Below are 140,629 nucleotides of genomic sequence, written 5' to 3' on the forward strand. Positions count from 1 at the left end.
GTGAGAGAAAGTGGGAGAAGAGGGAGATAAGAATCGAGAAGCTCTTTGAATTTTTGTGTACGAAGCCAACGAACCAGGTAATTCGAAGTATAAATTTTAAATTTTGTGTTTTTTATTGTCCATTTTATTGGCCTACTTCACATAAAGTAAGAATTCGAATCTCTATCTTAAACGACCGAAATTATCTGATCTTTAAGCTCTACAAAGATCTCAATTTTAAGTACAGGACATACATCTTTTCAGTGTATTATTAGTCCTTTTTGCATTGTCGTTGGCAAAGGGAAAGAGACAAGCACATCCCATCACAAATAGTAGACGTATCACTTCACTATATTATACATCCATCTCACTCATTCTCTAAATTGTCTTCTATAATATTTGCTATCTACCACTACCATTCCAATATTGAACTAAAAATTATCAAATACAATCATCCTTTTTTAGATTTTTTTTGAGATTTTGTGTTTAATTTCCCGTTTGTATTATTGAAAAAAAAGAAATTTGATTGTGTTGTAGGCCTATTTGATGGAATGATTTAGGCTTTAGAGAGAGAGGGGGCTGTCTATGGTTAGAGAGAAGAGAGAGTGATTTAATTGTGAGGTGTGTTTGATTCACCCCATTGTGCCTTTATTTATAGTAGTAGGATAGGTAAAAACCTTTCCCTTTAGGATTACAACATTTAATAGGTAATCTACTCCTAATAGGATTATAAGATACATTCCTATATCTACTAGGATTTACATAATTACATTCTTATTCTAAATATGACTGCAACACTTCCCCTTAAGTGTGTAAATACTTAACAAACCATCGCATCAGATCTTCAGCAGATAAGGTAGAATAGTTGATGAAGTCATCAGCACAACGTGTGATTGCGGGTCCTTCTTTGCAACATGCTTTGGTACAGTTCTTAATGCTCCATTTCAAGTATTATATAGTTCTCGATTTTGGATTTATATTTTATAAATGGGTGTAAAGATAAATTTATGTATTGAATTGAGTTTGTGAGAGTACTTTAGGTTGTAAATTTGGGTTAAAGAGATATTGATAGATTAGTTAAAAGTAATATGAGTGTAGAAAGTAAGTTAAGTGTAAAAAGAGGTTATATGGGTCCGAATAAAATTTCTCATTTGCACATTATTCTTTCAATGATAACCTAAAATAAGATATGTTCATATTATTCAAAATAGATCTAGATTCTCTCCCCTCTCGTTCTCCCCTCTCCTCCCCACCTATTTGAATGCTCAAGATTAAGCCGCATCATCATCTTGTTTTAGCTTCTCTGTAGTGAGAGAAAGAAGAAGAGGAAACTAAGAGAGGAGGGGAGGAAGGAGAGGGGAAAAGGCCAGAAAAGGGGATCATTGGAGATCAAACTCGCACTAGAGTGTATACGCAAAATTGTTTTCCGTCATTACGGTAAAATGTCATCTGCTCTTATTGCTTGAGCTTATTTCATCCTATAAATTTCATATTCTTTTAGAATGATTCCTCTGGATAAGAATTAAAAAATAAAAAAATAACACACCAATCTGATTTATTTAGCTCTCAAATCCATCATATTTTTACTAGATCAAAATCTAGCTAAATAATAATTTCATCCAATTATGATTAACCAGATTTATATTGCTTGCTGGGATTATTTTACTTGGTGGCCTGCAACGCACTAAATCTGCCACCTTAATTTTCTATTAAATACTTAAATCCCACTAACACTCGAGAATTGCAATTAGTGGGGGGAAAACTGGTCACGTGGTGTCGTGTGACAAGAGGCCATAATGAGAATAATACGAATCCCATGTGTTTTTAATTAAGATTTGAATGTTTTGATATAGACGTCTCGTTTTTTTAATTTTTTAGACAAAACATACACTCTTTTTGAAAATTTGATCAAACATTTTCCTAAAATTTTGGTTATTAATTTCATTTTTTCACGTAAGTTTATTTTGTTTAGAATTTTAGTTTTTCACGACTTTTCCTAGACATTTCGTTTTTTTTTTCTTTTCTTTTCCTCTTATTCCTATATTTATGCATTTATTATCCATCTCTATGCATTTTTTTTTATTGTTTGTTATAATTTTACTTCTTCTTTTTTTGTGAATATAGTAGAATATTTATAAAAAAAATTGTAAGATTTTAATTATTTAGAAGACTCAACACATAATAAAGATTTGTTTGATTATATAGCTACATCTAGTTACCTATAATATGGACACATTTAGTTTTATAGTGGATTTGATTTTTTGTATTTCTCAGTACATTTGGAATGTAAATGTACCAAAAGGGTTATTAGATAGAGACATTTGGTTTTGTGGTACATTTGTGATTTTTTGTTCATTTGGTCTTTTGGTACATTTGGAATCTAAACGTATCAAAATGATTACTTGACAATGGGCACATTTGGTTTATCAGTACATTTGAAATCTAAACGTACCAAAATGGTTACATAACAATGGGTACATTTGGTTTTATGGTACATTTGAATTTTTGGTACATTTGGTTTATCGGTACATTTGAAATCTAAACGTACCAAAAGTTGATACTTTTGTTCTCAAATGTACCATAAGTTTTAAGTATATTTTTTATATATCTATACGTGAAAAAATATATATTGAAAACTTTTTATTGAGACGTTTTTAATAGAAAGGGATTTTTTTTTTTAAATACTGATAATAAGGTAATGAGGAATTAGTTAATTAATTATTTTTTATTTTATTAAAAAAAATGTCATTTAATGTGTAGAAGGGGATTGACGAAATTATATTCTTATATCGTAGGCAATTAGTTGCTAAGTTACCTTATGCCTCTATATAAATGCATTTAAATTAATGACATGGAAATTAAATAAATAGAAAATTATTGAGGTGGCAATTGATCAAAGCACCTTAATCAAATCTTTAAAGGGATGAATGTTTAATCTAACAACTATAGAAAATATTTAGGACATTCTAATTTTCCCTTTTGATTATGCTATTTAATTATGTTTAGTCAGTCACACACATAATGCCTTGCTTGCTTACAGCCCCGTGACTTGACTGAGTGGCTTGCTATTAATCCAATCAAATTATCTTACAAGTGTGTTTAATTAGGAATCCAAGCACGAGATTGTGAGGAGGGCTAGTTAGGGTTTTGCCTTGCACATGAGAGGTGAGAGAAAGTGGGAGAAGATGGAGATAGGAATCGAGACACTCTTTGGATTTTTGTGTACGAAGCCAACGGATCAGGTGATTCGAAGTACACATTTTAAATTTTGTGTTTTTTATTGTCCATTTTACTGACCTACTTTACATAAAGTAAGAATCCGAATCTCTATCTTGAATGACCGAAATCATCTGATTTTTAAGCTCTACAGAGATCTCAATTTTGAGTATAAGACATACATCTTTTTAGTGTATTATTAGTCCTTTTTGCATTGTCGTTGGCAAAGGGAAAGAGACAAGCACATCCCATCACAAAAAGTAGACGTATCACTTCACTGTATTATACATCCATCTCACTCATTCTCTAATTTGCCTTCTATAATATTTGCTATCTACGACTACAAATCCAATATTGAACTAAAAATTATCAAATACAATCATCCTTTTTTAGATTTTTTTTAGATTTTGTGTTCGATTTCCCATTTGTATTATTGAAGAAAGAAATTTGATTGAACGATCTGGGGTTTAGAGAGAGAGAGAGAGGGGCCGACTATGGTTAGAGAGAAGAGAGACTGATTTAATTGTGAGGTAAATAGAGATCAAATCCGAAAACTTGGTGAATTTCTATGCCCTATATTGTTGCTGCAGGACAATATTGGTGACATGGAAGGTTGAATAAGTCTTCTCTAGGAGATTTGATTCGGTTAGTTCCACTTTGCAGAATTTCAACAATGAACGGATTCTACAAACTTCAAAGTTGTTGTATTCATTCACGAACTTAAAGTCCTGGAAGCGAAGATGCTGCCAGTCGTGTCTTACTTCGGGCAAGTATATGTCTTTCTGGTGATCGAAACGGTCGGCCGGAGCAAGCCAGAGGGTGCGTGGGTCCTCCTCAGCGAGATACTCAGTCTACAGTGCATCATGGATGTGTCTTCGAATGAAGATCATTGCAGTAGCCTTATGAGCTTCGTCAATAGGTTTGTCGGCGATAGGTGTCTCGATGATGGCTCTAGTACCCTTTGCAATCAAATGGAGCTTCACGTTTTGTACCTACTTTAGATAGTTTCTTCCAGAGACTTCTAGAATGGAGAAATCGAGCTTGTTCAAGTTCGACATGTCACTAAAATAGAGGGAAAAACGTGAGTAGTCATATGGTAAGCCATAGACATATATTGTAGAACATGCAAGTTCTATAGACATGTATTGGTTTAATTTATGCATGAAAACTACAGGTTTCATGTGGTATGTTTTGGATGAAAACTTCAGGTTTCAAAGGCACTAAATTTGAAACTATAAGTTCAATTTAGTTTTTATGAACAATTAGTTCATAATGAGAGGTTCCTGCAAAAAACACAGAATGCAATATACTAATTTGAATATAGTGGATTTGAGGTTCTTCGGGAACTTAAGTGTGAGAGCTTCGGTACTACAAAAGTATGTGATGGTTCAAAGTATAAAAATAAATTATTGAATCGTTAATGTCCAAAAGTGATCTCCAGGTCATTAATTTTGGATTCATTACCAGATTAATGGACTACAGGTCACTTTTAATTAATTCAATAAATCGGGCCATACGGGGTCGATTGTAGAAGCTAAATAATATTATTGGATTGAAAAATATAGCCCCAAAAATATTTGGGCTTGGTGCTGTGGATAAGGGGCATGGGTTAGGTGCCTTAAGTAGAAGGCAGGGCCTAAAAAAGGGCCTCGGGAGTGAACTGCAGGTCACAGGGGTGGGCCCGGCCGTGTAGGCTGGCATGTTGGGCCAATGGGGGTCACGGGTGAGGTCCAGCGTAGTGCTGGCTGTGGGTTGGGCGCGTAAGGGTTAAGCCCAGCTTTGTGGGCTGGTGCAGGCCGTGGGAAAAATCCCAGCCAACTGGCCTGGATTGGATGGCAACAGGCCAGGGCTGCAGGCCTCGTCGAGATGGACCCTAGGCCGAGTCCTGGTGGCTGTGAGGGTCAGCTGGGCTTCAGACCAGCAAGCTTGCCAACTGTGGTGGTGTGTTGCATCATGTCTAATTCCCCCTTCTTCATTTTTTTCAAATCCCCTAGAGTTTAGGAAACCCAAATTTGCTTCTAATTTAATTTGATACTTTGACTCACAAATTCCACATAACAATTTAATTGTGCAATGCATGAAACAAATATATATTGACAAATATATGAACGTATACAATATATATATATATATATTAGAAGGAAAATATAAACATAGAGGGGTTCATGCATCATGGGGAATGTTTTCATGCTTTGTGGACATTTCAAATATCTTCTTTTATTTTAAGCGTACCTAATTAGCAGAAAACGAATAAGCCTTTGAATTTGGTGGATGATAGCCTCCTCCTACGATGCGTCAGTTCCTCAGCTTCTGGCAAGAGCGTGCTGATGACATGTTGTAGGCCTATTTGATTGATCGATTTAGGGTTTAGAGAGAAAGAGGAGGGCCAACTATGGTTAGAGAGAAGAGAGAGTGATTTAATTGTGAGGTTGTTTGATTCACCATATTGTGCCTTTATTTATAGTAGTAGGATAAGTAAAAACCTTTCCCTTTAGGATTAGGATTACAACATTTAATAGGTAATCTACTCCTAATAGAAATATAAGATACATTCCGATATCTACTAGAATTTACACAATCACATTCCTATTCTAAATATGACTACAACAGATTATGTTTTGTTAGACAAGTTATTTTCTTAACTAGACCTAAATCATAAGACAATGAACGAAAATTGATAACCTAAATCATGCATTGGTCGTGGATCGCTAATTATTGCTCACCCCCTTGATTGGTGCATGATAAGCATTATAGTCATTGACGAGTGTGATTTAATCTTTGCGCTACAAACATTTTGAAATTCGTACTAGTTTAACGCTGCTTGTATTATGTGCCCTCGAGACTTTGCAATTTAAGTTTCTTTTCTCTCAAAATATTCACTTGTTTAACGACAGTTAATGAGGTGATAAAGCTAGCTCATCACTACTTAAGCAAAGTAATGAGCAAAAATGCTCCCTTGGTATTGTCAATATCAATATATTGGTTTGAATGCATAGCTAACGTAACATTACTCTGAGCGTATATCTTCTTAAATAGTTGCATGGAGGAAAGCAAAGCACATCATGTGCATAGCAGACGTTAGACACCAAATCTTGGCCAGGCTGCTTTGCAAAGGATATTTAGCTTAATTTCAGCCTTCACCGATTTATTTTTTTATTTTAGCCATGGGTTTGGGCCACGAGGCGCGTTAGGTCAAACCTGTCACCCTTTTGAGATAATTTTTTCTCTTTCAATTTCATGAGTAATTTAAATTTATGAATTCATCCGATAAAATAAAAATTGAGTGTTGTTAGAATAAATTGTCGTGCAACAAAGTAAAGGTTAAATGTTGCTAAATCAAATAGTTTATATATAATAAATAGTTATCTTATTATATCATTTATATTATAACATGTAAATCAATAACACATTATATACAATATAATCATGTAGTCGAAGAATTTGGGAGGATGATATGACTTCCCTTTTTTATGATAATATTAGCATAGCATGGATTGAGTATTCTACTTTTTAATTTCCAAACTTTTTTATTAGTTATTTAAATAGCGATCATATATTTCTATCGACCAAGTGACTTTGTGTGTGTGTTTTATTTTTTGAGGAGAATGCATTATTGCTGGAATCTCAACAACTCTCTAAATCATACTTTATATATATATATATATATATATATATATAATCATTCCCTCATTGGATTTGTTGTTATATATTCTTAATTGTTGTTCTTTAATGTCCTTCTTAATGTATACCATTTTTCAAATATACTGACTTAGAGCATTTTTAAAGAATATGTCAAATATAATATGTTAAAATTTTATTTGATTGCTAATGAATGTGTTAAATATTTATTTATTAATATATTGGGCCTTATAGTTACATTAATTATTAAAAAATAATTAAAAATTCATCCTATTGGTTGTCAATGAGATCCATACATTAAAAAATTAAATTAAAGGCATTAGACTCCATCTTTGTTAGCGGACAAAGAAAACAACTAGAAAGCAATGACTAAATAACTCAGCTACCACGTCATATATGACATTTTCTTAGAGAACGCTTTGATGTCTTTAAGTCCTAGTTAGCGTATTTGACATCTCCTTATAGTTAATTACAAATTTAGAGTAAATGGTGCAATATTACGTGACCTATTAATCTATCTATAGGTATATGTTGTTAGTTAGTATTGAGAAAAATCTTGTAAACGTTGTAATATCTACTCTCTCTGTCTCTCTCTTTCGACGCCTTCAAATTCTAAAGATTCAGAAAGGAGAGATTCTATAATGCACATTTGTAACATGTTATGTAGTTTTTGCTAGCTTTTTTCCCTTAAAATAATAATAATAATAATAATAAAAAACCATATGGTGGCTTCACAATGGCAATCCATACTTCCGGAAATTGTGAAGACTTACAATAGCATTTTAGCCTCCTCTTAACCACTATCTTATGATTCACCAACGCTAGGAATCAAACTCATGACATGTCGTGTGAAATATAGATTTGAAATTCGTTCCCAACCACTGAATCATTCCATAGTGATTTAAACAATAAGAGCAAAAACGATCCCAATGAAAAAGGTTATATCATCAAGGGTTCGTCATCAACCATGAGGCTTTTTGACTAAGAAACTTTTCCATTTTCCAAGCATGAATGCATATATGCATGGCCCATTTGGGTCACCAACAAGAGTGGAAAACGCACGAACTGATGATGGTAGATATACATATGATTAATTGAACAAAGTTGTTAATTAATGGAATTAAGTAACATTAATTTGTTTGAATTATATGTCATCAATTACGAACTTATGTGTGCATTATTGCAGTCTAATTAATCATTAGTAATGAGTTAATCTCGTATTTAAATAATTAAACACACGTAGTGAAGGCTAACTATTCTTTTCTTTGAGGGTATGGTAGTTGTCCTAGCTTTCATCTTTGACGAACTTTTGAGGTGGTGGTGGGTTTTTGTTGTATTGCTTTTAATATATAGAAGGACTTTCTTCCCTTCTTTCAAGGTTAATGGCCTAATTAGCTTTCCTTCTTTCGGCGCGATATATATAATTAAATCTGATTAACATACAATATATATTCATAGCTTTATCTCTTTAAGACTGAATGATCATCTTTCAATTTTGAATTAAGCAAGAAAACTTTTGTCCATGCATGCATGCATGGACCTCTACGTACCAATGCATACACACACATGCCGTGTGTTACTCATGGATCCTTTTCGGATATTTATTAACGGGTGATGTTAGAAAGATCAAATTGTTAGATAATCTTTTATAAATTCAATGATGTGCCAGTTGATGGTTGAATTCATTCTTTAAATCAATTAAAAATTAGTCCAGCCATCAACCACTACATCATATACGTGATTTACAATATATGATCTAAAAATTTGTCTGGCTAACTTTTTCTTTAGTAACAGACTACTATTTGTTGACTTTTAAATTGTTGCGAGGATTTCGAGCCTTCACATTTAACTTAAAATGATAAAGAGAGACGGAGAGAGGTTGATCCTTGCTCGTTGCATTGCGTGCACCTTGTAATTCGAAATAAGTGGTCAAATTTATGGAGAAATTTTTTGTTGCGACCGGAACAAAAGTGATACATTATGTGTTATTATATAAGTGGTGAAAAATTTAATTTATTAAGTTATTAATTTTTTAATATATATATCCCATAATTTGTATAATGACACGTAATGTACCATCCTATGTTCCTGTCACATTAAAAAATCTCTCAAATCTATGAGTACTCTCTCTCTCTCTATGAAAAAAGGGTGTCAAACCTAGCCTAGACTGCATGTGAATTGTGATGTGCCCAACAACAAACTGCCGTGAATAGTAATGGTTTGTTGCGTGGAATCTTATATAGCTGGATTGATTAAGTAGTTAATTAGCAATATAATAATTTTTTACAAGTTATGAGCCCATAATTATGGAGAATATATACATTAACATGCACTAATACAACTCCGTCTTTGATTTGGTTTGCAAGAAAGATCATTACGACTCCCTTAATTTTCTTGGAATACATCATATATATATGCATGCATGAAGCATCTCAAACAATCATTGTACTTTCTTGTTATTTTAACAACATTCTAATTTAAAGAAAAGGAAGATTGTAGTCCAAGTAAACATATATTTGATACAATGATCATAATCCATGTGGGTCTTACATGTTCTTTCCACTCTCACACAATTGTTTGGCTTTAAAGGTCAAAGAATTACTTATTGATTATGCACCTGGTAGCAGCTGACAGTTAGGTGTCATGCGTATGTTCTTCCAGTTCGAAGTTGTGGGTATGCCCTAGCGCTGGTGGTGAGAGTAATCAATCTCCCCCTAAACTTTTAATAGAAAACTTCATTTTAATCCTTAAAAAAGATGAGTTTTAGACTATAACCTTGTGTAAGATTAAAATCCAATTTTAGTCCCCTAGTACATTTAATCATATCATTTATTAGCTATATTTTGATGTTTTATTTATCTTTTTATTTTTATTTTAATGTATTAATTACATTTAAATTTAATTTTTATTTCATTCATCATAATATATTTTAATGTCTACATTTAGGGAACTAATTTTTTTTATAATATATATTCCGATATAACAATTTTTTATGTTCTTCATTTAGGTACATTAATACATTTGAATATTTTGGTATATCCATCGGTACAAACATATAATTACATTGATTCAATATAATGCATTTCGGTCAATATAATGCATTTCATTACGTACATTTTGGTACACACATTTGAGTATTGACTTTTAGGTACATTAATTCAATATATTATATTTCGGTACATACATTTAGGTACGTACATTTTGGTACATACATTTCGGTATTGACATTTAGGTACATACATTTTGGTATTGACATTTAGGTATGTACATTTTGGTACATACATTTCATACGTACATACATTTCGGTATTGACATTTAGGTACATACATTTCGGTATTGACGTTTAGGTACGTACATTTTGGTACATATATTTCGGTATTGACATTTAGGTACATTAACTCAATATAATACATTTAGGTTCATTATAATATATTTCGGTACAATCATGTAGGTACAATATTTCGGTACAAAAAAGTCAATTATATATTTCGGCACAATCATTTCTGTACACTAATGTATTTATATATTTTTGTATCACAAATTTCTTTTAATATTTTCTCATTTACATTCATTTATCATTAAAAAACTAAATATGTGCATATTAATAAAATTAAAATTTAATGTGGAGAGATTAATTAAAAATACACATTAAATAACAAAAACTGAATGTAAATTTTGATAAAAGTACACTTCAAGGATTAAATTGAATATATAATCTAGCACCAGGTTTTTTTTTTTAAATTTTAATTTTTTACAAGGACTAATGTTCACAAACCACAACTTTTAATTACCCAAGAAAATGATGAATTTGAATGATACATGGTTGTTTAGGTATAAGATAAACTAACATGTTTATTTATTTGGAATGCAAGTAGTCATGAATGACAATAATACATTAATTTCAACAATCCTCCGTGGTTATCTCATACTTGCTTGTTTACGTATGACATACATAATCTTAATGTGAGGAAAACTTACTATTTCAATATTTATTCCATGTTAGTAAACTCATGATATATAAAAAATTTAGGAATGTGACATTCAATATCGGTATTTTTTCTTGATTGTTCATGTATTACAACAATTTTTACGTGCCGTGCGGTAAAATACTGTTAGAGGGACCAAATTTAACTCTCGTTGGAGATTGCTTTATCTAAAACACACTTATGGTTATAAGCGATTTTACTGAAAGTGTTTCTATTATTAACGCAATCAAATTTTTTATAAAAATCCTAGTGTTTTTCCTTTCGTGAAGAAGCATCCACCACCTGCTTTTCCAGAAAACGCTTTGGCAATTTCAGAGGCATTTCCAAACAAAACCTTAGTTTGATCAGTTCAACAACCACAACCCAAATCCCAAAACCCAAATCGGGTTTATCCATGAGGCCCATATATTTGTCCGGCCCATATGCCTGCAACCAAATCCAATACGGCCCATATGTCTGCAACCAAATCCAATGCGCTCACCGAAAAAAAAAAAAAATAAATAAAAATTGGCGGGCGCAAAAATTTCATTTTTTCAAAAAATAGTCCGACGCTCCCTCTTTCCTCACACGCTCCTCAGTCCTTAGCAAATGGACGGCAAACCAGAGGAGTCCGTACGGACGAAGATGGAGTCGCTACGGATGGCCTGCGAGAGTGAGATTCCTATCCACCAGCAGGATTTGGATGCCTTCACGGCGTCGTTTCGGGATTCCCTGGCTTCCGTCCGCGCTACCGCACAAGAAACCCTCCAGTCCCAAGGTCCAGCTTCTCATTTAACTCTTTAATATACTCGATTTGTCAAAAAGCACTTCAATTTAGGGTTTATATTTGTGTTTTTGTTGTCATTCGTGCATAAATTAGGGTTCTTGAGCAGAGTTAGGATGTGTGGTTGGTGCGAAATTAGGGTTTCGGATTTAAATTTTTGTACATCTCATTTGGCTGAAGTTTGTTTTCTTTTGAATAAGTGCAGGTAAATTAGGAGAGGCTAAAGCTAAATTGAGGGAAGCTGAGGATGATTTGTTTAAAGCCCTAGCAGGTATATTTCTGCATTTTGTATTTATAATTTTAATGGAAATTAGAAATTACTGGGGAAAATTTGTAGTTAAAATTGCAAAGAAATTACACAAATTTTGTGAAAGCTAATCAATTTAGTTGCTGCTTTTGCTATGATTAGCTGTAATCTTTTTTCTTTTAAGATATTTTGTTTCTTCAAATTAATCTGTGTTAGTTTATATTTCTTATTATTCTTTGTAGTGAAGACCCGTAAAGAGGCCAAGCGAATGGCATTGATGGAGGCCATTGAAGCTAGGAAAGCTAGAATTGGAGTACTTAAGAGAACAGTGCAAGATCAAAGGGCTAAGAGGGATGAATATGCTGCAATCCTTTCTCAGCAATCTTTCGGTAATTTCCTCTTATTATTTCAGTTATTGGATTATTGCTGGTTTTTGGTTATAGCTTTCTATCATTTTTATAGTTATTAATAGTTAAACTTTTTCTCTTTGTTTGATTGCATTCTGGCTTTGTTAAAGGAGGGAGACTCGGTATTTCAAGGGACATCAATATATAATTGTGATTCCAAATTTTGTTACTTTTCTTAAATTTTAGTAACGTTCAAACTTTGGCAGAATCTGAAGAAAATTGTATCCCAGACAGAAAGGATGAAATAAAAGAGGCCATCTCGTGGTATAATAGGGTTCTTGGTTTCTACATTGAAGGCGGATATGGTAATTTAAGTTATTTGATTGTGCAATATTTCTCATATACTGTTTATGGGGAATGACATACATCCGTCTGTGACTAGGTGTAAAATTCACATTAAAAAACATTAGTTTGAAGAATCCAGATCAGGAATTCTGTTTCACTGTTCGCCATGCATATGATACTTACACCTGTAAGTATTGTCCCTCTTATTTGTAGGTTATAGTTTAATCTTGAATGTACATCTTATATTGTCTATCTCCAACTTTCTAATTTTGCATTTCTTTTAATGTTTAGTGTTAGATTGTGATCCGTACTTGAACGAGACCAAAGAGATGATTCGCGAATTGAACAGAACCAATGAGTTATTTAAATTTGCCAGAGATATGAGAGTGAAGTTTCAAGATGCTGCAGCTCAAGGTAGGCCTTCTCTCTTGTATTTCCCTAAAATCTTCTGTGCTGGAAGGGGAACATCCTCAAATAATGGCCCCGTATATTATTCTAAAAGCTGTTTTAGTTCCTGACTCTACTGCACTTATTGATATACGGTATTGATTTTTGTGTCCATTATGGCTCAACAGGATTACCAGCTGTTCTTCCTCAAGATTCTTCCACAGTTTCTGGGTCTGCTCCAGTTTTGTCTGTCTCAACTGAGAGAAGTGAATCTCCGGCCAAGATTTATGACCACCAAGTTCAATACGGAGAAGAAAATAGACATTTCAAGAAACCAAACCATGGGAAGGGGAGTAGAGCAGCAATTCTATCTCCTGCCTCTGCATTATCTATTCGTCGGTCTCCTCGTTTAAGGGTATTTCCTTATTTTGGTTTATAGGTTTCATTTTCTTTTCTAAGTTTCTGCTTGCTATTTATTTTCATTGCTCGCAGTTCTTTAATGCTTTGCAATAATCTTTGTTTCCTTTTTGGAAAATATAACTGGTGATGTAGAATTCCTTTGATAACATCTATTGAAAACCATGGCAGGTCAAGAAATGAAGATGGGAGGAGACACTTGACAACGTTGAATGTTTATAATTCACAACCCAAGATGCTTAATGATGTTGATGTTTGACTTGTCAGCCAGGAAACTTGATTTCTGTGTGTAGTAGACAGAAAGAAAGAGCTTCATTGTTAAGAGTTGCAGCCCAACTTGACAGCACCACCTTGTTGCTGGGTTTGTTTCACTCGTGTACTCAGCGTCTTCCTTGAACGGAACAGCTAATCCGTAATGAATATGTAAGCCTTGTAATCCACAACCTTCTTTGCTAGTGAACGTGTGTGTTTCACTTGTATTTTCATCGTATCCTAGATTTCGGTGTATTATCATTTCATGAATTGTGTTTTTACTGTGTAGTAGATGGCATGGGTTATGAGAATGTATCTTTGTTTCCCTTCTTCACAATTTGTTCGGTTGTAGTTTCACTTTCACCTTCCCATGACACACAGGATGTCTTCTGGTATCTCATTTTTGTTGGTTTTGATCATGCAGTTTACGGTAAATTATGATATAACTACTCTGATATTACTGATATTTTTTATCCAATTGCCAGAATTTTTTGGTTTTTGGCAACCGTGGCTTGAACCTTGTCCCTGCCTTGACATTAGGGATATGTCCAGGTGACGAGCAAGAATTATATACGCTAGTGGGATGTATGATTTTGGTTATGGATTTCTCAAGTTCATATTGTTCGATGTGTAAGTCCTTGATTTAAATATTTGACTGTATATACTGCCACAGATATACATCATTATGCTCTGAATTTATCTATCATGTTTTCGGAGAATACAAGCAGGCAAAATTGCATCTAGAAGTCGAATTTCAGATTTTGTTATGTAAATATCGATTTTCTTGTATGAAAACAGTGACAACATAGGGTATGTAAGTTCTTTCAGTTATTAATTACCTTGGAATTTATACATTCTTTTCTCTATTTGGGTGGTGGGAGGAATTTATCAGTGTCACGGTCGCACCACCAAGTGATGATTCTTTGGTTCCGGAGTCTGATCATTATGTAGTCTCCATATACTAAGCCTCTCTAACTACCTTTTGCTTATATAAATCCCCTTATATACATGGCTGAATGGCAGAGGTATGGAATACACATTTTTCTCGTTGTTCTTAAGCTGTTGGTTGAGAAAGTCGTCTATGGATTAGCAGACGAGTCTGCTTCCACAACTTACGAGCTTCAGATTCATCGTTTGCTAGTTTCGAGCAGGTGCTTTCGTTGCAGTCTGCAAAGTATCTCCCACTCACTCCTTCCAGCTCCGGGCTTAAAGCAACATAGCACGTTGTTGAAGCACCCTGAGATGTCGATTTTAGTAACTTGGACGCGATGAAGAACACAGAATCTGCATGTAAACAAAAAGGTTCCGAGAAGTTAGATTTCGTTCTGCAAAACTGTATGATGTCATTCACATGTAAGCTTAGATCAAAGGAATGAATCCATGCCTGTGATAAAGCCCTTATGAGCTCGCATAATTCCCGTCTTCACAATTCCCGGATGTATGGCATTGATCGTTACTCTTGCATTTCTTGCCTGTAACGTTTAAGAAACGTCCTGGTTAGAGATTGTTATATATAACCGGCGCATTACAAAAAAAAATCTTCGAAAAATGGTAGCTACCTTCAGCTGTCTTGCCAGTTCCTTGGCATGCAATATGTTAGCCAATTTGGATTGAGCATATGCTTTTGTACCATTATAACTGCATGAACAAACACGATTAGTGCTTGTACGGATATTACTAATCACGCCTTAGTAATGGTTAATTAGGATTAAGTGTGTGATTAATTTACTTGTTAGGGTTGAGCAATTGGTTGAAGGAGAAGTCATCTCTCTTAACCCAGCTGTGGATCACAGAAGAAACGTTGATTATTCTCCCTCGGATGCCGGTCTGAGCTGCTGTTTCCACCATTTTTTCCAGCAGCTTTTCTGTCAAAAAATGGTGTCCTGCCAAAGAAAAGGACTGAATGGTCATGCGCTTTCCCAAATGGGCTGTTTTTTTTTTGTCACGGGCAAGAATGAAAAGGGGTTCTTGTAGAGAATCCAAAAACGTGCCTTGTGGTCCATTTCACACATACTCTAGGCCACATGAGCATGCCCAAGTTTTCTTGGCATCTTTTGGAAGGGAGCAAAAGGTTGGTGTTATCTACACCCTCTTTTTATCTCACACATTGTTTTAAATTTATGACTGTCAGATTGAATAAATTGAAGAAGGTCAAAATATAGAAATTAACAAAATGTGTGTGAGAAGTAAAAATGGATGTGTGGATAGAACCACTCAAAACAAAATTTGTACTCCAGCAATTGAGGCCATTGCTTGCATGTGAATACCTCATTCATGTCCCAAACTACGGTTTTTTTGGGTAGTTCACAGTCATTGTCCGTGTGATATTACTGATTCATATGTTTTAATATGAGTAAACGATGTATGTTTTTTTCCTTACAAATGCAGACTAATATCATTAGAATGTAGTATTAGTGGCAACTAAATGACATAATTAGTTGTCCGTGAACTTATAATATATAATATTAATAAATGAATACGCGTGTTATGGAAGAGGATCCCCTCCTGAGCTCAGGATGGGGATCCTCCTAACCAATTCATCCGGACCGTTCAAATTTAATCTAACGGCTCCAAACAAGGGGACCCTCTAAAAGTTATAATAATTGCAACCATTGGATTAAATTTGACTGTCCGGATGGGTTGGTCAGGAGGATCCCCATCCCGAGCTCAGGAGAGGATCCTTTTCCGCGTGTTATAACAAGAAAAAATTTGTAACACTAGGTGGTTGTGTGATGGTCTAACATAAAAAAATTTCATGGGTAGTGAAATAGAAGTTACCCAAGTAATTTGTAGCAAATGTCATCTCAATTTTGTCTTCAGAATATTCCAAAGCCTGAGAAAACATCCCACCATTGTTTCTGCAAATTGTGCAGATTTCATACATTAGAGCCAACCAAAAACACAAACACACATATATTCATACATATATATGCATATATGTATGTATGTATGTGTGTGTGTGTGTGTGTGTGTAAATGAAAAAAACTTACATGAGGATGTTGAGGGGAAGTCTTAGAGCTAAGAACTCAGAACAAAATCGATCAACAGAAGCAAGTGAGCTCAGGTCAATCTCCAAGATTATAACCTCAGCCTCTGGACTCTCCCTTTGAATCCCCTCCTTCACTTCCGCTGCCTTCGATAAATCTCTGGCCGGAATCACGACCCTAACTCCTCTCTTTGCCACCACTCTTGCCGTTTCAGCTCCGATCCCTGATGTTGCTCCTGTAATTCCCAGGTAATAGAGTAATTAATTAATTAATTAGGGTAAATAGTGCATGATTAAATGGTCCAGAAAGCAGTTGTGATATAGAGAGCAACTCTGAACCAATGGGAGAATACTATTCAAAAGAGACAAAAACCATATCTTGCTAGGGCCAAAAAGAACCACTTGCAAGAAATTAATATACAACTTAAATTCCTTGCATGGAATATATGTATTCATTAAAATAGTAATTAAAATATTCTAGCGTATCAAAATTTGGTGGGATTGGACAGGAATTTAGGTATGTTTTTATATTTTTCAGGATTATTGTGATGACCTTTATGTTTCCATCCAAGAAAGCATGGATTGAAGAGTTCTTCTGTAAACGGTCCCTTCATTTTTCATATCATTATGAAGCGAAACAAATGAGATCGGGGAGAAGAAGAATTGTTTAGAGAGAGATATAAAGGGTTAAAAAAAATGAATAAGTCTTTGAATTATGTTACTGAAAATTAACAAAAACATTATAAAAAAAAAATTAAAAAAAAAGAAAATACGACACATATCCAAATTAATGGAGCAAAATAAGGTGAGAGAGATAATAGAAATATGGTTAGAAATATGTATATGTATACATATATTCATGAGACTGAAAAACTAAGAGAATGCTATCGATAACAGTAAAAACCTTTTTTCATGTAACTGCAGTAAAGGCCACTGAAAAACCAGAGAGAGAGAGAGAGAGAGAGAGAGAGAGAGATTGAAAGAGAGCCTGAAAAATCTGAAATCAACCATACACTATATATATATATATATATTCATGTGTTCCAATGTTTTTCTGATCAGAAATCTCTTCGACCTTTGTTTAGTGAAAATTATCAACAAGGGATACATATAGAACATATTTGGAAAAATTGCATCCAAATTACCATGCAATTGTAAAGGATAATGAGATGCATGTGTGTGCATATTTGTAATTTGCTCATATTACTATCTATAATTCTCTTGGGTTTTATAAGAGATGGTTGGTTCTGATAAACTAACCAGTGATTATGGCAGTGAGTTGAGAAGGGACTGAGGAAGAACAATCCCGAGTGACTTGCTCAGCAGTTGATTTTGAGCCATAACCACTTGGCCCTGCAATTCCTGCCAAGTACCTTAGTGTCTCCTTCATGGGGCTCCCAAAAACAAAGAATCCTAGCTAGAAACTGCAATTCTGCAAGAAAGTGCTACTTTTGGTGGAAAATCACATAAATTTATAGTGCATATATACAGAAGACAAGTATTTTTAGGGCACCGATTGGACCACCCTAGTTAGGGTGGTCTCAACCAATAAACACAATTTGTAGAATTTTCTGATACCAGTCAAATGAAAATGATTGGTTGAGGTGGGCTATGTGTTTTTGAGCATTTACAACTTTAGGGTTTAGAGGAAAAACCCTATTCAGAAAAAAAATTCACCCATTACTTTTTGTCTTTGTTTAATCTAATTATTACTGTCTGTGCCCCTCATTGAGTGGCTTCCATTTGTATATATTTTGTGATGGATAGGATGTGAGTTTGTCATTTCCAGTGGCATGACTTTCAATTTCAAGTGCATTTTATTGCTTACCATTATGTAAAATTAATCATCATCCATCCCAATTCACAAAAAGAAAAAGTATCAATATTGTAGTATATTCTCAAGTAAAATGGTGGTTGAATGTTGCCCGCACCTTTATTATCTTCTGAACTTGGATCTGCTTGGTTTGGATAGCCACGAGTAAACTTTGCGTATTAGATAATATCTTCTTATCCAATCATCTCAGAGAAATTACTGTCCTCTGATGCCGGCCAAAGCTAAAGGAAAGTAATAATAATGATGTTGTGCTTAGTTATTAGGCGTTTGATTGCTTGTTTAAGTGTAAATTAAGATTAATCAACCATGCATGTTAACTTCAGAAGTCTAATCTTACTGTGCATGAGAAACATGACAGCATTTGGCATATACCCATGTCACTGATACATCATCTATAATATTGCTGCCGTGGAATGGCTGATTAGGTTAGGTTTTTTTGTTTATTTATCACATTTAGCAATATCTCAGATAGTGATGTGGCCTCACTTGTTAGCGATGATTTTGATGTGGTCTCTCTTGGTGGCAATGACTCTGTGTATGCTTCGATACAGGTTTTTTTCTTTTCTTTTTTCAAACTTCGGTTTCTATCCTATATGCTGCCCATGCATACATAGTACTCAAACTACATCCACCAAATTGAAAATTTTAGAAAGAAAAAAAAAGGTGTAGATTAGAAAGCCCTACACACGTGCACACGTAGGAAATGATCTTGTAGATGATAATTACACTACATGCAATCGTTGATAATTTGAATTTTATGAGACAACAGAGAATTTACCATTTAAATGTGGACTTTTGCATATATTGGCCATAGATATGTATAAGTGGCATAGACAAAAATGCTTTGTTTGCGTGCGATATGTCCTCTCCACGTCTCTACTTTAGTCCTTTTTGTCCCCATAGCCATTTCATTTTTCCAAACTTTTGTGTTGAGAAATAATCATGATAGACGGTGTTGGATCTTTGATGGACTAAAAGAGAGCAATGAGGTTGACTCCTCAGCAATGGAGTGTGAACTGGCTATTGCACAAGGGTCCCATTGTGTTTCCAAACTTGCATACACCTCTCATGACAGGCCACACACGAAGATGCACTTCTTTCTCACTCACTTTCTCTATTTACATCCAATGCTTCGTATACTTTTACAATAAAACTACTCGGACACACAAAATCGACACACTTATCAACACAATGTTCGGTAAATTTGAGCTCTATCATTATAGGTAAGATTCACTTATATTAGAAACTATGTTAACAAATATGTTAATTTTGTGTTTACGAATAAATCACTTACACTGCGTTAATTTTGTATTTACGAATAAATCACTTGCACTTTATGTCCAAAATTTCTTACCCTAACTTTATTTGCTTCATATTCATGACATGGTATGCTAAAAAGTGTAAACACTAAAGTCCATATATTGGACTGAAAAAGCCATTTGTTTGGGTACATATGCGCATATATACATGCACGCTTGCAGCTTGTAGGATACAAAAGGTAAAGAAGGATGAGAGAATGTGAATGGCTTTAACTTGTTTTCGAATTCGAACTATTTTTGCATGTAGTTTTGTCGTGCGCGTGACCTATGAGAACAATGCTTTTTTTGGAGAAATTTATACTTCTATTTCTATACCATGTTATATATATCTATTTCTATACCATGTTATATATATCTTGCAGGAGATGAATCATCTTCTACTCTCTTCATTTAGAAGACAATCTTATAATATCTTATTAAGATAAATATTATATTGTTGTCGCTGATAAAATCAAGCATTTTTACTAAAGTTACTTGATTAATTAAGCGTCCATATCTACAGTCTAACGACAAATCCAACCACCATAGTTCATTTTTAGGGTTTATCTTAATGCTAAACCAACCCCAAATCTAAACCACAAACTCAATATATGTTAGTTTCACTCGATAAATCCATGTTTAAAACTAGACTAATTCAAAATCATGATAAACTCGTTTTATTAAAACATAAATATCAAATTTTGACTAATTTTTGTTGATCACTAAACTTCCATCTTCTAATTCAATATTATAAGTTTGTAGGGTAATGTAGAATAAATGGCCGAATGGATTAAAGAGGGAATGAACTGATGAAAGACAAAGAGACAGTGGGAATTTGCAGATTTGGGGTCCGAGTTTCGAATTGAAGCCATGATACCTTTTTGGAAAAGGGAACAATATCGTGGTTCCAATTGCTGTGATATATGATGGATTTTAACCATTTGAGGCCGTTTAGGCTTCCAAAACAACATTTTAATTTCTGAAATAATAAGCAGACCTTTCGATTTCCGTCCGATTAATGTTGTTTTAATTATCAAAGTCCTTTGAGTTGTTCCTACCGTTGTAACCTTTTATTTATGTCATAGGATGCTTCAATTGTAATTATTCAAGAATTAATCAAATACAAACCCTTTAGGTTTTCTCTCAGAACCTAATGGACTCCAGATCTAATTCTTCAAGAGCTTACATTGGTAACCCTTTTGTTTACTTAGTGTTGCGTCATAGGGTCTTGTTTTATGATTTTAAATGACTCTAATCAATTAGTTGAAAATTGGGGCTTATTCTTTTCCCGATTCTTACTTATGCTAAGCACAAAATTAGTATATATAAATATCTTTTATTCAAAAAAGCACAAAATTATGAAATAAACAAAGGAGAAAAATACAACTTGATATATTATTTTCTTTCTAATTTTGGAGGTGGATACGTACCTACTTAATGTGATTCATGTGATAGATTAATTAAGAAAAGGTGGTACACTTTATACGTTAAAAAACATAGATTTAGTAGATCAAAATCTATTAAAATAAGACTATTAGTTCAATAACTTAATTCCTAATCATCTTTTGATATTGTTGGTCAACTTAGTTACTATTCCAAATAAATGGCCAACAACTCCACCAAACTAATATTGGTCAAGAAGTCTATGAGAGGTTAGAACACAATCTCCACCTAACCTAAAGAAAATGATGTTATTTTTTCAACAACCCGTAATTCACTTAAGAATGTGGTCACATTTTCTCATTGATAATTTGATAGGGAAGAAAATTGAAATGAGTCCAAAGGAACCAAAGGCCCCAAGTGTTAAAAAGATGTCTCCTCCCTCCACAAAAATTCATACCTGAATTGATGCGTTCTGTATATCTTTAAATTCCCATTGCCGACAAACCCTAATTTTTTTCCTCATATCAATCATATCAACCAACCCTTTTTGCCATCCATGAAGATTAAGGAAAAAGGTTTAATCTTGATGACTGCCACTCACAAGCCAACCATTGGATAACTAATTAAGGGACCGTCACAAGTGAGTAGTTTTCAGTGTGTTCATAACATGATCACACAACGTTATTATTTCAAGTTATAACACCTAAATTCGTATTTTTATAAATATATTCTGAATGTGGAACAAATAAACTATATTATGAGAAATTTTATTTGAACCTATGTAACATCTTTTTACACCTAGCTTAAATTTAAATTGTTAATTGTCTATTTTGTCCTATTGCATAATTAATATTAAGTACAAAATGAAATTAATAATAAAACTCAAATTTATCAATAAACCCATTAAAACCCTACCATCACTTCTTGTTTATCCTACGTTCATTCTGACTAAAACCCTAATAGGTCTTGTAGAGAAAAACAAGTTTTTTTTATTGATGGATGGTGATTTTGAAGTTTTGAATCCTCCAACTAAGGTATGACTCAATTTATGAATATTTTGTTCGTTTGATTTGAATTTTTTTTTAAGTTTAGAAGATGAGTATTTGGGTTTCAATTTTTTTCATCAATCCCGAATGGTTTGTTAAACTTTTTGCAATTGGAAAATTCTATAGGAAAAACTTCTTACCAATGTTCTTAGATTATAAACTTCCTTGCTTGTTGATAAGTATAAGAGGATGAATTGTTTGATTTTGTTACTTATGCATATCAATAGAAAGAAAAAAAAAGGCAAATGTCTGGGTTTGATAGCAGGAAAAAAAAAAAAAAAGTAGTCATGAAAATGCTTGTTGGAAGAAGGGGGGGGGGGCAAAGACGCCTCTTTTTAAAAAAAAAATAAAAAATCAATTACAGATGTTATTTATAAATGGAATGAGTGTAAAGATAACTTAGCATTTTGAAATGGGTTTGAAAGGGTAGTTTAGGTAATAAATTTGAGTTTAAAGAGAGATTAATTCTTTAATAAAAAATAATATGGGTGAAGAGAATAAATTTGGTGTAGAAAGATGTTAAATGAGTTTAAATAAAATTTCTCATATATTATCCATCTTTGTTAAAACACGTAAAATCATACATTATCTAACTTTTGTGTTTTCCGATACCATAAAAGTTTCTCACTAATTTATCCTCACAAGAAGAGTCAATCACGGGAGAAATTGTATTATAAGCTAGATTATTAATTATGATCTCTCACCTATGCTAAAAAGCTAATTTACTAATTAATTACTATATATTCCTAATTTTTTTCCTTGGCTGGGTCAATCTATGCAAGATTTGGAGAAAAGGGAGTTTTTTTTTTTTTTGAAAACCGGAGAAAAGGGGGTTTGTCTTCATCTTCCATATATATGTGAACCTTATCGGACCAAAACGACGTGGGATTATTTTAAAATGGAAGCCTAGAACCAGCTAGTTAGTGTGAGGGTTTGATTGAAGACATGGACATACCTCCTTCCCACCAACATTAATTAAAAAATTAACTAAACGCATACATTAATTTGTGATTAGCACTGGTGGATCACTTGAACTAGTTGTTAATACTAGCCAGGGGTGGTGGGAAATGAGAGATTTTTTAATGTGCTGGGAACACGGTCTGATATACCGAGTGTTATAATACAATTGTTTTGAGTGTATTTCAAGTTTTTTTTTTTATCGAGTTTTTTCAAGTTTTCAACCGATCGCATTATTACACTTGGTGTACCAAGTCGTGTTTATGACACACTGAAAAATTTCTCGTAGGAAAGGAGACATGAAACAGACCAATCAAAATCCAAAGACAAGCATAATACATGTGTTTGCCATTCTTGGTGAGTGGATTATCCTATGTAGAACTTGGTTGGAGCAAATTCCAGACATATTTTCTGCAGGGAAATGATGATACTAATTGATCCATGGAGTTTAAAAATACTTTTGAGCTTGATCTTGTAGATGGCTCTTCGATAAACATCAATTAAAGTGAAACCAATCGTTATCTTGAAGAGTGTTCAAATACACATCAATATACATTATATAATTTAATACGACACAGACAATCTTGAAACTCATCATGTAATTCGAATAATTCATTTTCTTCAAATTCTCTTCCTAAAAACATTAGTGCAAAAAAAAATTGGAAATTAATTATGCTGTGAGAATGGACATTTGCTTAGGTAACTCCTCATCTTTTTTATTTCATTGATTTTTTTGTGCGTGATTTTTTACAAGGGGTTTGAGAAAATTGAGGATTTAGCGTATGAAACCACATTATCAAGGAGAATTTAAAAAAGCGTTGTGTGCCGTGGTAATAACTTTTAAAGAAAAATTAGGTTCCCATCCTTATTTTTCCTACTCCATTGATTAAAACTTTATTCATTTTCAATTTTTGATTAAAGTCCCTAGATTTTAATAAACATCATTAATTATTTCAATAATAAAATATTTTTTATTTCTAAATATATTCATTTAATATTAGAAACGTTACATTTGTTATATTTATATCCATGGCTAAATTTTTTATCATATATTTTTATTTTTAGTTTGTATCCATTTTTAATTTGCAACTTTTATTGTGACATCCCACATCGTCCAGGGGAGTGATCCTTAAATGTATATTCTCATCGCTACCTAGCACGAGGCCTTTTGGGAGCTCACTGGCTTCGGGTTCCGTAGGAACTCCGAAGTTAAGCGAGAAGAGGCTTAGAGCAATCCCATGATGGGTGACCCACTGGGAAGTTGCTCGTGAGTTCCCAAAAACAAAACCGTGAGGGAATGGTAAGCCCAAAGCGGACAATATCATGCTACGGTGGTGGAGTCAGGCGGGGGAAGTGATCCTATGGGGAGTGATCTTTATATGTATATTCTCATCTCTACTTAGCACGAGGCCTTTTGGGAGCTCACTGGCTTCGAGTTCTGTAGGAACTCCGAAGTTAAGCGAGAAGGGGGCTAGAGCAATCTCATGATGGGTGATCCATTGGGAAGTTACTCGTGTTTTCCAAACAAAACCGTAAGGGAATGGTAAGCCCAAAGCGGACAATATCGTTCTACGGTGGTAGAGCAGGCCCGGGAAGTGATCCGCCCCAGGGGGGGATGTGACAATTGGTATCAGAGCCTAACCTTGGTCGTGGTGTGCCGACTAGGACGTCGGGCCCCTAAGGGGGTGGATTGTAAGATCCCACATCACCCAGGGGTGTGATCCTTAAATATATATTCTCATCCCTACCTAGCACGAGACCTTTTGGGAGCTTACTGGCTTCGGGTTCCGTAAGAACTCCGAAGTTAAGCGAGAATGGGGCTAGAGCAATCCTATGATGAGTGACCCACTGGGAAGTTGCTCGTGAGTTCCCAAAAACAAAACTGTGAGGGAATGCTAAGCCCAAAGCGGACAATATCGTGCTACGGTGGTGGAGCGGGCCTGGGAAGTAATCCGCCCCGGGCCGGAATGTGACTTTTTTATTTTTAATTTTTAAATTTGTACCAATTTTCTTTTTAGTTTTAATTTGTACCTTTATATTAATTCCTTTTTGTGCCCATTTTTTAAAAAAACTCTTATTTATATTTGTACCCATATTTTTTAATTTATTTGTACCCATTTTTAATTTTGCTAAATATACCCAAGCTAATTATATGTATTTATTTTATGTTTTAAAATATATCAATAGTTAATTTTTAAAATATGTTAATATTTATGTGGGTACATTATTTTTTTTTTGCTATAATTTTTGTGAAGAACAATATTACTCTAAAATTGATTTTTAAGTATTTATTATATTTAAAAATATTATTTGAATTTGTTTAAATTTCATAATGTGACATCCCACATCGCCTAGGGGAGTGATCCTTATATGTATATTCTCATCCCTACCTAGCACGAGGCCTTTTGGGAGCTCACTGGCTTCGGGTTCTGTGGGAACTCCGAAGTTAAGCGAGAAGGGGGTTAGAGCAATCCCATGATGGGTGACCCACTGGGAAGTTGCTCGTGAGTTCCCAAAAACAAAACCGTGAGGGCGTGGTTGGGGCCCAAAGCGGACAATATCGTGCTACGGTGGTGGAGCGGGGCGGGGAAGTGATCTGTCCCGGGGCGGGATGTGACACATAATTTGTGGGACATTAAACGTATAAATGCATGAGTTAAATCTCTTAGACCATCTCCAATGGTTGGGCTAAAAGTCAAATTTTTTAGCCCGAAAAAATTAGTTTTTAGCCCAAAAACAGCTTTTCTACTCCAACCATTCTACCCTAAAATTTTAGCCCGGGATTATTAAAGAATGAATTTAGGCTATTTTTTTTGTTAAATTATTTTTTTTTAAAATAAATATGTAGACTATCATAAATTAATTTTATGAACATTTTAATCTAAAAAAATTTAAATTCCGATAAATATTGGGTAGAGTCCACCCCGATTTCTGGGCTAAATTTCGGGGGGAATTTGACATTGGTTTAGCATTTAGCTCAAAATTTCCCCTTGGGTTGGAGTACGTTTGGAGGGAAATTTTGGGGGGTAATTTGGCTTTTAGCCCACCATTGGAGTTCGTCTTAAATGAGGTTAAGGACCTCGATCAATATATTTAAGCAAATAAGGTTCCAGTCTAACAATTAGGTTGATTATGAACCAAAATCAAAATGACCCTAATTTTAATAATAACTGGTGGATAGATTAGGTGATCAGAGATTTCCTCTTAAATTAAAAATCTTATGTTTCCCGAATCATGACAAGTGGCCTACAAGAAAAAAAGGTGAGGTCCTGGTTCGAGACTTTGTAAGATGTGAATCAACTTGATCCTGACCACAAGTAGTGGAATTCCTAACTAGCCTCTTCCATACACGAAAGTACTGGATAACTGTGGTTCGCCACTAATTGTCCCGCTTTAAAAAAAAGAAAAATTTCGAAAATGACATAGTTATAGATTCATCCCTTAAAAGCCCAATGGATCATTTTTATAAAATGGGCTATATTTCTTAGAAGGCCTATCGAGAATATTACACTAAGGCGGTCGAACTGTGGAACCGCGCGCAGCTGATAACTGCTCTTTCCCCCCAAACCCAAAATCCCTTTGTTTCCGATCCGCACTGCATCAAACGGCTTGTGCTTCCAGCTTCGCAGCTACAGTTCGCTTATCAAGTTCTAGGGTTTTGAAGATTTCAAATTCCATGGCTACCCATGACGTAAGCCCTCCAAACCCCTTTAGCTACTACCTCAATTTCCGCTTTTAGTTCGATTTTAGGGTTTAATTGTTCTAATTCTCAGTGATTAATTCGACCACGTTTTTGATTCGTTAAAATACAGGATGATGACTTCGGTGGCGATTCTCCCAGTCCCAGGCGTGGTATGTTTAACTTTCTTGGCAACCAAACAGCGTGGCTCTGAATGTGTGATTGAATTTTGCTTATTGATTTCTGTATCTTTGTGTTTTATCAATCTAGGTAAAAAGAGAAGCTTTGGCGATGACGACTTAGAATTTGATCCTTTCGGCTCGAAACAGGTATTGCATTTTATTCCTGCCAGGCGTCTGCTTGAAATTGCTTCTCTGACTCATAAGTGCTTTTGCTGGAAGTGCTACTATGAGAAGCACATCGAAAATTTTAATAAATCTAAGTGCATTTTGAAAAAGCACTTGATAGAAGCACATAGTAGGTGCTTCTTCTGAAAAGCACTTTTGGCTTGTTCCTTCAGAAGTGATTTTAGCTGTTTTAAAAGCACTTAGATCTGGGTATCTTTATTCTTTGGCCTACTGTCTAGGTTGGACCTATATGAAACAATGGTAAAGAAAAAAAAATTCTTGGATTCACAACAGTATTGGTGTACAACAGTGTGTTTTAGCAAATAGTTTAGGTGAAGAACCAAAGTATTGAAGAATGCAGAGATGATGTTTCGTAAGTTAGGTTCCATTTGTGGAGAAAGCATTTAAAGTTTTCGGGTGAGAAAAAAGACGTGACGTGAAAGAATTTAAAGTATGTTGATGCACTTCAAAGAGCAGTTATAGTTGGGACGTGATGTGAAATTTATTTCCCACAGCCAACAAATTTTGTAAAAGAGTAGGATATATAATGTGTATCTAAATCGAATAGTTTTTATTAAATTGTACTTGTCAAACGGAAGGATGCTCCTAAGAAGCTGCCTCTGATAAACATGCATTGCCCTCCACAGATTCTTTCTTATATAAGAGTTTTCTTTGTATGTTCCCCTTTCTTCAGTTTTCGTTCCATTGAAGGAAAATAAAATGATCTTTTACAATATAGGGTAACTCGAAAGTTGAAGAAACTGCTCCTGGTGGTGCAACAGCGATGATTTTGACTCTTCGTGAGAGGTATTATGAAGTAATGTGTTATGTTCTACTGATCAAACTTCCATACCACTGGCAATACTAATGCTTTGAATTTTCTTTAGGCCTGAGTTTTTAATTTTTATTGTATTTGTTTTGCAGTCTTCAAAACTGTAAAGATACTCTTGCAACATGCCAAGTACGCATTCCTAATTCAACTCTTTCCTTCTCTTATCAATTCTTTGATAACAAATTCCATTTAATTTGTAGTCAAATAGGTAAAATATTTGATGCTTACAGTTGTGGACATAGATTGAATGAACATAGTTTCATCATGAGCTTGAAAATTTCATGGCACTATGCATTCACTACAGTCATACTTGTTAGATGGTTCTTCCCCATTATTAAATGCTCTGTTTGTTAACAATTACTTGGCTTGGCTACAGACAGAACTTGAAGCTGCAAAATCTGAGATTCAAAAGTGGCATTCTTCATTTCAGAATGAACCCTGCTTAGCTTCTGGAACTTCTCCTGGTTAGTCCCATACTAGCCTTTCAGGGCCTTCTGCTGCTTTGCCCATCCTTGTTTTGTATGTCAAGAGTTAGATTATATGTTTTTGACAATAAACTTATCTTATGATCATTTTACATGCATTATCTGAATGTATTAATGAATATGATTTCAACCTATCTTGTAGATCCTAAACTGGTTATCAATTATCTTCAGTCCTTGAAAAACTCCGAGGAGTCATTGAAAGAACAGGTTAGTGTTAAATGTTTCTTTTCATAAGTCATCGGTAATCTTGAGCTTTTTTGTTCACGGGTTGTTCTTAATCTTGAGCTTTTTGTTCACGGGTTGTTCTTATTAACAGTTAGAGAAAGCAAAGAAAAAGGAAGCTGCGTTCATTGTCACATTTGCAAAACGGGAGCAGGAGATAGCAGAGCTCAAGGTAATATCTTTTGCATGTGATGTATCATGTACCTCTCTCATGTCAGAATGTAAGTGCATGATAGCATGTTTGCTATTTTTGTAAATATCTTTTGCATGTGATGTATCATGTACCTCTCTCATGTCAGAATGTAAGAGCATGACAGCATATTTGCTATTTTTGTAGGATGATTTTATTTGTAAAAAGTAAAGAGAAATTAATTCATGCGCCTTTCTTATGTCAGAATTAAGAGCTTGATAGCATATTCGCTTTTTTAGTAGGAAGATTTTATTTGTAAAAAGAGTAAGATTAATTCTCTGTGACTATAAAGACCTAACTTATTTAAAATGCAGTCTGCAGTCCGGGAGCTTAAAGCTCAACTCAAGCCACCATCAATGCAGGTAGTTTAAAATCCTTTAGTTTTATATGATTCTAAAATTGCCTACCTTGAGCTTTTGAAATTTCAGACCAATGGTAAAGTTATTAATTTTTGGTTTGGTTGTAAATTCTCTTTATGATTCATTTCAACCTGGTCTGCAATTCTGTGTGCTGATTAATTGTACAGGCAAGAAGATTGCTACTCGATCCAGCAATTCATGAGGAGTTTACTCGTCTAAAGGTTAAAATTTTGAAGCTGCTGGTCTGCGTTTCTTTTTTAAGCTTTTACTATATCTGTTCATTATAGCACACACATCCCTTTTTTTCTGTGTATACACAAAGAAATTACATTATAAGTCTGAGAAATAGATACTGAAGGGAGGAATCCTTGTGAGAAGAAAACAAAAAAGGTTGGGAAAATTTTTTATATAGCACTTCAGGTGGATAACTTTTCTTTATGTTCTTTTTCGTGAATCGGCTTAACCTGCTTGTATGGATTAAAGGAAAATTTTATATATTATATGAAGGCAATTGTGAGACTCTGCAAGTATTTTCTTTTCCTAGGTTTTCCTTATATTTATAAATAACTTATCTATGTGTTTTCCGTTGGTGCTTTAATGTTAGACTTTGGTTGAGGAGAAGGAAAAAAAGGTTAAGGAGTTGAAGGAAGATATCGAAGCTCTTTCATTTACTGCAGCAAGCAAGATGGGGAAGCAGTTAATGGCTAAATGTCGGACACTCCAAGAGGAAAATGAGGAGATTGGCAATGAAGCTTCTGAGGGAAAGGTGCTGCTGTTGCACTTACAATATATTAGATGTTATATTATGCTTTCCATGTGCTACTTCTATCCACAGATATACTTAATATCTTTTGTTTTTCCTAGCAATTTTGTTTACTTGTTCAATTTTCCTGGGGTTGAGACATTAATAGAGGATTTTGCATGTCTACATGCACATTTTATCAACTCTTCACATTTTCAATGTTGAAATGGGATTGGGTTAGACAGTGAATGCTATTTACAATCATTGGACCATTCAAATTCTTTTGAGCACCCGAGTCCCTTTGAATAAATAATACTGATTTTGGCACAAAAGTATGTTGTTAGAACTGAAGCGAACATGGACATCTTTGATGCCTTAATATGTTGTGCTTATGAATAAACTTATCTCCTTAGGTTTTTAAACAAATGTACCTTATTCTCTTGGGATGGTCATCTGTTTGTTTATATTATACACCAACGATCTGGTTAACATGATTTTGGTATTGTTGGTGTGCAGATGCATGAATTATCTATGAAACTTGCGTTGCAAAAATCCCAAAATGCAGAACTCAGAAGTCAATTTGAAGGTCAGTGTTAAACCAATCAAAATTTTTAGTTATCAACTTATCAGTATCGCTCAGATTAGTAGAATGTGTGTGCTAAATGGTACATCCAATGCCCTTGCACCCGTTTTATATCTGGGAACCGTACTGCATGACTGCGTATGTCACTATTAATTGTTCAATTGAGCATCTCTTTCCCCAAAGCTGTTATTTAAACTGTTGTTTTTTAATGTCAATGATAATTTCTTTATGCATTGTACTAAAAAAATGTTATTACATCTTGGATTTTATATTGTCAGGTCATTCCCCATTCATTCTTTTTGTGTTTCTACGTACAGGGTTGCACCAACATATGGAGGGGCTCACAAATGATGTTGAAAGATCAAATGAAATGGTTTTCTTTCTTCTCTCGACTTTTTTCGTTTTTTGGTTTACAGAGATCGTACATCATCCTAGCTTCATAGATGCACAATTTAAACTTTTCCGTTTTGTTTCGATAATGCACCAAATTTGCTGCCATTTTATCGATCACAGTTTAAATTAAGACCACTCGTACGGATTACATGTAGTCCTTTAGTTGATTACCCTTCCCTTCCTATGTTATTCAGTTCAGTTTGATATTACGAGTCCTATTATTTGTTCCTCGATTCTGTGATTTTAGAGTAGTTGTCAACCTGATTTGGTTAATATACTTTTTCTTTTTTTTAAAAAGGGGGACAACTGGTGGCAAGCCACGGTTATCCACCCATTCCAGGGGCTAGGAAGACTCACAGGGGCATTTCAGCCTCCTTCTGGCCACAAGTCTGGCTTCCACACCAGCAGCGGGTTTCGAACCCAAGACCTCCAGTTTTTAGTTTTAGGAAGCCTCGTAATCTGTCCTTTATCTAACGAATTTGGTACTTAATGAGAGTCAGAATTTAAAGCGTCTTCCATTGCAGGTGCGTATCACGCAAGAGCAGCTAGAGGAGAAAGATTGTGAAATCAAACGGTTAAAGCAGGAGCTGGAGCAGAAGAGCTTGATAGGGAAGGAGAAAGCAGATCCAGCTTCTGACGCTAAGAAAGCTAGCGACGATGATGAGATGGTACCTGGAGAAGTCGACAGCTGAAGTAAGAAGAAGAAAATTGTAGGACACAATCATCGTTTATAATCCTCATTTTGTATGTACATTAACGTTCGAGTTTATTTTTCGCTCAGAACATTTTTGTTATGTAAAAGTAACTTGTGAAACTTAGGCCGCCGGAATCGAGGTTAAAGTTCCTAACGCTTAACGTGCAGTTGCGTGGTTTCATATCATTCATTCATACAAAACGGAATCGTTCTTGTTTTATTACTTAAATTGAATTCCTGCATGCCACCCCCCTCTATTGCAGGAGAATGACTCACATGAAACGATGGCGTCAAGTTAGGTTGTTGCCCAAATTTATCGTGCCTCGTCATGAAATACATTAAAGTGGTTTAATCTACTGCTACATTGGCTTCTTGTTTTTAGCATGGAACGGTACTTTTGCGTTAACAAGTCTTCTCACGTCTGACGATATTTTAGCAAAATACATGAATATATATTAATAACACGAACACATGTTGTCCTTAAAATTTTCACATATTGACCAACCAACTTTAATACCACATAAAAAAATTTGAACTATCATCGTAAAATCAATTCGCAATATAAACATAAACATGCGGAACTACCATCATAAAAATTTAAGAGCGATGGGCTATTGGCCGTGGGAGGTTCAGTAATCCGGAAAGCTCATGGCTCATGCATGCGGACAGCGTAGCTCCTGGGATGCCAAGTGTAGGCTGAGGTGTGTGCGCGTGGCACTGAGTGCGTTCGCCATGCATGGAAGCGGTCGAGAATTTGAGAGCAATGTCACTTCCCTCTGTCTAATCTTCATCCCAGCTGGCAGACAATAGGCACCTACTTGCCTACTTAATTAGTTGGAATATTTTGGATGCGGTCCCTAATTATTAATATTCTTTGATTGAAATCTTGTTGATTTTCAATTTTTGATCCAAGTTCTTGAAATTAATGTGATAATGTATTTCTACGTAGGTTACTATATTTTTTAAATTAAAAATTGAAATTTATAACTGTTTGTATTAATGAGATTTTAAATTAAAAAAAAACCCATAACTTGTGGATTAAAATTATTAAAATATAAATTATACTCTCCAATATATGTATGTATATACATATGTATGTGTGTATGTATATATAAACATGGGTACATTCATTAAAATTAACAAAAAAATTATTGTACCAAAATATGGGTACATTCTTCAAAACCACACAAAAAATAATAGATATTAGACTTAATAACATTAGTAAAGTTCTTTGATTAAACTTGACATGGATACATTCTCAAATCAAGAAAAAGAATGTACCCATATAAGTTTAAAAATGGATTAGAAAAAAAATGATTAGATTCTATATATAAAAAAAAGGTACATTTTACTACAACAAATTGGTATATTTAAGAATGAGTACATTTTAAGATTTAAAATTTGAAAAATTACATGAATGAGTACATATAAGATTAAAAATTTGAAAACCTTTTATAAAAAAATTAAGGGGTATAGACTTATTCTAATTTTTTTTTTTTTTTGGAAATGTTTTGAATTGAAAATTTGTTAGGAGTTTAATAAAGGTGTGAGTATTAAAATCCTATATCAATTATTAATTTTTATTTTAAAAATGATGTAATTGACATCTAAATTCATTATTACATTAATGCTAGGGATCTTGATCAAAATCTGAAAACTAAAAAACTTTCAATAAAAAACATTGTTAACTAAGAATCGGATACTAATTTTTCCTAATTAGTTTGTTCTTTCTTGTGTTGGAGTGTGGTAGTTCATCATCTGGATCCAACCTTTTGGTTTGATTAAGATCCAGATTATTTGTTGTTCCCCTCTCTTTATTTTCTAAAGAAAATTAAGCAAGATCCCATAACATTGAAACTTTAATTTGGAGGAATCATCTGGGCGGAAATGGCCGGAGTAAATTAGAAGCTGAGGGATTGAACATATAGCTAGAAAAGTGAGATAGACCCAGAAAATGCAAAAAAGAAGGAACAACAAACAATGGTAATCTTAAGGAGATTCAATTTGTAAACACAATTTTAAAAATTAAAAGACACGAAAGTTGATGATTGATTTATTACTTAAAGCGTTAATAACGTGCTGCTTATTCCTAATATTATATCATTAAATTACTTTATATCACAACCCTATCCCATGCCACTACTCTCTTCATGGTTACGCTTTACCACTTACGAGGGTTCATAACTTGTTCTATATTTTTGTTGCATTCCATCCCACTCCTGTATCTTTTTCTTTTACCAAAATTACCTATTACTATTCATTACGTTTTTATTATTAATTTCTTACCAACCTAATAAAAATGATAAATGACAAGTGTCTCATCTTGGGAGAACTTCTATTTTTTCAGCTTCTTATACATACATACATATATATATATATATATTATTTCTGACCCTCGCATTAAATATATCAAAAAAAAAAAAAAAACGGATAAGTTAAACAAGAGCATGAATTCATTGTAGCCTTTTCATATTAACCCTAATTAAAATAACTCACCAATCAAATTACATTAACGTTCACCAAAAAAAAAAAAAAAATTACATTAACGAAGCTTTCTTTATTTCCTTTTATTTTTGGCCGGAAACCTAACCCTAATTATGTAGTAGTCCAAATGATTCATCCTTGTACATTTTCATCACTCATTCTTTGGCAAATCAGAAACTTTTTTTTATCTCTCTCTTGGTCTAAAGCAAATCACAAACCTTAACTAATTAAAAGTGTCTTCACACACACACACCAACCTCTTTACAAATCATCTCTATATAACCCCCCACTCCCTACTACCGAGTTCTACTCACCAAGCTACCACAATCTCTCTCACTCGTTATCTCTAAGCTAGGCTTCCATGGCTCCAAGCCTAACAAAGAATGCCCTAGACCTAATGGGCCTTGCAGTGGATGACACGACGTCACAACTCCCAATAACTCTCAATGGATCCAACCTTCTCGCTAATGGCCACCCAATCCTCACTGAAGTCCCTCTCAGCGTCACAGCAACCCTGTCACCCTTTAACAAGACCACGCCCTCTGGCTGCTTCCTGGGATTCGACGCGGACGAGCCCAAGAGCCGCCACGTGGTCCACATCGGAAAACTCATCGGCATCAGGTTCATGAGCATATTCCGGTTCAAGGTCTGGTGGTCCACCCACTGGACTGGAACCACCGGAAACGACGTGGAGCACGAGACCCAGATGATGCTCTTGGACAAAAACGACTCTGGCCGACCCTACGTTGTGATTCTTCCACTCCTGGAAGGACCCTTCAGAGCCTCTCTCCAACCGAGTCGTGCAAACGACGACTACGTGGACATGTGCGTGGAAAGCGGCTCGATACGTGTCAGCAGGTCGAGCTTCAGAAGCTGCTTGTACATGCACGTCGGCGATGATCCGTATAGTTTGGTCAACGAGTCAATGAAGGTGGTGAGGGCCCACTTGGGGACGTTCAAGCTCCTAGAGGAGAAAAATGTACCAAAAATAGTGGACAAGCTTGGGTGGTGTACATGGGATGCATTCTATCTTATGGTGCACCCTAGAGGGGTGTGGGACGGTGTGAAGGGCCTAGTGGAAGGTGGGTGCCCTCCAGCACTCGTCCTCATCGACGACGGATGGCAATCGATATGCCGCGATGAGGATCCGGTGGAGGGGCAAGAAAGCATGACCAGGATATCAGCCGGGGAACAAATGCCAGGCAGGCTGATTAGTTTTCAAGAGAATTATAAATTTAAGGACTATGAGGGTGCGTCTAGCAAGGGCATGGGTGGCTTTATCAAGGATTTGAAGGAGGAGTTTGGGAGTGTGGAGCATGTGTATGTGTGGCATGCGCTTTGTGGATATTGGGGTGGGATTAGGCCCGGGACTAATAGTCCAGTGATGCCTGAAGAGTGCAGGGTGATTAATCCTAAGTTGTCTCCGGGGTTGGAGAGGGCAATGGAGGACATGGCGGTGGACAAAATTGTGAGGAATGGAGTAGGGTTGGTTCTGCCGGAGGTGGCGCACAAGTTGTATGAGGGGATGCACTCTTATCTTCAGTCGGCAGGGATCGATGGTGTTAAGGTTGATGTCATACACGTAAGTTTGTTCTCGAAATTAAGCTCTTTTTATCCTTTTTCACTTTTGAAAAACGTCACAAATATTTTTGCTTACATGGTACGAGTTTGGACACATGTGCACCGTTTTGAACTTTTCATTACTAAACTATAATATTATGTAGCTCTATAATATATTTTATTGGTTCAAATTATGGAATTGTTACTTGTACTTGGACATTAATTATTTGGATAAGCGTGAATGTCGTAATGGTCTATGTATGATGGTTTGAAACACTGTTATATGACATCTTTGTTCGTAGAGATCATTAACCTAATTCATATTATCATTACTATTAATCATTTTTGTTGACTAAAATTTTGTCGGGCATGTAGTTTTTTCTACTAGTGTGTTTTATCATTCGCAAAACAAAAGAAACAAAAAGAATAAGCTATCATTGTCATATTTCAAAGGTGAGTTTGCATATTAAATCGAGAGATATTCTGTTTGATTTAATTTCTATTTCGTGCCATGGTGCAGTTGCTTGAGATGTTATGCGAGGACTTTGGGGGTCGGGTTGAGCTGGCGAAAGCCTATTACAAGGCACTGACTGCTTCTATGAGGAAGCATTTCAATGGCAATGGCGTGATTGCTAGCATGCAGCACTGCAATGACTTTATGTACCTCGGAACCGAGGCCATAGCCCTTGGACGTGTTGGTATGTAGACTATATATTCCGAGCAAGTATTTTGCATTCGAATTTCTCTTTTGCAATTTACATTACGAACTTCTAAGTTATTAATTTCCACCATAAACTTTTATTTGAGCCAATTATCCGTTTGAACTTTTACAAGTAGCCAATTATCTCCAAACTGTCAAATTTTCAAACTTTTCATCAATTCTTCCATCTATATATTTGTCACATGAGCCACTTAAGAGAATAAAAACGTAATTTTGCTGCTATCTGGTAAGTCCTTGTGATAGAGAGGTAGATAGATTAGATCTGCACACGAGGGATAATTTGGTTTGTAGGAGTGTGTCTTAGTGAGGCTAGGAAGTAGGATTTACTCTCGACTGGAGAAGTGAAATCATGTGGACAAAATTTTGGATGTAATGTTGATTAACGGAACGGTATGGAGATAATTGCCTATTTATCAGTTCATAGAATAATGGCTGGACAAAAAGTTCTTAGTAGAAACTGACAGGGTGATTGATACAGGTTCAGGGAACAATTTGTAGAAAACCTCAATAGGCTTTTTATTTGAAGAATTTGCATTCTCTTTTCAGTTATTTGCAGGTCTAACCAATTTCTTCGCATTGATACAAATGTCATAGGAGATGATTTTTGGTCTGAGACGACGGCGGAAGCAGATGGAACATATTGGCTGCAAGGGTGTCACACGGTGCACTGCGCCTACAATAGCCTTTGGATGGGCAACATCATACAGCCAGATTGGGACATGTTTCAGTCTACTCACCCTTGTGCTGAATTCCATGCCGCGTCAAGAGCTATATCGGGAGGACCAATCTACATTAGTGACTCTGTTGGAAAGCACAACTTCAAGCTTCTTAAGAGCCTGGTGATGCCTGATGGGTCCGTACTGCGATGCCAACACTATGCCCTTCCTGCTAGGGATTGCCTATTTGAAGACCCTTTGCATGATGGCAAAACAATGCTCAAAATATGGAACCTCAACAAAGTAAGAAACTCTTTTAAAAGCACGGGAAGTGATTTTGGCACTCTTTTTCTTTCTCTACATGGTGTTTGTTTATTGTTTGCATTTGGAACATAAATACCAGAGAGAAGCTAGCGTTGGTCATACGAGAAAAATTGAGTGCATAAATTATTTCTCTAGCAGAGAAAACTAGCGTCGGTTATCATGTACCTGCTTAACTCTATTACAATTGTTAATGGTAGTAAGTTTCATGTACATGTGTGACTTAAACTGTTATTGGTTGTGAGTCTCGTGAATGGGCTCCAACCCCCTACCAACGTGATGATCACCGATGCTAGGATTTCTCCTTTCAAAGTGTAGTAATGTTTGGTAAGCTAGATAGCAATAACCCTAAATATTGCTTGAACTGTAAGATAGGGTTTAAAAAGATGCCCTTTTTAGTTTTAGTTCTAACTCAACGTTTTTCGACATGTACTTGCACCAGTGTACTGGAGTTTTGGGTGCTTTTAATTGTCAAGGCGGAGGATGGTGCTCGAAATCCAGGCGGAACAAAATCGCCCCCGACTGCTCAAAGTCTGTGACCTGTTTTGCTAGTCCAAAAGACGTGGAATGGAATCAAGGGAAGAACCCCATTTCAGTACAAGGAGTGACCATATTTGCTGTGTACACGTTCCAGCAGAACAAGCTGAAGTTCTTGAAGCCATCAGAGAAGGTAGAGATTCCACTTGAGCCTTTTAGTTTTGAGCTCCTCACTGTTTCTCCGGTGAGGGTCTTGCGGAAGAAACTGATCCAATTTGCTCCGATTGGATTGGTCAACATGCTCAACACTGGCGGTGCAATTGATTCAGTAGAAGCTGAGGAGCATGAGGGGAACCCTAGTTTGGTGAGAATTGGAGTGAAGGGTTGTGGAGAAATGAGAATGTTTGCTTCAGAAAGGCCAACTGCTTGTGAGATCGATGGAGATGGAGTGAAGTTTGATTATTTTGATAAGATGGTCAGAGTCCAAGTGCCATGGCTTACTTCTTCAAGATCAGTTCTAGTTGACTACTTGTTTTGATCAAATGTAAAGAATTTGATCCTTGTTGCTAGCAATTTCAATCTGTAATTCAATCGTGTTTTTTATTTCAGCAAACAGTGTGATATGATATGCTAGATTGGTAAGTGATCATGAACTTTGTGGATTTTATACAAGAAGTGTGTTTTAAATTAATAATTTGTTATGGAAAATGCAACGAAGACTATGTTTTTAAATTATATTTTAAGAATTATATGATATAGATTATGATTGAATTCTTTTTTTAGTATTTTAAATAAGGAATCAACCTATCTACGCAGTGTTTAAAATATTCACGAAATCATCGATAATCAAGGATCGATATGAAAAGGGAGTGGGATATAAATTTCACTATATATCGGCGATATATAGGAATATCATTGAATACCGACAACATTTATCAATTCACTACATAAATTTTGTCAGAATCTATTGCATATTTCAAATTTTGGATATTTTTTTTTTTTTTTTTGAGAAATTTTTCTCTAATTTCGACTAAAACTGAATGAGTTGATCCCTATTCCATCACAAATTTCGATAATTTCCTTCGAAGATAATCGGTATTAATATTGATATTTTCATAAATTTGCATATCGATATTTTTGTCTATATCATAACTTTTTCAGAATTTTGAATCATAACTTGCCAACATGATCCTCTCCGAATCTTTTGGTGAGGATTCTGAAGATCTGTAAATTGTGTCCGTTTATCGTACTTCATACGGTCAGTTTTTGTCAGGTATTGTTTGTATTTAATTTTAAATAAAAATATTTAAAATGATTTTTGATCGCACGATATACAATGAACAAATATGATTTATGTATCTTTAGAATTCTCACAAAGAGAATCCGGATTCCATAACTTGTTTCACAATTCTCTTAGTTTTACAAAAAGTAATAAATAAACAAAAAAAATATCAAACCTTACTATTGAGCTTAGCTAAAAGAAATCTCGTTTGGGCTTTACCCACCCGCAATCCAACCCAAAAGAGAAAGGAAACATATCAAGAACAGTGGAGGAATCAGCCTCTGCGGCTGCGCATCAAACGCCGGTCATTCCTCCGTAGGCATCTCCGTCGGGCCACTAAGCACTACACAATCAGCTGTTTGGATTCTCAGACAACATGACGGAAAGCACCGGAAAATCTCGGAGAAAATTCCTAGCACGATGAAGACGACGGAGTTCATGGATAAGCAGATCATGGAACTCTCTCGGTCCCACTCCGAGGATTTCTCTCAACTTTCGTACCCTCAACAATTCGATAACGACGGCAAGGACGACTCCGACTCCGACTCCGTTTCCAGCTTTCAGTTCCGCCCCGCACGACGTGTCGCCTCGCAGGAGCCGCGCATTACCGCTCTCGAGGTTTGTGCATTTCAAATTTCAGCTAAAGCTTTAACCTTCTGTGTTTGGTAAATTTGGGAAGTTGAATTCTAACTGTAATTAGGGTTTTGTATGGAGTTTATATTCAATTTTGTGTTATTAAATCGAATTAATGTAAATTCATCTGGTAATTTTAAGTTACCAAAGAAAAAAAATTGGAAATTTGAACTGATATGCTGTTGAATTTTGTAAGTTATATGTTTCGATTCGTGTTCGTGATTGTTGAAGAGTTTCAAGTGATTGGTTGCTTCTGTTATGAATCACAGAGTGGCAGTTCTATGGACTACCTTAACCTTGCAAAACCTGGAAGCAAGTATGCTGTCAGGGCTTGTGAGGATTCGCCATTGATTTCGGTGATTGAGGGAAAGATGAACCAGCATTTTGGCAGTCTATTGCATGCGGTTGAGGGTCTCAGTGCACGAATTTCCCAGCTGGAGACTCGATTACGCCGGCTGGAGAATTCTGTTGACGACTTCAAGGATTCTACTGAAATCAACCATGGGAAGGCTGATGGGAAACTGAGGCGGCTAGAGAATATGCTAAAAGAGGTATTGTGAAATTATCGGTTTTTTCGTTTAACCGGTCAATGTATGTTGCATTGTTCTATGAGTAAAACTTAAGAGGATGGATAACTTGGGTGGTACAAATTAGGTCCTAGATGCACAGAATTGATATTGATGGCAAATTTGTTCGGTCGAAGTTTTTATTTAGCAGGTTCATAGCCAGATAGGTTTTCATGGCAATTATCTGATTTAAATATGCTTGTGAGCTCGACTTTTGTAACACGAGGCACAATGTACTTAAATGACCGTGATTCTATTTACTGGAGCACCAACTTTGACCACAGTGTTCAAGTAGCCTTCGGATTTTTGATTTGAACTGTGAGATGTTAATAATTAAAATCATGTTGAAGGCGGTAGGAACTAGGTTTAAGTCTTGTTGCAAGTGATAAAAAAATAAAAAAATAAAAAACAAAAAAAATGAGGGAAAAATAGTAGTGTGCAGGAGATTCTGTAATACCTGCCAACAGCTTCTTGACATGGTTCGTGTTGCTTGTAAATAAACTGTAGGTTGACAGTGGTATGCAGAATTTGAGAGATAAACAAGAGATAGCAGAGGCTCGGTTGGAGCTTGCAAAGCTTCAAATGTTAAAGGGTCAGCAGCAATCGGAAAACCAAGCGAGCAATGTACAAAAAGTTTCATCTCCAGGAGTACGATCATCCGCTCCTCAGCAAAGCTACCAACTGCATTCAGCTCAGGCCCCCACCCTCCAAGTTCCTTCTCTTCCTACTAATGATCCCGGAACTCTACCTCATCAGAATTTTCCTCCAGCACCTACAGCACAGGTCCAGGTCCCCACGCATTCACCTCAGAGTCAAATCCGATCTATTCAATATGCAGATTCTAACTACTCACCACCTGGGCCAAATCCGCAGCCCACACCTCAGATGTACTACAGCCCTCAAGTACAGCATTCGCAACCGCCACCCACTGCACCGTATCAACTTTTTCCATCAGCACCACATCCTTCACTAACCTCACAATCGCGGCAGCTGCCTCAACAGCACCCACCCTTCAATGCTGCTGATCCCCAAGCCCAGTTTTCGTTGGTTCATAATCCTGGAGAAACCTCCATGCCATCTCAAAGATATCCTCCAAGCTTCCACAACACCTCTAATGCACCTGGCTTGGCTCTCCCACCCCAACAACAGCAGTATGCGGGTTCCATTCAATATACGCATGATCAAACCGCAAGCAATCACTACCTGGAGTTCCCCCCTGGGCATGTGCAACCAGTTCAAAATTCACGTTTTGATGATTTTCGTTCCCACGTTGGATCTTCATCTCACGACAGCGGTTCAAACATGAAACATTCGCAAGTCTCGCCAGCCTCTTTAGACCGTTCTGGTGGAAGCAGCTTTTCGAAACTGCCAACTGCCAAGGTATTGCCACACGCAATACCCATGGCTGCTAGTGTGGATAAGGAATCGAGTTCCAGTGGGACTGGAAACAGAATACCGATTGATAATGTCATTGATAAGGTTGTCGCGATGGGATTCCGGAGGGACATGGTCCGAGCAACAGTGAGGAAAATGACCGAGAATGGGCAGTCGGTGGACGTTAATGTTGTGCTGGATAAGCTGATGAACAATGGAGAACAGCCTCAAAGTGGTGGATTTGGCCGGTAAGAAATGCGCTTGCTTCTAATACTTTGCTTGATTATGATTTACGAGTGTGATATTCAGCTATATGCTTAGTTTTTCTATGTGCTTCTGCATCCATGTATAATTACCACCATTTGTTTCTGAATGTAAATATGAAATGATTGGTGACATTGAAATTTGTTGTGTGTTGTATTTGTGAATGTAAATTTCACCAAACGTTTGCTTGGATGTTACTTGCATGAAAGGATTAAATTGTGATCGAGTGACAAAATATTAGAATGTGAGCATCTAACTCAAAATTAACCGACGGTTCTCCCGAAACCTATTCGGTTTGCTAAGGACACGCACGTAGCCTATATCTTAGGGTGGGCTAGGTGTAGCTTGGCATTGAAAGGAGTGACAGCTGGGCTTTTTTCATTCACAAAGCTGTGCAGACTCTAGGGGCCTGCTAGACTGGTTGCTGGTGATAGAGATTCCCTCGCCGTTTCATTTTACTTTGACCATCCCTAGTTAAAGACGGGAAAGTGATATTCTTGATTTTTTTTTAGTTCATTTGATTTGACGGTCAAAATTAAAAATGGTATGTATGAAGTAAAAAAAAAAGTGTAGATAGCACTACTCGAAGAAGAAAAAGAAAAACTTACCTATCACATGTATATGCGAAAAATCATGTTTTCTCTTTATCACGTAATTGTTGGTGGAATTAATTAAGATGTCATTGTCGTTACACTTTTACTTTTGACCATCCATTTTTACAATTTGCTCTTATTAAATAGAAAAATTCAAGGGTAGTGGTATCCATACACATAATTTTTACTTCTTATACACTCTTCTTAATTTTTACCGTCGGATAGAATGAATTACAGAAGATCCACGGCAAACAAATAACAAGGATGCGTGAGATAAAAATGAGTGTGAATAACACTCTCCCTCTCTTATCACTTAAGCCAGTCCTTGCCGTTACACTTCTACCTCTGACCATCCATTTTCTTACAGGTTCATGTAGTTCCTCTCTCTTATCTAGTGAGTTGTGTGATAAGAAAGACTAAAAGAGAGGTTAGATAAACCCAGGTTCATGTAACCCATCTCTTATCACAGGAGCTATGTGATAAGAGAAACTTATTCGAGTTTTATGAAACCTTGCATGTAATTCTTTCTTCTTATCAAAAATAAAAGTCTCGATTGGTTTAACATATTTATTCTTAAGCACAAATAGTCCTCACTGAAACCATTTTTTTTTCTTTCTGTCATGTATCTTAAACTCTTAATCATTGATGCACATTCCTCGACCTATCTTGAAGAAGGACCATGCCCTTAATTGCTAGAAAATGGAGAGGTTTTCAAATTTTCATGGCTAGAAAAATAGGACCACAATTTGGTATAGGGGGGGGGGAAAAGATAGTGACCAGAGACTTGATTGCAAAGAGGGTGAGTCTGTTCATGTGGACTAGGAAGGAAGGAGGGTTTTGTTTTCAATCTTTCATTCCATTTGGGAGGAGGAAGAGGAGATTTTTTTGTTAGATTAGATTAGATTACAATGACTGAGCTCTCAGTAACATAAATAGTAATGGTCCCAAGACTAATAGGCACAAAATAGTCTTCCTTATTTATTTATATTTTTAATTGATGGCGCAGTCACGACAGTTCACCATTTTGGAGGTCAGAAAAAATTCACAGAAGCATTTTAGCCTCTCTGTCTGGCCACCATCATGTGATTCACCAGTACCAAAAACAAAACTCGAGACGAGTTGTGTAAAATATGAGTTTGAAATTTGCTCCAATCACTGAACCACCCCTTGATTGTGCTGATTTTGTGGACCCTTTAAAATAAGCTAATAAGTGAGAGAGAGGTCCATTCCCTCTTGTACTCCAGGAATATATGTGGCTCATCCCTTTCCATCTATATTTTGTCCAAAACCAACAAATGAAATTTGTTTCATCTACCACCACCACCCTTGTAGTTATAACGCCTTATATCTTCTTTTTAAGGTATTAATATGGAAGTTTTGGGATTGAAGGACTCTAAGGTAAAAAATTGGATTGGTTGTGTAACCTATATATGTATTTTAATAGGGTTGTCTTGTCACATCGCTACAGATAAAAATAAAGTGATACATTATAAATTTAGGGTATCCATAAATGAATTTATGTGATAGAACATAAGTTTATCGATAATATCACATAACAGTATGACAATCACACTAAAAACTGCATTTGTTGTGACCCACAAATCTTTATTGCAAATTGCACAAACATATCTAGACTCGTGTTTTAGTCAACAAAAGCTCGTGAGACATATCTTTGGACTTTTGCTTCAACAAAGACAAGTTGTAATCAACAAAATTCTTACCCTAAATCGTTTAAGGGTCTTGAACTGCTGAAGATATATGCATGCAACAAATTCTCACTCGCGCAACACCTAATGAGTTTTGATGAAATTTTTAACCGAGATTAAAAATGTGATGCATCCACACCAAAGGTGAAGTGTATGCGGTGAATTAGCAACATTTTTTATTCAATTTTTTTACGCCATTTCCCGAAGGTTGGTCAACCAATTTTCAGGCCAGTTCGTGTCATTTTCTTGCATAATTTTGCTAATTCTTGCATTCCAATTATTAAATTATTCTCTGGCAGTGAAAATACTTAAAACTAATCAACTTTATTCAATATCTCTCTCATGTAGTAAGTAAGACTAAAATACTCTTAACAAAATTGTTTGATTTCAATTCATTCTCATTAATAGATTTTTAAAAAGTTTTCTTCTTGTTCAAATTATCGATTCTTAGTACGTAAGCATGACATAAGTTAGCCATGTAATTTTATTTTCTAGATACTTTCAATTGACAAACAAACAGTTAAAATGTCCTTATAATCGGTGAGAAGTGTTATTGTCACTTCAAAAATCTCATTCTACACTCCTCACAAGTGTATTTTTTTTTTTCAAATATAGAAAGTTTGGAGTGTAGAATGAGATTTTTAGAGTGCTAATAACAATTCCATAATTTGTTATTGAACACATTCTACGCAGTTTTTATATATTTGTTTAATTAGGTTATTGACAAAATTCGTTATAATCCGTTACATACATACGTCAACATCGGCACACTAATATATTGTTGAATTTGAATATGTTTTGTAAATTAGTTATCAACAAATAAATGGTTAAAAATCGTGATAACTTGTTAAACAAATAAATCAGAATCCACCCGTAATTAATTTTCGTTAGATTTAGAACACATCATTTTACTCAAATAATCCGAAAACATAATACGACTAGAAGATAACTTTTTGGATCGCAAAGTACAATATTTTTGTAAGAGTTTATATAACACAAGAGAGATTATATTCACATCCCAAATTACTTCTCTTACACCTTTTTATTTTTTTAATATTTTTTTATCACGGGTTAGTGGTGTGTAGAAAATATTAAAAAAATTTAAAAAGTGTGGGAGAAGTAATTTAAGGTATGTGAATATAATATCTCATAACACAATGATACTATACGGTTATGCTATGTAATATAAGAACCCATGATTTGTAGATAAATTAATCCTTGTAAAACATTTTAAACATGGAAAATTCATTAGTCTATGCAAACATAAAGACCCACTTAAATAAAATCTAAAAAGATACAACAAAAGAAAGAAAACAAGAAAAAGATAACGCACCATTTCACTTTCAAACAGAATTACTAACAGAGAAATACAAGATTTTTTTCAAAAGTGAGACTTATAGACTTTCTGTATTCATTGTTTCCACACAATATTTTAAAACATCGGCAAAAGAATTAACATTAAATTAATGACAAAGAATTTATAAAAAGTCATGCTCTTTAAGAAAGTCTCTGAGTTTATCTTAAGCAAAAATTCCAAATGAACAAATTTTGGGTTACCAAATTTCCTCCGTGTGGTCACCATCTCTTCCTTCTTCTGTGGCTCCCAGTCGAAATCTTAACTCAAAATTGTTACAACTCAATAACACCTCAAACTAATTAACAAAGCAGAATCAAAAGCCAAATTCTCCAAATCAAATCAAATAAAATTTTGAAAAATCAGAAAATAAAAAAGAAGGGTAGATTAAAGCAAACAGAAAGATGGAGACAAAGCATGTAGTAACAGCAGCTTTTCCAATTCCTTATTAACCCCCCGTGCATCTATATATATATAACTCCCATATATCTATCTATCTGTATATACATATATATATATATATATATATATTCACACTCGCACACATGGAAGTATATGAATCTGGTCTTATTGGGTTTTCATTATCTTCGAGATCTAGCATCGGAAACCTGCGATTTTCCTGGAAAATCGTTCTGGGATTTCTCGTTTCCTGAGAAAAAATCCGGTCAGAAGTTTTTTCAACTCACCCATTTCATCAGTTTTTCAGTAAAAGTTTCAACCTTTGAAGCCCGCGAGTTTAATTAAAGTTGTCAGAGTCCTTCCAAATCTTCAAAACCATCCTTCTTTGTTGATTCATCTCCTGTTTGATTTGAAGCGCAACCGTAGTAATCCGGGGTGTCTGAGCCAAAGCTTCAATCTTCACCGTCCATCTGGCGATCAAACTTGGTTTTCATCATCTGGGTTCTGCTGTAAATCCGCCCTCCAGTGTTTGAGTTCTTCACATTCACTCGCTCACTCACTTTGGTTTGTTTTTCGGTCCTCCAATTTCTTTGTTTTTGCAAAAATGGCCAACTTTCTGGGGATTTTCACAGTGAGGAACTTGCTTGGGCTGTCACTGGCTCTTAATCTGAGCTTGGTTCTGAGGGTGGTTTACGAGAGCGGGAAGGATGGGGGCCCAGATGGGTTCTCTGTGGAGGAGCAGAGAGGGCCGTCAATGGCGGACATGGGTTTTGGGAAGGAAGCTCAGGCGACGCAGAGGACGCGTCTCTCCGCTTCTTCTTCTTCTGGCCAAGATGTCATGGAGAAAGTTATCAACCTCGACCAGTAAGTGCTTCAACACTTGTTTTGTTTTTTTCTTAATTTTTTATTTGTTTTTAATTATATCATCTAATCCTCCCGCTAAGATTTCTTCAGTTTAGAAGTACGAAGTGATATTTACCTACCTTTTTTTTTTTACTTTTTTTTGTGCATAATTCTGTTTAATGATAAAATTTAGTAATAATTAACTGGCTTAACTCACGTCAAATTTTTTGGAGTATATGAACTCCATTGAGTTGTCAAGGTATTTAATTAAGTAAACTATTAAAATTAGCTCAAAACCAGGGGCAAAATTGTCTTTTGAATTTTGTGAAAAATGGGGGGCACAGGAAGTGTCAGGCAAAGCAAGGGTGTGATGGCATGTGAAATTTAATGAAGGAGGTCAAAATAAGGGAATATTATGTCATAAACTTCACTTGACGTCAGTGATATTTTTGCAAAAGAGACCTCAAACATTACCGATTTTCTGTTTTTGACTAAAATATTTATTGTTTTCCTCATTTTTCTGATTAATTTTGTGTACTGTTTACTGTGCTGACTATTTAGAGCTAGGATAGGGGAAGGTAGGAGAGATCCTTGTTTAGGGTTGAGATTTTACATGGCGCATGTTAGAGCTGGCCAACTCTTTTGTACTCGATGACTGTTTTTCCGTCGGTCATATTCCTGTTCCCAAGCAATTCTAACATGCACCATAGATGGTAGTAACTGAACCTTTGACCAACAACATCATTGTGTCATAGAAACAGAAACTTGTATGCATCCCAACAAATTGGTGGGATGCCCTTGTGTCGGTATCTCAAATTAATCGAGTACTGTTATATATTTTAGGGTAAAATATATTTTACTCTGCAATTACAGTCTCATACAATATTTTAAAAACATTTGAATCTCATACATTCAATATTATTTTATTTCAATTTCATACCACCGTTGAAAAATTTGTTAAGTTAATCGTTAAGTGATGATGTGACAAATATGAAGTTCTTATTTGTGCTAACGTGGCTGCCACATTTGTGCTACGTGACTAAACACTTAATAAAATAAAATAAAAAATTAATAAAGTGAAAGAAAAAAAATCCCTTTAGTCTTTCCCACCCGAGCCCACCCCCTTCTCCCATCCCCATCACCCATCCTTTCCCCCATTAATTTTGAACTCCTCAAATCCAAAAAAAAAACAAAAAAACCTATCTTTCCCGTCAAAACACCAACTCTCCGTCTGGTTTTCCAGCGATTTGACCTTCTCATTCGACCACCCCTATCCACCCACCAAGCTCATGTTTGATTGCAACAACATCGAGCCTCCTCGAATTAGAACTTATAGCATTGACACCAAGCCAAGCATGATCTGCACCACAGAGTTGCGTCATGTCATTGCTGCTGCTCGAAATCGGACCCGCCTCATGCAATTCCTTTGTGATAGGCAATAGGTGGCTGCAACATGTGACTTGGGGTGGGAAAGATTTGGGGCTAAGGGTTGGTGATGGCAGAAGGAAGATGAAGAAGGGGACTTATGGTTAGAGAAATGTGCATAAGTGATAGGGAAGAGGGTGGATCGGCCTGTGACCTGGGGTGGGAAAATTTTAGGGCAAAGGATTGGTGATAGGAGAAGGAAGATGAAGGGGATTTATGATTAGAGAAAGGTGCAGAAGTGATAGGGGAAATGGGTGGAGCCGTGGAGGGGATGGATGGGTGGCTCGGGTAGGGAAGATGAAGAAGGGGCTTTTGTTTTTTTTTTTTATAAATTAATTATTTTAACATTTTAAACTTTTTATTAAGTATTGAAATCTAAATGTCTTCGCCTAAATTAGTCAAAGACAGAGTATATGGAGTGCAAGTTCAGTGCAAAAGGAGGCTCAAATGAGTTAGGGGCGAAGATTAGAGATCAGGAAGTACCAAAGAGCGACAACTTTCGCTACCTAGGATCTATCTTGCAAAAGAACGGAGAGTTGGATGGAGATCTCAACTATAGGATATAAGCTGGATAGATGAAGTGGAAGAGTGCATTCGACGTGTTGTGTGACCGTCGTATGCCATTGAAGCGCAAGGAAATTTTTTATAGAATGACAATAAGGCCAACAATGCTTTATAGCACAGAATATTGGGCGGTGAAGTATCAACACGTACATAAAATGGGTGTAGCGGAGATGAGAATGTTTTGTTGGATGTGTGGGCACACGAGAAAGGATAAGATTAGGAATGAGGATATCCGAGGTAAAGTAGGAGTAGTCGAAATTGAAGGAAAAATGAAAGAAAATTGGTTACGATGGTTTGGACATGTGAAACGAAGGCCTACTGACTCTTTGGTTAGAATATGCGATTACAAGACAGAGGTTCAAGGTTGAAGGGGTAGAGGAAGACTTCAGAAGACTTTGGAAGAGACTATAAGAAAAGATTTAGAGCACTTGGATCTAACGGAAAATGTGATACAAAATCGAGCGCAATGGCGTTTTAGGATTCATATAGCCAACCCCACTTAGTGGGAAAAGACTTTGTTGTTTAGCCATGTGGCACAAATGTGGCAGCCACGTCAACACAAATGGAGATCATACATTTGTCACGTCATCACTTAACGGTTAGCTTAATAAATTTTTTAACGGTTGTATGAAATTGAAATAAAATAATACTAAATGTACGAGATTGAAATGTTTTAAAGATGTATGAAATTGTAATTACACCGAAACCTAAAGAGATACAATGTAATTTATCCTATATTTTAACTTTTTAAATAACATGTATGAGTGAATTGAAATACCGCTTCAATAGCTTTCACTCCCCAAAAAGTTTGAGAGTTTATAGCAAAGATGCCAAGAGTAAATTGTAGTAATGGTCCCTCAATTTTAATCAAATTGGAGTAATGGTTCATCAACTTAAAATTCATTACCATTGGTCCCTTAACTCATCAAAATGTGTAGTTATGATCATTTTCGTTAACTTTGTCAAAATAAGTTATGTTAGAAGGACCATTGTTGTGCATGCAAATTTTGTCTTCTTCTTCTTGTTGGACGAAATTGCACCTACAAAACAATTAAGACCTAAGGTCAAGGCCTAAAGCCTCACGCGCATACGATGAATGGTGGAGTTTTGGCCAAAGAACCTTCAATGTCAAAGTTAAAATTTGAGAGAAAAAATGTTTATAGAATTTTAGGAGAATAATGGACTTAGATTTTTGGAGAAATGAGATGATATTTATAGGGGTGTAGCTGGTCCCCTTTGGAGAGATGGGAACCGGCCACATATGGTGGGTTTTGGGTATAATTGCAAGATATTATGTCAAAATAATATCTTGCAATCAATTAGGAAATTAATCAATTAGTTTAGGTAATTAATCATATTTTCAATGAATAATTGAAGGTTACCTTGTGGGGAGAATTCGATGAGGATGAATGAAATAAGTTTTGAATAAATATCTATTTTGATCACTTTTGACCTTGAATGAGTCGTGATTGTCTGCTGCTTACACATAGAAGTTTCGGTGTGCCTCGAGTGTAATATTGTCTTTTTTCATCCAAAAGTACATGTATTGCCTCCATAATTTTTTTGATTATTTTTTACTCTACAAATGCCCCTACACTTACTGGGCTGCTTGCAGAAAAGGGCAGCAAGTGTAAAGATCTCTAGCTTTGATGCAGATTCTCACTTGGACTTGGAATTAAATTCTTCTAGAAAAGGAAAATAAATCGCCTCTAAAGCCTATTTAAGCTTACCTCAAGTAGGGAATTAAATCAACTTCAGAAGGCAATTATTTGTCCTTAGAAGAAAGAGAGAAAACTAGAGGATATTTGTTCCCTCCCATAGCACTCTTCTTTGCTTGCCCGTGCAAAGATTCGTCTTCCATTAATTTCTTTCTCTTCTCCGCATTGCACCGATGTAAGAAAAACTTAATTCTCCTTATCTTCTCATTGGGTGGTGTTGTCGCGGGGCAGCCATCGGGATGGTGAGGCACATCGGCTGGCAGGGGCCATTGCTTGTGCTGCTCAGCTTAACAGAAGCTAAGGTTTGGCTCGGCATGGACTGAGGAAGTGGCGTGGCATAGACCACGGTTTGGGCTGCCTCATGTGGGATGCCTGCCAAAAATGAAAAAACTGCTTGAGTTTGATTTCATAGCTGCCGTAGATGGAGAAGTCAAGGATGGAGTTGCCAAGATTGGAGCTGCTAAAGATAAAGTATCGGATGCGCGAACTGTTGAGTGCAAAGTCCCCTGACCATTCGCTGCCTAGTTGGTCTTCAAATATTCGATCTTTTGAGTTATGTGGCCTTTTCACACTGGAGAGTTTACCCATATGGATGTCGGGATATTAGTTTACCCTATTGCACTGGAGAGCAATTAGTTTACCATATCGCACTGGAGAGCAATTAGTTTACCCTCTCACACTGGAGAGCAGACCCAAATAGGTGTTAGGGAATTAGTTTAGTGTCTTTCGCACTGAAGAGCAGACCTAAATGGGTATCGAGGATTTAGTTTATCCTTTCGTACTAAAGAGCAGACCCATATGGTTGTCGGAGAATTGATTTACCCTATCACACTGGAGATCAATTAATTTGTCCTTTCGCACTGAAGAGCATGGAAGTTTTCGTCGTGAGTGCAGCTAAGGAAAGCTGGACTGCTGGACAACTGAAATAATCCTCAACATCTGAGGTCTTGTTTGGTGATTTGCTTGAGAGTTCGAACTGTTTGTGGAACCTATGTAAGGGTGTAAATGGGTAGTGCATCGAGCTGTTCCCGGACTTTCCTCAAGTATTGCGTTGTCGTTAGATGTTTCGTCGTATGCCTTTCTGAGGCTTGGTGGTGAGCAGCTGAGAATCTGAATGGATTGCAAGCTTCTCCACCGTTAAGTCTTTCGTTAGTAGAGGCTGCTAGTAAGGCCTCGTATTCTGCTCCATCGTTGGATGCTTTGAAGTTTGAAGTGTCGTGGCTTGGTCGGCGTAAATAAGAGCCGTGGTGCAAGATTGGCACGGTTGGGAGTCATGGTGACGGATCAAGGGCGGCCGGGGGCCGTGAAGCAAGTAGGCACGACTGTGAGCGCAAAGTTGGGGCTGGCTTGGGCTAGGTTATGCACAACAATATGTATTGGACCACTAGGTCCATGATGCTCGGTTACTGGTGATGTGTTACTTCAGTATTGAATCATGTAGAGTGTTGAGAATAAGACATGCCCCTCAGTTCTTGGTAGTTGGGTTGGTGTGTCATTCTGGTACTTGTATGCCCTCAACGAGCTATTAGGCTGAGCTGATGCGTTTGTCAGAACATAAGTAATCTTTGTATCCAACAAACTATGTCAATGAAAGATGACCCGTTTATGTTGGTTATGTCTCGTTTGTGCGCCTTGTCGGTAGTTTTGTTGCGTTGGAAATTGCACAATCGCTCGGTTATGAGCATTTCTACTTATTCATGAGTATGTCTTTGTTAGGGTAGTGGAGCTCTCGGCTGCCCCTGGTCGTGACCTGTTGGTCTTGGTTGCTCTTCTATGTGTTCGGCTTATCTATGCCTTGGCTGAGATGCATGTAGTACGTTCTTGGCAAGAGAGCGAATTACTCGTAAACTGCCGATTGAACTTAAGCTAGATTGAGTGATTACTTCTTTCCGTCCGTGGTGTTGCCTACTTCGATGTGAGGTGGATGATGCGCCTTACAGGCCTAGCCGCGAATGAACACTTCATTTAGAAGGTTGCTCATTGTTGATTATCGAAGTGTGGCCCCAACAATGAATGTATACTTGTCCGTGGGCTTAACTGAAAATGCACATTCCTCTGCATGCTAAGATGAGAGTATACGCTATCTTGGAGGCCCATTCAGTAGTGTACACTACCAAAACATTCGGTTCGTGATTGGTCAAGTGGATGTTTGCCGGGACGCTGTTAGAGAGGTTCGTCGTTTGCCCTTGTCCTACTTCAGGACACCTCGTTTGAGGCACGCTGCAAGAGCTAATTCGCCAAGGTAGTTTGCTGCGCGAGAGCGCTTATCAACTCTATGACTTGTCAAGACAATTGTTGCTCGCCATTTGAGGTGGAAGAGCTTGGACGGTATACATCTCATTGAGTAATGGAAATGTAATAGACTGGGTGTGAGATTTGAGTTTGGAGGTCAAATATGTGGAGAAATGGGGTGAAAATACCCCCGATTCAATCGTCGGTCCAGAAATCTGAAGTCGGGACGGTTGAACCGGCCTTGGAACGGTTGAGATTGTTGGTGGGCCACGAGAGTGGGTTGGGCCTCATATTGGACCGCAGAAGCGAGTTAGATTCCTGAAGCGGGTCGGGCAGCTAGCATGGATTGCCCCTTGTGTGGTGCGTGTGGGCGCTGGGCGTGGGCTCTGATCGGGAGTGCGTTGGGCTTGCGCTAGCCTTGGGCCCGCGAGGGCTAGGTTGCTTTTCCTGCCGCAGCTGCTTAGGCTTGCGTTGTTGAGGTAGTTGCTTGGGCCGGCTCGCGTTGGGCCTGGCTTGGCTACCTTGCAGATTAAGCCGTGCACCAGGTGGATGAGGCTTGGGCCTACATTGTTGGGGCAGCGGTTTGGGCTGCTTTTAGCGCATGGGCTTACTGCTGCAAAGTGGCTTGTTCCTAGGCTGGTGGCTACCTTGTTGCCCTCTGTTCACCGTGGGCTTGCTACCATAGAGCTGGTCCACTTCCCACTGCCACGGTAGCCCCCGTGGCTGCCATGGTGGTGGTGCTTTTTGGTGGCAAAGTTGTTCCTCTTGCCATCGTATTGAGCCTTGTGGATTGTCGTAGTGGGGTTATGTCTTGTCCTCCATCATTCGATCCGGATCTTTGAACGTAGAAAGTTCTGTTTGTCATGGTTTTCGAATTTCTAATCATTGCACTTTTTTTTTTTTTTACGTTTATTCAAAGAATTTTATAAAAAAATTTCTAAGAATAAGGATGTACGAAAAATCTACAAATGAACAAGAAATGAGAAACTTTGAATGCGAGAGTCTTCTTTGAGCATGTGAATCGAACTCTCAATGAAAGCACCAATTTGTGAATGCAAATTTTCACCTTTTTCTTCTTGGACAAAATTGCACCTACAAAACAATTAACACTTAAGGTCAAGACCAAGAGTCTCACACGCTTATGATGAATGTGGGAGGACTTTGACCAAAAAACCTCTGATGTCAAAGTTAAAATTTGAGTGAAAAATGTTTAGAGAATTTTAGGAGAAGAATGGATTTAGGTTTTTAGAAAAATGTGGTGGTATTTATAAGGGTGTGGTTGGCCCCCTTTGGAAAGATGGGAACCGGCCACATATGGTGGTTTTTAGGTGTAATTGCAAGATATTATGTCAAAATAATATCTTGCAATTAATTAGGAAATTAATTCAAGTAATTAATTCTATTTTGAATGAATAATTGAAGGTTACCTTGTGGCGATGATTTGATGAGGATAGATGAAATATCTTTTGAATAAATACCTATTTTGATCACTTTTGACCTTAATTGAGTTGTGATTGTCTGCTGTTTGCACATAGAAGTTTTGGTGTGCCTCGAGGGTAATATTGTCTTTTCACCCAAAAGTACACGTGTCGCCTCCATAATTTTCTTGATTATTTTTTACTCTACAATTACTACAATTGGAGTCTCTCAACTCATCAAAACGTGTAGTTATTGTCTTTTTCGTTAACTTCGTCAGAATTTTGTCAAAATGAGTTATGTTGGAAGGACCATTGCTCCAATTGGGTTCAAGTTGCGGGACCATTGCTCTAATTGGGTTCAAGTTGAGGGATCATTGCTCCAATTGGGTTATAGTTGAAGGACCAATGGTAATTGATTTTTAGTTGAGGGACCAATGATAATTGATTTTTAGTTGAGGGACCATAACTACACGTTTAGATGAGTTGAGGAACCAATGGTAATGAATTTTTAGTTGAATAACCATTACTTCAATTAAGCTAAAGTTAAATGACAATATTTCTCTAGTTGAATTAAAGTTTAGGGACCAATGGTAATTGATTTTTAGTTGAGGGACCATAACTACACATTTTGATGAGTTGAGGAACCAATGATAATAAATTTTTAGTTGGAGAACCATTGCTTCAATTGAGCTAAAGTTAAATGATCATTGCTACAATTTACTCAAGAGTAGAGTAGCCTATGTGCATGTTTTTTATGGCAACTTTCACCCGAAGTGCGTGTTAGCATGAGGCACTACATGGGGCTTCTAGATGCACACCTGCTTTATGGCCTTCTGTGAAGTGCAGAAATGACTAAATTAAAGTGCGCCGTGGGCTGTCTGAGATATTCAAAACTTTTAGCCGTCCAAGTTGTAAAATTAGCTTTTCATGACCTTTCTTTTTAGTCCCCATGTCGAGATTCTCTGGATCTTACCGCCCTGTGGGACCCACAAAAGATTTAACCCCTCTTAGAATGGTCTGATGTTTGCCGGGTATCCATCTAGTCATCGATCTGCTGACAGAGTGGGACCCACCTTGCCCCATGCCATACCTACCTCCATGGCTCCATGCAATTTTAGGGAATCTCATTACTGTGCGACAGATTTTTATTTTTCGGATTTTATGTTTTGTGAGGACAGATTCGACCGTGTAACCGCCGTAGTATCTTCTCTTTTTATCTACCTCGTTACGCGACAGTGGTATCGTATTTTTTTGTTTAACATGTTTTTTTTTTTTTTTAATTTTTTATTACCGTGTTGGTGAATGCAGCGGTGACCCTACTATGTATGAAAATTACTGGCAGCGGATGGGTGAAAGAACCACAGTCGTGATCTCTGGGTGGCAGTCAATGAGCTATTTCTCAGATGTCAAAAACCCTTGCTGGTTTTTGGAGCCAGAGTTTGCCAAACAAGTTGTGAGACTGCACAATGTGGTCGGCAACGCCGTCACCGAGGGCCGCCAAATCGTGGTCGGGACGGGTTCATCCCAGCTGTTTTTAGCCGCCCTCTATGCCCTAGCTCCCAAAGATGGATCTGAGCCATTGAGTGTGGTGTCGGCCGCCCCATACTACTCGGTAAGCTTGATATTTTGGGTTTAACTTTAATCCTTTTTTGTTTAGTTTAATTATATTTAGTGCTTTAAAGTTATAGATTTTTGAATATTTTAAGGTCACTAGTTTACTTACCAACAAATCAAGGCAAAGTCAAATGCATCTTGCATCAGTGATGAAACCACATGTTTTATTCTCCTAATTTTGTATTTGTTTATATGATCACTTTGCATAGTGGACATGCTTTTTTTTCAATGGCGTCTACTTTAATTAGAAAATTAATTAACATTAAGTCAGATATTTACACCGATGGCGTCATCTTGCTTAGTCTCTTGGCTTTTCATGCATGATAAAGAACATCTTCAAAAAGCGTGTTACGAGAGGTTAAATCTTCTTTTAACTCATTTTATGTGGTATTTCTGTGCCTTTATCATTGATTGACACGTGTTTATTTAATGATGACAAAATTGAGGATTACCATATGTCAAGCAATGATAGAAATCATAGAAATGTCACACACAAAAATAAGTGCAAAAACTTTAAGGGAGTTTTAACGAAAAGCCAACGGTATTGTTCACTTTAACGAAAAATCACATTTTTACATTAAAAAGTCAATCATGATACTATTCATTTTACCTTTTATTTTGTTTTTATCATTAAAATTCAAACTTATCAAACTTATTTCTTTAGTTTTCCTAAACCTTAAACCTTGGTTACGAGCATTCACCCTTGGAAGCCTCGAGTTTGATTCACCTGTGTGACAGTAATAATATGGCATTTAATTTGCCTGCCTTGCTTCTGAAGCTTTTGAATTTTGGTATCTCAATTATTTATCCTTGTCCCCCCTCTCCCTAATTTTCACTACATCTTTCGTCTCCCTTCCTGGTTCGTCCCTATTTATCCTGTCCTGCACACATAAAATATGTCCAAGCATGTGCCCATCGGACAGATCAAATAAGTAAGAAAATATATATCTAAGCTTTCATAAATTAACTCAAATATTCAACTTTATAGCATTACTTCAATCATAATTCATGGAGTAACGAATTAAAAAAAAAATAAAAAATTACACGTCACGTTATACAGTCTGCTCTCGTATCAAATTCGTAACATTTCGGCATGCCTAGTCCTAGCGAAGATCACGCTTCATTTTTTCTTGGAAACTAAGAAGATAGTTCATCACGTGATGGTGATAATTTGAACTTGCATTCTTTGCTGCTCGTCTGTAAATGTGTGTATGATGTTGTGTGTTTTAAGGTGGCTATTGATGGTTTCTTTGCAGTCTTACCCCTCTATGACGGACTGCTTGAAGTCCGGCTTGTACAAGTGGGCCGGTGATGCCCGAAGCTTCAGCAAAGAGGGACCTTATATAGAGCTAGTGACCTCCCCAAACAACCCTGATGGATTCGTCAGGCATTCCATGGTCAATCGAACGGGGGGTTTATTGGTTCACGACTTGGCCTACTACTGGCCACAGTATACCCCGATTTCTTCTCCTGCGGACCATGATCTGACACTGTTCACCGTCTCCAAAGCTACTGGCCATGCTGGGACACGCATTGGGTAAGCTTGATACTGATCACAGAGTCTTAGTTCTTGCGTCTTGGTTGTGTTGCTCTGCGAACAATAGTTCTTGCATTATGAAAAATGATCTCTGATTTGAATTTTTCTTCCAGGTGGGCTCTTGTTAAAGATCCTGAAGTTGCAAAGAAGATGATCAAATTCATAGAGCTCAACACCATTGGTGTGTCCAGGGATTCACAGCTCCGAGCTGCCAAGATTTTAGAGGTGATGACCAACACCTCTGAAAACGTTGGCCGCATTGGTTCCTATGAATCCTTTTTCTGGATTAGCCACCACCTCATGACAGAGAGGTGGCAGCTACTTAGGGCGGCGGTGAACAGGAGCAGAGTGTTTAGTCTGCCCGACTTTACACCTGGGTTCTGCCACTTCCTCAACCAGGACTCCCAGCCTCAACCTGGCAAGTGAAAAATCATGAAATGATTAGTTAAGAGTCATTATACATAACTGTGTAAACATTTTTTAAGCTGTTAAGCTGACTCTACTGTTTACCACTTTTGCAGCTTTCGCGTGGCTAAAATGTGAGGACGATCGTGTGGAAGATTGCGAAAGCTTCCTAAGAGGCTACAAGATGTTAACAAGAGGAGGAAGGCACTTTGGAGTTGGTCCAAAGTACGTCCGCATAAGCATGTTGGATCGGGACAACAATTTCAACTTATTTGTGAAGCGACTGTCTGCGATTCAGTCATGACAGTGGACCGTGAGCTGTTGCAGAGGAAGGAGAGGGAGTGTTACATATTCGTTCATATGTAGATTAGTAATGAAAAGTAATACAATCTGTATCCATCTATTTAAATGATATGATTTTTCAACGTAATTTATGAGAGTCCAAATCCATCCATCCATCCCTCGAGAATGAAATTTTCGGATGAAATTTGCAGAAACACTTGCCATGAATAATGAAATTTACAGTGCAACAAGTAAATGGATGTAACTTCCAGCCAAGGAGGAGGTTGTAGGTCCCCAGGTGCCCACCATTGGAGCAGCATTCCCACTTCTCCCATGCCACTCATTTCTACAACCCTAATTTCAACTCTCTCAAGTTTTCCTCTCTCTTTAGGCTTTTCCTTCCCTCTCTTTCTCCTCGTCTTCCTCCCCCTAAAACCTAGAAACCGACTCAGAAGTTCTAAATTGGTAACCATGACGAAAGGAGGGAGATATGAAACAATATATGAGTAACTTTAATGTATCCGAACAAGAGGAGGTTCGGGAGGTATTTACAGGAAAATTTGGAATCAACAATCAACTAAGACAAAGTTCACTAGTTTCACGTGAAATCAGAAATAACACATGTTTTGTAGGAGTTTTGAGACTCCTATTGTCCCACATCGGGAAACATTGAATTGTCGATGGCCTTTATATAGGTCTAGTCGTTTATACCAGTAGTTAGGATTTTGACAATTTGGAAATAGATTGAAGGCTTGGACTTTATGGTTGTGGGATTAGGTTTGTATAATATAGCCTAATACTATTAATATTAATTAATCAAGACAAGAGCCTTGGGCCTTGGAAGTTGAAATTAATCAAATTCATTAATTTTATTTTTGGATTAAGTTATTTATTTATTTTATTTTTGGATTAAGTTAGGTATTTGAAAGGTGTAAAACAACCTATATATATCTGCAATCACAGTTTCCAAGTAAAATCATATTTTCTTCATCTTTTCCTTCCGTACAAAATTTCCAGAGAGTAAACACACAAAACAATTCGCTAGAATTCTATAATCCAGTGCAGGTTGTAGAATTAGATAGTTATATCCTGGTCGAGCATACGTTGTAGAATTACAAGCACAAGAGTGGGATGAAAATATCGTTCGAAGGACATAGCTATTGCGCTAGCCTCTACCTTTGATTCAATCAAGTTAGTATCATTTTAATTTCTGTATTTATTTTGTTATTTCATTATGTATTGCAAGTATATTTTAGTAATAAAGTATAAGTATTTCAAGTTATGTATTTTTGTTATTTTTTTTTTCTGAATTGTTCTCTAACATGTTTAGACAAATTGTTCATCGGTTACCACAAAATAAAGAGCGCACATTAAGAGTTAAAAATTAAATATTAATTGAAACAATTTTTTGATATAATTCATGTGACTAAATATTCTAGATAATACCTTATAGCATAAATATTTAAGGAAACTGTTATTAGCACTCAAAAAATCTTATTCTACACTTATTACAAGTGTATTTTTCTTTCTAATTATAAAAAAGTTAGAAGTTTAAAATGAGATGTTTAGAATGACAATAACAATTTTCATATTTAATTTTGAGAAAATTAATGTTAAGCCATATAACTGATAAGATATTTAAACTTGGTCAACTAAAGACAAATTTTTAATCTAATTTGAGTGAATATAAAATGCATGTATTTACACAAAATTTAAATTAAAAAAAAAACAAAATTATGTACGAACAGTTTGTACAGAAATAATCTAATGGCATCTTAATAAAAAAATGTAGAATTTCAAATAAAAGATCATATTTCAAAAAGAGAGAGAAAAAATACATAGGTCAATAAACTACTAACATGGTAAAAGCTTGACAATAAGTCCAATGAGAGATTAAAGTTGGGTACCAAATCAACGATGGAATCAAATTTGTTCAATTACAGATAAATAATCCACTGGTTTCACGTGAAATTGCAGAGACGCTATAGTAACAGTTACTAAAATTAAGCCCTAATTAAATATAGCTTATGACATGTGTATTACTTGTCATGTCATTTCACGTGAACTATTATTTTTGTCAGTTCACGTGATGTTAATAATAAAATTGATTTAGCCACAGACAAAGCATTCAACAATTTCACGTAAAACGACATAGGATGTTACACATGCATACTTTCACATAAAATGACAAAGGAGTTCACACATACATATAACAATTACAAAATTTAAATATTATTAACTCGTTTCACCTTGACACAACAGAATATATCAAGAAAAATCGAACGATAATCCTTCGCTAGAAAACAACTAGCAAGCTCTAGAGTCCACTAGGAAAATAGAAAGAAACTCAGGTTTACTGAATAATAGTCGAATATATTACAAACATAAGGCCAAGATGACCTATTTCTAATGCTCTTATCCCTACCCTAAGTATCTAAATATGAAATGAAATAAATTAACAAAATAAATATAAAAAAATCCTAAAATATTAAAATTCGAATACAATATAGTAAACGACCTCAAATTCCGGCTGGGCATGTTATACAACAATTCTTATAGATCTCATTGTTCTCTTTGAATCCATATATTATGGGTCAAAAACAGACGCATCAAACTACAGTTGTGTTAATCTTGACAACACGAAAAGTCTAAAACATCTATTTTCAGTATATGGCAACAACAAATAACCTATTAACACATGAACTACCGATTCTTCAATCACTTCTTGATTTCTCGTTGCTTCCTTCTTTTAATTTTATTTCATGTAAAATAACCTAATTTTTGTCCGGCACAACATCACACGTGAACATACTAAGAAGTCAGGCAATAGTTTAAAAAAGTAAAAGCTAATCGAAATAGTTTATGACACATATATTAATTTTCTTGTCAATTCACGTTATGTATATAATAAAGCTGATTTGGTGACAAAAGAAGTGTCATCAGTTTCACGTGAAATGACTGGGGGAGTTACACAGACATATAACAGTTACAAAATTTAAATAAAATTCACTTGTTTCATGTGAACATATTGAGAAGTCAAACAATAGTTTCATAAAGTAAAAGGTAACCAAAAAAATTTATGACATACATATTAATTTTCTTATCCGTTACTTGATGTGATGACAAAAAAAGCGTTAGCAGTCTCACGTGAAATGACAAAGAATGTGATAAATGCATATAACAACTACAAAATTTAAATATCATTCACTTATTTCACGTGAACATAAAAGATGAGTAAAAATTAACCGAAACATTTTATGACACACATATTAAAAAATTTTGCCAATTTACATGATGTTGATAATAAAGTTGGTTTTTCAACAAAAGAAGCATTAACAATTGCTTGTGAGATGACCGAAGGGATCACACATGCATATAGCATTTACAAAATTCGAGTATTGTATAATCAAATTGGATTATGACAACTGATCATACACATTATTTTATGTCACTTCACGTGATTGAATCTTCTAAATAAAAGTTGTTCGAAAAAAGAAAAAAAAAACCTTTAAACAAATTATATTTAAACTAAGTAAAGTTGATATTCATACATTTTCTTCTGTTACATACTCCTGTTTTATCATGTCTCCTGTTTTTATTTGATTTCTGCAATCCAATCTCGTTTCTCTTATACAATAACAAATAAATCGATTGACAATGATTTTTGATAAACTCTTTGTAATGTGTATTCTTTGTTTTTACATTTTCGCAATTACAAAAAAATATATATAATGATTTACAGCGATGGAACTCGACAATCTTTTTCGTACGCTTCCAGAGGCTCCATTTTTCTGATCTCAGAAATGGTTCATGACGATGATCATCTTGGTACTCATCCGGCTTTCTGGGGAAGAGAGTGAGTTGTCCCTCGAACTTACGCCTGCAAGTCCGTTGGGGAATAACGGGATTTGTTCACTCTAACCTCTGTAAAGGGGCTGTGATAGTAACGGAAGAGCTCACAAAACGTCATGGCCGTAAGGAAACTGAACCAGCCACCTAACACCAGCATATAGAGAGCCAAAGGTAAAAAACAAAATACTCTTAAATGGAAAAAAAGCCTAAAGTAAAAATAAGAACGACTAATCGACGAGTAAATGTCATTTAGTACTACGGTCTGATAGTATTTCTTTTCATTTGAAAATGAGAGGTCTTAGATTCGAATCTCGTATATGACGAATTCGATAACAAATTAGGCTACCTATTATGTGGTTTAGCCGAAATCCTCATTCCCTTAATATAAAAATATCGATGTACTAAAAAAAAAAAAAAAAATTCAACGAGTAAATGGACATACCGTGGCTGGTTCAGAGGACGTCAAACCCTTTTATGCTCGACGTCACAAGGGGCAACTCTCGAGCGTCGTTTCTCCCATGCCACCCATTTCTACAATGCAATAAGTGCTTTTGACTAAGCTCAATTGTCTCTCATGTTTCATTTTCCCTATCATTTTCTTCTCCCCCCATTTTCTCCTCCCTCTAAAACTTGGAAACTGGCTCTCAAATTCTAAAGAATTGGTAACCATGATGAAAGCAAGCTATCTATGATTTACTTCATATGTTAAGTTGGGGGTTTGGAAGGTATTTATAGAGAAGTTGGGCGATAAAATTGATGTTCGTAATAAAGTAGGTTTAGTCACAGACAAAACGTTCATCGGTTTCACGTGAAATGACAGAAAAAGTGTCACATGCATACATCGGTTATAAAATTCAAAAATGGTGATAAATCCAAGCCAATAAGGATAATACATTCATTTTTACGTGACACGTGATTCAATCTTTCAGATAAAGATTGTTTAAGTAGACCCAAAATTAAATCAAGTTGGCTAGAATAATGTACTCGGCCCAATGAAATTCGAGGTAAATGGATTAATCATGACAATGGTCCATAAGTTATACCCTAAATTGCAAGTTTGTCCTCAAACCAACAATGCAATTCGAGATTTAATTGGAGGTTGGAGGCCCAAATCCTGGGTCGGTTGTAAGCCCAAATCCTTCTCGTGGGCCAACCAACTGCACAATTAACTTGAATTTGAAATCGATTTTCGGTCAAATCCAAAACCCTAGGGTTTTCAAATCCTCTCTTCTTCCTCTCCGTCTCCAAAACCTCGAGAAGCCCAGAGCGCGGAGGACGGCAGAGGCCACCACCCGCCGCCACAATGTCGATGTCGAAGAGCTCTAAGATGCTGCAATTCATCAACTACCGGATGCGAGTGACGATCCAAGACGGCAGGCAGCTCGTCGGCAAGTTCATGGCCTTCGATCGCCACATGAACCTCGTCCTCGGCGACTGCGAGGAGTTCCGCAAGTTGCCTCCACTGAAAGGCAAGAAGACCAACGAGGAGCGCGACGACCGCCGGACACTAGGCCTCGTCCTCCTCCGCGGCGAAGAGGTCGTCTCCATGACTGTCGAGGGCCCGCCTCCTCAGGAAGAGTCTCGTGCTAAGGCAGCCAACGCCGCTGCTTTGGCTGGTCCCGGTTTGGGCCGCGCCGCCGGACGAGGTATCCCCACTGCTCCGCTGGCCCAGGCCCAGCCTGGGCTCTCTGGTCCGGTTCGCGGCGTTGGTGGACCGGCCCCTGGCATGATGCAACCCCAGATTTCACGCCCGCCAGTTCCGAACCTCTCCGCGCCTCCTATGTCCTACCCGTCTGCTCCGGTGATTCGTCCACCTGGACAGATGCCTGGATATCCCGGGCAACCTCCGATGAGTCGTGGTCCACCGCCTGGTGTTCCACCTCCGCAGTTTTCTAGGCCTCCTGGTGGGGGTCCACCTCAGCAATTCCCTGGCCCGCCCCAGATGCAGTTTGGGCAGAGGCCGATGGGTCCTCCGCCGCCTGGGCAGATGATGAGGGGTCCACCGCCTCCACCTCGCCCTGGAATGCAAGCTCCCCCGCCCCGTCCTGGAATGCCTCCTCCGCCTGGTGGTGCAATGCATATGTTTGGACCGCCTCGTCCTGGAATGCCGCCTCCACCCAACCCTCAGAACCAGCAGCAAAATCAGCAGCAACAGTGATTGGTATTTCCTCACTTCATTTGTTTTGATTCAGTTTTGAACTGTTGGATTTGGCTTCTTTTTCTCAATGCTCGTATATTTTATCTCTTCCTGTTACGGTGTTGTTTGTTTGGTATATGCAATGTGTATCTTTGGTAGTCTTTAAAGTTCATGCCTTTCTGTTATTGAATTGAGCCTGTACGACGTTGCTATGAGAGGGACCATTGAGAACTACCAAGACTTGACATTCTTGTTTTGATTCTGCTGTCGAAATCTATGTTGATTGTTGAAGGAGATTTCTTTCTCCCTCTATAACACCAAATCTAACATATCTGAGCCTATTCTTCGCGTGAATGACATAATGTATTGTTATGATGTGTATAATGTTATATTCTGCCACACATAACTCATCTGGGACTCGGTCTTGCATCCTGTATCACTGTTATAGTCTGAATACTCAAAAGTCCACAACCAAACATATATAAAGGATATATCATATTTATAGTCTATAGAAATGGGGCATGATCGCATGATATTGGACCGATTGCAGTTGCGAGAAATTTTGTCATTGTCTAATATCAGTGTGTAGTAGTCTTGGTATGTTATTTTACTCTCCCTCTAGTTGTCGCTCCTACAAAGTCTACTTGCTAATTTTACTCACCATGTTTGTACAACCAGTAAGTACATCTGTTTCTTAGTCTTGGGCTTGTTCGTCTTAACTTTTAAGTGAGTAGAAAATAGAATAGCCATTGGATGTCGTGTCTAATATAGATTACCTTGCTATACAATGGGTCCCTCTAATTGCGGTAAGAATGTCCACAATCTTGGTGAAACACCCGAACAAACAAAAGTAAACCATGATACAAATATCCCGGTCCTTATTAACCCCCAATATGTCATTGTTCAAGAGTCAAAGCCCATCCAACACAACTTCGTATCCTTTACAAAATTCTTGTGAATCTTTATTTTTACATTGGAGTTGAAGTTAGGACGTTGTACTTGTTTTAGCTTGACAATTTTTCCAAACAATTTCTCAGTCAGTTGGAGAAACTGGTTGAAGTAAAGAAGCATGATTGTGTAATTTGTAATACCATTACAATTATGGTTTTGTAAGATTATATATTTAGTTCTAGTATCTGTTTAAAGAATTGCTACTGTTACCACTATCATCTATGAAAACTACATTATTTTTTTTCGTTGGATCGATCGTCCATTTTCTTCTTGCTTGGAAGTTGACTCGATCTCTTTGTTCATTGTTCTTTTGCTTGCAGGTTTATTAGGTGTGGGTTTGAGGTTTTGGAATGCTGCTGCCTTGCATACTCTTTCAGTCTTTTGTAATAGGTTTGAGCCTGTGCGGATCTTCCTCATCCTGTAGCTTTGCAGTTCTATGATATGTAGCCTAAGTACTCACCTAAAAAATATTTGTAATTTTGTACAATCTTTCTGACTATTTTTACAATTCTATCAATTCGGTTTGCCAATTAATGTTGACATGCTCTCTCTCTCTCTCTCTCTCTCTCTCTCTCTCTCTCTCTCTCTCATGGAGCAATTTGGAATTTTCTGGTGTATCTAAAACACGGCTTCGTGGTGTGTGACTATTCCACTTAGAATATAACACGTGAAATGGTACACCATGCGGCTTGTATTTGTTTCTCGTTTTCATGTATATTTCGAAAGCATTTATCATTCGCTATATTTCAAGCATGGCAACAATAAAATTACCGAGTCAAAAACACAACTATTCGCCACGACGTACAATCTACTTTGTGGGTCTGAAACAAAATCTCCTATTGGTTATAACAAAAAAGATGGACAAAACACAAAAAATGATTGAAGAAACTTGTAGGGTGTCCTTTGGAAGAAAGATCCTCTACTGGTAACAGCGAAAGTATCGAAAGAAAACTCTCCGCACGAATGTAAACTATTTACGCGATCGAAAGCAGCAAGATACGTATGCATTTACATTAGTCTCAGTTCGTATTCGCCAGCCATTGTTATATATCTCACCCAAGGAAGAGCCTGGTACCCACTTTTCTCAATGATTTTTAGGTATCGGACCTACAAAATCCACATGCCATATAGCATCAGTTTGAACCTATAACAGCAAGCAACCTTTCGAGGAAATAACGAAGTTTATAACGCACCTGAATTCCGGAGACAGTAAAATACGGTATCTCAAACTTCACCCGAATAGGAGCTCTTCTTTCAGGAACCGCTTCTTCAGCGGTTATACTAGGAAGCGTAAACTCAGATCTCAACATGTATTCCTAAGTAATTTAATACCGAAAAAAGGTCAAAATTATCTTCGCGAAGGTTTCTGCAATCAATATATATTTAAGGGGAGGAGAAATAATATGAAGCTTTAGACGAATTGTTACCTTATTACCAGGAAAAGACTTGATTTTCCAGACCAAAGCATCTCTTTCAGGAGCATATTTAGCAGATCCTATTGATGTCCGGACATTAGGGTTTGTAGCATCAGCGGGCACAGGCAACTCAATTTCGACATTTGTAGCCGTGCTGTACAATGTAACCATAGCTTACAGTGAGAATTCAGATAATGGCACTCAAGAATAAACTCGTAATGTGTAAAAATGTTGAGTTTTTACTATGCTGTAAAAAATTGTAACTCGGAGCCTTGGTATTCTATATAATGGATTCAACATAAATAAATGTTAGAGCAGCAATTCTTTTACCTGCGCTCCTTATACTGGCTCCTTGCTTTTACCGTGAATTCAATACGACTTCTAGAATGATTTTCAACTTGTGCTTCCACCCAGATAAGAGGCTTCACCTGAAATCATTGAAGGACAAGTGGTCTTTTCTGCTTTATATTTTGAGCAAACGTAACGCACATGTCAATAGGGGTTGGAGCTCCACCAATTGACTAATTTATGCTCCCCTTAGTTACCAAAACCTTAACAAGGCTTTATAGACATGGCGGAAATAAGGAAATTATTAGCAAAAAAAAACAAAAGGTACTTGAGTACTGAGTCTGTATGTCATCAGATCAAATGCTCCATCAGGGGGAATGAACGATATAGTCCGGTCATTCTCAAATCGAGACAAACGCACACACCTAATTGGGTCGGAAAAAATAAAGTAAATACAAAGTATTATAAGCATTTCGAGCAGCAGTAACATTATAAGAGTTGTAGCATAATATGGAAAAAGAAACTTGTGAAGCAACAGATATATGAATTAGCTTGTATTAAGGCAACATACTGATGGAACTTAATGTCATCCAGATCAATGGATTTTCCTTTCGATGTTTGACCTTGCGCTTCTAGCAGCACTCTATCATTTAGTCCAAGCTTACACTCGGGCATACCACTACAACAAATGAAGCAAGTTTAACCAGTCAGTGTCGAACATGAAGTTAGTAAACATCACAACATCCAAGGACGAAATCCATACATATCTACATATTTTTAGGATACTCTCAATAAGTACTCATTTTCCAGGCTCATGTTAACATTGTGAGCCTTATCTCAAATGAACATGCTGGAGTTTCCTTCTCAAAATCCAAACCGTTAATCAAAGGGTTGGCCAGAACACATTTTAATTCGGCGGGTTAGTGGCTTTATAGCAAATGCAGTTGCTACTTCCTACAGTTTGTGCCTTAATACTAAATTCAAGAAGAAAAGAAGTTATGCACCTCAAATATGTTCTCATCTTTAGGGCCCCAACGACATCTGACCGTATTATTTGTCCGATGCTGTTGACAAGTATGTTGACACTTTCCACCACATCCAAAAAGACCTGATAAAATACAAACAGAGCTTCATGACTCCACAGTCGGGATTTAATTAATCAATGGTAAACATGAAAAGAGGATCAACGTACTTCGTTCTTCTTGTACTGTATCCCTTCACTGCGCCAAGACACTGCATTTGTAACGGCCATGGGAGGACGTTGTGTCACCTCCATCCTGTAAGCATCGGTCTTGATAAATTCACTAAGAATCTTCGCTTCAGTGAATTGCGGGAAACCAAAGTCCATAATTTCATCAAGTAACTCGTACTGTCAACACACAAGGGCATTATTTAGCAATTCAGCATACTGCCATCAAAATTCTATCCATAATTCTACCTATAAAACACCTTACAAGTTAATTACCACTACGACAAAGTTGTCTCTTAGCGATTCCTCTTCTAGCTCTTCAAAATAATGCTTAAAAACCTGAAAACACAAACAAACATATCGAAACACACGAAAACCTCCAAGCGGGCAATAATCAATGACGATGGCAACAGCATTACACCAAATACAACTAAAAAAATCTAGCAAGAGAGTTCAAAGAGTGCATACATCAATTACGCGGTGCAGAAACAGCAGCAAGCTAGCAGCATTGCAGTTCTGCCTCGACGCAATCATCAAGTAGATATTGTTGTGTTGTATGAACATATAGGTGACTCCATTGTCGTACACCACTGGATCTTGGGATTGCGGATCGCCCTGAAAAAAATACAAATTTTCCAGTAAACGCAATCCATTCAGCTATTTTTTGGCTAAAGTATGAAACTTTTTATTCCAATTGAGAAATTGATGGCAACCCAATTGCAATTGCAGCTGAATATATATGTGTATATACATACATATGTATAAATATAAGATTTTTACCTCTTTTTCGATGAACTTGGTGAAGAAGCGTTCGGCCTGAGCAGCAGAGACATCGCCACGGTAGTCGCGCCAAATCAAAACTCGTCCCTTGATGTCGAGCAGAAAAAGCGCCGAGGCGGCGCCGGCCATTGGATTGAAGATCGAGAGATTTGAATCCGACCCGGTTATCAATACAACCCCCAAAGATCAAACAAACAAAACAACCTCTCTGATTCTCTGCTTCTGATTTCCGCGGCACTACGCCATATAATACTTTACATATTAAGGCAATCAAATGGGTGTATAAATTTGAAGCTTGAATGCTGTAAGTAATTAATTAATTAATTACTATAAATGTCAGGCAAATTTGAGCTGTTGGTGATGAAATTCAACGAATTGAAACGCGAATTGGTTTGGCTAATTTGCTGGGTGGAAGCAAATTGTAAATTGTGTTGCAGTGTTGTCAAATAATGGGTTGCCACCGGTCATTCTTTTCATATTTGAGATTTCAGTCTTCTGAAAGTCCATACAAGATAAAAGCCCATAAAAGTTGGTTTCTCCTTTGCCCAATTTAGCAATTTCTATGGGCTCCAGTGGTGGGTTTATGAAAAAATTGTGTATTTTTTTGGCTACAAACGATATTTGAGAATGGGGGGCATGATTCTGGATGCTAGATAAATGTTTTTAATCATTTGAGTTACAAACTTATGGGGAAATTCTGCGTACTTTTTGTTTTTGACATAAGAGGCAAACACCATGATGTTTTTTGTTTAGTGGACTTGGTTTAGTTTTTTCTAATTCTTTAGAACAAGTTGTTTTTCCTTCGAACAAAATCATTGTTTCAGCACTTATGCAAAAATTATACATTAAAAATGAAAATATATATTTTTCATACGTGTTAAATTGTGATTGACAAGTACATAACACCGACTACTTTCAAGGGAAGGAGACAAGTATTACATTTTTGTTAAACTAGAGGTGCGGCTAGCATTTTATTGGGTGGAAGTTTCCCTCGTACTGCTAAAAAAAATAAATGATTCAACCGGTACAAGCCACTCGATCTCTAAAATTGATTAAAAAAAAGTCATTCTTTAACAAAATTTGATGTGCTTGTTTTTTTTTACAATGCTACATTCTAAAATACTCTAATTATGAAAATAAGAACAAAAATGCAAATTAGAGCGAGCACAATGCCCTGACCAACTAGACTAAGCCACAATCGTTCTTTGTGCTTGCTTGCATAATTGAAAGACTTTTTAACATATCCTCAAGTTTTATCTGCCACTCATGAGTAAGCCACTGAAGACCTCGCTCTTCCCTCCAAGTGATGCTTCCCATTCTATGGAGGACATCAATATTTGGGAGAGTGTTTGCACAATGTCTTTCATCTCCGGTCTATTTACTGGATCTTCACTCGCACACCCCCATGCTATTTTCGCCATCTGCGCCATATACAATAATTACATATCGTAAACCTAAGAGTCCGTTTGATAACTATTTCGTTATAAGTTTTTAGCTTTCGTTTTTCAGTTGCACAAACCTTGTAGACTTCTTCCATAGGGTAACTTCCCTTCATGTTACCGTCTATTTGAGCTTCCAAAGCAGCTTCTGGATCTTCTTCTTTGAAAATTGCATATATCTGCATAAAAAACAGAAGCAATATGTTGTTAATTTTGAGTCACTTGGAGCACGTAATTAATGTTTAATTAAGAATTTAAGAAGCTGACTTACAACTGAGATGAGTGACTTCATTCTTTTCGGTTCTCTGTTGTCACAAAAAATTGCACGTTGACCGGTTATTAGCTCTGCTACCACCACCCCGAATGCATAAACATCAGTTTTTGATGTCATTTGTAGCTCACGCACAGATCTTGAAAAGTAGCGGATTAGGGTAAGTTCATAAGCTTAACTACCGCTAACTGACCATTTTTTTTCCTTGACAAGCAAGTAAGCAATCTTAATTAAAGCGTGAATTCCTGCATCATAGTTTACTTACTCAGGAGGAATGTAACCAGGCGTTCCAACCACACGTGTTGCTATGATATCTTCTTCGTTCGACCGTTCTACCAACCTTGCTAGGCCAAAATCTGCTACCTTTGCTCTGAGTCCTTGATCAAGTAGAATGTTGCTGGTTTTTATGTCACGATGAACATAGCGCGTCTTCGTGTGATCATGAATGTACTCGATCCCTCGTGCAGTATCCAGTGCTATTTGTGCTCTTGCTGTCCAGGAAAGAGGCTGGTTTCCTTTCAGCAATGGATCATGAAGATGATCATTGAGGGATCCATTCCGAACAAACTCATATACCAAACACAGATGCTCACTTCCGCTAGCATATCCCAGCAGCTCCACCTAAGAAGAAAAAAATTGTTCACTTAATTTTTTCTTTATAAAACTTTTTACTAAGAAAACAAGGGGTCTATTTGGGAATGTTGACAATCAAAAGCGTTTTTAACTATGTTTGGCAGGAAAACTTTAAAGTGCTTCCAAGTTAGAAGTCCTTTTTGGAGAAGAACCTTGGAGGCACTTCCGCTCATAGTCATTTTCTTTTTCTTTCTAAAATTGCTTCACATGGAAGCAGTCCCAAATTAATGGACCAAAATCTTTTACATTCTTTTTTCTTCTTCTTACCACATTGTTATGATGGATCTTGCATAAAACCTTGAGCTCAGCAAAGAACTCCTTTGATCTGCTAGATCTCATCTTCTTAACTGCTACCTCCAGTTCTCCTAATACACCGAAATAAACGCTGCCATATCCGCCCTGTCCAATCTTCCTGGTGTCATCAAAGTTATTCGTAGCCTGTTCGATTTCCTCCATCGTATATATGACTGGCCTTTCATTCTCAAAAGTTTCTGTAGCAAGAACAAATATTGTGTCACATTTCGTATGTTAATGTATTAATCTAGAAATTGATATATAAGTGAACCCATTAAAATGGTTTTTCGATATGGAGTTGAGATTTTTGTCTTACCTTCCATTTCCCTTTTGAAAAACTGTTGCTTTAGTGAAACCTTTTTGGCATTTGGGTTCACATCTTCTTCTGTGTTCTTACCTTTTCTATATCTTATGAGAAGAAATATGGTGAATGTGACCATCAAAAGAAACCCAACAGCTGACACTATCCCTATAATTGCAGCCAAACTGAATCTCTTCCCTGGTTCGATCAAGAAAATATGTCATTTATCGTACTTTACTTAAAGAAAATAAGCATTTGCGACAAGAAGCTTTTATTAACACTCCAAAATAGTCATCCCGCACTTCTCTCTTAGATAAAATATCAGAGAACAAAGAGTGTAGTATGACTATTTTGGCGTGTCAGAAACAATTCTGTTACAATTTTGAAGCAAAAAAAGAGGCGCTACCTTGCTGTTGGGCTCGAAGTCCATTGAGCTCCATTGGCACAAACAAAACCCATCCAACATCTATAAAATTAGGGGACCTAGTGAAGTTTTTGTTCAATTTCTGAATCTCACTCTCATATGCAGATAGAAGATTTTCAATATCTGATAAAGTGTCATGATCTTGAACTGTGTATGTCACAACCTCCTGTGATTTTTTCTCTACACACCCACAAACAAGGTGAAAAGTAGTCATGTTTTCCACAGTAAATTGCTGCTGCTCTTCCCCAATTTTCACTGCCTGCCCACTGTAAAACTCACTCACCACATTTCCAACAGTGTCTCCTTCCTTAACTAGGTAATTTGTATCATAGAGGTAAACTTGGGTGCCCTTGATATCCTTACAAGTGCAAGGCACAGAAACAAGATAGTCTTTTGGGTGTTGGTCGTCATGAACAATTGGCTTGATGTTGGATGGGTTTACTGAGTAAAAAGTGGCTATTTCTTCTATTTGGTGGCCTTTTGAGATGTGGTATAGAGAGGAATTGCAGGTCTGGGTGTGGTGAGAAGTGGAGCAAGGAAAAGGGTACACTCCAATAGTGTTGTCTGAGAGAACATTGGTATAGAAGAAAATGGTGAAGAGAATTGAGAAAAAATGGAACTTCTGGTTTAAAGGAGCCATTTCCATGGTGAAATAATGATCTTTGGCTTTGATGAGGTGGGTAAGAAATAAGAATAGCTTCTGGTTTTGGCTATACATGCTTTGTCATTTTATAATATTTATAAAAATATCATAACAATTATAAAATGCACTTATCATGAATGAGGAGGTCAATTTTAAAATGAGATATGAAGTGGATTTGGGCTTATTCAAGTTCGTTAGAATATGACCTTTTTTTTACACTTAAATTCAAATCTATCTTCTCGTCGTTTAATAAAGGTAGTAAAAATTAATATCACTATAAAGGAGAAAAAAATAGCAATGTTTGAATTTCTTTACATGAAGTATTCAGCTCTTTACACGAGAACATCACCACATAGCACTACAACATGTATGTGGCAAACTTTGTTTTGTAACACTAAGGAGATCATTTATTTAAACTATATTTTTGTAAAAAAATATGATGTGATTGTTGATTAGATTATTATTTAAGTGTTAATTAACTGCTTATTACATCACATCGTTTACAAATGTGATATAATAAATTAGTATACTTATCATTACTCACTTTTAAAAGGCAATCCGACCACCACAAACCAATTCTAAATTTTCATCAATTTTCACCGGACACAAAAATGACTAGAATTGTTAAAGTTTTAATCATTTAGATATTAATGGGAAAAAAAAAAAAAAAAACCAAATGTTGTGTCTCATCCAACCAAAAGGGACCAAAGATATTAGGTAATAAAATACCATTAAATATTTTAATTGTAAATTTAACAAGCTTGATGGGCTGCAGTCTGAGGATTGGCAATATCTTGGTGTCTGTTGGATAAGTACTCGGAGCAAAATCTTATTCACAAAATATTCTTATATGTCAAATATGCAATTAGTTAAAGATTAAGAAAGTCTTAACACAGATTTTGGGATAATAAGGGGTTAAAAAAGGAAGGTTAAGGGGGTCATTATTCTTTGTGCTTTGTTTAATCCGTCTGAAAAGAATGTAACTGGCCGGGTTTATATGGAAGTTTGTCGGCGGATCATGCATGAATCATTTTCTTCCTTTGTTAATATTAGGGTTTACTTCTTAAATTGATGAAGGTTGTTATGTCTTTGCATTCGCTGGCGATGAAGATTCAAGCTGCATCTGTTATGTTGCTGGACACATCATATATGTAACTGTTTTTTATAGAGGTTTTTGAACTTTAATCCTTGAAGAAAATTAAAGTTTAATAAAAATTCAGTGTTAGATTACATATTAATTTTAGTTATTTAATGTGTGGTTAATTCAAGTTCATATGTAATTTTGTTAAGGTCTTTTGGCCAAAATGGTCTCTGAGATTTGCATAACACGTCACTTTGGTTCTTGGAATTGAAAATCAATAGAAATGATCCCTGAGATTGTCTACCATCTATTATTTTGGTCATTTCGTTAAAAACTCCGTTAAGTGTCCCAGAGTTCTTCGCCAGAAGTTTGGGCAATTTTCAAAGCTTCGTAACTCAATCGTTTCTTAACCAAATTTAACCCATAATATATCAAAATGAAGATAGGAAATTGTAGAACAAGATTATACCATTTGGAAGCCCAATGGTTGCCAGAGATGGCCGGAAAATAGCCTGAAAGATGACTGGTCCGCGGGAAAACTGAAAAACTTATCGAAAACTGGGTAAACTTTAAACGTTCATAACTTCTTCAATACTCAACGAAATCGAGTGATTCAAAAACAAAAATCATACTTCTCGACGAGACGAAGATAATGGCACATTTCTCGACAGCTAAATAACCATGGTTTGGCATAAAAACGTCTCGAAAGTGGCTGTCTTGGTCTTGAAAGTACCATTCTCTTCATCTCGTCGAGAAGTATGATTTTTGTTATTGAATCACTCGATTTCGTTGAGTATTGAAGAAGTTATGAACGTTTAAAGTTTACCCAGTCTCTGGCGAGTTTTCCAGTTTTCCCGCAGACTAGTCACATTTCAGGCTATTTTCCGGCCATCTCCGGCAACCATTGGGCTTCCAAATAGGTATAATCTTGTTCTACACTGTTCTATGTTCATTTTGATTTATTATGGGTCAAATTTGGTTAAGAAACAATTGACTTACGAAGTTTTGAAAATTGCCCAAACTTTCGACCAGTAGCTCCGGGACACTTAATGGAGTTTTTAACGGAATGACCAAAATAATGGTTGGTGAACAATCTCAACCTCTCATGAACCATTTCTATTGATTTTCAATCACAGGGGCCAAAGTGATGTATTATACAAATCTTAATGATCATTTTGGCTAAAAAAACCTTTTGTTATTGAATATTTTTTTTAATGTCTCCACATTAAATTTTAAATTTATTATTATACACATTTTAATTCATTAGTTTTGTTTAACTTCCTCTAATTATTATACCTGAACGTCCGCACCATAATATATTTTACTAAACTAGTGTAGTAAAATGTTTGTATGTAAAGACATATATTATAATGTGTTAGTGGCACATAAGAAAATATACAAAAACACAAGTGTACCAAAAGTGCATACCTAAACATATTATACTGAACTAATGTACTGAAATGTACATACCTAAATATATTGTAATAAATTAGTGATGCAAAAGCATAAATATATTGAAAAATCTCTACCAAAATATTTTCTCTTATAAAATACTAGAAAAGACATTGACTGCATATAAATAAAATCTAGGGACTGAAGTCATTTTTTAATCTTGTATAAGACTTTTTTTTTCTAAACTTCATCTTATTTAAGGATTAATATATAATTTTCTATTTTATATATAATGCTAGACATTTCGTGACGCGGTTGGGTTGCATTTACTTGCAGTTTGCTACACACTTTGTTACGGGTTCAAGACCGGTTAAAACAAAGTGCAAAATGTTATGGTGTTCGAAAATTGTTTTAAGCCAGAAGGGCTTTCGTTGCATTTTGTAACCCTTGAATTCAATTCACCAGTACCCATTTTTGGAACGTTCAGTGCTAAAGTCACTGAGTGGGTAAGTCGCCAATCCCTAAAATTATCTAATCTTTTCTAATCCGTAAAGGATGCCTTGAAATTATCTAATCCTTTCTAATCCGTAAAGGAAGCCTTGGAATAATATATACATCACCAAACATGATTTGAGCTACAAGCCTAAAATTCCTTGCATCAAAGTTTAAAACTCAAAAATTTAGTATGTGATAAGGAAGAACTGGAAATTCAAACTTCAACCAGTACAAAAGAACCAGGCACTGAAAAATAGCACAGCCATTTATTACATTGCACATCCACGAAACTACAACTGTCAAACGTTACATACATATAGTAATACAGAAAGCAGAAACCAGAAAGCTAAACACACAAACAACATAGAAAGAGCCGCTAGCCATTGACGCCCATGTACAATAATATATATATCCATGATCCACTCTTCAACTTCAACTCTTGACAGTAACATTAACTCCTTCACGGCCCCGGCCGCCTTCTTGGCCCCGGCCGCTTTCTTTACCTCGGCCACCTTCTTTGGTTATTTGATCCCTACCACCTTCCTGGGTCCTTTCATATTCCTGGATAGTCTGGCCCGCTTCTTTGGTCATCTGGCCCACTTGACCTCCAGTCTCCTGCATCTTATGGCCCACAAAGTCTCCAGTCTCCTGCACCTTCTGTCCCAAATATCCTGCCGTCTCCTGCATCTTCTGGCCCAAATACCCCGTGGTCTCCTGCACTTTCTGGCCCATGGTCTGGGGCAGCCGAGATCGGCTCAAGTAACGGACCAGCCAAGAGAAAGACGAGAGGGCTGTGACACCAAAAACCCCCGAAGTCAAAATCCCCGTCACAGACAGGAATATGACTAAAGCGGCAGGGACCAAAACCGGGCTGAAGATAACAAAAAGCGGAGTAGTCATCGCCAGACCAATGATGGTCCCGGCCAGAGTGAGCCCTGAAAGGAAGAGCAGAGTGCCCCCTACCGGAACGAGGGTGGCAATTGCCAGAATATTCGAAGCCGAGGAGCCGTTTTGTTGTTGTTGTTGGTCATACTGGTACTGAGTTTGGTAACCTTGGTGTTTTGGATTGTCGAACTGGATGTTGGTTTGGTACCCTTGGTGTTGTGGTTGCTGCCAGCGGTAGTGGGCCTCAGCCATTGATATGAGATATTAAGAGAGCTAGGGTTGGCTGGGTTTTTCTGGGTTTGGCTTGATCGGTGGAGGTCGAGAAATGAGAGTGAGAAGAAGATGAGGAGGAGGGTTTGGGTTTAAAGGAAGAGAACGACATCGGTGGAGGGGACACGTGGAGGGAGTGAGGGACACTTGTTGGATGCGTGGAGATTGAGGGTTTGCATGGTGAGAGAGGAGCTGGAGTGTTCAGTGATATGTCATCAACCTTTTGTTGGGTTGTGTGTTTTAATTTGTTTTCTTCGAAGGATGGATAATGTGGTTTGGTGCAAATGGCAGTGTGAGTTTTGGTGGAGTAGTTTTTTTAATTAAATAAGATTACAGGGAGATTGAGTATAATCAAAATATATATGATGAATTTTATATTTTTGTGAGACGTGTTTTATGATTTAAGTAGTTAATTTTATCCAAGTTTTATCTACATAATTATGTTAATTTGCTACATTCGGCATATAAATTTGAACGCTCATTATCTTGTTGAGAAAACAATTTAAATCTTCTAAAGAATTTGGAACGTGGGAAGGCTTCAATATGGCTGGTGTAAAATTGCGATTTGAATTTGGTGCAGATAGTACGTTTTGGAACTTGTATGCTTTTGTGCTTGGTGTGAAATCGCAAAGGATATCACAATATGGTCTGATAACCGATGATTGTTTAATCTAAAAAAAAATCCAATGATCTTCATCATTTGGTTTTACTTAATTTCTAACAATGGTAAGCCTAATATAGTATACTTGTATGTTAATATATTATGATTTATGATGTAGTCATGCCTTGATGGTTGGTGATGATTTATGTGTGCTACATTAGTTATTTATCATAGAGAAACATTTAGGTATGGAAACCAATTATATCGCATGATATCATTGATGTTTAGTTCACTCTATTTTGTAATTTCTTACTTAATACGAGAGTTACTTTAATCAAACAAGCATATAAAAGATTCTATTAAATATGCTTCGTCTGTTAGTCACCAGGATGAAGAGATGGGTTTGGAGATTTTTTATCATTAGGATAGTTAAATAAGTTGAAATATTCGATATAACAAAATAACATATTGAGTTGTGAAGTGGGAAATCTTGGTTGTTGGATTCATGCAACTGCCTAGATTACACTAGTCATAGAACTTATTGTCTAACCAGTCTGAAAGCAGCCATTTTTAAAACCGAAAACACAAATTGGAATGAAAACAAAAAACAAAAAAGTTCATTGTTGGCGTTGTTCTTCTCTCATCTCTCAAAACTAAATACCTTCACTTCATCTCTTTCTTTCATATCTGAATCTCATTCTAGACACTACTAAAAGATGGATTTGTTTTTAAAAAAAGAAGATGTGGAAACACATAAAATTGGGTTTAGATTTGTGAAGTTTGATAGCATTGGGTGCAAATCCGAAAACACTTCAGAAACACACAAATTTGGGATTTTAATCTCTCCTCCAACTATTGAAATATGAATTGATAGATCATCGCTATGTATTGGTTATGCTCCCTTGTTATGAAGGCAACACAATGGATAAAAGATCATTTGGGTCGGATCCTTCTTCAACAATCGTCTGTCCAATATCGATGGTGGGCTGCGTTTGGCAATATACTTGTCCAAGTTTTAAGCAGAATCAATAAACAGATGCTGATTGCCCCTGAGTACAAAGTCTGCTATTCATGCCTTGACCTTTGCGTAGTTTTCGTTTTCTTCTTTTATGTCAATAAACATTTTTCTCCTTTTGATGACAACTGCATCATATTATTCTCCTTAAGATCGAAAATATATCCATGTACCACTCAAATTATTATTATGTTATTTAAAAAAAATAAGGAATATAATGACTACTAATTATTATTATGAATATGAATCACATGTGATCTACCATTAAACATGTAAGTCTTTATACCATTTAAATATTATCAGATTGATGCAATTTTTATTACAAATCATCTTTTTTCCCTAGTCAAAATTGGGGGCATAGATATTCGAAACGAACTTAACTTACGACTAAACTCTAGAGCTAGTATTATTCCTAATTCCCCTTAATTAACAATAAAATTATAAAGGGTTTAGCACTACTTGATATGTGCTATATACTTTGGAACAACGAAATATATATACTTATATTCTTGATTAAGATATGAAGATATATCAGCTGGGATTCTTGTGCAATATCTAGGTATAAGATATACAATTTGACTTGATAAAATGATTGCTCAAAGACAGAATATGTACCCAAAGAAAGTGCAAATTAATTTCTCGAACCCACAATCTTGTGTTAATTTGTTTATAATCGCATTGACGGCCACCGTCATGGCTGCCATCATTTTTAATCTGAAATAAGAACCACTTTTCGGTTTATAATATTCATGTAAAATAACCACCAGCATTGCAGGGAATAATGTAAAGATTGATCGATGTGTATACGTTATTCACTGGTTGTTGGCCACATGCACACCCCTTTGCTCTACCCTTAGGGGTAAGGTATGCTCTCTATGGCCTAGGGTAGGACTCAACATTGTCGCATACCAATCACCTTAATACTCTGATATTTCATGTCAATTGACTTTTTATTAGTTGCATAAATAGAAACACGGTGGCCAACATGTTGACCTTGTGTCATTTTACATTTTACATCTCAGAACTAATCTCGATTTCTACCAAACAAACAAAGTCTTACTATTTGAAGATTGTGCATACCTTACCTTAGAGCAAGTCCAATGAAGGGTATAGACCGGTGGACAGGGAACCAAATTAACCCAATCGCCAATCTTCCTTGTTCCAGCTCATGCGGGTAATTGGGCTAAAGGGGGCCCGTGGGAGAGGGGAGGTACGAATCCAAGGCCCAAGCGCCTGAAGGCGCGCTATGTAAGGTTGACGTCAGCCACGTTATAAAATTAATAAAAAATTTAAACATTAATAAAAAAAATCTGATATTTTTTAAATTAAAAAAAATTGATTTAATTTTTCTATAAATATCTTATCATTATCTTCCATCTTACACCACAATTTTATATTTTCTCAAATACTTTGGGTTGTAATTTCTTATTTAATGATAAGTGACACAACGAGACCAATTAAAAATCCTATCCGAAATTACAAATAAAATTATTTATTATTATTTTATAAAATAAAAAATACTAATATTTTATTGCCTATTGCTATAGCTATTCAGTTTAAGGGTGGAGATGCAAAAGATAATTACTGTTTGTTAAAGGTAGTTACTATTCATTGGAGGGGATTTAATAGGCAGTTGCGCTGGGGGACCTTCCAACACTGGAAGTGCTCTCATGTCCGCCTATGGTAGTTAAACAATATTTTTTTATTTTACGTCTTATAATTGATCTCAATTTCTACCAAAGAAACGAAGACTTACTCTTTGAAGATTGTGCATACTTATCATATGTCCGACTAAGATATTTACGTATATTCTTTTAAGTTTAACTCACATGAATGACGATGATGATTTAATAATATTGATTAGAAAAGGAATATAATTATTATATTTCATATACTTATTTTTTTTAATAAATGATATTATTTACATTAAGGGAGTGAGAAGTGCGTCAAGCTTCACAATGGATTAGCAATAATGTGATTCAAATTCGTCTTTGGTGAGAATCAAATCAAAGACGTTTCACTTATAAGTAAAGAATAATACCACTAGACCGTATTATTAAGTGACTATTTCATATACTTATTAAACTAATGAAAAGTGTTTGAAAACTTTGAGTTTTAACGAAAATAATAAAATAAATGGTAAAATGAATAGTACCAAGATTGAATTTTTAGTGTAAAAATATGATTTTTCGTTAAAGTGAACAATACCGGAAGCTTTTGGTTAAAGTTCTCTTTTTATTATGCACAAGAAAGCAACATTGAGAAAGGGGGGTTTCCAACTCAGAACATTAGATGCAAGTGAACATTCTCTTAATCAATTCAACTATAAGATCACTGCAATCATTATTGAAAGAAAAGCGGAATATTTTTCTTTTATTTTCCGTAATATGGTTTCAACGGGACCGCACTATCTTCACCCGGCCTCTCGCTATAATCACCATTTGGGTGATACCGCAATTTGCGATCACTGTGCATGGAATACACTTGTGCATGGAATGCACTTACAACCCTTGAATAGGCATCAAAAGTGTACCAGGGTGAGTTTTCCCATTGCAAAAAGCAGTAAATTAGTGTGTTCCCAAAGAAATTACGTCTGAACCACCAATGAACTTCGTGGCCATCTTCCAGAATTTGAAGGCCAAAATCATCGTCTTCCGTTTTATAGTGAACCTTCAACTTTGTTCCACCACCTAGACGGTTGACTATTAGAACAATGTCGTCATATTCATGTTCTCCATGAACAGTACTGAGGAATTGCATAATAAAAATCGGGATGTGCTATCCACACACCCCAAATTACTCCTCACACACCCCTTGTTAATTTATGCATGTTGATCTTCTTCAATTCATCCGATTCGATGGCCGAAAATTAAGAGGGTATGTAAGAAGTAAAATGGGATGTGTGAATATCACACCCCTAAAAATAAATATAACGATATTGTTTAAAGTTTTCATTTTTATGAATATTGTATTGAATCTAATTAGAAGGGTAATGCGTGAAGTCTCTTCTGGACCTTGATTTATATATCAAGTATGTATGTGAGTTATCGTTTTGTACGTTTCTCACTTGGTCATTATATTATTTATTACTTGTTAATAACTTTACATGAGTTACATGTTTAATATTCTTCAAATTCTTTACAATTTTATGAGTTTTTTTTTTTAGTTGAAGTACGATATTTATTGACAAAGAAGGACAACGTACAAATACTAATGAGGATAGGGTGCTAATTAATAATAGGCCTCGATAAAAATCTTGTTGGAAATTTTAACCTGGACGAAAGGAAAAAGAACGTCCCGCACTATATTTTCACAGCTCACTAAATGTTTTTTTCAACACACCAGTTAATAGTTTATTTTTATTCAGTTTAAGAAATCTTAAATCCTTAATCCAACGTTGATTTGATTTCAAATTTAGTTGATTTTTTGTAGACATAATCTTTAATGGAAGATCTAAAAAAATAAGTTTCGGATTGTTGAGGGGATAATATATATCCTGTTAGATTCAGGTCATGATGCACTCGCGGCGCTAAATATGTTTATGATTACCAATTGAATATGATATTGTATTAACTGTATTTGGATCTCACGTCTTCTTATTTCTTTACTCCTTTTGGTTTTTTGTTTCATTTTTGGAATTTTAAAACGATTTTCTGCATCCCTGTTAGATATGCTAGCTGCGTCATTTTCAAAAGCAATATTGAATAGGGTTCTGTCGACAGTAGCTTTTCATATTAATTGCTTAATTAGTGGAAAATTTAGAGAAAAGTGAGGTTCAACCAGTTGATTGCTGATATAAGTCTGAAGAATTAGTTAAGACCATAGAATTAATTATATTTGTTGGATCGAATGCTTTACTGAAAAAGTGAAAGAAAGGGAAAGCATGCATAGATGTGTGTGTGTGGGTTTTTTTTTTTTTTTTTTTAATTTTAATTTTTAGTTTTTTTATAGAAATTTTAACGAAAAATTTACGGTACTATTTATTTTAACAAAAAATCATATTTTTACATTAAAAAGTCAAACTTGATACTATTCATTTTACCCTTTATTTTGTTCTTATCGTTAAAACTCAAAGTTTTCAAACTATTTTTATTAATTTTTTTTTTTTAATAGGAAGCAAATATGCACGTCGGCCTCTGGAAAACACCGGTATACCTTTACACTAAATATAGGGAAACTTTGAGCTTCTCCATCATGTACTCATATGGTTAGGGACACCGTCTAACCCAGATCACTGATCATGGAAAACAGGATTGCTTGTAATTAACTGCATGGGCCACTCCTTCATATCAAAAGTGAAGGTTGACTCAACGACATTTTACTGACTCTATTTATTGCAGTTTACTAATGGCCTTTTCTGATTAAAATGAAGAAAAGAAAATAAGTATTGAACATTTTGTAGAGTGCATTTTTTCTCACCACTATTTAGTGTGGTGTATGCTCACCATTTTACATATCACCGTTAGATGAGTTTGAATTTTAAAATTTGTACTTATCCACTACACGAATCTCGAAATTCAAACTTATCTAACGATGATAAATAAGATCATGAACATACATCATACTAAATGGTGATGAGCAAAAATGATCCTCATTTTATGAATAGAGAAGTGACAACGAAGATGAGAAGATGATGGGTTGACAACGGATATGATATATCATTCACTGTTTTAGTGTATGGCAGTCACTTATACACTATTTTTTATATATATTCACTGTTCTAATATATATGTATATATATGGGGTAGGTCCGTGACATCACTTTTTTTACACAATATTTGACACAAATTTTTGTGAGGTCCACTATGTAACGCATTTCAACGATTTGAACTTTTATCTTTAGAACATCATCCTTGCAAAAATTTAGATAAACCCATAATTATTTATACATTCATTTGTAGTGAAGAAAATGAACGAATACGTTTCGTCAAAGAAATTCTAAACCCTGAATCCAACAGTTAAAGAAATTCTAAGACCTAAAATATAGACGGTTCATATTGTTGAAATATATTACAGAGTGGGTCCCCTCAAAAGTTGTGAAAAAGTTGTGTAAAAAAAATGGTGTCACCAATCCGACCAGATATGTATATGTCAGGGTTACAATCGAGACACATAGTTTTTGACACACATTTGGTAGGGCACACTTCGTAATGTATTTCAACGATCTAATCTATCTATCTTTTAGGTATTCTCTTAAAAATCATGTCTATCAAAAATCACTTAAATTTGAAACCATATGATTGTTAGATTAAATGATAGTCATTTTAATGTTTCTTTGCAGAACCGTATTTGTCTATTTTCTTTACTACAAATGAATGTCTTATTGGTTTTGAATTTGTCTAATTTTTTTGTAAAGATGGTTTATGAATTATACATTGAAATAAAGATGATTTGGATTCTTGAAAAATTACGAAGTGGGCACTACAAAGTGTGTCAAAAATAGATAACCCTGGATCTTGACCGTATAATAACTGTTGATCAAAGATAAGGTTACAGTATTTTTTCTCATGACTCTAGAAATCAATATTGACCTGGCAAATTTTGATGTTAACAATGATTTGCGGGGGAATATATAGTATATATTTTGAATTTTTGGTTTTCGTTCGAGCCAATGATATCTTTCTGAAAGAGTACGTTGAGAATTCCAACTCGTTGTAATGTTAAGATGAGATAATTTCAACTTGTTGCGTTGTTAAGATATGAGATGAGTTTTTGGGTTTTAGTTACGTTTAATAAGTCAAATTAGCTTTTATATTTTTCTGTTAACTTTGGAATTCTTGAAATTTCTCCTTTTTTTTTTTTTTTGTTGTTTTCCAATTAGGGTTTATTATGACTATTTAAACAGCTTTGCTAGTCCTTTGATGATCTTATCATCGTTATCAATTAAAAACTGAGAGTTTCTTATCTAAGAGTAGTCGTTCATGGTCTCTATAATCAAATAAATGTTCTTATCCACTTAATCTATAACTTATGTATTCACAAAACATTCAAGAGTTAATTAGTTATGTGTATGCCGTCCTTAAGGTGAAAAAGAAGTTACAACCTAAGTTAAACTTAAAAGATACATATGCTGAGCATATACAGCATTGTGCCAGTACCTTCTTACTTCGGCAAAACTCATGAATTGAATGAATCAAGGTAGGAACATACAGAATTTGTGGTGGGGGCAGAAAATAGGAGCCCCATGTCCTGTTGTCTTCTTTGTCCCTTGTAGCTAATAATATAAAACCTCTCCTGCCATGTTTCACTAGCTCCTTGCTTCTTTTCCACGTCTTTGCAGAGAAGAAGATTGATGGGTTATGGATTCTGAACTAATACATATTGTACCCGAAAACTCCAAACCCAATAAAAAAAAAAAAGAAAATTAGAATATTTTCCAATTTTTCTATATCATTTAAATTAAATATATGTACTTTTTAAAAATTTGATTAAAGTGTTTTGACCAATAATCACCTCAAGCTAAATTACATGTCATTATTATATTTTTTATAATTACAATAATTTTTGAATTAATCATTTTCTCTACATGATGCACTTTTTCTGATTTAGTGGAGATATTAGTTAGTGATCAACATAAAAGCTCCATGTAAATTTTTCAAATTTTTTGTGAAATTATATTTTTTTTGCTGTTTTTTTTAAGTATAGTTGTTGACGAATTATTAATTAGGTACAATACATTACGTATATATTGTCACATCCCGGCCCGAACAGGACCACTTCCCGGGCCCGACTCCACCGCCGTAGCACGATATTGTCCGCTTTGGGCCCCCAGCACACCCTCACGGTTTTGTTTCTAGGAACTCACACGAGAACTTCACAGTGGATCACCCATCATAGGATTGCTCTCACGCGCTACTCGCTTAACTTCAGAGTTCCGATGGAACCCGAAGCTAGTGAGCTCCCAAAAGGCCTCGTGCTAGGTAGGGATGTGAATATACATATAAGGATCACTTTCATGAGCGATGTGGGATGTCACATATATTATTTGCGAGTACATTTGAATTTACAAAAATCATTAATTGGTACATTTATTTGCAATTTTGATAAGTTTGATTTGATATATATTGTTCATATTGGTACATTATTTTTATTTTGGTACGTTTTATTTTGCACACATTGTGCATTGGTACGTTTATATTATTCTCAATCCTATTTTCTCTTAACGTACTAAAAGAAAAACTTATTTCGGTATGTTTGATTTTGTGGGATTTAAAAATATTTTAAACTATTTTGGAAAGAAAATATCTTGAATCATAGATAATTATTGCTAAATTGTAGCATTATTGTGAAAATAAATTGAATCTAACCAACCCTTTTTTTTTTTTTTTTTTTTACCATTATCTCAAACGGAGGAGAGTGTAATCAAAAGGCTGGATTATAGAAAATTTGTTACGATATAATGTGCATATTATAGCACCAAAATTATGATAAAAATTTTTTTTAATCAAATCACTAAAAAGCATGGATATTTGATCTAAAAAATTCAAAATTGAGGCGCTTATATCAAAAGATCCCATAAAAAAAAAAAAAAGAACTTTAACGAAAAACTCTCGGTACTGCTCACTTCAACGAAAAACCATATTTTTATACTAAAAAGTCAATCCTGATACTATTCACTTCACCCTTTATTTTATCCCGTTAAAACTCAAAGTTTTTAAACATTTTTCACTAGTTTTCCTTAAAAATAAAATAAAATAAAATAAAAAAAGGGGCAAACAACGACTTTAGGAAGCCATACTTGCTCCCAGGCTGTGAGAACCTTCAAGGACCATCCAAGTATGAATTGCAAGTGGTGAAGGAGAAGAGTACAGCGACCGCTGCATTTAAGTTCTGCAAATGAAACCATAAAGAGAGAAAGACTTCTCTTTTCAAAAATGGCTTAGTCAAAACAATGTCGTTTTGAGTCAAGCAATGCATTATTTTGTTTAAGCCATTTAAATAAAAAAAAAAATTAGTTTTCTTATTAATTAAGCCACATGAGCCTCATCCTTTTTAATTCACACAAAAGATAGAGAGCCTATTCTCTTTACCCTACCCGATACCTCAAGACTTCATCCAATTCACTTTCCCTAATTAGCTCATTCCCAATTCAAATTCCGAATTGGCTAATTGGCTAACCACACCCAACCAATCCATAGGCCACCACCAGCTGCTCCACGCCTCCACATGTCTCCTCTTCCCGACCAACACCTGGTTCACTTCTCTCCATCACCACTTAATATAAGGAAATTCAAATCAATGTCTCTCTTTACTATTCATGTTGAGGGTATTAATCTCCACGGTAAGAAAGAAGGGACCTTGTGTATACTTATAATTAATTGAGTTGTTCTTCATATTGTCAATTGGTTTATATTGGAACCTCAACTTTCTTTATGATATCAAAGCATGTTGTCCTTCGTGTGAAGTCCAATAGCCACAAGTTTTTTATGCCACCCAATTTATGTTGTCCATGTGCTTGACTTGAAAATTCGTCAAACGTGAGGAGTGTGTTGGAGTATTAATCTCCACTTCAATACAAGAAGATACATTGTATGTGCTTGTAAATATTGAACTACTTCCTATATTAACAATTGATTTTACAACAAAACTTCAATTTTTTTTAGTTTCAACTGCACAAAGTCACTCACTCGTCATGTGATAATGATAAAGCCTTCACTCACTCATCATGCGATAATGATAAAACCTTTACCCAACTTTTTCTCTAATGTGCTAATTAAGTACTGTACTTGATATATTGGTACCAGTCTACTAGCCAATTACTCATCCATTAATGAAGTATAAACAGTTATTGAATATGGGGTATCTGGAATTGAGATAAGAAGATTGGATTTGGTTGCCCCAAAATTTCCAAGGAAGAAAAAGGTGAGGCGACGATTATAATTGGAGGATAACGGACGTGACTCTCACTGGAACCACGGCTGACCCACTTCCAGATACCATCCATTCATTCATTCATTTAGACTCTCTGTTTGTGTCTGTTCGAGAGAGAGATAGAGAGAGAGATAACATGTTTAATTTTAAGGAAAACTAATGAAAAATGTTTGAAAACTTTGAGTTTTAACGAAAATGACAAAATAAAAGGTAAAGTGAATAGTATTAGGATTGACTTTTTTAGTGTAAAAATATGGTTTTTTGTTAAAGTGAACAATACCGAGAGAGAGAGAGAGAGAGATAACAGGTTTAATTTTAAGAAAAACTAATGAAAAATGTTTGAAAACTTTGAGTTTTAATGAAAATGATAAAATAAAGGGTAAAGTGAATAATACTAAAATTAACTTTTTTAATATAAAAATATGATTTTTTTGTTAAAGTGAACAATATTAAGATTTTTTCGTTAAAATTTTCTTAATTTTATTGATTTTAATTAGTGCTTTTGTGGGTTTCATTGTTATAATGGAGAGAGTGAGAAGACTCTCAAAAGTGAAGGGAGAACCAGAAAAGTTGGTGTGCGTGTTTTTGATGATGAAAGTTTGGTGCCGCTACAGATTACGAAAAACATATCAAAGTATGCATGTGAGAGAAAGAGAGAATGAAATAAAAAGAATTTCACAGTATTAGTCCAAGAATATAAGGAAATTCAAATCAATGTCTCTCTTTATCCCCCTCTCTCTCCATCAGATATCATACAATATTTGATGGAATCTCAGAAAGTTTAATCGTAATATAAATATAATGATGCCTTATTTTGCACTAGTTGATCGAGTTGTTGCATTACCCTTAATTTGCTGAAAAAGCATAGAATATGCTTTTGTTGACTTCGGCAGTTAATTCGTTTTAAACCCTAGCCTAATTGCGGCTTTGACCGAAAACCCCTAATTGCTTTGCAGGGCTTCAACAGCAGCTTTGAAGGGTTTATAAATATTTTTTGAGCTTCCCGATGGAACATTTGACATTTTGTTAGTGTAATTAAGCTAATCATCATAAAAAGGTTATATTACAAGAGAGAGAGAGAGAGAGGAAGACAGAGGGAGAGAGGGGTATGATAATGTTAGTACTGTGTTTAGACTTTTTTATATCCAAGGTTTTACTGTTTTGTCTGCTGGTAAGCTTTGAGGGCAGATGAGTGATGGAAAGAGTGAGTACAAGTTGGAACTTGGAAGAGAGCAAGTACAGCGATTTATGTATCGGATCCAATGAGGGAGAGACTGAGACTGTACGTGCTGCTGTTTCAGATATCTCTGCAACTATACCTAATACTATACGCAAAAAATATAACAAATTGATTTAATATTTGGAGGAGGAACAGATTCACACCATCAAGTACATGATAAACACTACAATTCAAACAAGTTGGAACACATGCACGCACAAAAGGTTGGATTTCACACCGTTCCTCTTTCAAATACCTTCTCATGCGTAATTATTGTAAGATTTACTTTTATTGGAAAAAAAAAACCCAAAATTCTAGCTAATGTTTTAGAAGCGAGTAATGCTAAGTAGATAAACTTTTTAGAATAAATTTGCAAAGAGAATTGTTATTAGCACACTTAAAATTTCATTTGGCACTCCAAAATTTTTATAATTAAAAAGAAAAATACATTTGTGAGGAGTGTAAAATGAGATTTTGGAGTGCTAATAACAATTCCTATTTGCAAATCATACGATTTGTTCCCAATAAAAAATAAGCACACTAATCAACACTTAAGTAATAATCCAATTATCAATAACCACGTTATATGATTTAAAGAATTTGATTTAAAATATTAGTCTCTCTAGTATTACCCTTAATAAGTTTCAAGCTAGCTAACTAGCTTGGCCAACACACATGCACACTACACACACACCATGAAATGAAAATTGTGATCATTAGATAAATAGAACCATGATTATCTTATTAGCTAGGTTAATTATATTTATGAAATAATATTGAAAAACAGCAGCATGAGTGAGCTACTTAAATTATTTAAACATGTAAAGTGGTCCTCATCACAACATGCAATTAAAGGAGCAGCAGAAACAATGGTGAGAATATATATGGTGAAAAGAGGACTAACCCCCCTCTATATACTTAGGCACACACACACAAGAATAATCCTCTTTAGTCTTTATATGATCATCGATAGTTTATTAAAAGAACTAATCAATATACTAATTAATGTTTATACAGACATATTTTGTCTGTTTAGCTATTAAGTACATATAAACACTTCATTACTGACTGCAGAGAATGTCAACCCTGCACGGCATGCGCATCTTCACATATAGCTGCACTACTAATTAATGACACAGTCGCCATATTTAGATGCTCCAATATTATTGATTAAACATAACCCTTATTTGGGTAGAAGAATATGTAATTTAGGTATACAGCTAGCACTGAACCCACCAACTCCAAGTTATACTTGGGAAACAATGAAACTGCTAAGCCGATCTATTTGGCTTTAGCTAGCTACAAATTCGTATATATAAATATATAAGATCAGAGTAGTAGTACCACTACACGTGAGGCTAGGCATAGAGACCCTGCTGAGTTCTACTACAACAAATTGTAAACATATCTACTTAATACCACACCTGCCTGACACAACCAAACCCTAGCTGAATTGGGTTTTATTTACCTCTGTCAATTATTGTGATGAGCTAAAGCTAGGGTCTCAAACCTCAAAATCCCAAATCTTAAATCACATTCTGCCCTCTCCTCCTCCACCACCACCACTACCTGCTCCTCCTCCTTCATTCCACGGAAGATAAAGTACTGGGAAAGCGACTCCAGGAGCATTACTAGTTGTAGTTGTACTAGTTTGTTGGTAATACTGATGATGATGAGAAGGATGATCAACCAACCTTCTCTGAGGAGCCATGTTCGGCTGAATTACTGAATTTACCCCGGCCATTGATGCAGTAGGAGGAGGAGGCAACACAACTGTTGTGAGTTCATTACAGGCATAGCGGATGAGATCAGCATTAGCGGCATCGAGCTCCTTTTGGAGCCTCTGGACCTGTCGTTGGAGGAAAGAAATGGCACCAACACAGCCATAGACCGGGTCCCTGACACGTGCCTCGGCCTCATACGCCAGGGAGTTCACGGCATCCTCACGCTGGTGAGGCAGGAGCTCGTTTAGAAGTTTGGTGACATTGCTTGCCCCGAAGATCTTGTGGACGTTTGCAAACTTTTGGGGCTCCTCTGGTGGGAAATACGGTGCGAAAATGCAGCCCGGCATGCATTTCCTTCTCAAGAACTTGCAGGCAGCGCATGGAGAGTTATAGGAGGAGCTGGAGGATGCCATTTGAAATTATTTCACTGCACACCAAAGCTAATATCTAAACAAATTAACAACCCACACCCTCATTAATTTCTTATAAAAAAAAAAAAACATGTATGCATTTTGTTTTACTGAAATATTCTCTATTTTAATACCAAAAAACTATTTATTTCGTTTCTTCTTATTTTTGAGTTAACATTTTGTTTACAATAACTAGATTAGAAATATAATTCAGTTGAAACTTTTACTATATTTCCCCTTATTTTTCTTAGTTTCTAACTTCCCTTTTTATATAGATTTCATCTGTTAAATGCATCAAGGACGATCAGAACAACCACACACACACACACACACACACACACACACACACATATATATATATATATAATCTCTCATCCAAACCACCACCACCACCACCACCAACACATATATATTCAATTAATTCATGCAACTGAGCTATCTCTTGAATCTGGAAATTCTCAATTAATTTCTGTTGGCTCTCATCAGTCTTTTCCATTTTAATAATAGAAATTAGGGTAGTTTAGTTAATTCTTGCATGTGATCGCTGCCTTGATCGCTCTCCCTGCAGGGCCATCTGCATGGTTCCTTAATATAGGTTTCCAATTTTGTCTTTTATAATTCTTTATTAATTTTACTCCCCCGACTCCTCCCATCATCTTTCTCCTCCCACCATCCACTTAGCCACTTAATTAGAAGCAGAACTGAAATGCATGAGCAAATTTATATGTATAAGGTCATCAGCATATCATATCATAAATCTTTAATTTCCAAATTAATCAGTTAAACTGGGATCTGACTAGTGCAAACTCACCCATTATAGATATGTTTACGCATCTTAATTAGTGAAGGTCCAATAACATGGAAATTAAGATCTAATTTAAGCTAAACCCAAAGGATCTAGTTATATATCGATTTAATTAGCCTTTAGGCTATGCAGGACTCCAAAAGAAATAGATACCACAGTATGGATTTATGTAGAATATATATAATTAGCATTTAAAGGAAAAGTTACACATGTTTACCTTTCAGGGATCTACATACGTTTCTCTGATGAAAGGAAAAATAAAAAAGGGAATTTATACCTTTTTATTCTTTCCCTTGTGGAGCTCTTGCAAGTAATTAAGAGCTAGTTGTATGTGTTCTTAGCTCCTTCCCGGATATATATATATTTATGAGCTAGCTAGCCTTAGCCAATTGAAGGAGAAAGCATCAAAGATTTGTTACCAGAGGGGAGATATACCTGAAGGAGGAAACCCTAATTGGAGTGTTGGGGGGGGGGAGAGAGAGAGAGAGAGAGAGAGAGAGAGAGAGAGCAGCAGCAGCAGCAGAAAATGCAGTGACAAAAGGTAATGGGGGGAGAGGCTAGGAGTAAAAGGCAAAGAGTAGAGTATTTAGTGGACATGAGAAGGAATGAAGGCGAAAGACAAAGTGATAAATGGGAGGTACACTAAAAAGAATGACTATGACCTTGCATCTAATAATAATATCAAGGGCTGAGAGGATGTCTCCCATTCCTCTCTATCTCACTCCACCTCATTTTTAATCTCATGCATTCAGACAACAGTCACAACACACACATACAATACACAAACACACACACACACACACATTCAGTAAATTAAATATAATTAATTAACATAAGGATGGAATTCTAATTGTAACATATATGTATATGCGCTATCTTAAATGCATTTTCTCAAACTAATAAGGAGACACATGCAGAGATAAGAAAGGAAATGTTCAGTTATTACGTAAATATTTAGAGCTCTATATAGATATCGAGCATCACCAACAAACAGCAGTACAATAATGGAATCCGAGAAAATGGTTTTTGTAAGCAATAAGGCCACTCCAACTGCAATTGTAAATAGTGGTTGAATATCACATCTCCCAAACTCCCTCAGTCCTATCCAAAGTCATATCATAGCTGCATCCATGATTCTCACAAGTATAGTTGTGCACATTCTTAACCAAGTTTATAACTCAAACACTCGTTAAATATGTGGCAGTTAACTAAATGATATTTACTCATATAGCTCCAGCATGAATTTGAAATATATAGAGCTAGTTGATTGCAATTGCATTTTTAGTTTTTAGTTTTTATTTTCTATGTTAGAAATAAAAGGAAGGTATTCGAGGGAAATGAGAAACTAAATTGAAAGTGAAAACAACTTAGAAATTATTCGGTTTTAATTTTGTGTGTCATTTCGTACACATTCTTTTGACATTTCTTCCACCATCCTTCGTTTGCCTGTATTCACTCCTCCTTCCCGCATACTTTTCCTCTATCTATAGCACACACATGAAAATTAAAAAGTAATTATCATAAGTGTTGCTAACCATGTGTTTAAATACTTTTTCTTCAATTGAATTGCAGTCAATATTCTGTTATTAAAGGTATCAAAGCTAAAAAAGAAAAATTAGAATCAAATTATATTCTCTACCTTAATTACAACTTGTTCCTCAGTTTCAACGAATTGTGGGGATCTCCTTCTCAATTTAAGGGCCACTAGAATAGTAGCACTCCCTTCAAATTTATGTAGCTCGAGATTAAACGTGTCATCAATTTCTTCTGCGGATTTTGATGCCAAAAACAAAAAGAAAGAAAAATATATACTTCCCAATAGCCAATGGATCCAGATCTTCTCCGGATTTAAGGATCCTGAGCCTAGAGATCAATTGATCCAACTCGTTAAAATTTAATCCAACGGTTACAATTATTATAACTTGTAGTGGGCTCCCTGTTTATAATCGTTGAATCAAATTTCAACGACCCAGATCAATTGATCCCTAAACTCAAAATCCTTAGATCTGGAGAGAATCTGGATCCATAGCCAATGGACTAATCACGGTCCTTTATTATGATCTGGTACGAGTACGATCGCCTCATCCATGGACATGCATGCATGCCATTGAGTACTTAACATGAATATATGTCTTAGTAATCTACAGTGAATGGTCCAAGGTTTGCAGGCTGGTTGCTTTCAGATTTGCGACAAGACGTGACCACATGATTGTGACGAGTACAACCCAATTTGCTACGTACATAACCCTAAGTTCATCTCCAAACGAAGGTTGGCCAGATGATTCATTTTAGTCATTTGATCCTATAAGATATTAATATTTTAATGAATAATATAGGACCATATTTGCCTCTATCTCCAACCGAGGGCCAAAGGGCTATAGGGCTCGTTTTAACTCTGTCACAAAAAACCGTCTCCAACTGAGGACCAAAGGGCCATAGGACCAAACATAATTTATTATTTAAATTTAAAAACTACAACAATTAAAATTTAAAAACAACAACTTAAATTTAAAAACTATAACTTATATTTAAAAACTACAACTTAAATTTAAAAACTACAAATTAAATTTAAAAACTACAAATTAAATTTAAAAACAACACTAACTTAAATTTAAAAACTACAACAACTTAAATTTAATATCCATAATCAACATCATCTTCATCATCCGCTATTGTAGGAGTATAGTCAGAGGTAAACAACTGCTGCCAAGTCATAATTTCTTTTTCTTTTTTTTCCTATCAAAATAGGCCTTACTCATTGGAGTGTAATTCGAAGTGTTCCTTTCCATATTCTTATCATCCATCTCTTCTTGTATTTGTTTGGCCCGTTCTTTATGCCTACACTTCCTTTCTTCCGCCTCAAGGGTATTTTGCTTCGCCATTAATCGCAATGAGGCTGCCACTTCATGTTGAGCGGCGTAATCATCATTTTCCTTGCCTTTTTCCTTCAACCTTCACGCCTTGTTACGTCTCATAGCCCTAGGTATGGAACCTTCACCCTAAGACGGATTTTCTACCCTTATTTGTTGAATGGTAGGAGATCCATCTTAATCCATATCTGCAGCTAAAGATGCAGTTCTGAACACCGGTGTATGAGCTCTATGTTGAGTTGGATCTTCAAATAACACCCACCTTTTACAAATTTTCCAACAACTGTGAAACTGAAAGGGCTTCGAGCTGTTCTCCATATACAATTCCTCCGCTTGGCGTACCTAGAAAATATAATTACAAAAATTAAAGGAAATTAATTTATGAAATTAAATGTAATATAATTAAATATTTAAAATAAATTATGAAAACACTTACTTCGTCGCAGTAATTAGCGTCGCTTTCATGTCTACTTGCGGTTGTTAACAATACTTGATGCCATTTGTTCAAACTTGGCTGAAGATGTTTCTTCCATCTTGAAGAACAACTCTCGTGGTTTCAGATATTTAGTGGAGTGGTGCCTTCATAGAACTCTAAGTATTTTTTGGACACACGAGTCCAAACACCATCATTTGTTCAACAATTCCCCCTCACACTATCTTCCGACACCCATCTATAAGCCTTGTAAAGAGCTTCATCTTCTTTTCGGGTCCAAGCCCTACCTTTCATTGTAGACGAGGCCATTTAAAAATTATTGAAAATTTTGAAGGATAGATTTTTGAAAGAGGAAAGAAAATATGAGAATGAAATGGTGTAGGAATGGTGAATGAATGGTTTAGGTACTTATAAGGAAAAAAATAGAATTTTGAAGAATTAAAAAAATAAAAAATTGGCTCCAAAAAAAAAAAATTTGAATCCAATGGTAACTGGCGTCAGCTAGCCGTTGAATTCAAATTTTTGTTTAAGCATTCTTGTCGGATATAACCGATAGGAATAAATTTATATTAAATATATTCATGTTGGTTATATCTGAGCCCTTTGGCCCTTTCAGATTTCGTGAGGTCCACAAGACGATTTTCAGGTTATTTTCAGTCCTCTGGCTCTCTGAACCCTTCGGTTGGAGATGACCTAAGGTAACATGCGCGCATAAACCTTTGCTAAACCCATATTTGGCGCTTGAAGGTTCAGTCATATCTTTAACTAGGTTAAAATGGTAATTAATTAATTACTAGTGGTCTTCATATGTTGAAATTAAGAAGAAATCTGACTTTAGTCATGCACTCCATAGTGGCTAAAAGATGCAATTTTCCAACAGCATCAGACAATCAATATCTGAGATTAACTTAGGGATTGTTAGCTAACCATTTCGTATTTAATTTTTGGTTTTTAGTTTTTATTATTTTTAAAATTGAAAACTAAATCTTGTTTGGTAATTAATTATTTTCAGTTTTCAAAAAAATAAAAACTAAAAACTAAAAAGTGAAAACCCAAGGCCAAATTTTGAAAGCTTAAGAAAATAGTTTTCAGTGTTCATTATTGTTTGAATATTGAAAGTAGTTACCAAACAATGTTTCAGTTTAGAGTTTTCAAAAAAGTGAAAACAAACACTAAAAATTGAAAACGAAATGATTATCACAGGGCTTGTTTGATAATCATTTTATTTTTAGTTTAAAATTTTTAAATTTTTTCAACTTGAGATACGATGAAAGCATATGGTGAAATGAGGGATATGAATAAGAATGATGGGAGAGGGGAAGAAAAAAAATGCAAATCATGAAATTTGAAAACAATTCAAAATAGGTTTTCATTTTTTTCATTTCCTTTTATCGGTTTTTCTTATACATTTTTTACCTCTCTCTCATCAATATCCTTCCTCTACTCTTTATTTTGTGCGCTCTTTCTTGTACACTTTCTTATATATTTCTTCTATATCTTTCTAATTAAAATAAAAAAATAAAAAATAAAACTGATATGGTTCTCAAACGACTTATTAACTATTCACTCTCGTATTTCTCTGCCCCACACCCTTCATTCTTCTTCTGCAGTAACTTGCATGTGTAATGCCCTGTAAATAATATCAAACGGTGAGGGTTGCTACACAGTTGGCTTAGCATGCAAGATAAGTACCAAAAAAGGAGTATGCTATAAAGAAAAAGGACATGTAAAGAGGGTTGTAGGCCTCTAAAACAAAAAAACAAAAAAACAAAAAAACAAAAAAACAAAAAAAAATAGTTGGCGGGGGCCTTGAGAGTGAAACGTTTTTCGGACTCTCTTTGTTGTTAGTCCCCATCAATTTGACAATTTCCAATTTTTTTCTCTTGATCTTTCTTATGTTTCTTTTTTCTTAATATTCTTTAACTAATTGAATGATTTGAATTTTTTTTTTTTTTGTTGAGTTGCTTTTTATAAGGGTGAGTATCGATTTTTGAAAGCTTGCCGGGGTTTCATCCATATTCAACCATGTGGCTCATGGGGCCAATGGACTGATATGGTGGAGAGATTTTTTTAGTGTGTTCGGAACACAAATATATACGTCATATGTTATTATATACGAGTGAAGGGACACTTAAAAAAAAAAAAAACTTTTATCCACTAGTATAATAACAATATGGCGTACCGTTTTGTGTTTCGGTACATTAAAAAATCTCTTCTCATGAAGAGGGTGTACCTAACTTGAATATTTTTAGTTTTTCAGTTATTGGAATTAATATTTAAAAATGAAACCATAATGATTAGAAAGAGCTTGCTGGCCAGTGCTTAATTCGTTCTATCATTTCCTTATTTATTTTTAATTAGGTTCAAACATTATGCATATGCTTCTTTTATGATAGGAAAAGTCTGTTTGATGACTGCCCATGTCACACCTCGATCTCGACATACGTATCAGATCGACACGTGACATCATCAAGTATTCGTATGTCTAACATATCCTGCCTCCAAGATATGGCAAAGCACAACTCGAGCATCGATTCGCATAGTAATTTTTCATACATTTTATGGCTGCATCTAACCTCGTTGTTAGATTGTCTATGTACCCTAAATAGGGATCAAGCAATTCGTAGTTCACCTTTCAATACAACTCAATCTATATCACATTCCGTTCAAGCCGAAAGGCCTAACATACCCCAATCAATCAATCATTAGGACTTGACAAGCAAGAAATTATTAGATTCAAAGCTACATAACAAACCCACATGACAAAAAAAATTCTAATCCATCCATCATAAAAATCACCATGCTTCACATAACACCGCAATTCACAGTATGCAACATCTCAAAGTATAATCAACGAAGCACAATGTTATCCTCTAGCCACAATGGTCAACGAGTCTAATCATAATGACAATAATCACAACCAACATTATTCCACAACCACATCAATCAATAACACATATCATATACCAAAATGCAAGGCTAGAGCGACATAGTTCGGCTGAAGCCTACATTTCTGAAGCTGATATCAAATCCAATGAACCAACAAGTCAAATGATGCGATTTCGGACCACTCAACGAAATCTATCAACATCAGGTTCCAAACCACTCAACGGAACCAAACACCAAAGGTGATTCCGGACCATTCTACGGAATCCAAACCAGGATACGATTCCGGACCATCACTCAACAGAATCGCGAAGTGGATACCTAGTTCTGGATAACTCAACGAAACCGAGCGGAGGGCCAAGGAACATATCAACGGCTCGAAGAAACAAGACATGAACCAGGTGCTCAATTTACAAAGGCTCAATGAAATGAAATAAAGCACAAGTACTAAGTTTAGAACAAATCAACAAAACAAGAAATGAAACAATGAAATGGGATATGAAACCAGTTTCGAAGCAACAAACCTCATGGCTATGGGTTAACGGTCCACTACTAGCCCTCACATTTCATCCTATCATACCAATTATGCAAATCAACCACATTTCAAATATGCACGTCAAATCACATATCACAATCATCATCAATACACAAGCCAAATCATGTTTAATAAACATAGGTCTATGGCTAAATATATAAAAATCACATTTCATTAGAAATCACATTTATAAAGTTAGGTGATATCCATAAGGATAGCAAGGTAGTCACCATATCACATGTATTAAAGTCATTTACTAACCAATGTAGGCCCATTAGACTTCATTTAGTCTCCTGTCGTACTAATTTTAGTATTTAGAAAATTTTGAGACATGTTGACCAAAAATCAACCATCGGTTAACAGTAGGGTCCACAACCCTATGTAATTTGATCCGGAAGATCCGCACATTGGATTTCGGATCCGTAACTCCTAAGGTCCTCATTATGCTCATAGAGCAACATACTAAAATCTCATCATGATCTCACGGTCGGATTTTTGCCAATCTGTAATTCAAGTGGCAGTCAACAATTAGTTTTACAAACTTAAAAATCAAATTCGGGAAGATCCATACGTCGGATTCCTGATCCGTCAGTTCCTACTATCTTATATTATGTACTATTATGTTTGTAAGTTTAGTGTTGATCCAATGGTCGGATCGTTGATTCATATAATAATCCCGTGACAGCCAACTAGGTGGTCAACTATGAAACTATATTAAAACATCAGAATTTCGCTCAACGGATGTTAAATACAGAATTGGGTTATCAAAATTAGCCTAGGATGGTCAGGTGGGGTCTCGACCCACGCGATGGCCGATCGCCCCAACTTGCCGGAAAATCCAACTAATTCCAAATATTACCAAAATTCACATAATTGTAGATCTCAATGAGTAGAGCAAGTTTCATACCTATGACTAAGACCAATTTGGTCGGGAAAGGCTCCGATTTCAATTAAACCCGCTGAAAACCCTAAAATAGGTAAGCTTCGATTCTTTTTCCTCGGTGCTCCGACGCCCCTACAACTAGTTGGGTCTTGTTCCTGGGTCCAAGGGGAGATGATTAAGGGTGGTGGTGGGTGGTGAAACTCGCCGGATCGGAGGAATCACCGTCGAGCACCTCCGGTGCTCCGGTGGGGTTCTACACTAAAATGGACCTTAAACCCTTCGAATTTAAGTGAAGATGGTAGATGGGAAGTTATGGAAGAGGTTGTAGGTGATGGATGATGATGATTCGATGAAAAAATGGCGGAATCCTTCGGAATTGGGTCAAGTTGGTGCGCGGGTGTATAGACTGGCGGGCTCCTTTTTTTTTTTCTTTTTTCTTTTTCTTCTTGTTCTTCTTCTTCTCTCTCTCCCCTCTTGATTTTTGATTGGTCCCTTAAATACGAAAATTCAAATTCAATAACTAAACGATTTAATTCTTAAAATTAATAGAATTAAAATTAACTAATAAAGATAACGTAAACATGAAATACGAATTTAAATTACGAAATATCTAAAGAATAGTGAAATTCCGGAGATGAGATTTCACAGCCCATGAACCCTTTTTGAAGTTTTGAAGAGAAGGATAATGGCCTTGGTCAAAAAGGCAGGTACCCTTCGCCCCAAAAAAAAGGTATGTAAAATGTGTGTGTGTGTATTGTGTCATTTTATGTGGCACAAATAGTTATGTAAAAGAAATATACACTCTATTGCATGTAAGTTTTAGTCATAAATATGAAGAGTTTGAGTTGAAGGGTTTTTATTTTTTTTGAAGTCTTTGAAGGGCTAGGTAAACTCGAATCGTAAAGATCATTATATATTCTAGATCCTTCCTGCCCAAATCAAAGCTTAGGGTGAGAGAAGTTGGTTCACTCTTATGAAAGTTCCTGACCTTCTCGGCTGAGCGTCTTGACGACCTAGTCGTCGAATAATGCTTTGAGGTTGAGGTTCGACAGGCACCCAGAAAGGGCAGCATCTATTGGGAGGCCAGATGGGGAAGTCCTAAGGATAGTTGAGATATCAAGGATGGTGGGGCTAAGAGGGCCGAAAGGAAGGATCATGGTGTTGGTGACCGAGCACCAGAAACTAAGAGCCGCCATAAGTAGTTCTTTATCCATAGTAATCTTCATAGTCAAGAGTTTGATGGCGTCGTAAATACCAAGAGCCTCCCATTTTTTGCCGAAGAATTTTTCCATTCGTTCGACCCAGGCTGCCCAGGTCGCAATGGTCGAGGGCCAAGCTACTTGGGGCCTTGCTAAGCACCACTTCGACCAATCGAACCCTTGCAGCAAGGGTGTCAGGCGTTGGTCTTTGAGGAGGTTGGTGATGCACGATGGCACTGCGTCTTTAAAAAGTGGCCCCAGAATTTGATGAGTGGCGTTTAAATCACTCTTGAAGCGCAATGTTTTGATGGCGCTCCGGTCAATGAAAGCCTTGCATTTGTTGCACTCATCAGAGAACTTTGAGATGAAGGATGCGATCGATGAAGATTCGAAGATTCATCTGGGTCTGAGGAAGGTTTTTTGAGATGTGAGCTTGAGACTTTCTGGTTTTAAAAAAACAGGAATGGCGAAATGAGGTTCAAAGTTTCTGAAGGCGTAAAAAGCAAATGAAGGAAATTCAGGTATTTATAGGCATTTCAAAAGGAAGATCAAACGTTTGATTTTTAAATTTTAGGGCGAAATCGAATAGGAAATCCCTAATCTTTTTGGATATTTTGGGACTCTCCAAGGATGGGATCAAGGTTTCCGTGGTTTAAGGACGCACGATTACGTGCTGCGGCGAAATCAATGTATTAATGTGGAAGAGACGTTTCAGCTGGCGCATGTTTTCGAGGATCATGATTGAGGACTGTTATGTTAATCAAGGGAGTGACACGCGGAAAAACGTGCAGGAGAATTCGGATCGTACGATCGTGCTTCATAAATGCGCTCAATGGATGGGATGTGTAAGGCTTTTTGTTATCTCGTAGAGTTCGCTTCTTCAAGGTTAAAATTGGCTAAGGATTCTTAGCCGATGACCTCAGAAGCGAGGGGGCAATGTTTGGGCCCAAAATAATATTATTGGGCTGAGTATGGGTTATGTTTGGCCCAAAGCTTTTCCAAATATACTATGGGCTGTCTAGTGATCATGGGCCGTTCAGCAAGGATGGTCAAGTCCTGTCGCAAGAAGGAATAGTTCGGATGAGCAAAGAGGTCGAAGAAGTCCTGATATAAGGAGTCTTAGTGTAATTTGGATTCTCGACCAGCAATGAATATGGCCTAAAAAATGAGTGAGTTCAAAATCCTAATAGGAGTAGGATTAGTCGAAATAGAGTTAGAAAAGAACAAAAAGTCCCAATCCATATAGGATCTTGACTCGATCTCAAGGAGGATATGGTGCTATAAATACAAGACATCATGCAACAATTGGAGGCCCCCCTCGAATTCAACACACAATTACCCTGCGCAAAACCTTTCAAACCTCTTGAGATTTTTTATTTTCTTTTTCCGCCACACATATTCAGTTTGGATAAACAGCACTGTGAAGGCAACCAGCGAACATCTTCAGTTTGGATAAACAACATTGTTGCCGTAGAATCAGCTGATCACGAAGCACCTTCAGTTTGGATAAACAGCACTGTGTTGAGGCTGATTGGTTACCTATCCCAGTCTCGGTCGAGAAGGGTTTTCGAATCCTTATTGGTAGAGGTCATCTTATTAGCCTTCTCGACGAAGTAAGGTGTTACGAGTTACGACATTCGGCGCATTAAACGCCGAGTGATTTTATGATTAGATACTTACAAGTGAGTTTTAGAGTTTGACATTCTTACGGCCGAACCACATTTACCATCAAGACATACATCACCTTTGAGTACTTGTGTTCGTATAGTCTGGTGTCGATTCGACGTGCTTATACTCTCACGAATATAATCATTGTGACTGAATCTGGCACCAACGATTCGTGAACTTCACAGAATTAGCAGCCTTGTCTTCAGGCACGAGAATCCAAAGGCCAAGATTTGTTCCTTCCTCGGCCGTAGTCGCAAGATAAAGAAGTCAGCAATGCACTCAACGCAACATCAACAAATTTTACTCCTCGACCGACGAGTTGGCAGGCCCCGCATTCAACCGAATGACGTAGTTAGCTTATTAGTTACTCGGCCTGCGCGTCATGTAGGGTTTGTAATTTTTAGGGTCCAACACATACCAAAGTCAAAACGTTACCAGATGAAGTGGGAGACATGATACTCCTCTTGTATCTTGGCCTCAACCACACTGATGTACTAAAAGCTTCCAGAGGAGCTCAGTAGATTACAAGCTCTACAAACTTTTGACATCAGATTTTGTGGGCGTTTAACCGCCTTGCCAAATGAGATCCTCAATCTTGCGATGTTGAGGCACATCAAAACGTACAAGAACGTGTTTCGAGATGTTCACGGGATGAAGGTACCAGTAAGAATAGGAAGCTTGAATGATATTCTAACCCTCACAGGTATACATGCTGGTGGTGGAATTGCAGAAGAGTTAGGTAATCTGATACAGCTCAGAAAACTTGGAGTGATGGATTTTGCTAAAGAGAATATCAATAAGCTACTTGCCTCTATAAAGAAGATGTTAGAACTCCTTTCCTTGTCTCTAGAAGCAAAAGATGCCGTCAGCGAGGGAAATCTTATCCTCCTGGATTCATTCTCGCCCCCACATTTTCTTCAAAAGCTTTGCCTGGAAGGCATCCGAGGAAACCTACGTACTTGTTTTGGCTCCTCGGAAAGGCTTACAAATCTAACATTAGGCAACTCTTATATATCCGAGGACTCATCATTGGTATTTCAACCGCTACCCAACTTGGAAAATCTTAGCCTTTGGAATGCTTATGATGCTAAACGAATAGGGAAAGAATTCTGTAGCGATGTTGGGTTTCCAAAGCTCCAGGTTCTCACCATTGCTTCGCGTGTTCTTGAGGAGTGGACAGAAATTGAAGAGGGGGCACTACCGAGCTTGAAATACCTCCACGTGCGCAATTGTTTGCGCCTGTAAATGCTTCCTCAGGTCTGCAGTTTCTCACCAAACTTGAGCTGTTGCATTTGTTGCCTTTGCCAGAGAATCTTGGAGAATGGCTGAAACCCGATATGGCGGAGAGGACAACTTACAAAATTAGGCACATTCCATGTTTAAGATATCAACTCTATGGTGCAAGAATTCACTAAACCTGATGGCGGAGAGCCAATGTGAGTGTAAGAAATAAAGTTACAAGCGTTTCAAATAAACTGTGTTTCTCCACACATTTCGCTGTTTATCTAGCCATGGAAGGAGTTTATGTTTTCTTAAGCTATAAGCGTTCAAAATAAGCTGTGTTTCTCCACGCACTTCACTGTTTATCAAACCATTAAAGGAGTTTATGTTTTCTAAAGTTAAAAGCGTTTAAACACGTATACGGATTAAGTACGCATTGGCACGTTGTGGTATAATGTTATTGCTTCTTATGGACAAAGATTGTCCAGATTGGCCGCTGAGGATATCAACATATGCAACAGTAAAAGTTCCATCGAGCGATATCAATGAGGGGGGCATTGAAGGTTCTTTCCGTCATCATCAACGGGGCTACAAATAACACAAATATTGTTATATGAAATAATTAAACATAGAATAATTAAATAAAATTAGAACCGGCATTGTTCCAATAAAATCAAAGGAACTTTAACGAAAAGATCTCGCTACTGTTCACTTTAACGAAAAACCACATTTTTACACTAAAAAGTCAATATTAGTACTATTCATTTTACCTTTTATTTTGTCTTTTTCGTTAAAACTCAAAGTTTTCAAATCATTTTCATTAGTTTTCCTAAAAATGAAACATAAAAAACCCTACACATAACATAAATATTGCTATTGCAATAATGAACTGCCGGTTGGCAACCTTGCAACTTCGACGGAGCTCCTTCACTACAACTACCACATTTTGCTTAACTTGTTCAGATAAATGGCGGGCTGCATCCTTCTATTTGAGGTACCTTTTGATGTCTTCCTCAATTGTTACCAATTTAGCAGATATGTTGGCAAATATTGAAGATAATTCCTTAAACTCGATTGCTAAATCTGCCTTGACCCACCGAACAAAATAGGCACAACGCGTGCATCTCCAATAAGGGCGTTTATAATTCTGCTTCGTCTGGGATACCCAAGCCTACATACCAAAAAGGCCACTGGTTAGGCTTCGTACAACATGATCTTTTGCTACTTGAAACTTCTAAGCTATTGCTCCTCTAACTCATTGCGCTTTGCATGATCTAAAAATTGGATTTTGGAAGGGAAATGTTAATGGCACTCCACTTTTTCCAGAAAATAGATTGAAAAATCAGTACAGCAATGTCAAACAATGAGCAATCGTATATCGTGTATGAACCAAAATGGTACATATGCAAGTCAGGCAATGAAGGGAAACAAATCCCCTATCCATTTCTCAAAATGTCAATTCATTCAAAATTTGGAAAATCAGACCAAATCAAACAATGAGCAATCCCCAAGTCCCTAATTCCTAAATCTCGCAAAAATAATCAGAGAGATTGCAGAATGCAGGGAGTTGAGAGTTTAGGACATTACCCTAAGTTGGGAGGAGATGAGATGATGAAGTTTCTTGCACAGCTGGTCTGTGCCAATTCACCCTCCATTTTGCCATTGCCTCCTTACCCTCTGCTGGGGCTCTATGCTCCAACCAATCAAACACACGTTCCTCCAACATTCGGGGGAACCACCTCAGCATCGGGTAATCTTTCAGGGATGACAAGGCTGCAATATACGTGTCCATGTCATCATATGTAGTGGGAGCAGCGGCAGTGGGATGGTTTTCAGCAGCCATGGGATAGTTAGCAATGCTTCTTGAACTTATGAGAGCGCGAACATTTTGAACTTGAAATACTTGAACGCGAACCTGAACCCGTACATATTGAGTTCCCACCAGTTTTGGGTATCCAAAGGGACAATTCGTGTCCCATCATGCCTTCTATCAAACAGTTCCCGTTGCTGCTCCACATTCTTGAGTTCCTCTCCCTTGAGCTTTAAAATCATGGGGTCGCCCTGCAAGTGTTACAAGAAGTCAACACAAAGAAAGGTCACTTTTCATGGGGTGGTCGCGATTGTCTGAGTGACAGTGAGTGAATGGCTGGGAGAGACAAGAGAGAAGTGGGAGTCTGTGTGACAGTGAGTTGCGTGCATTAGTAAGGTCACTTTTCAGTACACGCTTTGTGACATAGACGGCTTACAATCTTCTTAGCCAAGCCACTACTCACGTGACACAAAAATAACACAACATGAATTAACACATGAGAAATGCTAAAGAAATTCTTTAAAAGTAAAATTCTTTATCGATTCTTTATCATCTAATGTTTTTGGCATAATATTTTATAAAAAAAAATTATTATTGATACTTTAAAAATCTTATTCTGCATTCCAAATTTTTTATAATTAAAAATAAAATATACTTGTAAATAGTATAGAATGATATTATTATAATACTAATAACAATTCTCTTATAATATTAATACGATAATTAATATTAAATTATAAAATGTCAAAGAGCTCATAAAAAATGATTAGCATTTTTCTAAGCACGCACTCTATTATAAACTAGTCATTAGTTTCAGTCATGAATATAAATTATGAAAAGATTGAATTTAACGTACCCATATCCCTTCATATGTTTAGGGATAATCTATCTTCTAACAAATCAAAATGACAGTTTCATGAGCAACTGTCGTCTGCTCAGTATTATTTATGACCAAAATTGAACTCTTGGCTTAAGGGTTTACCAGTAAGAGCAACTCCAGCGTTGGAGCCCTCCCCCCAGGCAATGCACTATTCAATCCACCTAATGAACAGTAACTGCCCTTAATGAACAGTAAATAGCCCTGACAATAGCATTTGCATCTCCACCGTTACACTTCAATAGCCCTGGCAATAGGCAATAAAATATTAGTGTTTTTTTTATTTATAAAATAATACAAAATAATTTTAATTGTAATATCGGATAAGATTTTTAATCGTTCTCGTTGCGCTACGTGTCATTATCCAAAGTATTATTAAATAATACAAAATAATTTTATTTGTAATTTCAGATAAGATTTTTAATCGTTGTCGTTACGCCACTTGTCATAAAATCCGAAAAGACAATTATTGGGGATGGATTTCCGATAAATTTTTTAATCGTACTCGTTATGCCACGTGTCATTATCCGAAAATACAATTAATGGTGATGGATTTCTAATAATGAGAAGGTATTTATAGAAAAGTAAAAACAATTTTTTTTACAATTTTTTTTCAGATTTTTTTTTTATTTTTTTTGAATTTTTTACAAATTTTTTAAAATTTTTATTCAATTAATTAATCTCTGCCATTGGATATAAAAAAATTTGAATTCCAACACTCCAGATTGTGCCACGTGTCACAACGGTAACTTTTCTTAATTTTAAAACTATTTTTTCTTTTATTTTTTTATTTAAAAAGCATTTTAATATCCACCGTTGATCTCAGATCGAACGGTGGATATTAAATCTGACTTTTTTATTTTTTTTTACCGTTGAGATCGAACGGTCCAAATTAAGTAACCGTTGAAATCTAACGGACCGTCGGAAGCCACGTGGCTTCCCAACGGTAACTGACAACCTTTTTTTTTTTTTTTTTTTTTTCTGATTTTGTGTCAGCGACGCGCCTGACACAAAAAAAATTTAATATTGCCTGACGCCAGGCTGATGTCAGCGCTGACGTCACATGGCCCTCGGGCTCTTAGGTTGGCAATCCCCCACGGACCCGGAGCTCGGGCCTCCACCTTCGGTCGGGCTAGCCCACGCTGGAGCTGATCCCCTGGCCCTTGGGCCCTTGTTCCGTCCACCTTCCCCCGAGCAAAACCCCACGCTGGGCTTGCTCTAAAGATCATTATATAAAGACCCCCATACCTCCCCACCCCCTCCCCTACCCCACCCCCAACCCTAAACATGTTTAATAAGAGGAGCCAAGAGTATGAAATTCTTGTCACTTAGTACTACGGTTTAATAGTATTCTTTTTCACTTGTAAGTGAGAGGTTTTAGGTTCAATTATCATCAAAAGAAAAATTAAACTACATTATTACTATCTTATTGTAAAGTTTAGCCCATCCTTTCCTCTTAAATGGGTCCTTTAATGGTTTCCAAGCTTGGTATGCCGGACACACGCTATGAAAGCAGACAAGTCAAAAAGAAAAATATCTAAGAATGAGAAATGTTAAGGACTTTCTCAGAAGTTGCATTCTTCGTGAACTTCTTGTTACTGTACAAACTAATGTCAATTCTCCAGGTCAACATTTTAAAATATTGTATAAAAAACATAAGATGACAAGTCTATGACTAGTCCCACTTTTAAAAGAGTCTCGTTAGCATTTCTGTCTAACAATTTCAAGGGGCACATTCCAAATTAAATAGGCATTTGGATATAGGCACCTAAACTTTATATTTTTCACATTAGATTCTCGTTAATTTATGAATGAGAGGCATCAATGCTGGTTTGAAATGGTCTAATGCGGAGAAAATGGTCTTTAAATTTGTAACACAATTTATGGGGGGAGGGAAAATGCTAGGAAAATCATATTTTGTAAATCATATAATGTGGCAGTTGATACTTTGAAGAATCAACCACCACATCATATGACCAACAAAATATAGTCTAAAAAGATAGTCTCCCTAGTGCCATAGTTGAGTTTTCATTTGAACCAAGAACAAAGTAACAAAAGAAATCAATAAAAAAATAAAACTAAAGAGTAATTTTGGTAGTACATAACATCATTATCATTCATCTCCATCCTTATCCCATATCAATTAAAATCATGTTATATTTTTATTGTAATGAAATTTTATATTAAATGTGATTTTACAAAGCCTAACCAGCACAAACTTGCATCTGCTACCATCTCAGAGTCGCATCAAGCAACATAAGCTATCAACACATTTGTACAACACTATATGGCTAGTTCAAATACCATCGAAGAAGAGACTAGAGAAAACAAAATCTTCGAAGAGAACGAAGAAGTTGAGACATCAGATTCTTCGTCATCTCTTCCGCTGCAGGCTGCTTCTATACAAAGCATAACCATCACAAAGCCACATCCTGAAGCCTTCTAAGAAATAGTCTACAAGACCACAAGACTACGACAGGCTTGAAGGAAATGCAAACAAGGATCAAACTGCAAAGCATATATACCGTATGCAATAAGCTCTAACCCATAAATATTGCTATATTTCTCTTCTATATGCAAATGCAAAACACAGTTGGTAGATCTCTATGGCTAGTTCAAATACCATTGAAGTCAAGATCGAAGAAAACAGAGACTCTCAAGACAATGAAGAAGCTGAGAGACATCAGCTTCTTCTTCATGTATTCCATAAAAAATATGTTGTAAAGATTTACCTGATTCTCTTTACCACTGCTTGATATAGTGTTCCATCTTCCCCGAGAACCACTGGATTTCCAAAGGGAAACTTATTCGGTTACTAGTGGCTGAAGGACTGGTTCAAGAGAAAGCAGGGCAGATTATGGAGGATGTAGCGGAAGAAAATATAAATGAATTGATCAACCAGGGCTTGCTGCAAGTATACGATAACCGCCCTTACATAGGAACTAAATTGCAGGTCCCCAGATCCCCAATCCTCTTCGAGAATTCTGTCTTCACCTAATGGAGACGTTACCTGAATACTCCAACTAGAATTCTGTCTTCACCAACTAGAATACTCAGATTCTATGAAATTCCTCCACTTGCACTGTTGCTTGCGGCTGAAGATGTTACCTGAAGGTTTGCAGTTTCTCACTACACTTGAGCAGTTACTAGTTAGGCTTGCTGCCTTAATGATCATGCGGAACGATCGAGACCTGATGGGGGAGAGGAAAACTACAAAATTAGGCACATTCCACATATCATTTATTATATCAACGGCACAACAAATTGCTGCCACTAAGGAAGTATAAGGATCTAATAAAGTTTGGAGATCTTCGGATGGAGAGGAGCCAATGCGGGTAAATGGAAAATTTTTAAGCTGTCTGATATATTCAGGATCACATATGACACAATGCAAAGCTATAATAGTTAGGGTTGTTTCCATATACAAGTAGTTGGCCCTCAACTATTATGACCGACTCCATACACACTTTCAATTCCTTTAAAACATCACAAATCAGAATAAAATCCACTGCTACGGACAGTTGCACTTGACAATACATCGTCTTTATAGCTTAATAATTACAATATTATATCCTCCAGTTTATCATCTTCACATCTTAATAGTTGCCTCTGGCCTTCTTTATGCATCACTAGAGAGCTGCTTATAAGATCAGAAGGTAAAACAAGCAAAACCAATACGAGATTTTATGGCATTCGATTAACGCAGAAAAAGAACCTTGTCAGATTCCCGTACTTTTAAAAAATATTCTGTTCCTAGTACAGATAGCTTGTTTTGTCACTAATTTTAAATCCTACTACAAGTAATATTTTGATCAAACAAAAATTCACTACCTTTAATCCAGCTGAGCCCGGGCATTTTCATCAGTTTTCCTTCTGATGGAATCCCTCAACTTCTTTGCATCATCCCACGTCCCATCACCAGCATATATATTCGCAAGCATTACTCTGTAAGCACTTTTCTCCGAATTACTTTCAAAGAGCCTTTGGGCTACAATTTCTGCCAGCTCCAAATTTCCACATACATCACAGCACAATAAAAGGGCTCCCCATATGCCGCTGTCCACTGGCTCAGGCAAGGACAAGATTAGATAGTAAGCCTCTTCCAATCTTCCTTCCATCCCAAGAAGTTTCACCATATGAACATAATGCTCCATTCTAGCTTGAATGCAAAACTCATCTTTCATTCTTCTGAAAACTTCCCGGCCATCTTCGACAAGGCCAGCATGGCAGCATGCACAAAGGCGAGCAGAAAATGTAGACTCATCAGGTTTCAATCAGTTTCCGAGTATCTCATCAAACATTCTAAAGGCTTCGGAGGCAAGTCCATGCAAACCAAGACCCAATATTAAAGAATTGTACGAAACAATATTCTTCTCTGGCATGATCTCAAAAACGCGAGTACCCATCCCCAAGAAGCCGCACTTTGAATACATGGCTATAAGTGCAGAGGAAATCATGACATCCGATTCAATTCCATGTTGAAGAACATAAGCATGTATCTCACAACCAGGCCCTACATGCGCCATCTGAGCAGCAGCAGTAGCTGCCAACATACTGGCAATCAAAACCGAATCCGGCTTCTTACCTTCCATGTTCAAATTCTTGAAAAAGAACAATGCCTTGTCATAATCTCCCGACTGCGAAAACCCAGTGATCAAAGCAGACCACGTAACTAAATCTGGCTCGAACAAACCACTAAAAACTCTATGTGCAGAATTCATAGACATACATCTCGAATACATGCTCACAAGTACACTGCTCACATGAGCATTAGAATCTAAATTCCATTTCAAACAAAAGACCATGTATTCCTTCTCCAATACTTACCAAGCTCGATTCCGCTAAACCCGAAAGCAATCCAACAATTTTGTATCCATCCGGCACCATCTCCATGCTTCTCATCTCACTAAACAGCTGCAAACCTTTATCCCAAAACCCGCCACTTCCATAACCCGAAATCATCAAATTCCATAAAACCAAATCCGGCTTTCGAATCCCATTAAACACCCTGCTTGCTTCATCAACAAGGCTGAGTCTTGAGTAAGCTGAAACAAGTGCACTGCTACAAATGGAGTCCAATCCCAACCCTGCAACCATTACCCCACAATGCGCAAACTTCAGTCCATCCAGATCAAAACTATCAGCGCAGGCACGTGCGATGCAAGCATAAGTGAAGTTATCCGGTTTGATTTCAGTTCTACGCGTCTCAGCAAACAGATAAAATGCATCTTCAAATCTGCGTGCTTGAACGTGGGCTCGAATGATGGAGTTCCAAAGGTAGACACTCCGGTGGGGACTTTAGTCGAACACTTGACGTGCAGAGCGAAGGTCTCCGTTGATTGCATAAAATCTGTGTAATCTGGTTGCGTAAAAAGGGTCGTGGGGGAGATGGGTTTTGAGAAACAGAGCATGCAATTGGTTGTTTCTTGATCAGGCCGGCCCTGAGAATTTGGGACCCTAGGTGAACCTTTGAAATTGGGGCTAGGGTTTTCTGACTCTCGACCTTTTGTACATTGACATGTGTAAAAAAAAATCATTAAATACATGAAAAGCCTATTTCTACGTTAAATATCATTAAAAATTAATATCAAACGAATAAAGATATACAAACATTACTCAAATATTAGTATATTACCCGTCTCGCATTTTTATATGCAAATGCACTTATAAAGTTTACATAATCCAATTTTTTAACCAATTCAAACTGAAAGAGAAGTTCCTACCCAGTACGCCAAATTCCAATCATTTTTCTATTGTTACAATGTTACTTATTACATTCAATAAATAAATGAATGGTTGGATTACAAAGACAACATTTTAAAACTAGGAAAAATACTAGAGTGATGAGGATAGTAATTTTCGTATACGTGCCTAGGCGAACGAAACGGATTTGAATAATTTATTATATATTATATAAACTAATTAATTTGAACATTTAATAATGTCATTTTTCAAAAAGGTGAGAGTTTTAGCCTTTTAGGTACATAATAATGATATATGTGGTATGATCTTAAAATAGGGTAATAAAACCCCATAAAAATAAACATAAAAGTGATATTTAAGAGAGAAGCAAAAATGTAAAAATAAGATGATGGGACCATCTTAAGTAAAATCATGCAATTAAAATGATGTTGGAATATGATTGTCTTCTTTCTCAAGCGAGGCCGACCCTGCAACAAAAAATTTCCAAATTCCGGCTTTTACATATAAGCATGCATAGCTCCCGTCCATCCTCGTCTAGACCTACCTAACTCCGCCTAAAAATTGGGGGCCCTTCCGAAGTGGGGGCCCTAGGCGGGTGCCTACTCCAGCAACCCTTAGGGTCGGCTCTATTGATAGCGATTGGTAAACTTTGGAGAGGCTGAGGCATGGCCCTTGCATTCGAAAAATAAGTTTACTTGCAGAGGGCTCTAGCAACTTCCAAATAAGAAGAATAGGGTTGTGGCCTTACTTTTTCAGTTTATAAAACAGAACGGTAACGTTTCACTCTTCCAATAGCGTTTATTAATGGATCTGCTCATCGTATATTATATGGTCAGCTTTTGTCAGATATTGTTTATATTTAATTTTAAATAAAAAGATTTATAATGATTTCTAACCGCACAATATACGATAAACAAATGTGATTGGAGGATATCCGGGATCCTCACAAAGAGGATCAGAGGATCCTTATTCAAACAGAATAATGAGAAATTAAAATGGAGCCCAAATTAATGTTCACCTAAATCCATCAAAACAACAATCATCTTGAAAGACATGGGAATCTACTCTAGAATTTTTTCGTTTCATCACTTTTTGCTCAAAATAGATTCACATGCCCTACAATTGAAATTTAAAGTACAGTATCAAAATTCTCATAAAATAACAAATAGATTATAACTAATATTAAAGTAAAAATATAAAATAACATCACCTATCGATTGAAATCTTTGCTTAATAAATTGGATGTGTCCTTTTTTTGTCTTTTGTTGAAAATTTTAAGTTCTTTTTATTCAATGGCAATGGTGAATGTTATTAGAAATTATATATAGTAAAGCACAATCGAAAAAACACCGTTCATACGTGACAGTGTAAAGACAAAAATAACCCTCTTCAATTGGTCTCTCATTTATGTATTGCAAATTGGTATAGTAAAAAGACGAAAAACCCTTTTGCATGCGTGGCGTGCTAATGAGGGTATGCACCGCTTTTTTTAAGTTTCTGTGATCTTATTTTTTATGCCTCTATAGTTAAATACACAAATTGCCAATAGGCATACGTGTTGGCTCTCTGTATACAAAAAACAAAAAAATGTTTTGCACGCGTGCTGGGAAGATTTCTCTGCAGCACCGCTTCATTCCTTTGCACCGTTTCCTTCTTGCTACGCTCCGAATCGATACCGAATACTGCTCATCATCCAAATTTTCTCACCATTTCATTTCGTCCTCCGCAACCTCTTCATTCTTGCTGCACGAAGTATCGAAACAAAAATTTGCTCATCCAAATCAATTTCATTTAACCCAAATCCCTTAAACCCAACTTTCTCCAGATTGTTGGATTCGTTTTTCTTTTGTTGTTGCTGATCTACAAGTAAAGCTTAAATTTACATATGTAAGTTTTTATTTTTCTTGATTGGAATTTGGGTTTTTTTTTTTTTTGGCTGTTTTATGATTATGATTTCAGATGGGTCCCAAAAATGGCTAACTTTGCACTGTTCTTTTCAGCATTTTCTTTTGAGAAAAAACAAAGAGAACAGAGAAACATTGACGACGACCATTAAAGCTTCTTAAAAGTAAAGGGTCAGTTGAAGCGGCAATTCCTTTCAGTAGTATATCACCATTTTGATTAGTAGAGATGATATTGGGAGAAAATAACATCAAATTGTCACCTACGAAGCATGGACACGGGAGAAAGCCACTGTATTCCGTATCTGACGCTTTAAGGATACGGATATGCAAAGGATACGCGTCCGATACGTATCGAAATGAAGAGATACGTTTAGGACTGATAAGATACGTGTATCGTATTGTCCAGATACAAGTATCCTACTTTTCGAATACGTTTGAAACTAAAATAGGAGGATAATCAGAAGAAAAATAAAAAATAATCACAATAAATCCTCACATAATCGTGATTGATCGAAGTTAGCTAACTGAAATCACTCTAAAATAGGAGGATAATTAGAAGAAAAAAAAAATTCGGATTTACCTCTCGAACCTCAGAAATCACTATGCTTGGGAGACTATCACGAATCAGACTGTCATCTGCAATCGTTCTGTCCTCTCCATCGGCAAGTACGCAGTCATCTCCATCTTCTCCGTCTACAATTGCTCCATCGTCTCCTTCGTCTCTGTCTGCAACTCCTGGTGAGTGAGTGGTGAGTTTTCGTTTTCGGTTTCACTGTTAATACTTAATAGTGAAATTGTGAAACCGAAACCCATCTCTAAAACTAAAACTAAAACCCATCTTTGATCCCCGAGGACATCACAAAACCCATCTTTGAAACAGTGAAACTGAAACTAAAAGCTTAATCTGATTATAAAGCCTTTTGCTTTTCTGAAAGTCGAAACTAATATTATTATATCCATACCACTACCCACAATAAATTTGAATGCTTATTTTATAATGTTGTAGACATATGTATATATATATATATATTTTTTTTTAATTGCCGTATCCCTGACGTATCATGTCCTCGTTTTTTAAAATTCGACGTATCCTCGTGTCGTATTCCCGTATCCGTGTCCATGTCCATGCATCGTAGATTTTCACCTGATATTACACATCCTGCCTGACAAGCAATTTATTAATGTTATGTCCTAAATCAATGAAATATCAACCATATCGGTCATTTATATTGTAACAATTAATTACAACTCATGATACTCCTCATAACAAACTTTTAAATATTGATATGATTTTATCTATGCAATTAATAGCAACTCATGACACTTCTCATTACAAACTTTCCACCATTCCATGTTTATATGATTTTATGTACGCGAAAGACTATATATTTGAAGATAAAATTGAAGAGGCGTGCCCGTTTCTTATGTTTTCCTTTTTGTTTATGCACCGTGATTTTTATTGGCAAAGAAATAATATAATTAGGATGTACATATTGTCATGGAGAATACAATTGCAAAGCTCCCAGCAGCTGTGTGGAAATTGGATTGGAATTTGCAGATGAGATTTAGGAATGTGTATTGAATTTTTATGGGTTTTAAATTTTTTTTCTGATATGGTTACTGTGTATTTATTTTATTTAATTACAATTTGAATGCGATGAAAATTTAAAATTTAATTTATGCTTTTTCATTTTTTCTTCACATCCTATAATTTGGTGCTTGAAGTTTACATTTTTTTTTTGCACATGATGGCAAAATGCCAAAAAGAAATTGGAATAACAAAACAAATCAGATGGTACAAGACTATACTTCCAGCGGAGTGCGGGCAATTTGACTAGTTATATCTATTGGTCATCGTGCTTCAATATTATGGCCTAATTTTTTGTTTCTTAGTTTCTTAGTTGGTTGGTTGGTTTGTTCCTTTTTTTTTAAAAAAAAAGGAAAATCTCGACTGCATAAGAGAAATTTTATAGAATTAGAAAAACTAAGTGCATAAAAAATAAGTTGCACTTAGTTAAGAGGAGATAAAATTTAGCTCATAATATGAGAAGAAATAATAGTAAAAAATACAATAAAAGAGCGGGCAACATAAACTTGATTAAGAAAACAAATAAAAAAACACGAAAATAAGAACGACGCGCTGCCCCAGATGGTCCTGTTCGTGGGGGTGGGGGGCAAAACAAATATTGGGTTTTTTTGTGGGGTTGGTTGGTTGGTTGGTTGGTTGGTTGGGGGGATGGGGGTAGGGGTAAAACAAATGTTGGGGTGGGGTGGGGTGGGAGGAGGATGGTGTGGTTGGTCGGTCGGGGGGATGGGGGTGGGTGAAAACAAAATATTGGGGGGATGGTGCGGTTGGTTGGTTTTTTTTTTTTTGGGGGGGGGGGGGGGGGGGGGGGGGGGGGGTGGGGTGGTGCGGTCTAGTAGCAATGGTGTGGGGGGCACACGGTCTAGTAGCAATGGTAAAACCCCCTTCGTCCATTATTGCAAGGAGGCGGAGGCGTCAGATTTTGCATTGGTCTTAGACTGCAGTGAACGGACATCATTTTCGTGCTCAAAATATCACTGACATTCAAAGCAATCTTGTTCTACTATATGAGAAAATCACAAGCAATGGTAAAACCCCCTTCGTCCATTATTGCAAGGAGGCGGAGGCGTCAGATTTTGCATTGGTCTTAGACTGCAGCGAACGGGCGTCACTTTCTTGCTCAAAATCTCACTTTGACATTCAAAGCAACCTTGTTATGCTATATGAGAAAATCACAAGAAGCAAGAAATAAGTTACCAAATAATAAAATTGGTAAAAAGTAAGTCGACTTAAGTGGCTAATGCAAATGCTTGGAGATCTCGTAAAAGGAAGATAATTATTAGTTATACCATGAGGAAGCAGTCCACAAGTTGCTTGGAAATCCCCCACCAAAAGCAACACTAGTGTTGTAATTGCCACCAGCTTTGCTGAAGGACCATTCATCTTCGGAAGCAGAACCAATAACTTCGAAAATCCTATCACCACAACGTGAAGATGAATGATAGTGCAAGGGGAAAGCAAGATTTATAGACTTTAACTTGCAGGGGTTTGGACAACAATTATTTGTTTTTGTTTCTTTCTTTTTTCTTTTTTTTTGGTTAATATATGCTTCTGTTTCTAATTGGACTGTCAAAATGAGGACCCTTAAGTCTTCTGCTGATGCAGAATAAATGGTAGAATGAATTGAAGCGGAAATGGACCATTGAAAAATAAAAGGATTTGGGCCCTTGTTAACTTTTCGGAAAGAAAATAGCGTCATGAGCCCAACACACCGCTTAGGCTTTGATGTATGATGGATTTTGGCCGTTTAGGGTCATTTCAGCCTCCAAAATAGGGTTTAAAGTTTCAGAATAAAAATCTGACTCTTTGTTTTTAGTCCGATTAATGTTTAACTAATGTTGTTGTAATTATTAGAAGTCATTTGAGTTGTTCCAAACATTTGTAATCTTTATTTAAGTCATCTGGATGTATCAATGACAATCATTCAATAATTAATCAAACAAAAACCCTTTGGGATTTCTCTCAATTTTCCAATGGATTCTAGATTTTGTTCTGCAATGGATTACGTTGATTACCCCTTCATCACTTTATGATGCGTCATCCACTCTTTTCATTCATTCTCTACCATACAAGAGATTTTTCATTTGTTCATTGAAAATAGTGTAATTTTAAACACGTGACAATTTTTTATTAAACTTTAACGTCATTGAAATAAAAACTTGATTACAAATCAGAATTTCTTTATACCATACACCTCAATTTAGTACAATCACCCATGTGTAGTGTGACAAGTAACTTGTCACAAGTCGCATAAGACTCCTCAATAGTAGAGTCATATTTTGACCAATATGTCAATTGCATTAGGTGCCTAATTTTTTCTTGGTTAATTATCTACAAGTAAAGTATTTTCTTAGTTCATTATCTACGAGAATAAAGTGAGAAAAAAAGAATTAGAAACTTTTATGACGGTTGTTCATATGTAGGGCTCCATTTTGTGATCGCTTCGGCCCCCAAATTTCAAGACCCCAATGAAGGTGCTGGAACAAACTGCTTCCTTAATTTATTTTTTATGGTTGAAGGTGGAGATGAATGATAGTGCAAAGGGAAAGCAAGATTTATAAACTTTGATTTGACTTTGATCCGCCTACGAACTTTGGTTCACGCTCTACATATTTTATTCTTTTAAGCTTTCTCGAGTCAACCTAACTTACTTGTAGGGGTTTGGACAAGAGTTTTTGATTGGACTTTCAAAAGGTTGACAACAAGTCTTTCACCACGGAGAATCGTGGATAATGAGTTTCGGCTCTTATGGTCATTTTCTTCCACTGCAGAATCGTGGATAATGGGTTCCGGCTCTTATGATTATTTTCTTCCACTGCAGATTCGTGGATAATGGGTTCCAGCTCTTATGATCATTTTCATCAAAAAAAATTTATTTGAATCCATATAATCTCTCTTTACACCCAACTTACTCTTTACACTCATATTATTTTTAATTAAACTATCAATATTTTTTAAACCCAAATTTATTACCTAAACTACCCTTAGAAACCTAATTTAATATGTAAATTTATCTTTACATCCTGTTTGGACCTAAAATTACACCATTAGCCCAAATAATCGAGATCGGTAAGTGAGCAAAGTTCTAGACCGTTAGATGACAAAGTGGTTGAGATAATTTTAATTATCATGGAGGGATAATATTGTGTTTTAATCATAATATTTATCTTTCGGTAATATACTGAATTATTTAAACTTAGTGTTGTCTAATTCTCCAATTGATTTGAATGATGATGGAATATGGGGATATGGATGTGCATTAAGACGTGGCATCAGATGATGAAGTAGGATGGAATGATTATCACATGAATACAAATGGTATATGCCTTTTAATTCTTGCCACGTGGAATGCATAAGTAGTAGATTTTGACTCCTTATGCAAGTATTCAAGTATGGGTTTGATTTGGGATGTCTAGCGTGTGGACTGAATCAGTTTGGTTGCCAAATTCAAGTGTGGACGTGTGGCTTTTATTTTGTTTGAAAAGTCAGCCATTTGGAAGATAAGCTTTAGCCTATGTTATGGATCAGTCTCTCATTCTACGTGTGGAATGATTGGATCAGTTTGGTTGACAGATTCAAGTGTGGATGTGTGAATGTGTGGCTTTTATTTTGTTTGAAAAATCAGCCATCTAGAAGATAGGCTTTAGCCTATGCCACAGATCAGTCTCTCATTCTATGAGTTTGAGTGTCAGTTGGTTTCTACTCAGTGTTCTAAAAATCGTCCTAGGCACTGGTTGGTAAGGTACTGCTCCGATTAGGTGCCAATCGGCGAAGGAAAACAGGGAGGTGTTAAGCGCCTGCCTGGGCGCTCCTAGGCGGCCTCGGCGGTGGTGCTAGGTGGTCTTGTCACTTTGTTGCCTTCTTTCGAGCTCGTAGTCACCATTTTCTCATTGCCTTCCATCTTTAGTCACACCCAGACCTCAGATCTCCGATGAAATTTGACGAGGAGGGAGTGAAAAAGAGAGAGAGAGAGGGAAGGAGAGAGAGACGATCTGCTGCAGAGAGGGATGTGGGTAGAAAGATAGCGCTGTAGAGAGTGAGATCGAAGAGAGAAATCGGAAGTCTGCAAATGAGATAGAGAGAAAAGAGGATTTGTTTATGCACCATGATTTGCATTTGGTTAAGAATTATATGATCAGGATGTACATATTGTCTTGGAGAATAAAATTGCAAAGCTCCCAGCAGTTGTGTGGAAATTAGATTGGAATTTGAAGACGAGATTTAGGAATGTGTATTGAGTTTTTTTCGGGTTTTTTATTTTTTTTCCTGAAATGATTACTGTCTATTTACTTTATTTAATTACAATTTGAATGTGATGACAATTTAAAATTTAATTTATGCGTGTTCATTTTTTCTTCACATCTTATAATTTGGTGCTTGAAGTTTACATTTCTTTTTGCATATGATGGCAAAATGCCAAAAAGAAATTGGACTAGCAAAACAAATCAAATGGTACAAGACCATACTTCTCGCACTCCCCGCAGCGGAATTAGGGCAATTTTACTTCGGGCAATTTTACTAGTTATTGGTCATCGTGCTTGAATATTATGGTTTAATTTTTTGTTTCTTAGTTTCTTGGTTGGTTGGCTTGTTCCATTTTTTTTTTATAAAGAAACCTCGATTGCATACGAGAAACTTTATAGGATCAGAGAAAAGAAGTTGTACTTAGTTAAAGGGAGATAAAGTTTAGCTCATGCTCATAATATGAGAAGAAATAATAAAGTAAAATATACAATAAAAGAGCGGGGAACATAAACTTGGCTCTTATTAAGAAAACAAATAAAAATACAAGAAAATAACCCCCCGGGGGGGGGTGGGTCGGGGGGCGTTGGTTGTCAAGCCTGATTTTGAGTTTCTGGTTTGAGGGGCGGGGGGTGTAAAGCGGGTATAGCTGGATTGCCAAGGTGTGGAGGTGACGGACCTTTGGATGCAGCACTTAGGCTGCGGCGAACGGGCACCACTTTCGTGCTAAAAAAGTAACCTTGTAATTATATGAGAAAATCACAAGAAGCAAGAAATTAGATACCAAATAATAAAATTGGTAAAAACTAAGTCGACTTAAGTAGCTAATGCTAATGCTTGGAGATCTCGTAAAAGGAAGATAATTATTAGTTATACCATGAGGAAGTAGTCCACAAGTTGCTTGGAAATCCCCCACCAGAAGCAGCACTAGTGTTGTAATTGCCACCAGCTTTGCTGAAGGACCATTCATCTTCGGAAGTAGAACCAATAGCTTCGAAAATCCTATCACCACAACGTGAAGATGAATGATAGTGCAAAGGGAAAGCAAGATTTATAGACTTTAACTTGCAGGGGTTTGGACAACAATTATATGCTTCTGTTTCTTTTTTTTTTTTTTTTGTCAATATATGCTTTTGTTTCTAATTGGACTGTCAAAAGGAGGACCCTTAAGTCTTCCGCTGATGCAGAATAAATGGTAGAATGAATTGAAGCGGAAATGGACCGTTGAAAAATAAAAGGATAGTGGAATTTGCATATTTGAGCTTCGATTTGGGCCCATGATAACTTTTCGGAAAGAAAATAGCGCCACGAGCCCAACACATTACTTAGGCTTTGAAGTGCAATGGATTTTGGTGGTTCAGGGTCATTTCAGCCTCCAAAACAGAGTTTAAAGTTTCGGAATAAAAATCGGACTCTTCATTTTTAGTCTGATTAATGTTTAACTAATGTTGTTGTAATTATTAGAAGTCATTTGAGTTGTTCCAAACATTTGTAATCTTTATTTAGGTCATCTAGATGTATCAATGACAATCATTCAAGAATTAATCAAACAAAAACCCTTTGAGATTTCTCTCAATTTTCTGATGGATTCTAGATTTTGTTCTGCAATGGATTATGTTGATAACCCTTTCATCACTTTATGATGCGTCATCCACTCTTTTCATTTATTCGCTAACATACAAGAGATTCTTCATTTGTTGATTGAAAATAGTGTAATTATAAACATGTGACAATTTTATATTAAACTTTTATGTTATTGAAATTAAAACTTGATTACAAATAAGAATTTCTACATACCATACACCTCAATTTAGTACAATCACCCATGTGTAGTGTGACAAGTAACTTGTCACAAGTCGCGTAAGACTCCTTAATAGGAGAGTCGTATTTTGACCAATACGTCAATTGCATTAGGTGCCTAATTTTTTCTTGGTTAATTATCTATGAGTAAAGTCTTTTCTTAGTTAATTATCTACGAGAATAATGTGAGAAAAAAAGAACTTGGAAAATTTTTATGACGGTTGCTCGTATGTAGGGCTCCATTTTGTGATTGCTTCGGGCCCCAAATTTCAAGACCCAACGGGCGGTGCTGGAACAAACTGCTTCCTTAATTTATTTTGGGATGTGTGGCATGTGGACGTGTGGATTGGATCAGTTTGGTTGACATATTCAAGTGTGGACGTGTGGCTTTTATTTTGTTTGAAAAGTTAGCCATTTGGAAGATAGGCTTTAGTCTATGCCACATATTAGTCTCTCATTCTATGTGTGGATTGGATCAGTTTGGTTGATAGATTCAAGTGTGGACGTGTGACTTTTATTTTGTTTGAAAAGTTAGCCATCTGGAAGATAGGCTTTAGCCTATGCCACATATTAGTCTCTCATTGTACGTGTGGATTGGATTAGTTTGGTTCATAGATTCAAGTGTGGACGTGTGACTTTTATTTTGTTTGAAAAGTTAGCTATCTGGAAGATAGGCTTTAGCCTAAGCCACATATTAGTCTCTCATTCTACGTGTGGATTGGATCAGTTTGGTGCACAAATTCAAGTGTGGACGTGCGAATGTGTGGCTTTTATTTTGTTTGAAAAGTCAGCTATTTGGAAGATAGGCTTTAGCCTATGCTATAGATCAGCCTCTCATTCTACGTGTGGATTTGATCAATTTGGTTGACAGATTCAAGTGTGGACGAGTGACTTTTATTTTGTTTGAAAAGTCAGCCATCTGGAAGATAGGCTTTAGCTTATGGCACAAATCAGTCTCTCATTCAACGAGTCTGAGTGTCAGTTGGTTTCCACTAAATGAGATGCAAATTACTTTAGTCTAAAGGAGGGGAAATTACACTGTACAAATGAACAGTGTTTTGAACCGGATTTCATTCTATTTACAACTCTGCCACTATTTTGTTTGTTGACCAAATTGCCCACAATTTTGTCCGTAGGGTTTTGTACGGATTGGGAATCGGGTTAGACGCACTCTTCTCTCATCTATCTGCGCTCTCCTCTTATCTCTCGTCCCTCGTCTCTCTCCTTCTATACTGGAAAACCCACAATCTTTCATCTTCCTCTGCTCTTCCTTTCTCTCCGCTCCCCATATCTCTCGATGTGAAGCCCACAATCCAAGTAGTGACGGTTGAAAGCCTCAAACATGGCGGCCACGAAATGGAGGTACGGTGACGGTCGACAACGGCCTCCGTTGGCGATGAATTTGGCCGTCAGAAGCGTCTTATGGTATGTTGAATTTCTCGAATTTCCCTTTATTTGGGTTTCCTCTATCCTTTTTACGTTTGATTGGGAGTTTATAAAGTAGGGTTTCTGGGGATTTTAAGGTTTTCTGACTCTTTGGAATTCAACCATTGTATGATTTGCATTTATTTAGAATTCATAGATGTAGGAGAAGATACATAGGAACTTAAAAAATCTAGAACAACGAAAAACTATGCATATATTGTGTAGCTGTGTAGCTTTTGTTCTAATAGGCAGCTACATTCAGCAGGGATGAAGCAAGCGTTTCACTTGCCAGGAGTGATTGTCACCATCTTTGTGACATAAGACATTTCTCTAAGAAGCATCTCTTCCTCTGTGAAAGACAATTCCAGAGGAAGAACTGTTCTGATGTTGACGACTTCAATTAACAAGCCTGTGCTGTTGAGGTTTTCCCATGTCAAATATAGAAGTCTTCAAACGTTTCTCAGGATCAATGCCACTTGGTACGTGAGTTACAATTTATATTTCCATTGACATTGGGTTAGTTCATTTACTTTCAGTTGTGTTCTTAAATTCTTATTGTACTGAATGCAGGAAGGTGAGAGTGCTCGATTGCGACCAAATTTGGGTGAGAACCGTCAAACTCTAATCCTAATTTTTTTCTCTTTTGAACCATGCAAATTAAGTATCTTCGGATGTACTGTTTGTATTTTCTCGGAATTTCAGTATAGGGTTGATGGTTTTTGTATTATTAAACTTGGTCGTCGCTTTTTTTCCATCGTTGCTGTCATTTTTTTCCGTATCTCAAAGCAAAATTGTATTTGCTTATTTTGTTTTTCAAGTTCAAACGAGGCCATCGGTTTTGTCAATGTTAGTCTGACTGGGTCATTCATCGATGCAGAAGCATGGCCTCTCACAAAATGGCCAGACTTGATCAATCTTTTAGTTGATGGGCCAATCTGGAAGCGTATTCAACTGCTATTTGTACTTGCCCTCCGAGTGTTAGATTTCTTGCAATTTTACTTTTACAGTGCTCTTATAGCTTGCCATTTTCTTTTGAGAGCCTTTTAATTCTTATCACATAAGGGAGCGGGACTTCGTGTGTGCAAATTTTTGTTTCGTTGTATTTCGCGTTTAAAAGTTAATGCATGACTCGAGGATGAGTTTTAGCTTATCCTACTTATCTTTTACGCTCACGCTTCATTCATGTACTGAGTCATGGTTTAACTGTCTAAATTCAAGAACTAAAAATGGCCAGCAGGCTAAAAAGCAATTAGATTTGAGATGCATATTTTGCTTTCTCATTATTTCTTTGTTTTGTAATTTTCATTTATTAATGTTCTTTTGGCAGCTTATTCGATTGTATTTGTGGTTTTCCGGGGACAAACAGATCCTCTCCTTAAACGTCGATCCTCACAAGATTGTAAAACCCTTACTTTTCACTGCAGCAGAAACCCCCAATTCATTTTATATTCCTTTCAATTAATTTGGAAGCTGAAGTTGTCTTTTATTTACTTGAATTTGATTTGATTTCATTTGATTGTGATAGCTCGAAAGTGTGAAAGATCTGCTGGAGGTGGAGGTCAGAAGTATTCTTCCCGTGCAAGATGTTGCCGAGATAGCACGGCGGGCTGAGTGTGTTGTTGCACACCTCGCCTTCTCCTCTTCTTCTCACTCCTTACCAGAACTCAAATCAATGGTGAGGTGCATGTCGTTGTCTAACTCATCTTCATCTCTGTCTCTTTCACTCTTGAGGTACCTGCTGTTGGATTCCGTTTGCGTTGCCGATCTACAGGTAAAGCTTCAATTTCCATGTTGGGATTCCATTTTTCTTCATTTCTGGAATTTGGGTTTTAATTTCAGTAATTTATTTCTATTAATTTTAGTTCTGTGTTTAGTAAATTTTGTTCTTAATTTTATTTCAGTAAACTTTTCAATATTGATATGATTTTTTCTACGCAATTAATAGAAACCGATGACACTTCTCATAACAAACTTTCCAATATGCCATGTTTGTATGATTTTATGTACGCGAAAGGCTATATATTCAAAGATAGGATTGAAGAGGTGTGCCCGTTTCTTATGTTTTCCTTTTTGTTTATGCACCGTGATTTTTATTTGGCAAAGAAATTATATAATCAGGATGTACATATTGTCTTGGAGAATACAATTGCAAAGCTCCCAACAGCTGTGTGGAAATTGGATTGGAATTTGAAGACGAGATTTAGGAGTGTGTATTGAGTTTTTTTGGGTTTTTTATTTTTATTTTTTGAAATGATTACTGTTTATTTACTTTATTTAATTACAATTTGAATGTGATGAAAATTTAAAATTTAATTTATGCGTGTTCATTTTTTCTTCACATCTTATAATTTGGTGCTTGAAGTTTACATTTTTTTCACATGATGGCAAAATGCCAAAAAGAAATTGGAATAGCAAAACAAATCAAATGGTACAAGACCTTACTTCTCGCGGGCAATTTGACTGGTTATATCTATTGGTCATCGTGCTTGAATATTATGGCTTAATTTTTTGTTTCTCAGTTTCTTGCTTGCTTGGTTGGTTTGTTCCATTTTTTTTTAAGGAAACCTCGACTGCATAAGAGAAATTTTATAGAATCATAAAAAAGAAGTTGCACTTAGTTAAGGGGAGATAAAGTTTTACTCATAATATAAGAAGAAATAATAAAGTAAAAAAAATACAATAAAAGAGTGGAGAACATAACCGACAAGAAAATAAGAACGACGCGCTGCCCCGATGGTCCTTGGGGTTCCCGGGGAAGAGAGGCCGCCGGGGGGGGGGGGGGGTGGGAAGTTTCTGGAAAAAGAAAAGAGAAAGAGGACGGGGGCGGGAATGGGAATGGGAATGGCTTTGGTTTAGTTTTTTTTGGGGGGGCGGGGGGATGGTAACGGGATGGGAATGGCTTTGGTTTAGTTTATTGTGGTTGTTGGGGGGGGGGGGGGGGGTGGGGGTGGGTGGGGGTGGTGGTGGTTGTGGGGTGTACTTGCGGGGGGAGGGTTGAATTACATGTGGACTGCGAAGAGGTGGAGGTGGCGGACTTCTGAATGGCCTTCGGCTGCGGCGAACGGGCACCATTTTTGTGCTCAAAATATCACTTTGACATTCAAAGCAACCTTGTTCAAAATCACAAGAAGCAAGAAATTAGTTACCAAATAATAAAATTGGTAAAAACTAAGTCGACTTAAGTAGCTAATGCTAAAGCTTGGAAATCTTATAAAAGGAAGATAATTATTAGTTATACCATAAGGAAGTAGTCCACAAGTTGCTTGGAAATCCCCCATCAGAAGCAACACTAGTGTTGTAATTGCCACCAGCTTTGCTGAAGAACCATTCATCTTCGGAAGCAGAAACAATAAGTTCGAAAATCCTATCACCACAACGTGGAGTTAGTGCAAGGGGAAAGTAAGATTTATAGACTTTAACTTGCAGGGGTTTGGACAATAATTATATGTTTCGGTTTCTTTCTTTTTTTTTGGTCAATATATGCTGCTGTTTCTAATTGGACCGTCAAAGGGAAGACCCTTAATAGGAGAGTCGTATTTTGACCAATACGTCAATTGCATTAGGTGCCTAATTTTTTCTTGGTTAATTATCTACGAGTAAAGTCTTTTCTTAGTTAATTATCTACGAGAATAAAGTGAGAAAAAAAGAACTTAGAAAATTTTTATGACGGTTGTTCGTATGTAGGGCTCCATTTTGTGATTGCTTCGGGCCCCAAAATTCAAGACCTAGCGGTCGGTGCTGGAACAAACTGCTTCCTTAATTTATTTTGGGATGTGTGGATTGGATCAGTTTGGTTGATATATTCAAGTGTGGACGTGTGGCTTTTATTTTGTTTGAAAAGTCAGCCATTTGGAAGATAGGCTTTAGCCTATGCCACGGATTAGCCTCTCATTCTACGTGTGGATTTGATCAATTTGGTTGACAGATTCAAGTGTGGACGAGTGACTTTTATTTTGTTTGAAAAGTCAGCCATCTGAAAAATAGGCGTTAGCCTATGTCACAAATCAGTCTCTCATTCTATCAGTTGGTTTCCACTAAATGAGATGCAAATTACTTTAGTCTAAAGAAGGAGGGGAAATTGCACTGTACAAATGAACAGTGTTTTGCACCGGATTTCATTCTAATTACAACTCTGCCACTATTTTGTTTGTTGACCAAATTACCCACAATTTTGTCCGTAGGGTTTTGTACGGATTGGGAATCGGGTTAGACGCACTCTTCTCTCATCTATCTTCCTCTTTCTCTCCTGCGCGTGCGCTCTCCTCTCGTCTCTCGTCCCTCGTCTCTCTCCTTCTCTACTGGAAAAACCTACAACCTTTCATCTTCCGCTGCTCTTCCTTTCTCTCCGCTCCCCATATCTCTCGATGTGAAGCCCACAAACCAAGTAGTGACGGTTGAAAGCCTCAAACATGGCGGCCACGAAATGGAGATACAGTGACGGTCGACAACCGCCTCCATTGACGATGAATTTGGTCATCAGAAAGCGTCTTATGGTATGTTGAATTTCTCGAATTTCTCTTTATTTGGGATTCCTCAATCCTTTTTGCGTTTGATCGGGAGTTTATAAATTAGGGTTTCTGGGGATTTTAAGGTTTTCAGACTCTTTTTTTTTCTTTCAAAAATACTCAAATCAAAACTGACTTTTCTGTTTCCGGCGACCTCTGCTTGCTTGCTCCCTTTCTCAGTCGATGAGTTTATAAGAAAGGTATATATTGGTTTGATGCATTTTCATTTTACAAACCATCTAAGATAAAATTAAATGCCTTAATCTCTGCCTACTTCGTCTAATTATTTAAATGCCTTAATCTCTTAAATGCTTCTTCTTTGCTTTTTCGTCCATTTTTTGTTTTTAACACATTTTGTAATTGTGAAAAAGGTATTGGATTGATTTTAGCAAGTGGGATTTTTTGTTAACGTTAATCAGACCCGGACCTTTTTGTTGATCGAAGTCATTGCTGCTGGGTTAGCTGGTGGGATTTTAGTTTGCGCTGACCGATCTACCTAATTTCCTTTCTTGTTTTTTGTTTTGCTTTTTTTCCAAGGTGAATGCTGGATTTGGGGACTCAAGAAGTGAGAGAGGACAAAAGCCAGCAGCTCGGTAAGTGTTCTTTTTATTCCTAGCTTTTTTTGCTGAGTAGAGGCTTTCTTTTCCTGAGAAAAACCCTGAATCCATTCAATTTCAAACCCTAAATCCGTTCACTGAAAAACAAAATATAAGAATTAGTCGTTGAAATTTGTAAAGGGGTTGTGATGGCGGCAAGTAGTAATGGGTGTCGATTTGGTTCAACAAGAAAGTGGTCGATCCCCTCCTCGAAATCCTCTGCAGGCACCCTTTGCTCTCTCTCTCTCTCTCTCTCTCTAATTTGATTTTTCTTTTTCTATTCCAGATTCACACATTCTGTTTTTTCTTTTTTGTTTGATTGATTGATAATGGTCCAACAATTTTTTTTCCCTAAAATGTCTTGTTTCGTTGGTACTTTTATTTGGCGGTTGCTGAGAAAGAAAGAAAGTTCTAAAATTTGATTTGGATTTTGAAGGGGTGCAGAACCTAAGCCGCTGGCCTTCTCTGCAGCTCTTGGCCTTACCATTGGATTATTTCCAATATGCGGTACGTATATTTTGCTCAGGTTTTCTGGGAAATCTAATACTGTTTGTGGATTATGGTTGTATATTCATTGTTGGTTTAACTTCTTCACCGAAGTTAGTGAAGTTGAGAGGGACAACCAAGTCCTCTGGTCTATTTCTCTTTGTGCATGCATGTATGCATACATAATGTTGTATGTATGCGGATGTGATGACAGTTTAATTGTATAAACTATGGTTTCGGGCAATAGGATTGTTTATCTGTTTCGCAATTAAATGGAAAAAAAGGCCAACTCAAATTAACTTCGCAGCAATTTGTTTTGCCCTGATTGAAATTGAATTGGTTGAAATATGTATAATTGGTTTGGCTGTGTATTCGATTTATTGACGAGGCGTGCACTTTATTCAAATTGCTTATTCGTAGAAGAATTTGACAAGTTTTGTGGAGCTGCCGACTGTGTTATGCAGCGTAATCCGTTAAATGTGACTGAACATGATTAGAAGAATATGTTATGTAGTATTGTTTGAAAAAGGAATAATGGGTCATAGGCTCATAGCTAGCTGAAAGTATTGTCGAATATAATTTTAGGCAAGTGCTGAAATTGTGAGAGAGATTAGTGTACATTGCTTTCTGTGGTTATGAAGTGTAGGACTTATGGAATAGACTTCATGGTTTTACATCTATGGCATCATTACACTATGAAATATGACTTTAAATTCGCTGCTCTAACTTTGATGGTCTTCCAGATTAGTGTTATTCTTATGTTTTGGTCATCTTTTCACTATCATCTCTCAGTCAAGACTTAGGTACTACAGAATAGGTTTTTGTGCATCTGTTTATTTGTAATTGTCCAAATAGCAATGTAACTGTTGAATAGGTGTTTTTGTGTATCTTTGCTGCTTCGTATGAATTAGCTTGAGGTTGCTTGACAGTGACGGTGAATTTACCTTGAGGTTCTGTAGTTCCTTACAAACAAACGTCTCTCTGTCAAGACATATGTGGTGATTTTTTTTCTTTCTTCCATCTGTTTGTTGATATAATCCGTTAGGTAGAGCATGTTATGATGTTTCCAATTTGATAAATAACGTTAAGTCATAATGAATTCAACCATTGTATGATTTGCATTTATTTAGAATTCATAGATGTAGGTGAAGATACATAGGAACTTAAAAAATCTAGGAACAACGAAAAACTATGCATATATTGTGTAGCTGTGTACCTTTTGTTCTAATAGGAAGCTACATTCAGCAGGGATGAAGCAAGCGTTTCACTTGCCAGGAGTGATTGTCACCATCTTTGTGACATAAGACATTTCTCTAAAAAGCATCTCTTCCTCTGTGAAAGTCAATTCCAGAGGAAGAACTGTTCTGATGTTGACGACTTCAATTAACAAGCCTGTGCTGTTGAGATTTTCCCATGTCAAATATAGAAGTCTTCAAACGTTTCTCAGGATCAATGCCACTTGGTACGTGAGTTACAATTTATATTTCCATTGACATTGGGTTAGTTCATTTACTTTCAGTTGTGTTCTTAAATTCTTATTGTACTGAATGCAGGAAGGTGAGAGTGCTCGATTGCGACCAAATTTGGGTGAGAACCGTCAAACTCTCATCCTAATTTTTTCCTCTTTTGAACCATGCAAATTAAGTATCTTTGGATTTACTGTTTTTATTTTCTCGGAATTTCAGTATAGGGTTGATGGTATTTGTATTATTAAACTTGGTCGTCGCTTTTTTTCCATCGTTGCTGTCATTTTTTTCCGTATCTCAAATCAAAATTGTATTTGCTTATTTTGTTTTTCAAGTTCAAACGAGGCCATCGGTTTTGTCAATGTTAGTCTGACTGGGTCGTTCATCGATGCAGAAGCATGGCCTCTCACTAAATGGCCAGACTTGATCAAGCTTTTAGTTGATGGGCCAATCTGGAAGTGTATTCAACTGCTATTTGTACTTGCCCTCCGAGTATTAAATTTCTTGCAATTTTACTTTTACAGTGCTCTTATGGCTTGCCATTTTCTTTTGAGAGCCTTTTAATTCTTATCACATAAGGGAGTGGGACTTCGTGTGTGCAAATTTTTGTTTCGTTGTATTTCGCGTTTAAAAGTTAATGCATGACTTGAGGATGAGTTTTAGCTTATCCTACTTATATTTTACGCTCTCGCTTCATTCATGTACTGAATCATGGTTTAACTGTCTAAATTCAAGAACTAAAAATGGCCAGCAGGCTAAAAAGCAATTAGATTTTGAGATGCATATTTTGCTTTCTCATTATTTCTTTGTTTTGTAATTTTCATTTATTAATGTTCTTTTGGCAGCTTATTCGATTGTATTTGTGGTTTTCCGGGGACAAACAGATCCTCTCCTTAAACATCGATCCTCACAAGATTGTAAAACCCTTACTTTTCACTGCAGCAGAAACCCCCAATTCATTTTATATTCCTTTCAATTAATTTGGAAGCTGAAGTTGTCTTTTTTTTTGTTTTTTTTTTTTTTTGTAACTTGAATTTGATGTGATTTGATTTGATTGTGATAGGTCGAGAGTGTGAAAGCTCTGCTGGAGGTGGAGGTCAGAAGTATTCTTCCCGTGCAAGATGTTGCCGAGATAGCATGGCGGGCTGAGTGTGTTGTTGCACACCTCGCACACCTCGCCTTCTCCTCTCCTTATCACTCCTTACCAGAACTCAAATCAATGGTGAGGTGCATGTCGTTGTCTAACTCATCTTCATCTCTGTCTCTTTCACTCTTGAGGTACCTGCTGTTGGATTCCGTTTGCTGTTGCCGATCTACAGGTAAAGCTTCAATTTCCATGTTGGGATTCCATTTTTCCTCATTTCTGGAATTTGGGTTTTAATTTCAGTAATTTATTTCTATTAATTTTAGTTCTGTGTTTAGTAAATTTTGTTCTTAATTTTACTAAGATTTTGAGTTTTTTTTTTTCCTCTGCAAATTTCGATAAATTACTTGCAATTGAATTATTTTGTAATTTTCTATAAGACTCCCTGTATATTTATTATTTGTTTCCAATAGCAGGTAATCAGGTATTGTATTTTTTGAAAACTCCGATTAATTTTTTCATGTTCTTCTTCTGGTGAGAAGGTTAGGGATAAAGCTGCGCACCCAAACTCGAGAGTGACCCAGCCTGTTTGCTCTGTTTTTGGATTTCGTTTTTAAATTTAATATTTTGTTTGCAGCCACTGGAAAGAGGCCGCATGAAAATTTCTCTTCTGGGAGTTGTGAAGGAGTTGGGGAGGAAGAACAAAGTCTTGCCGTCAGATTTAGTAAGTACTTGCCGAAAGCCATGGGATTTTGAAATATCAATTTCTTGCTTGCTTATTAGCTTAAACATCTAAGAACCTAGGTAATCTCCTCTTTTTTTCTTTTTTTTTTCTTTTTTTTTCTACTGTCTCACTGCAAGCCACGATAGGGTTCAAGAAGCTGTATACACCGATCCATGTCATCATATGTAGTGGGAGCAGCTGCACTGTTATGGTTTTCAGCTGCCGTGGGATAGTTAGCAATGCTTCTTGAACTTTTTGAACTTGAGCTTCTTGAACGCGAACATTTTGAACTTGAAATTCTTGAACTCGAACTTGAACCCGTGCATATGGAGTTCCCACCAGTTTTGGGTATCCAAAAGGACAATTCGTGTCCCATCACTCGTACATGTTCCAGTTCCTGCCGCTGCTCCACATTCTTGAGTTACTCTCCCTTGAGCTTTAAAATCATGGGGTCGCCCTGCAAGCGTTACAAGTAGTCAAAACAAACAAAGTTTTCATTTTTCCGAACAACCAATAGGTTCAGAAGAATACTTTCGGTCTGCCATTGTGGAGAAAAATCACGACAGGCCCTGGGTTCGTTGTTCGACAACCTTGAGATTATCGACGGCGGTGATGGGGTGGTCGCGATTGTCTGAGTGACAGTGACTGGCTGGGAGAGACGAGAGAGGGAGTCCGAGTGACAGGGTGTTGCGTGCATTGCTGTGGTCACTTTAAGTATGCGCTTTGTGATATATGGACGGTAAGAAAGCGTGCAACGTACGCCAAGGATCCCTACCCTTACAATCTACTTAGCTACGCTACTACTCACGTGACACAAAAATAACACAACAGGAATTAATACACGAGAAATGCTAAGATGAGTGTCTTTAGTCATTAATTAATTCGTGATCAATTGATGATTTAACTTATTTTATATCATCATTATTTTATTTTTGCAGATTACTGGGTGAGTTAAATAAGAATGTAAGGAACATGGAGAAGCCCAAATGATTAATTATGTAGGCTTGGGTGGCATTTGAGACGAATACGTGCTATGTACTCACAAGATGTTGAGATGGTGTTCAATCGACCACATCTTAATAGGTGGTGTGAGAAAGCAAAAACTATTTGTGTTTGCCCAAATCGCACAACCATTTGGCGAACTAGTACAAGGCGATTCGTTCACCGAAAGGGACATGCAAGTAGCTCATTGGTTCATACTTGACAATTGTGACAAGATAATTGAGTACCTAGATGAGTAAGAAAAGTTGATGAAACGGGAACATCTTTCACATTTATATGTCGTGAAGCACACCGTGACCTGTTTCCTTGTTGGTTTCACGAACAAGTAAGTTGTTTAAGTTTTTTTTGTTGATTTTGTCCTAAATATAATTGCATGTCAGTTGTCATAAATTTTGGTAAAACCAACATGTCAATTTTTTGGTATAAATTAAGTGAAAAAACTGAAGGAAAGCAATTCTCCCACGTATACTGATGAATTATGCAACTTGGCTATCGGACCTCTAAGCGCGGAATTGTACTCAGGGTGTCATGTGAATGGCATAAAATTCTTGGGAGCTAACTGTGATGACAAGGTTTGTACTCAAAACAGCGGTGTACATGTCCCAAGAGCGGGAGATATTGCAAGCATTGATTTCTATGCCAAGTCATCATTTTTAAGTGTCATTCGTTCAATACAAACCCTAGTAGGAATGGGAGTGTTAAACAGGACGATGGTTTGGTTTACTATCAATGAACACTACCCGATGTTGGTACTGTGAAGACCCATACATTTTGGCAACTATGGCCAAGCAAATTTTCTACATCGAAGATCTAAAGGCCATAAAGGGATGGAAAGTTGTTCAGATGATTGATCACAAAAGAGTGTATGATATTGCGGACCGAGATCCTGATGACAATGACGATGATGACAACTTTGCTGACCAACTTCTCAAAACTTCGACACAAATTGGTGCATAAACACTTTAGGATACTAATATTGTCCAAAAGCCATTTTAGGTAGTTGGAGGTCCTCAAATTGAAATTCATAGACTCAATTACAATTGATCCTGGAAGTCTCCCACGATACAATCCACCTGAGGGCGCGGATGATGTTGTTGATGTACCAACAGATGAGGATGAATGGGAGACAGAAAGTGATCAAAGTGAAGATAGTGATATTTATTGTACCGAGGATGAGGTTAAGGACTTTTGACTTATATGCAATGCAATTAAGTGTATTTAATTTTTTGTATATAAACAAATTTTAATTTATTAAATTTGTAATTGGATAAAGGATTAAAAAAAAAAAAATTTAAAGTCAATTCAAAGTGACGAACACTAGAAGGTCGTTGTGCATAACGTAATAACGCGACGAAAACAAGAAAATTTGTCACTCAAGGTAGGTTTACGCAACCCAAAGGACGCATTTGGTGGTTTACACAACGCATTAAGTTCAGTTTGTCGTGCAAGGTCTTCAAAATTTCCCAAAATCAAAATATGGGCGTTTTTTTTTTAAATGTTCATTAAACATTGGGCGACGAATTAGGGTAAATCGTCGCGCAATACCGTATTGCGTAACGAATGGGATAACTTCGTCACTACAAGTCCTTCAAAATTTCAAAATTAAAATGTAGGCGCCTTCTTTTTAAATGTTCATTAAATATTGCTCGACAAAATGTGCTATATTTGTCGCGCTTTTTACTTATACGCGATGAATGTTTTCCTGTTGTCGCGCATTGTTCTCAAATTAACCAAAAATAGGGCAGGTTTTTTTTAAATTCATTAAAACTAAGCGACGAATGCGTTCGCGCAAAGTCCTTCGCATTATTAATTCTAGAGAGCCTTTCTTTCTCTCATTTTCCAGAACCTCTATCTCACTCGAACTCTCTCACTCTAACCATCTCTCTCACTCGAACTCTTTCACTCCAACCTCCAACTCTCTCTCCCTACAACTCTTTTTCGCCCTTGAACTCTCTCTCTCCCTCGAGCCCTCTCTCCCTGTAACTCTCTCGCTCCCTATAACTCTCTTTCTCTCTCTTAACTATAAGTTAATTCATTTTTTTTTTCTTCATTTGTTTATTATTTTAGATGTATGGTTTTTGTGGATTGATTACATATTAGGGTATACGTTAGGGGTTACAAATTTAGGGATTTTGTCAATTTGGGGATTTAGGGTTTAACTCATTTTGGGGATTTAGGGTTTATCTCAATTTGGGGATTCAAGGATTTCGAAATTAGGGATTTTAGATATAGGGAATTTAGAGATTTCAAAATTTGGGGGGTAGGGCTCGGGTGGACGTCAAGGATGGGTGGTAGGGGGTGGGGGGTGGGGGTTGGGTTGGGTTGGCTGTGACTGAGTCATCGAGGGTTGGGTAGGGGTGGCAAGGATGGGTGGTGTGGGGTGGGGGTTGGGTAGGGTTAAAATTTTAATTTTCATTTAAATTACTTAAATTTGTTAAGTTGTTAACTTTATAATTTTCTGTTTCAATTTTGTAAGTTTAGGGTTTTTGATAATGTTAGGATTAACATATTAGTGTTAGGGATTATTTTATAACTTTACAATTATAGGTTTAGAATTTTAGTTTAGACTTATTTTATATTTTGTAAGTTTACTTGTTCATTTGTTAAAATATTCAACAATTTTCCTAGTCAAATTTGCTCCAAATCAAGCATGCTGGGTGGCGTTAGAAAGATAAAAAACGTTCCTTACACTTTTACAAAATGGACTTTCCTAAAAAAAAAAAAAAAAAAAAAAAAAGAAAAAAGTCATCTTGAATGAGTTATGGCCGAAACAAGAACAAAACATCAAGCTACCAGCATTGTGTGATTAGCCTTCTTTTATTCACTATGGTCAAACGACTGGAAAATAAATTCTGAAACTTAGACACAATCGTCTTGAAAGACATGAATCTACTTCAATTTTTTTTTGTTTCATCGCCTTTTGCTCAAAATAGATTCACATGCCCTACAATTGAAAGATAAAAAAAAGTATCAAAATCCTCACAAAATAACAAATCAATTATAACTAAGATTAGAGTACAAATATAGAATAATATCGACTCATCACCTATCGATTGAAATCTTTGCGTAATAAATTGGATGTGTCCTTTTTTTTTCTTTTGTTGAAAATTTTATGTTCTTTGAATTCAATGTTCTTTTTATTCAATTGCATTGGTGAATGTTAATAGAAATCACTATTCTATATATCCCTGCTTAGGTATCTGCCTAGCCCATCCAGACCCATCTAAATATCCCTGCTTATTCTCAATGTTTTCATTGTGTTCCAATAGCTCATAATATAAATGTCATTTCATTTTGTAGTTTGTAATGAAATAATATATATTTTAAATATAGAGAACTGTTATTAGCACTCCAAAAATCTCATTCTACACTCCTCACAAGTATATTTTTCTTTCTAATTATAGAAAGTTTGGAGTGTCAAATGAGATTTTTGGAGTGCTAATACCAATTCCCTAAATATAAACAAACACTTATTTACAAGAAATATAATAGATTTAATTAAATCCGCCTAATTCGCCTAGGCACCCGCCCAAACCCCACCGCCTAGGCGCTAGGCCTCAGCCTGCCGCCTGACTAGCACCTAGCGTCTTTTAGAACCTTGTTAGAAATTATATCTATTGGTCATCGTGCTAATTTTCTATTTCTTAGTTTCTTGGTTGGTTGGTTTGTTCCACTTTTTTTAAAGAAACCTCGACTGCATAAGAGAAATTTTATAGAATCAGGAAAAAGAAGTTGTACTTAGTAAAGGGACATAAAGTTATCTCATAATATAAGAAGAAATAATAAAGTAAAAAATACAATAAAAGAGCGGGGAATATAAACTTAACTCCTCTTAAGAAAACAAATAGAAATACAAGAAAATAGGAACGACGCAGTGCCCTGGGGAGTTTCTGCCAAGGGTTTTATGTTTGTTTATTTCACTTGTACCCTAGGCGTATGCGATTCCGGTTTATTGCGAGTAGGTGTGGGTGGCGGCCCTTTGAATGGTCTTAGGCTGCGGCGAACGGGCACCACTTTCGTGCTCAAAATATCACTTTGAGATTCAAAGCAACCTTGTTCAATTATATGAGAAAATCACAAGAAGCAAGAAATTAGCTACCAAATAATAAAATTGGTAAAAACTAAGTCGATTTAATTAAGTAGCTAATGCTTGGAGATCTCATAAAAGGAAGATAACGATTAGTTATACCATGAGGAAGTAGTCCACAAGTTGCTTGGAAATCCCCCATCAGAAGCAACACTAGTGTTGTAATTGCCACCAGCTTTGCTGAAGAACCATTCATCTTCGGAAGCAGAAACAATAACTTCGAAAATCCTTTCACCACAACGTGGAGATGAATGATAGTGCAAAGGGAAAGCAAGGTTTATAGACTTTAGCTTGCGGGGGTTTGGACAATAATTATATGCTTCTGTTTCTTTTTTTTTTTTTTTTTTTTTTGTTGTCAATATATGCTTATGTTTCTAATTGGACTGTCAAAGGGAGGACCCTTGAGTCATTCGCTGATGTAGAATAAATGGCAAAATTAATCGAAGAGGAAATGGACCGTTGAAAGATAAAAGGACAGTGGAATTTGAATATTCGAGCTCCGATTTGGGCCCGTGATAACTTTTTGGAAAGAAAATGGCGCTACGAGTCCAACACAGTGCTTCGGCTTTGATGTATGATGGAATTTGGCCGTCCAGGGTCATTTTAGCCTCCAAAATAACGTTTAAAGTTTCGGAATAAAAATCGGACTCTTCGTTTGTAGTTCGATTAATGTCTAACTAATATTGTTGTAATTATTAGAAGTCATTTGAGTTGTTCCAAACATTTGTAATCTTTATTTAAGTCATTTGGATGTATCAATGACAATCATTCAAGAATTAATCAAACAAAAACCCTTTGGGATTTCTCTTAATTTTCTGATGGATTTTAGATTTTGTTCTGCAATGGATTACATTGATAACCATTTCAATCACTTTATGCTGTGTCATCCACTCTTTTTATTTATTCTCTACCATACAAAAGATTCCTCATTTGTTCATTGAAAATAGTGTAATTTTAAACATGTGACAATTTTTTATTAAACTTTAACATCACCACAATTTAGTACAATCACCCATGTGTAGTGTGACAAGTAACTTCGCGTAAGACTCCTCAATAGGAGAGTCGTTTTTTACCAATATGTCATTTGCATTAGGTGCCTATATATGAGAATAAAGTGAGGATAAAAAAAAAGTAAAGTGAGTCGTTTTTTACCAATATGTAATTATCTACGAGTAAAGATTTTTTTAGTTAATTATCTATGAGAATAAAGTGAGGAAAAAAAAAAGTTGCTCATATATAGGACTCCATTTTGTGATCGATTCGGCCCCCAAATTTTATGACCCCAGCGGCGGTGCTGGAACAAATTGCTTCCTTAATTTATTTTTTATGGGTGAAGGTGGAGATGAATGATAGTGCAAAGGGAAAGCAAAGATTTATAGACTTTGATTTGACTTTGATCCGCCTATGAACCTTGGTTTACGCTTTACGTATTTTATTCTTTTAAGATTTCTTGAGTCACTCTAACTTACTTGTAGGGGTTTGGATAAGAGTTTCTAATTGGACTTTCAAAAGGTTGACGACAAGTCTTTTACAGCGGAATCGTGAATAATGGGTTTCGGCTCTGATGATCATTTTCTTCCACCGCGAACTCGTGGATAATGGGTTCTAGCTCTTATGATCATTTTCATCAGGAAAATTTTACTTAAATCCATATAATCTCTCTTTACATCTAACTTTTTAATTAAACTATCAATATCTTTTTAAACCAAATTTACTACATAAACTACCCTCACAAACCCAATTCAATATGTAAATTATCTTTATACCCATATCAAGTTAGAATTTGTGATAACTTATTCTCTTACAGAATAACCAAACCAATATGATTTAGATTCTGATTTATGCATTCCCTAATTTTGGTTTTTACTGAGTCTGATTTCAAGACTTAAAGGTCAGAGGCTACTTGCAATTTTTCTTTAATCTTGTTATATTTTGCATTTGTTAGAAAATCATCAGTTGCTATTTTGTTTGACAGGTTTATATATACATGTTTAGGTATGGTAATTGATGTCTACCTCAGCACCCTTTATGGTCATATTGTTGCCAATTCCATCAGCAATTTTACTCTCTTCATTGTATCATTTTTGGTGATTACAACTTTTCTATTGACATTCGGCTTTAAATCTTTGTTACATTGTTCGAAAAAAACTTGACCAGTGATTTTCACGCTCAATTGAATCTCTTGCACTTCTCCTTTTGAGTGCAAAACACTTAAAATGAGTGTCCAAAATTGCTATCCAAAAGTTTATGTTTTTTTTTCCTTTGACTTGTTACCACTTTTTAGCAATAACCCATAATTTTTCTGTAGGTGCCTATGCTCTTTGCCATTTGAATTTAGTTATATGAATATTTACATAAATATCATGCTATCTGGTTTTGTGCTCGACCAATTTTAACTAGTACATAATCTCCATCTTCTGTCTTCTTTGCGTTGACGTTGGCGTGATTGCCTCAGTTTTCTATAGGATGGATTGGGAAGTGGTATATGCCTTCATGGACTCGTGATTTTTATGCGAGGCATTCAGTCACGGATCTAATTTCTTTGTCTCTTTTTAAGTTTAGTAGAAGAAGGATTGGTGAAAGTATTGGGTGTGGGTTTATTGATAAAATTTAGTTTTATTGTTAATTATATCTTGTACTTTATAGTAATTATGTAATCGGTTAAAAATGACACTTCATATTTAAAATTTAAGTTGAGTGTAGAAAGATATTATATGGGTTCAAATAAAATTTCTCTTTTCTTAATTACCTGATTAGTTTAATTACCTGATAATGGGTTCTGGCTCCTATGATCATTTTTATAATTCCCTCATTAGTTTAATCTGGAATCGTGGATAATGAGTTATGGCTCCTATGATCATTTTAATATTTCCTTGATTGGTTTAATTCGGAATGAGATCGTTGATAATGGGTTCTAACTCCTATAATCATTTTCTTAATTCCCTGATTAGTTTAATTCGGAATCGTGGATAATGGTTTTTGGCTCCTATGCTCATTTTCATAATTCCTCCCTGATTAGTTTAATTATTCCAGCTCTTACATGTTTTCTCTGTTAAGGCAATTGTTTCAATATATTATGGATTGCGATGTATGCTCAAATATGTGTTGGAACTAATATCGATACGAGATCATTGGATTCCTTGTGAAAAATGCAACGATAAATAATGAATTTAGAAAATTAATTATGGATCGGTAGAAGAAAGGTTGCCAAAAGTTTCGTTTGGAAATTAGACACAAACATCACATCAAAAGTTGGAAGCTTCGGGTTCTCTCTCGAGTGAGAGTCCTTCTCTCTTTTTGAGAGTATTTCTCACATCTTAGTGTGAGGCCTTCAAATTTAAGCAGAACCAGTGACGCCGATCCTAGTTTCAGTCCGGCCTGATCGCCTTTCTCCCCTCTCTTTCCTTTTTTTTTCATTTTTCCTTACTTCTACAATTTTTTAGCCTTGATTGTTATACCGATTTTAGAAAGAAAATACACTTGTGAGGAATGTAGAATAAAATTATTAGAATGCTAATAATAATTTTCTTATAATATTAGCACGATAATTAATGTTAAATTGTAAAATGTCACATAATTCATGGAGAGTCGTTAACATTTTTCTTAACACGCACTCCATTATAAACTAGTTTTAGTCATGAATACGAAGAGCTTGAATTTAACATACCCGTTTTAGTCATGAATATGAAGAGCTTGAATTTAACATACCCATATCCCTTCGTATCATTAAGTTTGGCATTTGCGGCTAAAATTGAAGTTTTCGCGGACAAGCGCTTCAAGATCTTGATTCCGTAGTGTTTATCGCTGCCCAACACAGACGATATTTAGGGATAATCTATATTCTGACAAATTGAAATGACAGTTTCATGAGCAACTGTAGTCTATTCAGTATTATTTGTGACCAAAATTGTACTCGTGGCTGAAGGGTTTACCACTAAACATGTTTAATGAGAGGAGCCAAGAGTACGAAATTTTTGCTACTTAGTACTACAGTTTAGTGGTATTCTTTTTCACTTGTTAGTGAGAGATTTTGGGTTCGATTCTTGACAAATGATAAATTAAACTACATTACTGCTACCCCATTGTGAGGATTAGCCCATCTCCTCCTCCTAAATGGGTCCCTTAATGGTTTCCAAGCTTGGCATGCCGGACGAACCCTATGAAAGCAGACAAGTCATAAAGAAAAATGTCTAAGAATGAGGAATGTTAAGGACTTT

General features: G+C 36.3%; 14 protein-coding genes, 2 long non-coding RNA genes and 1 pseudogene across 51 annotated transcripts; 9 read left to right on the forward strand and 8 right to left on the reverse strand.

Annotated features, from left to right (window-relative positions):
- The first annotated feature begins 11,302 nt into the window (after positions 1-11,302).
- LOC137711092 (kinetochore protein SPC25 homolog) lies at positions 11,303-13,978 on the forward strand. Its single transcript, XM_068450295.2, has 8 exons — positions 11,303-11,577; positions 11,789-11,854; positions 12,073-12,219; positions 12,444-12,542; positions 12,620-12,709; positions 12,814-12,936; positions 13,098-13,324; positions 13,498-13,978. Exons 1-8 carry the CDS (start codon positions 11,409-11,411, stop codon positions 13,507-13,509), a joined length of 933 nt encoding a protein of 310 aa, XP_068306396.2. The 5' UTR covers positions 11,303-11,408; the 3' UTR covers positions 13,510-13,978.
- Positions 13,979-14,388: 410 nt separating this feature from the next.
- Positions 14,389-18,079, reverse strand: LOC137711093 (short-chain dehydrogenase TIC 32 B, chloroplastic). Its single transcript, XM_068450296.2, has 7 exons — positions 17,825-18,079; positions 16,569-16,800; positions 16,357-16,436; positions 15,308-15,461; positions 15,138-15,216; positions 14,963-15,050; positions 14,389-14,862 (listed from the first exon to the last, which is right to left on the reverse strand). Exons 1-7 carry the CDS (start codon positions 17,952-17,954, stop codon positions 14,633-14,635), a joined length of 993 nt encoding a protein of 330 aa, XP_068306397.1. The 5' UTR covers positions 17,955-18,079; the 3' UTR covers positions 14,389-14,632.
- An 8,475-nt stretch (positions 18,080-26,554) lies between these two features.
- Positions 26,555-31,809, forward strand: FIP37 (FKBP12 interacting protein 37). The gene is made up of 14 exons (XM_068450179.2): positions 26,555-26,773; positions 26,895-26,934; positions 27,032-27,090; positions 27,848-27,915; positions 28,033-28,069; positions 28,317-28,404; positions 28,568-28,632; positions 28,742-28,819; positions 29,152-29,199; positions 29,364-29,417; positions 29,801-29,962; positions 30,455-30,524; positions 30,839-30,894; positions 31,439-31,809. The coding sequence occupies exons 1-14, from the start codon at positions 26,759-26,761 to the stop codon at positions 31,604-31,606; spliced, it is 1,008 nt and encodes a 335-aa protein (XP_068306280.1). The 5' UTR covers positions 26,555-26,758; the 3' UTR covers positions 31,607-31,809.
- Positions 31,810-34,349: 2,540 nt separating this feature from the next.
- Positions 34,350-38,559, forward strand: LOC137709920 (galactinol--sucrose galactosyltransferase-like). The gene is made up of 4 exons (XM_068448901.2): positions 34,350-35,674; positions 36,173-36,350; positions 36,968-37,332; positions 37,793-38,559. The coding sequence occupies exons 1-4, from the start codon at positions 34,454-34,456 to the stop codon at positions 38,363-38,365; spliced, it is 2,337 nt and encodes a 778-aa protein (XP_068305002.2). The 5' UTR covers positions 34,350-34,453; the 3' UTR covers positions 38,366-38,559.
- Positions 38,560-39,257: 698 nt separating this feature from the next.
- On the forward strand, positions 39,258-42,138 carry LOC137710944 (uncharacterized). Its single transcript, XM_088695464.1, has 3 exons — positions 39,258-39,727; positions 40,012-40,293; positions 40,816-42,138. The coding sequence occupies exons 1-3, from the start codon at positions 39,530-39,532 to the stop codon at positions 41,932-41,934; spliced, it is 1,599 nt and encodes a 532-aa protein (XP_088551590.1). The 5' UTR covers positions 39,258-39,529; the 3' UTR covers positions 41,935-42,138.
- A 3,931-nt stretch (positions 42,139-46,069) lies between these two features.
- LOC137711516 (tryptophan aminotransferase-related protein 2-like) lies at positions 46,070-58,208 on the forward strand. Of its 2 annotated transcripts, XM_088695465.1 has the most exons (6): positions 46,128-46,304; positions 46,414-46,862; positions 55,507-55,810; positions 57,069-57,349; positions 57,463-57,767; positions 57,871-58,208. In XM_088695465.1, the coding sequence occupies exons 1-6, from the start codon at positions 46,155-46,157 to the stop codon at positions 58,056-58,058; spliced, it is 1,677 nt and encodes a 558-aa protein (XP_088551591.1). In that variant the 5' UTR covers positions 46,128-46,154; the 3' UTR covers positions 58,059-58,208. The 2 variants fall into 2 exon arrangements, with proteins under 2 accessions (XP_068306855.2, XP_088551591.1); XM_068450754.2 differs by having other exon boundaries at positions 46,070-46,862.
- LOC148696134 (uncharacterized) lies at positions 56,780-57,996 on the reverse strand. The gene is made up of 2 exons (XR_015963399.1): positions 57,860-57,996; positions 56,780-57,764 (listed from the first exon to the last, which is right to left on the reverse strand). It is a non-coding gene; the product is annotated as an uncharacterized LOC148696134 (long non-coding RNA).
- A 3,948-nt stretch (positions 58,209-62,156) lies between the features above and the next one.
- LOC137710750 (uncharacterized) lies at positions 62,157-65,510 on the forward strand. Its single transcript, XM_068449871.2, has 2 exons — positions 62,157-64,049; positions 65,297-65,510. The coding sequence occupies exon 1, from the start codon at positions 63,192-63,194 to the stop codon at positions 64,044-64,046; it is 855 nt and encodes a 284-aa protein (XP_068305972.1). The 5' UTR covers positions 62,157-63,191; the 3' UTR covers positions 64,047-64,049; positions 65,297-65,510.
- Positions 65,511-65,693: 183 nt separating this feature from the next.
- On the reverse strand, positions 65,694-69,145 carry LOC137711004 (AP-1 complex subunit mu-2). Its single transcript, XM_068450192.2, has 11 exons — positions 68,649-69,145; positions 68,337-68,483; positions 68,145-68,207; positions 67,872-68,048; positions 67,684-67,787; positions 67,251-67,358; positions 67,008-67,104; positions 66,722-66,819; positions 66,404-66,545; positions 66,170-66,292; positions 65,694-66,083 (listed from the first exon to the last, which is right to left on the reverse strand). The coding sequence occupies exons 1-11, from the start codon at positions 68,775-68,777 to the stop codon at positions 65,985-65,987; spliced, it is 1,287 nt and encodes a 428-aa protein (XP_068306293.1). The 5' UTR covers positions 68,778-69,145; the 3' UTR covers positions 65,694-65,984.
- Positions 69,146-69,700: 555 nt separating this feature from the next.
- LOC137710177 (lysM domain receptor-like kinase 3) lies at positions 69,701-72,656 on the reverse strand. Its single transcript, XM_068449124.2, has 7 exons — positions 71,993-72,656; positions 71,602-71,784; positions 71,259-71,482; positions 70,624-70,979; positions 70,359-70,497; positions 70,168-70,266; positions 69,701-70,069 (listed from the first exon to the last, which is right to left on the reverse strand). Exons 1-7 carry the CDS (start codon positions 72,654-72,656, stop codon positions 69,902-69,904), a joined length of 1,833 nt encoding a protein of 610 aa, XP_068305225.2. The 3' UTR covers positions 69,701-69,901.
- A 3,212-nt stretch (positions 72,657-75,868) lies between these two features.
- On the reverse strand, positions 75,869-76,836 carry LOC137710176 (uncharacterized). Its single transcript, XM_068449123.2, has one exon. It carries the CDS (start codon positions 76,756-76,758, stop codon positions 76,054-76,056), a length of 705 nt encoding a protein of 234 aa, XP_068305224.2. The 5' UTR covers positions 76,759-76,836; the 3' UTR covers positions 75,869-76,053.
- Positions 76,837-89,627: 12,791 nt separating this feature from the next.
- LOC137711467 (protein LATERAL ORGAN BOUNDARIES) lies at positions 89,628-92,036 on the reverse strand. 5 transcript variants are annotated; one of them, XM_068450712.2, is made up of 2 exons: positions 91,699-92,036; positions 89,628-90,646 (listed from the first exon to the last, which is right to left on the reverse strand). In XM_068450712.2, the coding sequence occupies exon 2, from the start codon at positions 90,617-90,619 to the stop codon at positions 90,014-90,016; it is 606 nt and encodes a 201-aa protein (XP_068306813.2). In that variant the 5' UTR covers positions 90,620-90,646; positions 91,699-92,036; the 3' UTR covers positions 89,628-90,013. The 5 variants fall into 5 exon arrangements, with proteins under 5 accessions (XP_068306813.2, XP_068306814.2, XP_088551592.1 ...); XM_068450713.2 differs by having other exon boundaries at positions 89,628-90,633; positions 91,699-92,025; XM_088695466.1 differs by having other exon boundaries at positions 89,628-90,653; positions 91,699-92,024.
- Positions 92,037-102,495: 10,459 nt separating this feature from the next.
- LOC137710175 (disease resistance protein RPM1-like) lies at positions 102,496-103,140 on the forward strand. The gene has a single exon (XM_068449122.2). It carries the CDS (start codon positions 102,496-102,498, stop codon positions 103,138-103,140), a length of 645 nt encoding a protein of 214 aa, XP_068305223.2.
- A 4,861-nt stretch (positions 103,141-108,001) lies between these two features.
- On the reverse strand, positions 108,002-111,449 carry LOC137710174 (putative pentatricopeptide repeat-containing protein At1g64310 pseudogene; annotated as a pseudogene). Its single transcript, XR_015963786.1, has 3 exons — positions 111,439-111,449; positions 109,635-111,228; positions 108,002-108,994 (listed from the first exon to the last, which is right to left on the reverse strand). The product of XR_015963786.1 is annotated as a putative pentatricopeptide repeat-containing protein At1g64310 pseudogene (transcript).
- Positions 111,450-119,664: 8,215 nt separating this feature from the next.
- On the reverse strand, positions 119,665-120,666 carry LOC148696135 (uncharacterized). Its single transcript, XR_015963425.1, has 2 exons — positions 120,114-120,666; positions 119,665-119,976 (listed from the first exon to the last, which is right to left on the reverse strand). It is a non-coding gene; the product is annotated as an uncharacterized LOC148696135 (long non-coding RNA).
- A 1,227-nt stretch (positions 120,667-121,893) lies between these two features.
- Positions 121,894-124,800, forward strand: LOC148696136 (uncharacterized). Of its 11 annotated transcripts, none has more exons than XR_015963421.1 (6): positions 121,895-122,462; positions 122,725-122,941; positions 123,033-123,066; positions 123,340-123,439; positions 123,790-123,861; positions 123,988-124,800. XR_015963421.1 is itself a non-coding variant. In XM_088695476.1 (5 exons), exons 2-5 carry the CDS (start codon positions 122,847-122,849, stop codon positions 124,384-124,386), a joined length of 600 nt encoding a protein of 199 aa, XP_088551602.1. In that variant the 5' UTR covers positions 121,894-122,462; positions 122,725-122,846; the 3' UTR covers positions 124,387-124,800. The 11 variants fall into 11 exon arrangements, 2 of the variants coding, with proteins under 2 accessions (XP_088551602.1, XP_088551601.1); XR_015963423.1 differs by having other exon boundaries at positions 121,898-122,462; positions 122,728-122,941; positions 123,281-123,439; XR_015963417.1 differs by having other exon boundaries at positions 121,904-122,462; positions 122,728-122,941; positions 123,340-123,861; positions 123,988-124,233; positions 124,581-124,800.
- A 1,688-nt stretch (positions 124,801-126,488) lies between these two features.
- LOC137710173 (uncharacterized) lies at positions 126,489-133,547 on the forward strand. Of its 20 annotated transcripts, none has more exons than XR_015963406.1 (11): positions 126,489-126,955; positions 127,148-127,167; positions 127,505-127,560; positions 128,000-128,070; positions 129,295-129,511; positions 129,603-129,636; positions 130,361-130,432; positions 130,579-130,834; positions 131,237-131,323; positions 131,461-132,062; positions 132,262-133,547. XR_015963406.1 is itself a non-coding variant. In XM_088695471.1 (10 exons), exons 5-10 carry the CDS (start codon positions 129,417-129,419, stop codon positions 132,276-132,278), a joined length of 561 nt encoding a protein of 186 aa, XP_088551597.1. In that variant the 5' UTR covers positions 126,489-126,955; positions 127,148-127,167; positions 127,505-127,560; positions 128,000-128,070; positions 129,298-129,416; the 3' UTR covers positions 132,279-133,547. The 20 variants fall into 20 exon arrangements, 6 of the variants coding, with proteins under 6 accessions (XP_088551597.1, XP_088551599.1, XP_088551598.1 ...); XR_015963402.1 differs by having other exon boundaries at positions 129,298-129,511; XR_015963411.1 differs by having other exon boundaries at positions 128,008-128,070.
- The last annotated feature ends 7,082 nt before the right edge of the window (positions 133,548-140,629 follow it).

This window comes from Pyrus communis, chromosome 6 (genome assembly GCF_041283825.1).
Source record: "Pyrus communis isolate YQ-2024b chromosome 6, ASM4128382v1, whole genome shotgun sequence".
Lineage (NCBI taxonomy): Eukaryota > Viridiplantae > Streptophyta > Magnoliopsida > Rosales > Rosaceae > Pyrus > Pyrus communis.

What these genes read in the sequence shown, in the direction of transcription:
- LOC137711092 (XM_068450295.2), top strand. Translation starts at nt 11,409, where the DNA reads ATGGACGGCAAACCAGAGGAGTCCGTACGGACGAAGATGGAGTCGCTA. An exon ending in AGAAACCCTCCAGTCCCAAG is followed by an intron (nt 11,578 to 11,788) that starts GTCCAGCTTCTC and finishes GAATAAGTGCAG; the next exon opens with GTAAATTAGGAGAGGCTAAA. An exon ending in CTACATTGAAGGCGGATATG is followed by an intron (nt 12,543 to 12,619) that starts GTAATTTAAGTT and finishes GTCTGTGACTAG; the next exon opens with GTGTAAAATTCACATTAAAA.
- LOC137711093 (XM_068450296.2), bottom strand. Translation starts at nt 17,954, where the DNA reads ATGAAGGAGACACTAAGGTACTTGGCAGGAATTGCAGGGCCAAGTGGT. An exon ending in ACTCACTGCCATAATCACTG is followed by an intron (nt 16,801 to 17,824) that starts GTTAGTTTATCA and finishes TGGGAATTACAG; the next exon opens with GAGCAACATCAGGGATCGGA. An exon ending in ATTTGCTACAAATTACTTGG is followed by an intron (nt 15,462 to 16,356) that starts GTAACTTCTATT and finishes TTTCTTTGGCAG; the next exon opens with GACACCATTTTTTGACAGAA.
- FIP37 (XM_068450179.2), top strand. An exon ending in ATACTCTTGCAACATGCCAA is followed by an intron (nt 28,070 to 28,316) that starts GTACGCATTCCT and finishes GCTTGGCTACAG; the next exon opens with ACAGAACTTGAAGCTGCAAA. An exon ending in AGGAGATAGCAGAGCTCAAG is followed by an intron (nt 28,820 to 29,151) that starts GTAATATCTTTT and finishes TTTAAAATGCAG; the next exon opens with TCTGCAGTCCGGGAGCTTAA.
- LOC137709920 (XM_068448901.2), top strand. Translation starts at nt 34,454, where the DNA reads ATGGCTCCAAGCCTAACAAAGAATGCCCTAGACCTAATGGGCCTTGCA. An exon ending in TTAAGGTTGATGTCATACAC is followed by an intron (nt 35,675 to 36,172) that starts GTAAGTTTGTTC and finishes GCCATGGTGCAG; the next exon opens with TTGCTTGAGATGTTATGCGA. An exon ending in AAATATGGAACCTCAACAAA is followed by an intron (nt 37,333 to 37,792) that starts GTAAGAAACTCT and finishes TACTTGCACCAG; the next exon opens with TGTACTGGAGTTTTGGGTGC.
- LOC137710944 (XM_088695464.1), top strand. Translation starts at nt 39,530, where the DNA reads ATGAAGACGACGGAGTTCATGGATAAGCAGATCATGGAACTCTCTCGG. An exon ending in CGCGCATTACCGCTCTCGAG is followed by an intron (nt 39,728 to 40,011) that starts GTTTGTGCATTT and finishes TATGAATCACAG; the next exon opens with AGTGGCAGTTCTATGGACTA. An exon ending in TAGAGAATATGCTAAAAGAG is followed by an intron (nt 40,294 to 40,815) that starts GTATTGTGAAAT and finishes AATAAACTGTAG; the next exon opens with GTTGACAGTGGTATGCAGAA.
- LOC137711516 (XM_088695465.1), top strand. Translation starts at nt 46,155, where the DNA reads ATGAATCTGGTCTTATTGGGTTTTCATTATCTTCGAGATCTAGCATCG. An exon ending in CCCATTTCATCAGTTTTTCA is followed by an intron (nt 46,305 to 46,413) that starts GTAAAAGTTTCA and finishes TTTGATTTGAAG; the next exon opens with CGCAACCGTAGTAATCCGGG. An exon ending in CGGCCGCCCCATACTACTCG is followed by an intron (nt 55,811 to 57,068) that starts GTAAGCTTGATA and finishes GTTTCTTTGCAG; the next exon opens with TCTTACCCCTCTATGACGGA.
- LOC137710750 (XM_068449871.2), top strand. Translation starts at nt 63,192, where the DNA reads ATGTCGATGTCGAAGAGCTCTAAGATGCTGCAATTCATCAACTACCGG.
- LOC137711004 (XM_068450192.2), bottom strand. Translation starts at nt 68,777, where the DNA reads ATGGCCGGCGCCGCCTCGGCGCTTTTTCTGCTCGACATCAAGGGACGA. An exon ending in TTCTGCACCGCGTAATTGAT is followed by an intron (nt 68,208 to 68,336) that starts GTATGCACTCTT and finishes TTGTGTTTTCAG; the next exon opens with GTTTTTAAGCATTATTTTGA. An exon ending in AGTCTTTTCCTGGTAATAAG is followed by an intron (nt 66,293 to 66,403) that starts GTAACAATTCGT and finishes TAAATTACTTAG; the next exon opens with GAATACATGTTGAGATCTGA.
- LOC137710177 (XM_068449124.2), bottom strand. Translation starts at nt 72,656, where the DNA reads ATGGAAATGGCTCCTTTAAACCAGAAGTTCCATTTTTTCTCAATTCTC. An exon ending in ACTTCGAGCCCAACAGCAAG is followed by an intron (nt 71,785 to 71,992) that starts GTAGCGCCTCTT and finishes TGATCGAACCAG; the next exon opens with GGAAGAGATTCAGTTTGGCT. An exon ending in TTTCAAAAGGGAAATGGAAG is followed by an intron (nt 71,483 to 71,601) that starts GTAAGACAAAAA and finishes TTCTTGCTACAG; the next exon opens with AAACTTTTGAGAATGAAAGG.
- LOC137710176 (XM_068449123.2), bottom strand. Translation starts at nt 76,758, where the DNA reads ATGGCTGAGGCCCACTACCGCTGGCAGCAACCACAACACCAAGGGTAC.
- LOC137711467 (XM_068450712.2), bottom strand. Translation starts at nt 90,619, where the DNA reads ATGGCATCCTCCAGCTCCTCCTATAACTCTCCATGCGCTGCCTGCAAG.
- LOC137710175 (XM_068449122.2), top strand. Translation starts at nt 102,496, where the DNA reads ATGTTGAGGCACATCAAAACGTACAAGAACGTGTTTCGAGATGTTCAC.
- LOC148696136 (XM_088695476.1), top strand. Translation starts at nt 122,847, where the DNA reads ATGTTGACGACTTCAATTAACAAGCCTGTGCTGTTGAGGTTTTCCCAT. An exon ending in CTCAGGATCAATGCCACTTG is followed by an intron (nt 122,942 to 123,032) that starts GTACGTGAGTTA and finishes TACTGAATGCAG; the next exon opens with GAAGGTGAGAGTGCTCGATT. An exon ending in TCGATTGCGACCAAATTTGG is followed by an intron (nt 123,067 to 123,789) that starts GTGAGAACCGTC and finishes TTCTTTTGGCAG; the next exon opens with CTTATTCGATTGTATTTGTG.
- LOC137710173 (XM_088695469.1), top strand. Translation starts at nt 126,872, where the DNA reads ATGGCGGCCACGAAATGGAGATACAGTGACGGTCGACAACCGCCTCCA. An exon ending in GGACAAAAGCCAGCAGCTCG is followed by an intron (nt 127,561 to 129,602) that starts GTAAGTGTTCTT and finishes TACTGAATGCAG; the next exon opens with GAAGGTGAGAGTGCTCGATT. An exon ending in TTGCTGTTGCCGATCTACAG is followed by an intron (nt 130,835 to 131,236) that starts GTAAAGCTTCAA and finishes TTTTGTTTGCAG; the next exon opens with CCACTGGAAAGAGGCCGCAT.